At 41.4% G+C, this 106,989-nt stretch overlaps 6 protein-coding genes across 15 annotated transcripts; 3 read left to right on the top strand and 3 right to left on the bottom strand.

Moving 5' to 3' along the window:
* Window positions 1-13,384: 13,384 nt before the first annotated feature.
* pigh (phosphatidylinositol glycan anchor biosynthesis, class H) lies at window positions 13,385-16,370 on the bottom strand. The gene is made up of 4 exons (XM_004542069.6): window positions 16,194-16,370; window positions 14,489-14,698; window positions 14,291-14,374; window positions 13,385-14,175 (listed from the first exon to the last, which is right to left on the bottom strand). Exons 1-4 carry the CDS (start codon window positions 16,368-16,370, stop codon window positions 14,101-14,103), a joined length of 546 nt encoding a protein of 181 aa, XP_004542126.1. The 3' UTR covers window positions 13,385-14,100.
* zfyve1 (zinc finger, FYVE domain containing 1) lies at window positions 16,262-23,230 on the top strand. Of its 6 annotated transcripts, none has more exons than XM_076873750.1 (13): window positions 16,262-16,392; window positions 17,883-18,388; window positions 18,477-18,720; window positions 18,821-19,081; window positions 19,185-19,399; window positions 19,487-19,593; window positions 19,727-19,835; window positions 19,917-20,014; window positions 20,171-20,288; window positions 20,623-20,793; window positions 20,985-21,165; window positions 21,279-21,392; window positions 21,479-23,230. In XM_076873750.1, the coding sequence occupies exons 2-13, from the start codon at window positions 17,909-17,911 to the stop codon at window positions 21,709-21,711; spliced, it is 2,331 nt and encodes a 776-aa protein (XP_076729865.1). In that variant the 5' UTR covers window positions 16,262-16,392; window positions 17,883-17,908; the 3' UTR covers window positions 21,712-23,230. The 6 variants fall into 6 exon arrangements, with proteins under 6 accessions (XP_076729865.1, XP_004542121.1, XP_004542122.1 ...); XM_004542064.5 differs by lacking the exon at window positions 16,262-16,392 and adding an exon at window positions 16,987-17,589; XM_004542065.6 differs by lacking the exon at window positions 16,262-16,392 and adding an exon at window positions 16,987-17,370.
* Window positions 23,231-23,266: 36 nt separating this feature from the next.
* Window positions 23,267-29,489, bottom strand: wdr21 (WD repeat domain 21). 2 transcript variants are annotated; one of them, XM_076873752.1, is made up of 13 exons: window positions 29,048-29,489; window positions 28,787-28,914; window positions 28,373-28,530; window positions 27,887-27,969; window positions 27,207-27,309; window positions 26,726-26,869; window positions 26,473-26,522; window positions 26,120-26,199; window positions 25,789-25,881; window positions 25,604-25,701; window positions 25,350-25,526; window positions 24,988-25,102; window positions 23,267-23,869 (listed from the first exon to the last, which is right to left on the bottom strand). In XM_076873752.1, the coding sequence occupies exons 1-13, from the start codon at window positions 29,137-29,139 to the stop codon at window positions 23,661-23,663; spliced, it is 1,530 nt and encodes a 509-aa protein (XP_076729867.1). In that variant the 5' UTR covers window positions 29,140-29,489; the 3' UTR covers window positions 23,267-23,660. The 2 variants fall into 2 exon arrangements, with proteins under 2 accessions (XP_076729867.1, XP_004542120.1); XM_004542063.2 differs by having other exon boundaries at window positions 29,045-29,489.
* Window positions 29,490-29,973: 484 nt separating this feature from the next.
* dpf3 (double PHD fingers 3) lies at window positions 29,974-62,120 on the top strand. 3 transcript variants are annotated; one of them, XM_012916670.5, is made up of 12 exons: window positions 29,975-30,116; window positions 45,946-46,106; window positions 48,420-48,527; window positions 51,390-51,523; window positions 51,914-52,009; window positions 52,258-52,330; window positions 52,728-52,769; window positions 53,603-53,740; window positions 53,874-54,002; window positions 58,662-58,774; window positions 59,081-59,162; window positions 59,305-62,120. In XM_012916670.5, exons 1-12 carry the CDS (start codon window positions 30,085-30,087, stop codon window positions 59,370-59,372), a joined length of 1,176 nt encoding a protein of 391 aa, XP_012772124.1. In that variant the 5' UTR covers window positions 29,975-30,084; the 3' UTR covers window positions 59,373-62,120. The 3 variants fall into 3 exon arrangements, 2 of the variants coding, with proteins under 2 accessions (XP_012772124.1, XP_004542117.1); XR_013093099.1 differs by lacking the exons at window positions 59,081-59,162; window positions 59,305-62,120 and adding an exon at window positions 56,184-56,853 and having other exon boundaries at window positions 29,974-30,116; XM_004542060.6 differs by lacking the exon at window positions 52,728-52,769.
* Window positions 62,121-62,869: 749 nt separating this feature from the next.
* On the bottom strand, window positions 62,870-65,735 carry leg1.1 (liver-enriched gene 1, tandem duplicate 1). The gene is made up of 8 exons (XM_004542062.6): window positions 65,344-65,735; window positions 65,101-65,184; window positions 64,955-65,028; window positions 64,630-64,734; window positions 64,256-64,374; window positions 63,516-63,657; window positions 63,304-63,400; window positions 62,870-63,214 (listed from the first exon to the last, which is right to left on the bottom strand). Exons 1-8 carry the CDS (start codon window positions 65,720-65,722, stop codon window positions 63,063-63,065), a joined length of 1,152 nt encoding a protein of 383 aa, XP_004542119.1. The 5' UTR covers window positions 65,723-65,735; the 3' UTR covers window positions 62,870-63,062.
* A 3,051-nt stretch (window positions 65,736-68,786) lies between these two features.
* On the top strand, window positions 68,787-75,448 carry stx7l (syntaxin 7-like). Of its 2 annotated transcripts, none has more exons than XM_004542058.4 (10): window positions 68,787-68,937; window positions 70,537-70,629; window positions 70,737-70,806; window positions 71,064-71,154; window positions 71,655-71,792; window positions 73,076-73,125; window positions 73,219-73,309; window positions 73,423-73,495; window positions 73,630-73,712; window positions 73,972-75,448. In XM_004542058.4, exons 2-10 carry the CDS (start codon window positions 70,545-70,547, stop codon window positions 74,065-74,067), a joined length of 777 nt encoding a protein of 258 aa, XP_004542115.1. In that variant the 5' UTR covers window positions 68,787-68,937; window positions 70,537-70,544; the 3' UTR covers window positions 74,068-75,448. The 2 variants fall into 2 exon arrangements, with proteins under 2 accessions (XP_004542115.1, XP_004542116.1); XM_004542059.4 differs by having other exon boundaries at window positions 73,079-73,125.
* Window positions 75,449-106,989: the final 31,541 nt, after the last annotated feature.

The raw sequence follows: 106,989 nt of genomic DNA on the forward strand, positions 1-106,989 counted from the left end.
TCTCAATCAAAACAAGTATAATGATTCTGTTACCTTTCCATGTTACTTTTGGGCTAGTAGAAACTAGTCCAAAAGTACTGGGACACGTTATCTAAATCTTCAGTGAAACCACACACTTTTCTTAACTGTTCCCACGAACCCAGAGAAATATGAGTCAGTCAAGTTACATCAAAACTTAGCCAACTTAAATGAAAATTAAACCAGATTTTATGAATAATCGATGGTGAAACCCTTGTAATTACAAATGGTTCACAAGGTGCTTCCCGGGGGAGACACACTGAATACTGACAGCAGGAAGGCGTCCTAAATTGTAAATTTTAAATCATTTTGTTATTTGTGCGTAAAGATGAGCTCATGTGTTGTATGTGAAACCAGTCTCCAGTGCCTAAACTTGTATCTGTGATGAAATACACATGCATTCGAACCAAAGTCTTCACTGAGTAATCATTTACTCAGTGCCACACTCAACTGAATAGAGACTGAAGATGAGTGAGCCTAACGCCTGCTTTCCAATTTGAATTAAAAGAGTCTGTGGTTGTATGTGAGACTGATCGTCTTGCTCAGCGACTGTGACTACATGAATCATTATAAAGTGTGAATACACACTGGATGTGTATTAAACCAGCCACCAAAGTGTTTTCCAAACTTTTCTGACAAACTTATAGAAAAGGCAACATACAGAGTGATGGAAATGTGATGATCTTGCCAGCGTATTAAACAGTATTGAGTAATATAGTGTCAAATGAATTATAAGTAACTGATACTAACGCGAGTTTGTTTTTATCTTGCTTATCGAGTCGCATCTTAATCTGTAGCAAAGCTGGAGATGGAGCAGACAGATAAATAGAGGCAGGACTACATCAGTGTTTTAGATTCAAATCCTTAAAAAAGTGACAGTTAACTTTAGGAGGGAATATGATAGTCATTTGCATATGGGAACTAGGCAATTTGATTGGATGTGAGTCTGTGAATTGGGTGTGTGCGCGTCTGGGAATCAAGGGGGTGAGGTGTTCTCACAGTGGCGTTGGGGGATGAGGAGAGGAGGGAGGGGGTGTTGTGACATCCACATATGATGGCAGTGAAGCAAGTGAGAGTGTGATGCAAGTCAACACAACCCTCATTGTCCCAAGCCCCCTTGTTGACAAGTATATTGATTCGCACAAACAGACACGCGTGTACAGATACCACTATGTGCACATGTAGTGTTAATAGAAATGCAAGAATATAAACAAAAATATAGGTAAACCTACATGTAAACGCTCACAGTCCCCAGACTTGTAAGGACAGGTTTGACAAGACGTGATGTGGTCTGGAAGGTCAAGGACAATAGATAAATAGCTAGATTGTGTGTTTCAGTCACTCTTTTTGTGAGAGCAATATGCCGTGCCTGGACTTGTTCAGCAGAGAGTGACGGATTACTCACAGAAAGTAAATCGGCTTACTCAAGATGTTTTTGTGTCACCACCGCCATCACAAAAGTGCGTCTACGTGTTTGGGGCATCTTTACAATGAAGGTGAAAAAGAGATGTCAGAAAACAGTGTATCAGTTTCTTTCTGCCTAATTGGCTGGTGTAACCTCAAGTGTTTGCATATTTTTGGAGTAAAAGTGGTAACACTAGAAGAACTATTTTATACTGATTCCAACTTGAGATTTTTTGTTTTGTTTTTAACTAAATAATGCCTCTGTTATATATATATAGAATATTATTTTAAAAAATTGTCCTTCTACATGCCATGAGTGCTGCAAACTGCAGTTCCTGGAATGGCCACTTGTGGCTGCTTCTTAAAGCAAACAAGTAATGTTAATTTATGAAATCGCCTTTTGGTCACACAGTACTGGATATAAAACAAAGTAAACTAAAAATGAAATGCCATAAAAAAAAGTTGTAGATAAAAAATAATTAAATTAGTGCAAGTATCTAGAAAAAAGACAGTTTAAACAGAAAGATTTTTAACAAAAGAAATGTTCGAATTTAAACTCTAAAAAAAATGGTGAGGTCTCTGTGACTAATTCACCAATTCTGTCTTTTAACTCGCTTGAAATGTTTTTTTTTTTTTTTGCCTCAGTAGGGGCGTGGCTGCCTTCCAGGTGGGTGTGGCCACATTTTGCTGTAGTCAGCATGCTTCAGCCCGACAAATTCAAATCACTGAGTAGGACCCATGTTTTTGCTTTTTGGGAAATTTTCAATGCAGTGATCAGACACATACTGTAATGTTTCCAGTTGCACTCACATCTTTCCCAGTAGAATAGAATAGCCCTGTAGAAACAGCAGGAATGTAAAAAAACCCCAAGAGGAATATATATAATATGCTACTAAGTTTCCTGCTAAGTTTATTTTATCTATAATTACTTATCTATCTGTTACTTACCTAGTCATTCTATTTATTTATTGCTGTTTTTATCTTAAGAGAAAATTAAAACAAGTTTCATTGTACCATGTATAATGACTATAAAAATCATTCATTTATAACAGATCACAAACCAGTGGGTGATGTCATAGTAGCTTATTAATATAATCGAGACTGTACCACAGATAACAGATATGAGAAAGCATTAGGGTGTTTTGTTTTTTTACTGTGGAAAACTGACTTTTATTACCACTAACTGCTACTGCTGCACTGTAAATATGTTTCTTATTCCCTTGTCTTTGGATTTATTGCTGTCATTGTGTTCTTGTTGACTTTTATTTCTCCTCATGTGTATACATGTATGCATCTGTTGGAATGACAATAGAAATACTTGAATCACTGAAAAGAGTAAAAACCTTTTTTTTGATCTTCCTAAAAAACCTACCTAAAAACACTGAAAAAGAAAGCAATTCAATTAAAGTGCAGTGACATGGAAAAGTATTTGTCCACTTCTTGGGTTAATTTTTTGGAATATTTGTCACACCCACATGTTTCAGATCATTAAATAAATGTTAATATTAGTCAAAGCTAACTCAAGTAAATTCAGTGCTGTTTTTAAATGATGAGTTCATCTATTAAGGGGGAAAAAAACCTATCCAACCTATCTGGGCCTGTGTGAAAAACTAATTGTCTCCTAATTCTAGTAACTGTTTTTCCTGCTAGGGAGCAGCACCAGACCTCCACACTAACACCACCATGTTTGCCTGTTGGTATGATATTCTTTTTATGAAACGTGTTAGTTTTATGCCATGTGTAATGGGACTGAAACCTTACAAAAAGTTCAGTTGTTGTCTCGGCAATCCACAGAATATTTTTCCCAAAAGTCTTAGTGATCATCAAGATGTTTTTTTGGTAAATGTGAGACGAGCCTTTGGTTCCTTCATGGTCAGCAGTGGTTTTCACCACACTTGGACAACATAATAGGTTGGATAGTTTTTTTCGCCTTTGATGAATAAAATGAACATTAAAAAACGGCATTTTTGCATTTACTTTGGTTATCTCTGTCTAGTATTAGAATTTGATTGATGAGCTGACAAGTGTAAGTGTGACAAATATGAAAAAAAGGAAGAAGAAAAAACCAAAAAGGGGCCAAATAGCCTACTTTCCACAGCACTGTATGTACGGTCACGTACAGATGATAATGTTTGAAAAACAATGCTAAATTATTCACGTCAACACGAGACCAGTTGTATAAAGCAGGTCTGTTGACAACAACTGTTTGTGTCAAGAAAACAGGAGGAGGTGTAAGCTGTATTTTAACACTGACACAAAGACCCAGCAGAGCTAATCACAATGTCTCATCAGCTCCCTTAGCCGCTACGCTAACTGTGGTGGGGGTTGGTTTTATCATGTTTGAAGTCGTGGATCTCCTGCTAGCAAAGTTGTTTATATACAGACTCCAAGTCTCCCTTTTCAGATACACAAGTCTGTTGGGCCAGTGTGCATGTGTCATGTGTTCATGGTGACACAACAGAAATGTGCTGCGGGGCTTTCCAAGAACTGGCTCATGAGACAGCCTCCAGGATGAATCTTCTTAGTGTTGTCTCCAGAGGATGAGCAACAACATAAAACGTTTCAGGATCATTTTATTGGAATTTTGCTGTCTTGTTGTTAAACAGATATTAATCTTTCTATTTCTTTTGCTCAACAATATCTGAGCAGAAATGTTCTACAGTTTAAAAGCCAACCAGTCCATTTTCATTGTAACCTTAATAGTGTGGAAGTGAATAAGAAATTCCGATATTTTGTTTGAGGAAACTTTCAGTAGCTTCCTTTCTTCCCCTTAACTCCTCGTTCGCTCATCTCTTCTGTGTCTCAAGTCACTGTTATGTCACTTTTGCATGCCACTGCAGCACGATCACTGTGCGGGTATTTTGGAAGAAATGACGGAGTGTCTTCATAATTTGCATCTTTTTGCAGCAGCTGATTACAGAGCAAGCATACCTCTCAGCGTTACACAGTGATGGGCAAAGTGACACGCATATGCGCATGCCTATCTGGAATCGCACATGAGGGGAAGAGGCCCCGAGTATTTTTCATGCTGGGATGAGTCACAGTTAAGACTGATACAAAAGTTAGGGATGGAAATTAACACCAGGCTTTCAGATGAACAATAAAAGACGTACAGCTTGGTAGGGTTGTTTGCGGCCCGCTTTTTATTTGTTTTCAATTTATTGCTGTAATATTTTATGCAAACCACAATAGCTGTGACTGAATGACTGGTCACAGACAGCTCGGCACCACTGAAAGTGAAGATACTCAGCAGCTGTCATCGTACAGCAATGGTATATGACAGATGTGGGAGTAATGGAATGAGGATGCATACGCAATAGAAGGACAATCAGATCTCTTATTTCCAGACCACTAAAAGCACAAACCTACCCAGTGGATTTGAATACGGCAGTTTAGGCCTGCCTTTGTCCACACACACAGTATTACAGGCCTGTATGCACTCATAACAATGGTTGGCTCTTTTCAATAGAGAGCGAAAGGAAGAAAAAAAGGATGTGTGTTTTAGCAGGTAGCTCCCTGCTGTCAGCTCCCCCTGACAGACCTGTAGAGCAGGCTTGTCTTTCTTATCTGCTGCCAGCTGGTCTGACAAGAAGTTTGTCTCGCTTACCTCATGTACAGGTGACTCTGCAAGGGTGTGGCCTGAGAAGAGTCTCTTGCTTCATTGCAGATTTTAAAACAATGATTTTTTTTCTTTCTTTCTTTTAAACTGAGTGAATGGCAGATTACAAAAGCTCAAAAGAAGGGAGTCTTTTGGCTGTAACTGTGCCAAAAGGCTCAATCGTCAGCTCATCAAGAACTACAGCTGCAGCAGTAGGCAGGCAGGTTGACTGAAGTGATAGAGTGAGCCTGAGGAAAGAAAGAAGGCAACACCAGACTTTCCTGTTCAAGAGGGAAACTAATCTCTGTGTCAATAAGAACTGAAAAGAAAAGTAATGACCATGATGGAAGCTGTCCAAACCTCCACCGCTGTCACACCTTAGGTTGGACTGGTGGATTACATGAATATCAGTGAACATGTATAAAATCATAAGACAGTGTCCCCATCACTTCTAGGGGATCATCATATTATTGAGGATCTCACTATAATTTTTACTTCAAAATATAAAGTGGCTTATATACATAAAACTGAGTTAAATAGAATGAATTAAAATTTAGAATAAAAAAAATATATTGATGGGTTCTATTCAGTCAAAGTGGGCAGAATGTTATTTTTAAATAAAAGATCATTTGCATAGTTATCATATATTTATTTTAATCTAGTTTTTGTTTCATAAAATCACAGCAACAGTTGACTCAAGGCGCTTTATATTGTAAGGTAAAGACCTTCCAATAATACAGAGAAAAATCCCATCAATCAGAGTACCCCCTATGAGCAAGCACATCAGCCACAGTGGAAAAGAAAAACTACGTTTTAACAGGAAGGACCTTCTGGCAGAACCAGGCACAGGGAGGGGCAGCAATCTGTTGCCCTGCTTGATGGTAAGGGGAGGGAGACAGGAAAGCCAGAGATTAGTAGTTTTTAAAGGATCTAACTTACATGTTGTTAAAAGTCAACACAATTAAATTCATTTGCTTTTCTTTCACTTCATGTTACCCCCAAGAAGGCAAGAAATTTCACAAATGGACAAGGCACACCTGTGAAGTGAAAACCAATTCAGGTGACTACATTATGAAGCTCATTGAGAGAAAGCCAAGGGTTTGCAGCAGTGTCAACAAAGCAAAGGGCGGTTACTTTAAGGAATCAAAAATATAAGACATATTTAGAGTCATTGTCATTTAACAATATATATATATATATATATATATATATATCCATAGGTCCCTCATCCTATTCATGTAGCCCCTTCCGCCGGGGTTACTTGCGTAGTAGCATTCCAACAACGCCCTGTTTTCGTCTCTTGCCCACCGATGCCTTCTTGTTCCAGTAGCCCACTTTTCGTCAGGGTGCCCTGGTTCCTCAACACCTGACGCGGACCTTGTTGATCCGGGCGACGTCCGAGCCGGCATGCCTTCATATTTATCTGTCTCACTCATGTCTGCGGTAGGCTTGCTTAGCATAGGGGGTCTAGCCTTAGGACCCTTACTGGATACAGACGCCCCAGGCAGGAATCGAACTTGCGATCCTCTGTTCCAAAGGCGTGTAGTCTAACCGCGCAGTATCTTAGCTGTTCCCAGGACTGCGTTCTTCTGGACAGAGATCTCCGATGTTATTCCCGGGATCTGCTGGAGCCACTCGCCTAGCTTGGGAGTCACCGCACCTAGTGCTCCGATTACCACGGGGACCACCGTTACCTTCACCCTCCACATCCTCTCGAGCTCTTCTCTGAGCCCTTGGTATTTCTCCAGCTTCTCGTTCCTTCTTCCTGATATTGCTGTCATTCGGAACCGCTACATCGATCACTACGGCCGTCTTCTTCTGTTTGTCTACCACCACTATGTCCGGTTGGTTAGCCACCACCATTTTGTCCGTCTGTATCTGGAAGTCCCACAGGATCTTAGCTCGGTCATTCTCTACCACCCTTGGGGGCATCTCCCATTTTGACCTCGGGACTTCCAGGTTATACTCGGCACAGATGTTCCTGTACACTATGCCGGCCACTTGGTTATGGCGTTCCATGTATGCCTTGCCTGCTAGCATCTTGCACCCTGCTGTTATGTGCTGGATTGTCTCTGGGGCATCTTTACACAGCCTGCACCTGGGGTCTTGCCTGGTGTGATAGACCCCAGCCTCTATGGATCTTGTACTCAGAGCTTGTTCTTGTGCTGCCATGATTAGTGCCTCTGTGCTGTCTTTCAGTCCAGCTTTGTCCAGCCACTGGTAGGATTTCTGGATATCAGCCACCTCCTCTATCTGCCGGTGGTACATACCGTGCAGGGGCCTGTCCTTCCATGATGGTTCCTCGTCTCCCTCCTCTTTCTTGGGTTTCTGCTGCCTGAGGTATTCACTGAGCACTCGGTCAGTTGGGGCCATCTTCCCAATGTATTCTTGGATGTTCGTTGTCTCATCCTGGACTGTGGTGCTGACACTCACCAGTCCCCGGCCCCCTTCCTTCCGCTTAGCGTACAGCCTCCGGGTGCTGGACTTGGGGTGAAACCCTCCATGCATGGTAAGGAGCTTTCTTGTCTTTATGTCAGTGGCTTCTATCTCCTCCTTTGGCCAGCCTATTACCCCAGCAGGGTACCTGATCACGGGCAGGGCGTACGTGTTGATGGCCCGGATCTTGTTCTTACCATTCAGCTGACTCCTCAGGACTTGCCTGACCCTCTGCAGGTACTTGGTGGTTGCAGCCTTTCTAGCGGCCTCTTCATGGTTCCCATTTGCCTGCGGGATCCCCAGGTACTTGTAACTGTCCTCTATGTCTGCAATGTTGCCTTCTGGTAGTTCAATCCCCTCAGTTCTGACTACCTTCCCTCTCTTTGTTACCATCCGACTACACTTCTCCAGTCCGAACGACATTCCAATGTCATTGCTGTATAGCCTGGTAGTGTGGATCAGTGAATCGATGTCTCGTTCACTCTTGGCATACAGCTTGATGTCATCCATGTACAGGAGGTGGCTGACAACTGCTCCGTTCCGTAGTCGGTATCCGTAGCCAGTCTTGTTAATGATCTCACTGAGGGGGTTCAGGCCTATGCAGAACAGCAGTGGGGACAGAGCATCTCCTTGGTAGATCCCGCACTTGATGGTGACTTGTGCTATGGGCTTGGAGTTGGCCTCTAGTGTTGTACGCCACATCCCCATTGAGTTCCTGATGAAGGCTCTTAGGGTCCCATTGATCTTGTACAATTCTAGGCATTCCAGTATCCAGCTGTGGGGCATTGAGTCATAGGCCTTCTTGTAATCAATCCAGGCAGTGCACAGGTTGGTCAGTCTGGTCTTGCAGTCTCGGCTGACTGTTCTGTCTACCAGTAGCTGGTGTTTTGCGCCTCTGGTATTCTTGCCAATTCCTTTCTGTGTCCCACTCATGTATTGACCCATGTGCCTGTTCATCTTAGCCGATATGATGCCTGACAGGAGCTTCCATGTAGTACTGAGGCAGGTTATTGGTCGGTAGTTGGAGGGGACCGGTCCCTTCTTGGGGTCCTTGGGGATCAGGACCGTCCGACCTTCGGTTAGCCATTCCGGGTGTCTCTCGTTAACTAGCAGCTGGTTCATTTGTGCTGCCAGACGCTCGTGGAGTGCAGTCAGCTTCTTTAGCCAGTAGGCGTGAACCATGTCGGGCCCTGGTGCTGTCCAACTCTTCATACTGGAGACCCTTTCTTGGATATCTGCCACTGTGATGGTTACTGGACCCTGTTCAGGGAGGTCGCTGTGGTCTGCCCTCAGATATATATATATATATATATATATATATATATATATATATATATATATATATATATATATATATATATATATATACACATATATATATAAAAAACACCCAGCACGCCCCTGCGGGCGGTTTATCCTTCAAGCTCGGGTCCTCTACCAGAGGCCTGGGAGCTTGAGGGTCCTGCGCAGTATCTTAGCTGTTCCCAGGACTGCGCTCTTCTGGACAGAGATCTCCGATGTTGTTCCTGGGATCTGCTGGAGCCACTCGCCTAGCTTGGGAGTCACTGCACCTAGTGCTCCGATTACCACGGGGACCACCGTTACCTTCACCCTCCACATCCTCTCGAGCTCTTCTCTGAGCCCTTGGTATTTCTCCAGCTTCTCGTGTTCCTTCTTCCTGATATTGCTGTCATTCGGAACCGCTACATCGATCACTACGGCCATCTTCTTCTGTTTGTCTACCACCACTATGTCCGGTTGGTTAGCCACCACCATTTTGTCCGTCTGTATCTGGAAGTCCCACAGGATCTTAGCTCGGTCATTCTCCACCACCCTTGGGGGCATCTCCCATTTTGACCTCGGGACTTCCAGGTTATACTCGGCACAGATGTTCCTGTACACTATGCCGGCCACTTGGTTATGGCGTTCCATGTATGCCTTGCCTGCTAGCATCTTGCACCCTGCTGTTATGTGCTGGATTGTCTCTGGGGCATCTTTACACAGCCTGCACCTGGGGTCTTGCCTGGTGTGATAGACCCCAGCCTCTATGGATCTTGTGCTCAGAGCTTGTTCTTGTGCTGCCATGATTAGTGCCTCTGTGCTGTCTTTCAGTCCAGCTTTGTCCAGCCACTGGTAGGATTTCTGGATATCAGCCTGGATATATATATATACACATATATATATATATATATATATATATATATATATATATATATATATATACACACACACACACACACACACATATATATATATATATATATATATATATATATATATATATATATATATATATATATATACACACATATATATATACACATATATATAGGTCCCTCATGTTTGTATTGTTAATACGTAGCTGGAGCAAGCTCCCAGGCCTCAGGACCTGAGCTTGAAGGATTGACCGCCCGCAGGGGCGAGTGGGGAATTTATATATATATATATTAAATTCATATATTTAATGTGTTCTGTATGTATCTACAACGTAGGAAGTAGTAAAAAATAAAGAAAAAACATTAAATTAGAAGGTGTGTTTCTCTTTAGCCTGCCCTTGGCCCTTGGAAGCACACTATAAAGACAAAGGCTTGTTTTGAGTGAGGCTTGATCAAGCACATTTTTAGCGTTGAACTGAAGAACAATGAGGCTCTGCAGCTGGAGTCAGGGGTGGGAGGCCAGCCAGGTGGAGCTCCAGTGCCAAGAAGTTTTTTTCCTAAGCTTTCCATGTCAGGCAGATTAAAACTATCCGTGGATAAAAACGCCCCCCGAGGGAGACATGTAAATGCGAGTCCCACCGGAAAAATACACTTTTACACTTCTACCAAAGCACTGTAGGCAGTGTTCAACATGGAGGAGAGATAAGTGACCGGTAAAAGCCCCTGTGACGTTGCCAGTGAGGTGGGGAAGGCTTTTTTTTTTTCTTTTTGAGATTCAAATCCAAACTGACATCATGTTGCTCCTGCCTGTTTGAACTGGTAGATAAAGAAGATAAACTGACACATTTTAAACAATACAATAACGTTTTCTTCCTGCACCTGTCAGCCAGGAACTGGTGCGCATACACACACAGCACAACAATACAAGGACAGAACATTGTGAATACAAAGAGTAGCTTATATCCAACAAATGAAAAACCGCAGCACACAATTAATTTCAGTGGACTGCCCTAACATGTGTGTTCTGTGCAGTTCATTCATTTTGATTTTTTAGCATAAAGCTCCGAACATTACATGTAAAACATGGAGTGGAAGTAAAGCGAATGAATTTGAGTGTGTTGACTTTTAACAACAAGTACCTTGGATCCTTTATAAAATGTATATATTATTATTAGATTATCGATCTTGGAAAGAGATGAGAATACCATCATGTAAATGTTTGTATCGTTAATACGTAGCTGGAGCTAGCCTTCGGTTGGCTTGGCATAAATACTAGAATTAAAGGTATAAGGAAAGGGCAACATCGCCTCAGGACAAGAAGGTCCTGGTTTTGGGTTCTTTCCAGGTACTCCAGTTTCCGCCCACAGTCCCACAGCACGTTAGGTTAATGGCTGACTTAACTGACCGTAGTACCGGTTGTACCCAGCCTCCTGCTGGGGTACGGGATAGGCTCATGCCCAACCATAGCCATGAGTTGGATAAGTGGAGCAAAATGGATGGGTGGTGGTATAGTGTACAGTCTAATGTAAAGCGTCTTAGATCCTCCCCTCAAACCTGGTTAAATGACTCTATATATACGAGATTTACGTCTTATCTGTCATCAATTTGAGAGGAGGTGGAAAAAAGATAAGCTTCGGGTATCCCTCTACATTTTACGTAGCTGCCGCACTATATATCAGGACGCTTTTTTGTCCGACATCATTGCAACTAATAGCCATAACCCCCGGGCCCTGTTTAAAATGTTCAATTCTGCCATCAATCCTTGCCCTGATAAACTAGACTTTGCCTCCCCAGCTCTCTGTGAGCAATTTTTCAATTATTTTATGAGGAAAATCTCACTTCTAAAAACCCCACTCTCTCATCTGTTGTGGTGAATCCTCTTCCTCCCGGTGGATCTCCGTCCAACTTCTACCAGTTTGAACCAATCTCACTTTCTGCTTTTAAAAGTTTAATTAATCGAGAAGTTCGAACTCTGCTCGGCTCACCGAGGTGACCGTAGTGCGAAGAGTGAAAAAGAGCCACAATCGTGCCTATCCCTGAGATCTCCACTACAGCTCAGATGGTGAGGTGGGTGGGCATGGTTGGGGTGGGGGTTGTGTTTGTGAAAAGATTTCGTATTAATTCAAAATTAAAGTTCATCCCCTCACTCGCTAGATCTATTTGTTTAATCCAAAGTTTGCATATGTATTGCATATGAACACTGAACATTTTCAGAATGCACTAAAAGAAACGATTTTGAGTGTCTTATTATCAGTAGTTATTATATATTATTAGGCATGGATTTTAGTGCTCGTATTTGAATGATCTTTAATTGCTTTGATATTCCTGGTTTAATCTGCTTTACACTGGTGTAATTACCTCAGTCTTTTATTGTCTGAAAGCAGTCAAGACTCAGAGTTTCTGTTTGTGCTTTAGTGTTTGTGAGATTTGACCCGGCCAATAATAATTTATAAATTTGTGTATTTTCGCAGTGCATTTAGGAAGGTGGGGTTATTATTTCAGAGTCCCCTGTCTTCATGCTAAGTTAAGCTGCTGCTGATCAGCCTTAAGAGTGGTGCTGTCTCTTCCATGAAGAAAATTATTATGACTATTGGGGAAAACGTTGAATTATACCTCAAATCTACTTTAGAGTGTTTGGAAAGTGTGGGAATTCTGTTTTAATGTCTCAGAAACAAAAAAAACAAATGTGTGCAGGCGTGTGGGTGTAAGTGTGTATGTGTGTGCGCACTGCAGGAGGTAAAGGGGTTAACGCCCCTCCTCTCCCACTGAAGCACAAGATTCTCACACCCAAAACATTCAGCTGATCTTAAGCGTCTGCCATCTGCTTAGATAACAGAAATACAGTCTTTATATAAAAAACACATTTGACTGAATTCATACATTACAATACGTGAGTCCACAACATACACAGAAGGGGAGGCACAATCGTCACAGCCCTGCTGCTATCATGGGCAATTAACGGTCCACAGCTCTAGCTCACAGGGTTTTTGCTGTTTCAAATCTTTCCCCTACTTAGGTGGAGGGGGGGGGGGGTGTGTGATGGTGTTCCTCCTGCTTTATGGGGCCTATTTAAAAGCCCAGAGGTGCCACTCCTGGTCACTCCCAGGTTTTCTTCTTGAATTGGCTCCTGGCTGTTTTACACCTCCAGGAGGGACTATTATCCTGTCAAGGGGCTACTTCTCACAGCAGTGCGATGCTTCACCCCGTGAAAATCACACCCTTCTGCTTTTTTTGTTTTTTGGGGTTTTTTTTTTTTGGTCTGTACCACATGGAGTTCACACACGGGTCTGACTTGAATTTACTGAGTCGCCATGAAAAGGCCCTACAAAAATAAGGCCTAAAAAGAGGAAACAGAAGTGAAAGGTGGCGATGACTTGTGAGTGGCCTAGGCATTAATCTGATAGGCAGTTAGACAGTTATTGGTGTATTAACATTTATAATGTCACACTTTAAAAAAAAAATTCACACTGTAATAGGTAGACACTTTACTGATGCCACAAGGGTTATTATAGTAATTATAGTGTTACAGCTGCAGGATAAAAAGAATACAATTACTGCAATAACAATATATTGATTGTCATTCTGTTGATGAGGTAACCTTGAAAAACAGTTCTGAAAACAGGTCTGGTATGCCAACAGTGATATTTCAGACTTCAGTGGTAAACGTGACCTACTGTTCCTAAGAGATGAAGGTGCAAGTAGATATGAGGAAGTGAAAATACTTTTAGGAAAAGGGTGTAGATCTTTATTTTACACACACACACACACACACACACACACACACACACACACACACACACACACACACACACAGTCCATCTTATACACATATACAACTGTTGCCTTATAGGCTTTTGTTTTCTCACAGAGATTATATTCAAAAGCAGTTCATGGAAAAAAAAACGATGAGCCAACAAAGAACAGGACATGGTGTACATTTGAATCACTTGTAGAAACTGATGCGTGGACCCAAAAGTTTGTGAGTAATGCTGCCCCCTAGTGGTAAAACTAAACAACTAAAACTTTTAAAGATGAGCAAATGCTACCAATATCTATGTAATTAATGAATATTGGTTTGTTATATTCTATTAATTATTTTTTTTTTGGGGGGGGGGGGGGCAAAAACAAATACACAAAAGAGTGTGCTAATGGCGCCAAAATACACAAACTTGTATCATTTGTGGAATTCTAAGTGTATAAAAAAACTATAAGGTTAAATATTATTTTTATGATCTTACATTACAAGTTACATTTCAAGTTAAAGAATTTGACTTTTTAGGTTTAAACAAGTAGTCAAGACCAGTGTTTTATTTATTTTAAATTAATCATGTAACACAGTACAACATTATGACACCATTATCCTTGAAAGCAAAACATTAAGAAATGCAATGTATATAAAATACACCTAAGATGTATTAACACAAACAAGGAAGAGGCTAAAAGAAAAACATGGTGAATGACCTCAGGTGTTCCTGTATGACATGTGCTTCATTGGCACTTTGAAAGAATCTCCTGACAGCTTTTGTAGACTTTCACCAAGCAGTTCAGCCTTGGCTTTGAACTCTAAAGGGAAAAAAATAGAGTTAATTAAAAACAGGTTCCTATGAATGACACCACATCAACAGCCCTGCAGGTAATCAAGTCACTAAACAGGCTCTTGAGATATGTTCATCCTCACCTGAAACAATGGCACAACACTTGACACTGCATCGGGCTCTGAGGGGTCCTTCAACAGTACACAGAGGTAGTAGATGATCTGATGCTGAAATAAAAGCATTAGACGTTAATCCAATCTTCCGTGGCAAACTGTAGAATAACTACATGAGAAAATGTCAACATGTCACACAAGTACAGAGGCACAGGTTCACCAACACACCATGTAAATAGCTTCATTGATGACAATATCCTTGATCTTGCTCATCTCAATGAAAGTGGTTATCTCGCGGCCCGAGGCATAGCTGGAGGACACCTGGATGCCTAAGGAGCCAATGACGAGAAGGGACTCGTGGTCTACCTTCACAAAGTGGATGTGAAGCATCATGCCAACAAGGGTGACAAGAATAGCGCCAGACAGAACGGCAGTGTTCTGCAAGAGAGGAAAAGTATTAAATTAAAAATAATCATTGTAAATTAAAATTTTTTTGCATGATGCCAATTTGCAGGATACTAATGGTGTGGCATCCAGTCTATTCTGAGTCCAACAGAAGAGGAAGAGGAAATGCTGATAGAGAGATATCCTAGTGAATGGATCAGCAAACAATGGCCGATGCACCTGAAAAGTGACTTTTATCACCCACTCCCAGAAAGAAACCACGCTCAGTTGGAAAGAACAGAAATGATGTGAAACAAAACAACAGTAAACATCCAACTACTTTTTCATCACTGGAAAAGTCTCAAAGTGTATATATATTTATTCTTATTCTTACTCTTCCTACATTTATTGTTGTTATTTTGCACTGAATGGAACTGGAGCCTCGTCATCTCGTCTCTCTATATACTGTACTGTAAATAGCAGAGATGACAATAAAGTTTACTTTAAATGATCACACTGGACGCTCACGTAACAAGCACAGCTTTGAACACAAAGAACCCAGAGCCATTTAAAAAAAAATGCTGCAAAATTACTGCACTAACTAAAAAAGTGCATCGTCTCGATCTTAGACAGGGCGACTATATTGAGACTTTCTTGTAAAATACTGGCCCCTTGTGGTGGGAATTAGTGTTCAATTTTACAAATTCTGATTACAACAAGTATCTTTAAGAAAGAAAGAAAGAAAGAAAGAACTGTATTCTGCCTTCGTTTTGCTGCTCCGTTTAGGGGTCACCATAGCAGATCATCTGTCTCTATCAAACCCTATCCCGCCTATGTCACACCAATCCTCTTCATGTAAATCCATTAATCTTCTCTATGGTCTTCCTCATTTCCTCCTGCCTGCCAGCTCCATATTCAACATCCTTTATCTGATATATATGGTGGTGGTGGTGGTTACCACTGTTCTCTTACAGCAAGAGGGTACCACCACCCTCCATCTGGAGGGGGCCTTACTGTGTGGAGTATGAATGTTCTCCCCATATCAGCGTGGGTTCTCTCCGGGTACTCAGACTTCCTCCCACAGTCCAAAAACATGCAATTAGTTGGGTTAGGTTAATTGGTGATTCTAAATTGCTCAGAGGTGTGAATATGAGAGCGAGTGGTTGTCTGTCTGTCTGTGTTAGCCCTACGACAGACTGCGGACCTATCCAGCACCCCCTGCGGCACTGAATTGGAAAAGTGGAAGCGAATGAATGGATTGATTGATGGATGCGTCCGGGTCATGGTAGTCAAGGTAGCTTGGAAATATCACAGTGTCTCTGTAAACATCAGTCTATGGACACTCCTGCCTGACCGTCATCATCGCAAACAAGAAGGGGCTCAGAGCAGATCCCTGATGCAATCCCACTCCACCTTGAAGCCACCTACGGCTCCTACTGCACACCTCACCACTGTCTCGCTGTCCTCAGAAACTTTGCACCTCAACCCCACAGTGAGAAGGATTTGTCAGTAAATCTGCATCACTTTGGTCTCGCCTTCATCATCTTACCTGGGTGAAGAAGAACACTGCATATGCCAGAAGCCACACGGAGCAGGTGTATACCATCACTTTGCCCATGGACACTTTTGGGGAGCTGATAATGAACTCCCTGCAAAAGCTGGAGTGACTCTGACAGTCCAGAGAGATTGGTTTACCGCTAATGTCAGTGAAGGCTTCGTCTTCCATGACGACTGAACAGCGAAACGAGGTGAATGAGCATAAAAGACGAGTGATGACCTTTGTATGGTGTCAACGCGGTTACCCTGTCAAGTTAGCATCGAGCTAGCATTAGTTGTTAACTGCAAATAGACAGGGTCAGCAGCACATTAAGACAGGCGGTGATAAATTTATAATGATGACGAAAAAAGAAAGCTCCTTAAAGTAATATGCTTTAAATGAATTAAAAGGGAAAAATAGCTAAAGAGCTGAATTAAAGAGTCAACTACAACTGTAGTGGTGCCACAATCCATCCCCACTCATGTGGCTGCACTGTTTTTCTACACCGCGGTGTCCAGAAAGGGTGGGGGGCTCTCGCATACACAAAAGCAAAAGACCGCGAAAAAACTCGTTCATAAAACAACTAAATGTACTTTAATGCATAGAACAACTTGTAAGTGTAACATTTATTATTCTTCGTTTGATATCAACGAGATGCGTGTCAGTTTCAGCTTCTGTCTCCGTCTCAGCTTGTGCCTACGGCCCACGCTGGTGTAGAACAAAAGCAGACCCTATAGTCGCTGGAAAAAGCAAAGCATTCTGGGCAACGATTGATTTTTCGTCGATATCTCCGTCAATAACTCAAGCTGGTCCACAGCTTTCGTCAAACAGTCTGTAAAAGTCAAATACGGGGTTTACGTTGGTGTATGTGCCATAAACAGGTTACAAACAGCTCGTCTTTAGTAAGCGCTTTTCCATGTCACTTGCAAGGCCTTCGTTTCCCAAAATGCTTTGTGCTTCCGTGACTTTTGACCTCTGGATAAAAACAAGCCGATCAGCTGATGTAAAAGCAGCAACATCTACAGGGGTCTGACACAATAACAGCTTGCTAACTTTGCCCCCCCTCCAGCGTCAGCTCTCCGTGGCATTCGGCGGTATGGTGTTAGGTAGTGTACGTGTCCACTTTTAGACTGTGTCGAATCAGCAGGTTATTTAACGAGACAGCCGTCGGACTGGTAGCAACTGTTAGGTCAGTCGACTCAAAAGAAGGTTGTTTGTTTCAGGAGTGTCTCTTTGTGTGAATGCTGTTAGCTAATGACTCTTTACTACTGAGTTTCAATGCCTGTTTTTAGGCATTTTTAATGTATAGAACAGTGTGGGATACTCTCATGTAGAAAGTTAGCGTTACCAGAACAAGAAAACAGATGCCGGCCAGCTATTGTTAGCTACAGAGCTGTTGTGTCAAAAGGTAAACAAACTAGTCCGAGTTTTGTGTGTTTAATTTTGCTGTTTTAATAAACTGAATATCCCCATTAAAAAGTAAGGAGAGAGAAAAGGGGCATGGATTGCTATCGTTTTGTTGACAGTACTGCTCATGAGTGAATTTGTTTTTGGTTTTTTTTCAGTATTTCAACAAAACAGGTTATCTGACATCTGGTTATATAGATTCACAAGACGGTGCCATAACCTTGTGCCCTCTCCTGCAGTGCTTTTGCCGTCCCAATTACCCACAGTAATCCTTTATACTTGTTTTCACACCAGGGGATTCCTGACCTCACAGGTTTGAGATGAGTGGTCAAGGTCCAGCTGTAAACAAAGGAATGAGCACCATCCTGGTCTGTCAGGAGAGCTATGCCTGTGGGGGCTCGGACGAGGCTGTGTTTGAATGCGATGAGTGTGGCAGCTTGCAGTGTGCCCGCTGTGAACTGGAGCTACATCGGCAGGAGCGCATGAGGAATCACGACCGGGTTCGGGTCGCCTCGGGCCACGTTCCTTTCTGTGACTCCTGCAAAGGGGATGGCAGCTGCTCTGGGAGACTCAGAGCGGTGGTCCGCTGCCAGGGCTGTAAGATCAACCTGTGTTTGGATTGCCAAAAACGCACCCACGGGGGAGTCAACAAGAGGAAACACCCTCTGGTATCTTACCCACCTGCCAAAGCTCCTCAAGAGAACAGTGTCAGTGCTGGGGAGAGTGAAATGGAAATCCTCAAATCTAAACTGGAGAAGGTGCGCAGCTTCCTGCTAGTGGATGAGAAGGAGGAAATGCAGGTAAGCACTTGTTGAGGTACTCGGCGTTTGATGGTGTTTTATTAATGATGCGTTACAACGATTGAGCTGATCTTGTCTGCATTCTCAGGTGAAGGATGAGGAGGACTTTGTCAGCAGACTGGGTTGTAGTCCAGATGAGCTCCTCAAGGTGGTCTCCATTTTTGGGAACACTGGTGAGGGAAAATCCTACACCCTGAACCATACGTTCTTTCTTGGGAGAGAAGTGTTCAAGACGTCTCCCACTCAGGAGTCCTGCACTGTGGGTGTTTGGGCAGCTATGGACCCTCTGCATCGGCTTGTAGTCATCGATACAGAGGGACTGCTTGGAGCTGGTATGAAATTATTGATTTACTTAATATTATGAAACAAACGGGGGTAGAAGCAGGCAGGCATTCATGATTCTTCTTTTTTTCTTTTTTTTAAACTCATCAGGGGCTAATCAGGGTCAGAGAACTCGGCTGCTCCTCAAGGTCCTGGCTATCTCTGATGTGGTAATCTACCGGACACACGCTGACCGTCTCCATGACGATCTCTTCAAGTTCCTTGGTGATGCATCAGATGCCTACCTGAAACATTTCACTAGAGAATTAAAGGCAACTACCAATCGCTGTGGTCTTGATGTACCGTTGTCCACCCTGGGCCCCGCGGTGATCATCTTCCACGAGACTGTCCACACCAATCTACTAGGATCAGGTACATCAAAGAAGTTTGTCTCATCTCAGTGTTTTTCAAAGATAAGCACACAAACCACTGCCTCAATACTTTGTCTCCATCTGTATGTGTACCCCGAATTTAGACGCGCCCTCAGAATCTGCTGAGCGCCTTATCCAGGAGCGTTTCAGGAAGCTGGGCTTATTTCCGGAAGCATTCAGCTCCATCCAGTACCGTGGGACTCGAACCTACAACCCTCCCACGGACTTCAGTGGTTTGCTCCGCAGCCTGGAGCAGCAGCTGGACAACAATACGACACGCTCGCCACGATCTGCCAGTGTCATCTTCAAGGCCCTGCAGGTAGCTGTGCTTACATTTAAGTATGTTTTGGCATAGCCAATGGAAATGTTTATACCTTTCCCATCTCCACCTGGGGCCTTCTTTCAGGCCCTGAGTGAGCGCTTCAGTGGGGAGATTCCAGATGAACATATGACCAGTAACTCCTTCTTTCCAGATGAATACTTTACCTGCTCCAGCATCTGCCTCAGTTGTGGGTGCGTGTCCCTGCTTTGCTAAAAAAAAAATCAAAAATACTTTAAATCAGATTTCTACAGCATCATCACTGCCAGTACCTTTTACTTTTACTTATTTATAAAACTTGCTGACTTGCTGGGCACCAACTTTCAGGTCAGGCTGTAAGAGGAGCATGAATCACCTAAAGGAAGGTCTTGACCATGAAGCCAAACATCGCTGCCGGTACTCTGCACAGTACGACAACCGCATCTACACATGCAAGGCAAGTACAAATATACATCTACGCCACATTTGAAGTATACCTGCTTGACAAGGTTCTGAGCAACTGTGCTGAACTTCTCAGGCCTGCTACGAAAGGGGAAAGGAAGTCATAGTGGTTCCCAAAACGACGGCCTCGTCTGACTCGCCGTGGTTTGGCTTGGCCATCTACGCTTGGTCAGGGTGAGTCCTGCGAGTATAGAATGATTTTTCATAAATATCTTCATATGTCCCTTTAAAGTTTATGAAAAATTGAGCACAGTTGATATAAAAAGTGTGTGGCACCTCTGGAATCTTTCCTCCCTGTGTTGAAACTGAGATGGTTTTGTCTTTTTACAGGTATGTCATTGAGTGTCCCAACTGTTCAGTGATCTACAGAAGCAGGCAGTACTGGTATGGAAACCAGGACCCAGTGGAAACAGTGGTCAGAACAGAAATCCAGCACATCTGGCCTGGGGTAAGGCCACGGTGAATTCACTTAAACCACTGAAATCTTAAAGCTCAGTTTTTGTTTTCTTTGAGTCATATGAATTTGGCCACTATGAGGTGAGTGGCTTATACTTTATGTAAATATCCAGAAAAGTAACGTCGCATGTTCTCCTGGAACATGTTGATCTAAGCATAATTAGTCACAAGTCTGAATATAGCAGTGCAAACGCCAGCTGGTAAGGCAGGCATTGTATTTCTGTCAGCACTGTTGTCAGTATTTAGTGATAATTGTGAGGGACGCTTGTATAAACACAACTTCTATGGCGTACTGTAATTATGTGTTTTTACACCGTTCTTTGCAGTCTGATGGCTTTTTGAAAGACAACAACAACGCTGCTCAGAGGTTGTTGGACGGAGTCAAATACATTTCTCAGTCTGTGTCTGAACTCAGCGTCAAGCCTGCCAAAGCGGTCACTTCCTGGCTCACTGACCAAATTGCTCCTGCCTACTGGAAACCCAATTCCCTCATCCTGGTATGCAACCAATATTTAGCTAACTATATATAAGGAATCACAGGCCCAGAATGTGTAGTTGTGAATGAAACATCACTTGTGTAACTAAAACATTTTCTTGGTGATAGCCCATGTTCCTGTTATGTTCCTGTTATGTTCCTGTTATGTTACTGTTATGCCGATAAATCGCATTACTTATTATTGTGCCGTAGAAATGTCATAAATGTGGGGAGGAGTTCCAGCCCAACGACACCAAGCACCACTGCCGTGCCTGCGGAGAGGGCTTCTGTGACGCCTGCTCCTCCAAAACCCGGCCGGTCCCTGAGAGGGGCTGGGGTCTTGCGCCTGTTAGGGTCTGTGATGCGTGTTTCCACAACAGAGGAATTCCAACTGGTACACAAATGAGTCTCTCTGTGGGAGTTTAAGAGTGCGGTATTGTTTGCCGGGCTGGTTCAGGCGGTTTTAATGTTCACAACATGATATGATTTGATGTGTGCATGTTGTAGAGTTGCTGGACGCTGCGTTGGAGGAGGAGGGAGGCACCCTGATAGCGAGGAAGGTTGGAGAGGCTGTCCAGAACACTTTGGGGGCTGTAGTTGGTGCCATCGATATACCTCTTGGTAAGCATAGGATCTAAAAAATAATATAGCGAGCAAGAGAAACAACTTTAAAAAAAGAGTGAGAGAAATAAAAACTTTTTTTCCAGGCCTAGTGAAGGACGCAGCTCGGCCGGCCTACTGGGTGCCAGATCAGGACATCCACTCTTGTTGCGAGTGCCAAAGGGAGTTCTCACCACGTCTCTCCATCCACCACTGTCGCGCCTGTGGGCAGGGCGTGTGCGATGACTGCTCCCAGGAGCGGCGCCCCGTGCCGTCCCGTGGATGGGACCACCCCGTGAGGGTCTGCAACGGCTGCAACCAGAAAACAGGGGAACTCTAGCAGGACTCAATGGAGCAATTAAAGATGCCAGCGTTTGTGGAAACTGGAATCTGCGACATCTTGAGTCTAACAGGTTTCATTGGGGGTATTTTTGTTTTTCTGGATGCCTCTAGACTGTACAGGTGGGACTCGTTTATTGTTTGTTAGTGCTGGCCTCATGTAACATCAGTCCATCGATCGCTTTTCTCTTTAATATGCCTATAATTTACACTGTGAAGACAGGCCAGAGCAAGGCTTGAATATTATAAGGACAGGAGAGAAAAAGAACAGAGAGATGATCAAAGTGAGTTTTGTACAAGCTTGCTTACAAATGACTTCAGGTAAATTTCCATGTTGCTCTGTAGATCCGTTCAGATTTGTATTCTTGCACACTAATCCCTGCACACCCTCTACGTGATATGCTAGTACCATTAGCTCCCTTTTGCCTGGTTTGGAGCTACATATTTAAGCCTTTTAAAAAATACAAGTACTGACCTGTTTTTTCTTTTTCATAGCATTTCCAGGTAATCATGTCTTATTAGTTCTAAAATGGTTTGTGCAGGTGACCTGGATGTAATATTTAGGACCAGCTTTAGATAGAACACCTCAAAAGTCATCAACCACATTGAATTCTGATCCCTTTCTTTTGAAATACTGAGGTAGATTACCTCTAATTCACCCCTGCTAGAGCTACTTTTCTTTCGTTTTGGCTTCACAGGGACTATATTAGATCATTATATCGGAAGCCACTGATGTACTGTAGCAGCAAGATGCATTCCAACATATATAATTCGTAATTACTACTTAAATAGTCCCATTGATTATTTGTGGTTGTTTGTGAATTTGAATGGGCAGATTTAAAACAAACAAAAACAAGAACAGCCTTAATAATGCTGTCCATGTTAACTGTTTGAATTCTACTTAGTATGCACAGTACATATATGGGGAAAAATGTTTACTTTAATAATTTTTTAATTGCCTCATTTTATTTTTAAATGTCATAACTGCGTATCAGGACAAATCTGACTAAGGTGGGATTCAATGCAACAGAAACTGCTTTATAGTGGCTGGATCACAGTAGGGACTTAACACAGTTGAGGTTTCAAACCATGTTTGGGGCTGGCCCCTCAAAACAGAGATCATTAGTAAGAGTAGTCTTTTACTGTCAGCTCAGGCTGCGTCGCTCTTCTTTGTCAGCAACTATCAAGGTTGCTTGTATTTCAACAGGACTGTACAGAGTATCTGACCCGATTACTATTAAATGAAGATGACACTTGATGCATTCAGGCTTTCTAATGAATATCTTGGTATTATGAGATTTGACTGTGTAAGATTTTTTTTTTGTTTGTTTCTTGTTAACGAACTGGAAGAGTTGGTTTGCTTGTGATCAATCAGATAAGCTGAAATAACAGACTTCAACATGAATAATAGATTTATCCTGTCTCAAACAGAGATCAATGACTATAGATATCACATGGAACCAATCAATACCTTGTATTTATGTATGCTCATACATATGTATTAAACAGTGGAATCTTAAGGTGTCTGTGTATGGGTTGAATACAATGCAGTGGGATAAGGTTTTTAATAAACTTTACTGGGAATCAACAAAGACTATAAAACATGTTGATTTAGTAAACAAAAAGTATCATCATTTTCAAATTTCAATCCCAGCACCCTTATTTCCAGTAACAATCAAGGTTAGCTGTGTTTAAAATAAGTGCACTTCTTCTGTAAAAAGAACAGTAAGGAAAACCGAACTGTACCGGTGTGCACATGTGAATGCAGCACTTCCATTTCCTTTTGGCACAAAAACACGATCATGTGTATGATGAGGCAACTCCCATGAAATTTAAAAGCAGTTCTTTGAGGTCACCACTTCAGTCTAAATTTAGTGTAAATGGTTGTCACATAACATCTTTACCCAGCCACACTCAAATACACAGTGATACAGCTGGCCTCAGCACTCCTCATTCTTGGTAGTCAGTGTTGTATGGGAAGTAATAGAGGTCGTGTTTGACAGCCATGAGCAGCCCGGGGAGGCCCCTGCTGCCACCCAGGTTAGATGAAAACACAACACTTGGGATCAAGTCGTTTGCGGCCGGGTGGGGTGATGGGATGGTTCTCAATAGATGACCGTCCTTAAGGCTCCATAACCTTGTGTAGCAATCCTGACCCACTGTAGAAAGGATGGTAAACATTGAAACTGCACGCAAAAAAGGTTTATACCAGTGTAGGGCTGCCACGATTAGTCGACTAGTCACGATTACGTCGACTATCAAAATCGTCGACGACTGATTTAATAGTCGACGCGTCGTTTGAAGCTTTGTAAGATCACAAAAGACGCAGGAATAAGTAGCAGGATTTAAGAGTGTAATAACGGACTGAAACAGAAGATGGCAGCACTGCATGTACAAGGATGTCAGCTGCCGTTAAACCCCGAAGAAGAAGTAGCTCTGTCCCAGAATTCATAGCGCAGCCCAGCTCAGTTTCCAACAATGGCGGTAGCTACTTAGTTTTACTATTACTCTTGTTATTCTTTATGGGTCACAAAATAAACATTTAACATATTTTCAGGCGAGAATGTAGCTGTGTAAACCTCAAATATCTGCTCAGTTTATCAAGACACCGCATATTTTCAAAAGCGCTCCGACGTTTTCGGAGACGTCTGTTACCCACTAGCTCGATAGCAAGCCGGGGGCTAGGCTAACTAGAGCCGTGAGAACACCGGACTCCCGGCAAATCGTTTTCAAACCCACCACCGTCTTTCGCTACTCAGGTTAAACATGATATATAAGTCACTTAGATAACTTAAAAATGTTATTGTTTGGCTTTTTTTGTATTTTATTTGTTCCTGAGTAAATCGGTTTGGCTGAGATTAAAGTTATAGTTTTTACACAGCTGAATAAAGTCAAGCAGACAACTGATTATCAGAAGTGTGAGATGCTCGAGAATATACTCCGGTGTCCTGTTATATTTTAGATAGCAAGGAGTTTATTAAACTTCACTGAAACAATCTGCAAATTTCATTCAAATTTAATAAACTATCATCTTGTCTTTCTTTATTTTTAGTTAGCACAGACCTTAAACACTTAAAGCTGTAAGGTAATGATAGTTATATAAGAGCAGATGCTGCTGGTGCAATAAGCTGTACGTTTTATGTCCAATGGATGATGATCTGATTAGTCGACTAATCGCAAAAATAATCGGTGACTAGTCGACTATCAAAATAATCGTTTGTGGCAGCCCTATACCAGTGAGAGTATTGAGTGTTAAGAGTGTTTTATCCTCTCCTACCTGCTAGCAAAAGCCCTTCACACTCATTGACATGGATGGGAAGGTAGGCATGCTCGTTATGATGACCTTTGTACTCCTGCACTGGCTTTGTGCCTCGCACATCCCACAGCTTAATCTGCAAAGAAATTAGAAAACACACAAAGGCTCAACAGAACTATCCTTGAATTATTACCTTTTTCAAATGATTCCTTTCTGATATTTTCTACCACAGTTTGTCAGTATGGCCTGATGGTTCTGTGTTTACCAAGTCTTTCCGCATGAGGCTAAAACATAAGTAAAATACCTGTAATTAAGAACCTGAAAGTATTATCTGCTGTAAAAAAAAAAAAAAGAAAATTAAAGAGTCAAGTCAAGAACCTGACCTGGCCCAGCATGTCAGCAGCCAGCAGGTAGTTCTCATCCTGCAGGACGCGTACAGAGGTGATGGCTGACTCTTGATGGAAGCGACTGGCCTTCCAGCTGTGATCTCTGCGGCCGCGCTGTCGGAGGTCGATGCTGAAGATCTCCCCCGATCTGCAACCGTTAAACAGGACAGGAACCTGTGGACGGAAAGGTGTTCTTTTGCTTGGTGTTCTTACAGAGTGCTTCAACAACTTTAAAGTTACAAATGCCTCACCCTAAGGGCAAACTGCTGAGCCAGGACATCACTGCCGACGCTGTACGTCTGTGTTCTGCCCGTCTCTGCATCCTTCACAATCACTCTACGAGACAGGCCTGTCAACACACACATAAACATGATTATTTTAGATGTGTAATTTTCTCCTTTCTATAACGACAAAAATGTTTAGCTGCACTACTAACCAGTGCTGAACGTCTTGTCAAACTGGGGGTTGAGGCACCAAGCACAAGACCAGGCTGAGGATATCTTAAAGCTGCACAGCATCCCAGGCTGATCTGAAGGAGTACAAGAAGTAAGAGGAGAAGGGTGTTGAGGGTAATGGGGAGGTACACAACAACAGCAAAACTGCTTTCAAAACATATTTCAAAATAAAAGTCTTCTAGAATAATAATTCCAAGACTGAAGAAGCTTCTTTGAATAGTATGTTTTACCATACTGCTACCTGGGTCCTTCACAAATGAACTACAGAAGGGCAATGTGACTGCTGCATATTGCGCAAGAACCCTGACAAACCTGGGTTGGAGTTGCTGAAGAGGGAAGCAGGAAGTAAACTCACGCAGCCAGGGGTGTCTGCTACTCCCACCAGACACAGCCTGATAGTTACTTCAGTCAAGGACATACAAGTTTCACCAAAACAGTGAAGAGATGACACGCTGTGACACAGGTGTGCACTTTATAGAGCTAAAATGTTACCATTTTGATGATAGTCACCAAGTGTATTCTTTTAGAAACAACAGCAGTATGAATCCACAAATAATGCAAATGAAAAGGACAACTTATAAGTGATCTTTGTTGCCAGGTTAAGCCCTTTATTTGAAGGTTAAGTGAACTAGAGTTAGAGCTCTAATTAAACTGTGGAAGGATACAACACATGAGAATCGGGGTAATTTACCGAAGCCCAGCAGATGGAATTGACCTGAAACATGTTAACCAGATCAGAGTGATTAATATTATTTAAACAGACCAAATGTTTGTAGACACATCATAAAAACAGGCTCCAAGATTAATGTGAGTTAATTAATTTTTATTTCCTGCAGTGTACTAAATAGAAACTACAAAAATGCAAACATATTCTTTGTATTCAGGGAGGGTCTTTTATCTCCAAAGAAATGCTCCTACCTTCCGATTAGTGAAGTAGAGGTTATCACACATTTCCACAGACAGAGACCCCTTGCTGCTGCTGCTGAAGTTCATGATGCCATACTTGCAGCCGCCATGAGAGACATCGTTGACTGTGAACACTCGCTCACACGCCGAATCCCCCTGAAAAAGAAATGGCAACAAAGAAACAAAGCATATGCACATCATCAAGTACAGATAGAGGCCATATTTAAAGGTAACCTACTGTGTTCATTTCCAGCAATTAAGAAAAAAAAAAAAGGACTCTAACGTCAATGTTTAACATTCAAAACAATCTTTTTTGTTGTTGTTGTTGTTTTTTTTTGTTTTTTTTTAAATCATACACAGGGCCTTGGTGGACCCAAATCATCCTCTGGATGAAGCAAACTGTTCTTACTCCCTCTCCCTCCCTTGAAACCAACTATAACAAACATTTATTCTATTGAAACGTGTTTTGCACTGTGTTTGTGTGTGTTCTCACCACTATGAGTCTGAAGTTGTCGGTGTTTGAGATGCTGTTGTCTGTGCTCTGGATCTCTAGTTTGTGGCGTCTCATTTCACTGACCTTCACCTCATGGACGAGCCTGGAGACAAACAGTAAATGGCCTGTATTTGTATAGCGCTTTACTTAGTCCCTAAGGACCCCAAAGCGCTCTACACTACATTCAGTCATTCTCCCATTCACACACACAACAGTAACCATAGTAACAGACTAGCACTGTCTGCAGACAATCTACTAACCCAGGATAATTGATACACTTTTCTCTTAGCTTTCTGACAGTGTCTCTGTAGTAATTTATGTATTTATTTAGACAGTTTGCCTGTAGGATAAAAAGAACTAGAAACTTCCTCATATGCATTTCATTACTTTTTGTTTTTCCATTTATTCATATCATTCCCAGTGATGCAGAGTATTTTCTTTGACTGCATTTATGCATGTTTCTCCATCTTTTTATTACCATTTAAAATAACTTGTCTAAATATATTAGCATCATTATTAGTGGCCAGCAAAGCTCAGAAGAAAAGTCACTCTACACATGCAGAACTGATTAGCGTTAAAGTTTCTCTTTGTTTCCCATAATCCGTTACAGCTGTGGCTAGGACACGGGAAAAACAGTGTTATGTTGAGTTTTGCGTGCCTGCAGGGCTGTGACACAGTACCTGCAATAGGAGTGCTCAGGTAATACACCTAGATGTCGTTTCTGAAGTAGCAGCGAAGTGTTTAGTCCTCTTCTTGGTGCTTTCTGTAAATGACAAGGAAAATGTGCGTACATGTTTACGACCAAGGTTTCTTTCTTTACAACTTCTTAAACATTTATGTCCCGGATTGCAGAAAAGCATGTGCTTCTGCTAAGATCAACTGTGATCTCAAGTGTTTTATTCCTACACAGTTTGCAGTTGTGCTCTAATGCTGTACTGTGATGATGTCATTACAGCTGCTGCCATAGCCATAATCCTTTAGTACACTGCAGGAGGTTTATGGTAAGCTTTCATCTAGAGGGCATAACTTTAGCATATCAGATGACTGTGTCTGTCTACAGCAACAGGAAAAAGCTTAATGGAATCTTAAAGAATAAATATGATAAAAATGCTAAAAGACAAAGAAGATTAAAAAGATTTGCCTACCACCCTTGATGACAGACTTACTTTTCTTGTGTTTTCATCTTCTGCCAACATCTTGTTCCTCTCCTTCTCTCTTTCTTTTTGTTGTAGTTGCTCTCTGGTTAGTGGGTTACAGTTGTTGTGCCCGGGCAACAGCCGGAAGTAACGGTTTTTCTCTGGGTCAAAATAGAAACCTGGCAGCTCTGGCAGGAGAAAAGGAGGCAAAAATTAGGCTTGTGCATCTTTCATTGCATCTATTTGATTTTCCAAGTGTACAACAAGAATTTTCCTGTCAATATCCTTCTACTTTAAGTGCTCCTGGACAAGACACTGCATGTAAAACTACTGTTTATGTACATATGTGTTCAATTTAAGTGTTGTGCTCTTCTGATACCTTTAATAATAAGAAATGGGGGCTTCCAACGCAAACGTGTACTTTCAATGCTGTACGTTACTGACCTGGTGCAGCACTGCTGGCGTTAGAAGAAGACGAGGAAGGCAAGGAAGAAGAGGAATGTGAGGCAGGTTGGTTAGCATGGTGCTTCTGAGATGGTCTGTGTGAGGGCCCTGCATCATCACGTTCATACCTTTGAACAGGAAACGCACACACACAACAATGATACTGACATACTGATCACTGTCATTACAAACACTGTATTCTAGTATGGCACATGCTCCATACTTTAACGTGATATAAGTGTCATTTAACGTAGCTACCACTGCTGTCGGTTTCCTCGGTGCCATCCACGGCGCTGACCAGCACCTTGTCGCGTGTGCGGTCGCTGTCCTTCTCGCCAGTTCCACTTCCTCATTTCTTATGGTTCGGTCTAGAAGTAAAATGGTCCTGACGGCGTGTTGCTTTTCATTCACTTCTCTGTGTTTGGCAGTCCAGGTGTTTACAGGCAGATTACCATCAACACCGTTGGGCTAACGTTAGCTGCACATCTTTCTACACACGTTTTGACACGTTTGCTGGACATTCACCATCGATTAAAGTAAACGACGTATTTATAGGTCGATAAACAAACTTTGAGTTGATACTGTGCTGGGTTTACCTTCTTAATAACATGGCACTAACGTGAAAGTAAATAGTCACTAGCTAGCTAACTCCCGTGTAGTAACGTCCAGCCACGCCATCCCCGCCTCCACACGGCGTTCATTGGTCCATTGAGAACAATAATGTCTGACGTTCTAGACAGCTATTGGTGAGTTTCTCCGCGAGTAGAAAATTACTTTTATTTCACTGGATTCTCGGAAAAAGTTGGATATTGAAATACAAAATAAAGTGACTGTTCGACATATACACGCCCTTAACACTATATAATTTAAAGCGGCACTGACTTTAAATTACAAAAAAAAAAAATTAATGTTTGATATGTCGTTGGATTTATTTTCCAGCCGTTAAAACCTCAACCCCCCCCCCCCCCCCAAATAAATAAATAAATAAATAAAAATAAAAAAAACATTAGAAGTGAGACTGTAATAGTATCCCATGCTACATAGCATTCATGTTGTGGTTTTCAATGATAAGGCTAAATCAAGTTAATTTCATGGTGTTATCACAATCTGGGGTCTGGGGCATTCATTTTGACAGATTTATCTGAAGCCACGCCTAAAGTCCTGATGCTGGTGTTGTATTGGCAGGGAGCACAGCGCACAGGACCGCATTGGCTGTTTTTTTCTTCTTTTTTCTTTTTTTCATAAGGGTCCCAAACTACACCGAGATTTGGAATATTACGTTATAGTCCTACAGGAAGATGGCGACTGTCATTCATAATCCTTTGAAATCGTAAGTACATTTCTTTTTTGTTATTATTATTTTAACGAAATTACTGCATCGTGTAAGATGAATGTAACGAGCTATTATGACTGTATGGGGATTACACGCGCTTTTAAATAAGTCTAACATTTAACACCTTTAGTATATACTTGGGCAGTCTCCGTATCTTCAGGTACCGTTGCCTAGTTGCTGTATTGTGCAATACGAATATAAAAGCATGCACTTATGCACGGTGTGCGAACGGAAAACATCACCAGTCCGCGCGCAAGTGACTACATTCAGTTTCATTTATGCATAAAGTTGCGGACATTCCACTTTTAAAAATAAATAGAATTAAAAAAAACCTCGTCTGTCAGAAGTTTGCCTGCGCTCCTTGTCGGGGATATTTGTGTAGTTAATATAATGCAAGTACTGACACAAAGCTCCCACTGCGCGACTCGTGCTTGTCTGAGCCTGACAAGCTCACGCACAGCAGGTTATTACATTAACTTTAATTTGTGTGCGTGGAGGAATAAACTGCTTAAAGCCGATCTTGGCGGTTTGAAAATGCATTTGTAGAAAAATAATGTATATGAGCATGGGTTTAAAAAAAGGTTAATGGGATGTGATCCTAAGTAGAGTAAAGATTTAGGGGATAAAACCAACTTTCATTATATCACAGAATGCATGTCCCCCCCGCCCCTGCTGCTGGCTGACGGCAGATGTTTACCACTGGTCATGTGGAATGCGCAGTGTTTGACAGTTTCTTGTGCAAGAGGCAAGTGTTTTATTAATTTGAACGGAATGCTGCTGCGGGTCCCTTAAAATAGATTCTGAAATGATGCTCTTATTTTGTAGAGCTCTTTATTGTTGTTGTTTTTGTTGTTGTTGACAACCAGAAACATGTCATACATGGTTACTGTGTGGAGGGGGGGGGGGACTTAATGCTTCTGTGTTGTACCGAAACAGATTAGGCTGTAGGGAATGAAGGTATATGTGTTTGCTTTTGTGTGCATGTAGAGCAGCAGATTAGAGAGCGTCCCAGTATTTCAGTGTTTCGCTGGGTCCATCTGTTAACGGAGGTACACGTAAAAAAAAAAAAAAAAAAAAGAAAAAGACAGGCTGATGCTGGGGCAGAGGGAGGGAGGGAGTCCCATCTGCCCTTTGCATGCAGCAGGGCTTTCTCAGATAGACACCCCCCACCAATCTAATATCTGCAAAAAAGGGAAAGCGATATGCATATGGACACAGGACCCCACCTACCACAACAGACATACTAGTATAAGCTCAGAGCAAAATATGAGAGGCAACTGTAATGAAAAGTGTATGTGAAGTGTAATGTGTTGGAATGTAAGACCCAATATCAAGTAACATGTGAGTTACAACCTTGGGAAGTAAAGTCGCGGTCTACGTTTTAGACAGAGTCTACTGTGTTTGAAACAAAAGGCCTTACTTCTGAGTCGTACTCAGGATGTGGCACGTTAATAATGCGCGCTCAGTGAGGACGTGGTAATAATCTAGCCTGCTCTCTTGTCAGTGCCCAGCTCTGACAGATGAATTATAACCATAAGGAACATGGCAGTAAATATGTCTGGCTTTGTGGACTCGCTCGCTCATGTTTAGCAATGCATATTTTCCTCGACTGACTCAAATTCTCATTTTCAAAAAGACTTTTGGTAATTGAATCCTGGGAGGCCGGGTGGGATAATGAGAAGCCGACATGAGAAGTATTCAAATAAGCGCTGCGATTCATATGTAGAGATGTGCATATCGCGCCTGTTACCTTCTTTCATTAGAGTTGGATTTGTAAATAAAAACCAAAGAGCTCAGGTGGGATGTGGATTGGTTGTGTTTGCACAAGGATTGAGAGAACTTGAACTCAGATTAGAGGAAATGTAAGAGAGATGTAGGGTTGTCAGTGTGTTTGGGGTCGTGGATTTTTATTGTGGGGTTTTTGGTTTTTTTTGCATGTCTGCGTAGACGTGCGCCCCTCCCCCAGTTCTTGTGAGAGGGAGCGTGAGTGAGTGATGGAGGTGGGTGGAGGGGTGTCTGTCTGGCTGCATTTAGTCCTGCTGCATACATTTATACTACACTCTGAGCGCTGGGTTGAACCCTGGCCTTTGTCTATCCGAGCTCAGGGAATGGGAATAGAATGGTTTCCAGGCACAGACAATTAAATGGACAGGAACATTTTTTTTTAAATGGAAACCTCCAAGCAGTGATCAATGCTTTATCTTTTTTTCCATGTTCTGCACATGGAAACATTTTTCTCTCTCTATGGGTATATGTGAGACTTTGGAGAGCTGAGAGATAAGCATGTGGTATCCTTTACAATACAAAATAGAATCTTTTATGTTGGACAAACATTTTATCCTCCACATTTCCTCCAGTAATGCTCATGCTGAGTTGAAATGACGTATGGGTCAAGCCATGTCTACACCTTCCACTCCTTCACCTCTCCTGACTTCTGGTGTCTCTGGTCCTCCACCCATCCCTCAGCAAAACAACAGCAAGAGCATCTAATTCAGGGTTTCCCCCCTTCTGCAACACCCTTTCCTCTTCAGCTGTTTGCCCTGCCTCTCTCCTTCTTCCCTCCACCTCAGACTGCACTTTGCACCTTTCCCTTTTACTCCCTTTGTGTGTCTGTTTGCGTACAGGCAGGAGTGTGTGAGTGTGTGTGCATGAATGTGCTCGTGTGTACGGTCATTTGTGTGTTTGGGAGAAAAATGAGTGTGACAGGATTTGAAAGGGAACACGTGTGCCCCAGGACATATCGAATCCCCACCCTGTACCCCGCCACCCCCTTTCCCTCCCATTCTGCCTCCTTGGCCCCTCCTCCTCCGTCTCCCTTCTCTATGCTTCACACTGCTCGACCTACAAAGTGCTACACAAAGAAGCCGATCAGTACCCACATGCTGTTGCCCCGCTTCACACATCCCCCTAGGGCTCCTACTTACTCCTATACTGGATTTGATCTCCTCTGACCATCTTTTGCTCAATATGTGGTTAACCTCCAGCATTCCCTAATGCTATTAACTTTCCTTCGAGATGCTGTGTATATGTTGTACTGTCCAGCACAGTCTATTAGAAAGATGCATCTGTGTAATGTTACAGAGATCATCCTAATTACTGTATTGTGAAAGCATTGCCCATACAGCTTTCCATTACCTCTGACTTGCGTCCAGGCACACAACATTTAAACAGTTCTGCATGTTTCAGGGCTCCACCTCTAAAGTATTTGACACAGTCTCTTTTGCAGGATTGTTCAGTTTTCCTGTAACTCAAGACTTTTATCTATTGAACTGCAAATGCCACAACTGTACTGTACTGCGAAGTGGAAAAAATATTTCAGAAAACATGCCATACTGTTATAGTCCATGACATAAGTCATCATTTAATTACCAATCAGTGAATATACTGCTCCAATACAGTACAGAAGCTGCTCATTTAAACTATAATTAACAAAAAACAACAATAAAAACAAAAATTGCATGCCATGGTCTGTATTGATGAACCGCTTATACTCCTATATGTGAATAACAGTATTGGGTCACCTGTACACGACACCTGCTTGACCATGGAAAGCCTGCCGTGAAGCTACCAGTGCACAGTCTTTGTGATGATGTTAATGTCAGATAAGGTCTGAAACTCTGAATTTACTGAGTGAGCAGATTGTTGGTAACTTACCGTATGAGCCTCATCAGTCGATGACCTCGCTCTGTAACATTACATCAGGGGTCGGCAACCTTTCTGATGATGAGTGCCATCTAAAATCTCCTCAGAAGTCAATGTGCCATATGATTGCATTAGCAATAAATTTAATAACGCTCTATATTAACAGTTACAGACTATATAGAAAAACTTTATAGAATGATATTTGTTCGCAGATGTTTGCAGCTATCAGCAAAAAGTTATCAGCTATTTTGAAACAAAAAAAAGACACTTTTTTATCCATAACAAGAATTCAAATGAACTGTAAAACAGAAAATGCAAATGCTATTTATGGTCTCCTCACAACAATGATAAGAAAAATAACATGTGTATCTCTGTTAATACAGAGACACACATGTTAATGTGATCTATCCTCTCCCACTCAGAGGCACAGGTCCCCGAGTGTCCAGCATTCAGATGGCTACCTGAGGACACTCTTCGTGTGAGAGAAAATCTGCTCACACAGATATGTAGAGCCAAATACTGTCAATAAGGCCTCTGTAATTTTCTAAAGACAGTTAAACTTGTCAGGTAGTGATGTCCAGCAGGTGAAAATGCAAGCTCCATGAACACGCACAGCTGTGGATTCCAGTATTGTTGGTATATGTATGATTTCTATACATTTTACGTCAGATAAAAACTTTGGTTGTAAGATTCAGATAATTATTTAATAAAAGCTAGACACTTTAAATGAGAATAAGAAAGAAAAGTATTTCTTTGTGCCCCACTTTCCCTGTTTGTGCCCTACCTGGAGCCCTGGCAAAACTTTTCTAGACCCGCCCCTGCACAATTACCAGCTGTCAGCTAAATAGAAAAGGATCCTGGTGTTATTTGTCTCTCAGAAACAGTTCATAACTTCCCTTCAACTCATTCATGTCACCTAAAAGGTAAACCTGTTTCTCCATCACCTGTCCAGCTCTGATGATTCAGTAAGGACATCTCCTGGTTTCATCTTCATGTTTCCCTCTCACCACATATCCAAACCGATATCATGACCAGAAGCTTTACGGCTGTGGCTCCAACAAACATCAGCTGATACTAGAAATTAATATTAAATCAATTCTAACAACAGCTGATCAAGCTTAAACGTGCTGCTGAAAAGACACAGAATAACTCCAGCTTTGTGTCTTTTCTTTCATTCTAGCTGAAGTCCAGGACAAACTGTGTTCCTTTTCAGCTCAATACGAAATGCGTAATATTTTCTCTGAATATGTGACGATTCTGTTTTTTACAGGACGGTTGGCAACTCTACTAACTAACCTTATGAATAAAATAAAGTTCACTATCAGTAACATCATAGCACCCACCCAGGTGTATAGAAACTCCGTCATGCTAGCTAGCACACAGTACGAGTTATTGTAACTGACTGTAAAGTCAGCACAACGAAAATAAACTACACCTAAACTTGGTCTATATCTGACCCAGATAGACTGCAGGTCATAACTTCTTACCCAAAGTTCAGTTCACCTGACACTCGGACCTGCCTCCCATTTCCCCTCATCCACTTGCTGGCCTCTGGGAGCTGCGCCATAGCCACCACCAAACAACTGAGTTATTTTTACACACCGGCCAGCATCTGGCCAATCCACCACCTTTCATTGTTTATACCATTACCGTTACATCTTGCCTGATGGCCAGTCCAGCTTGTGCCATCAGTTAACCCTTGGCGTGTCAGCTGTGGCAGGCGTGCAGGGTTGCCGACCCCTGCTTTACATGGTCTGCCACTTCATGCTGTGGTTGAGTTGCTGTGTTCCTTAACACTTCCACTTTGCAATGTTACATGCTACTACAGCACCACGCTCAGATTCAGTAAACTCTTTATTCTTTCAGTAATGTTTGTGGATAGGTGTGTGATTTTATACCTGTGGCAACTGGACTGAAAATGCCAGAAATCAAAGATTAAAAGGTGTAGCCCAATACTTTTGTCCATATAGTGTGTACTAAAAACCTGGCCTTGATGGCCTTGATGACTGATATCCGCCCAGTTTATAAACTAGTGTGATAAAGAGCTGCCTACATCTCAAAATTCCAAATAACTGTAGTGAAAGAGCAACAGTTTAATCTGCTATGCATTCACACCTGCAAACATGCCTGCCCCCAGACACACAAACGCTCCGTCCAAAAGCAGGCTCAGACAGTTTAATATGCTGTAATTAGGGTCTCATTTTGTGGTTAAGAATTGGAACTATATTAGTCGGTGCTTGCTGGAGTTCACCTACAAAAATAATTTTTGCATGTTAGCAGATGCAATAATTTCTCATATTTGTGTTCAGAAGAAAATCAGCCCATTAATTTTACCATCCATTTTCTTCCACCTGTCCAAAACAGAATTGCGGGAAGGGGGCCTATCCCAGCTGTCATAGGGCAAGAGGTGGGGTACACCCTGGACAGACTGTCAGTCTATGGCACATGACACTTTTCTTATTTTATGTGACCATTCATAATGTCGTTTTGTGAGTTTATTTATTGCGAAAAATTGTTAAACTAAGCACTAAAGTGCTTTTAACTTTTACAAGCCAGTATAACTCACCCTTGTTAAATTAATGCAACTTAACAATTAAGCTTAAAGTTGAATCAGATGACCCTGAACCATCCCGTAGTTATGCTGCAGGGGCATAGGCCTAGGCTGTTGGGGGCTTCCCATGATGCACTGAGCACTTCTTCTTCGCTTATCTGTTTTCACTCTGTGTGTTTATATACCACTACTGCATTTAATCATTAGTTATTATTAAACTCTTGCTCTGTTTCTCATAGTGTGTCTTTTGTCCTGTCTCTCTGCTGTCTTCTCTTTCCCCTCACCACCAAGTGGTCGCGGCAGATGGTTGCCCATCCCTGAGCCATGAGTTTCTTCCTGTTAAAAGGGAGTTTGTCAGGTTTCGTAGATCGGACTCACGCGCAGACCACTAGTGTCTTCAAAAGGTGCATTTATTTACAGTGTTTCCTACAGTGGAATTCATATATACACATAATAGTGTCAAAGGAAAAAGGGGCCGGGGTTCCAGGGTCCAGGAGTGAAAGAGGCAGGAGTCCAGGAAGGGAAAGTTTCCATTCAGTCCTAGCACATCTCCTCTCCTTTATCTCTCTTGCTCCCGTTCAGTCGCCAGGCACAGGGGAAGAACAAGTCCAGAGGCAATCTATGCACAGGCAGAAAAAAAACCATTAGTCTCCTGGTTCAGACATGCTCATAAACTGACTTTACAAAATACAGGACGACTGACGCTGATGACTCAACGATCCAGCGACGAGTAGAGCAGACTCGCCCTCTTAAGAAGGGTTCCAATCTTTCATGATCAGCGACAGATGTGCTGATCACCTCCAGGTGCGTAGGCCAGGGGCAGGAGCCCATACTGAGCTCCGCCCCGGCAGGAGAAAGAGAGAATGGAAGAGGGCGAGAGAGAAAGGGAGAGCAGAGGTGAGAGAGAAAGGTAAACAAAAACAAAACACCTGACGGCTGTCAGCTGACGAGGAGCGGAGACCATGACAGTACCCCCCCCTCAACGGGAGCCCCCCGGCGACCCACCAGGCTTGTCCGGATGCAGGCGGTGAAACTCCCGGAGCATGGGCACATCCAGAACGGCCGCCCGAGGGACCCAGGAGCGCTCCTCCACGCCATAACCCTCCCAGTCAACCAGATACTGACAGCCACGCCCACGGCGCCGAGAGTCCATGATGCGAGTGATGGAGTAGGCCGGCAAGCCATCCACGAGCCGGGCGGGAGGAGGGGGCCTGGAAGGAGGGCACAGAGGACTAGACCGGACAGGTTTGAGTTGTGAAACATGGAAAACATCATGGATTCTCATATTGCGAGGGAGTTTCAACTTCACAGAGACAGGATTGACCAAGGCGGAGATTTCAAAAGGGCCAATGAAGGTGGGTGTAAGTTTCTTAGATTCAGTCCTGACCGGAACAAAGCGGGTAGAAAGCCATACCTTCTGGCCGACAGAGTATTCGGGTGCTGGAGTCCGGTGCCGGTCTGCGATGCGTTTATTGTTCTCCTTCGTGCGCAGTAGGGCCGCTTGAGTTGCCCGCCAAACTCTGCGACACCTGCGCAGATGAGCCTGGACGGAGGGTACAGAGTGCTCACCTTCCACAGCAGGAAAAAGAGGAGGCTGATATCCCAAGGAAGCTTCGAATGGAGACCGGCCGGTGGCAGAGGCAGTCAAGCTGTTATGGGCGTACTCGATCCACGGCAACTCCTCACTCCAGATGGTTTGATTGGTGGAGGCGACGCAGCGCAGGGCGGTCTCCAGTTCTTGGTTGGCCCGCTCGGATTGGCCGTTGCTCTGAGGATGATAACCCGAGGATAGACTGACCTTTGCGCCCAGGGAGTTGCAGAACTCTTTCCAGACCCGAGAAGTAAATTGAGGCCCTCTGTCGGACACTATGTCTTCCGGGATCCCATGCAGGCGGAAGACGTGAGTGGCGAGTAGGCGTGCGGTCTCTAGAGCTGTGGGAAGCTTAGGCAGAGCAATGAAATGAGCCACTTTAGAGAAACGATCGATTATGGTGAGAATGACAGTGTTACCTGCTGATGGAGGTAACCCAGTGATGAAGTCCAGTGCTATGTGAGACCATGGCCTGGAAGGAGTGGATAACGGATGGAGCTGACCCGCCGGGGGTTGGTTCGATGGTTTGTTTCGGGCACAGACCGTACAAGCAGTGACGTATTCCCGAGTATCTTGGGTGAGTGAGGGCCACCAGAAGTACCGCTGGAGAAACTTGACGGTGCGATGTATCCCTGGGTGGCATGAGAACCGGGCCGTGTGAGCCCATTGCAGAACCTGGGATCTGACAGAGCGTGGAACATAGAGTCGGTGGACGGGCCCCCCTCCCGGATCCGGTTCGGCTATCTGAGCCGCCCGGATGGCCGCCTCGATCTCCCAGGTGATGACCCCAATAGTACAGGTTGCCGGCAGAATGGAATCCGGATCCGCCTTTTCGTCAGCAGCGGAAAACTGACGGGAGAGAGCGTCCGGCTTGACATTTCGGGAACCGGGTCTGTAGGTGATTGAGAAGTGAAAACGGGTGAAAAACAGGGCCCATCTGGCCTGTCGAGCGTTGAGACGTTTCGCCGTTTGAAGGTAGGCCAGGTTTTTGTGATCGGTCCAGACCACGAAGGGTTGAGTGGTGCCCTCCAGCCAATGCCGCCATTCTTCCAGGGCGAGCTTAATCGCCAAGAGCTCCCGATCGCCCACGTCGTAGTTACGTTCTGCAGGGGTGAGACGGCGGGAAAAATAGGCACAAGGGTGCATCTTACCTTCCCTCTGTTGGGAAAGGACGGCCCCCACCCCTGAGTCGGATGCGTCGACCTCTACCACGAACTGAAAAGTGGTATCAGGTTGGACCAGGATGGGCGCTGAAGCAAACCGTTTCTTGAGCTCCTGAAAGGCTGATTGGACAGCGTCACTCCACTGAAAAGCAAGCTTGGGAGAGGTTAACTGAGTTAATGGTAAGGCAATCCTGCTAAAGTCCCGTATGAATCTCCTGTAGAAGTTAGCGAAGCCAAGGAAGCGTTGCAACTGGCGACGGTTGTTTGGTTCTGGCCAGTTCACAACAGCCTTGACTTTCACAGGGTCGGGTCGAAGATCTCCCCGCTCGATTATGTACCCTAGGAAGGCAACCGAGGGCACATGAAACTCACATTTCTCGCTTTTGACGAACAGCCGGTTCTCCAGAAGGCGTTGCAGCACCAGCCGGACCTGGGTCTCGTGTTCCGCCTGGGAGGAAGAGAAGATCAGAATGTCGTCTAGATAGACAAACACAAATCGGTTAATAAAGTCCCTTAGAACATCATTGACCAGAGCCTGGAATACTGCAGGTGCGTTAGTGAGGCCGAACGGCATGACCAGATACTCAAAATGTCCAAGGTGGGTATTAAACGCCGTCTTCCATTCATCGCCATCCCGAATCCGGACCAGGTGGTAAGCGTTTCTCAAGTCCAGCTTGCTGAAAATGACGGCGCCCTGGAGAAGTTCGAAAGCGGAGGTGAGCAGAGGCAGTGGATATTTATTCTTGACCGTAATGTTATTGAGTCCCCGAAAGTCAATACAGGGTCTGAGGGTCTTATCCTTCTTTTCCACAAAGAAGAAACCTGCTGCGACGGGTGAGGAAGAGGCCCGGATAATGCCGGCAGCGAGAGATTCAGTTATATATTTCTCCATAGCCTCCCGTTCCGGCAGCGAGAGGCTATAGAGGCGGCTGGTTGGTAAGGGAGCTCCCGGCAGAAGGTCTATGGCGCAGTCATAGGGCCGATGGGGTGGCAGCGACTGGGCTCGGTCCTTCCGAAACACCTCAGCGAGATCGTGGTAAACAGACGGCACATCTGCTAAGTCGGAAGACCGCGGTGGCTCTGGGCCGGTGACAGATTTGTTAGGAGGTACGGCAGCCTTAAGGCAAGTCATATGACACTCCTCTCCCCAGCCCGTAATGCCTCCTTTCTGCCAATTAATCGTGGGGTTGTGTTGCTGGAGCCAGGGATGACCGAGAACTAACGGCGTCTGAGTGGAGTGAAAAACAAAAAAACTAATCTCCTCCGAATGATTGCCAGACAGTGTGAGGGTGAGCGGTTCAGTGATGTGTGTGATGTCTGGGAGGCGCTGCCCTGATAAAGCCGTGATGCGTAAGACGTGGGGTAGTGACTCCACAGTCACACAGAGTCGTTTAGCTAGTTCAGAGTCAATGAAATTTTGTTCTGCTCCAGAATCAATAAGCACAGAAAGTGAATGACACTCGGAATGGACCAGAAGCTTAGCCGGCAGGGCTAAACGTGGAGGAGATTTATCCTGATTCAAACCGCCCACCAGTACTCCTACCATCACTGGCGGGCGCGGCCTTTTGCTCGCGACGGACAGGAGGCAATCATGTGTCCCTTATTACCACAATACAGACACTCACCGGCCGTGATGCGTCGCTGACGTTCTGCAGCAGTTAGGTGAGAGCTGCCGATTTGCATGGGCTGTACCTCTCCGTCGGCGCCCCCTGATGTCCGGGAGGACCGGTAAATCGGCCGAAGCCTCCGCCCATCGCGGCCCTGCGGCCTCCTGGGAACTGGAGTTCCGTGCTTGCCTACGAGCTCGTAGCCGCTCATCCACCTTAATACATAACGACATCAATTCGTCAAAAGCAGTGGGTAGGTCCCGCATAATCAATTCATCTTTCAGATCTTCCCGGATGTTATTTAACAATGTGCTCCTGAGCGCATCCGGTCCCCAGCCGGTTTCTTCTGCCAAAATCCAAAAGTCGATTGAATAATCTGCCATACTCCGCTTACCTTGCTTAAAGTTAAGGAGGCGGAGCGCCGCAGCCTCGACTCCAGAGCCCTGATTAAACACAGTCTTAAAGTTAATCACAAACCTCTCAAAAGAGATCTCCGGGTTGGAGTTTAACACGACCTGGGCCCATTTCAAAGCCCGGTCACGAAGCATCTGTACCAAGAACGCAATCTTTGCCCCGTCATTGTTATGAAAACGCCGCTGTTCGCGGAAAATCAATGAACACTGGGCCAGAAAGCCAGAGCACTTCTCTGTCTCCCCTGAAAAGGGCTCAGGCGAAGGCAGAGGACCGTCCGAGGATGGGGTGGCTGCCGATGAGGGACCGGCCGTAGCCGCCGCGAGTGTCTCCTGCTGGGCAGGGCGAGGCGGCTGGGAGGTCCCTGGCTGTACTCCCCCTGGCGTAGTCAAACCGGAAACAGCTTGAGTTAGTGCAGCGATCTCACCTCGCAGCTGATGTAACATTTGTTCGTGGCGAGTCAGCGCCGCTTCTTGGGCAGCCAGTGCCTGACCGATGGTATTCTGATCTGCTGAGTCCATGTTGTGGCTGGATCGTTCTGTCAGGTTTCGTAGATCGGACTCACGCGCAGACCACTAGTGTCTTCAAAAGGTGCATTTATTTACAGTGTTTCCTACAGTGGAATTCATATATACACATAATAGTGTCAAAGGAAAAAGGGGCCGGGGTTCCAGGGTCCAGGAGTGAAAGAGGCAGGAGTCCAGGAAGGGAAAGTTTCCATTCAGTCCTAGCACATCTCCTCTCCTTTATCTCTCTTGCTCCCGTTCAGTCGCCAGGCACAGGGGAAGAACAAGTCCAGAGGCAATCTATGCACAGGCAGAAAAAAAACCATTAGTCTCCTGGTTCAGACATGCTCATAAACTGACTTTACAAAATACAGGACGACTGACGCTGATGACTCAACGATCCAGCGACGAGTAGAGCAGACTCGCCCTCTTAAGAAGGGTTCCAATCTTTCATGATCAGCGACAGATGTGCTGATCACCTCCAGGTGCGTAGGCCAGGGGCAGGAGCCCATACTGAGCTCCGCCCCGGCAGGAGAAAGAGAGAATGGAAGAGGGCGAGAGAGAAAGGGAGAGCAGAGGTGAGAGAGAAAGGTAAACAAAAACAAAACACCTGACGGCTGTCAGCTGACGAGGAGCGGAGACCATGACAGAGTTTTTCCTTCTCGCTGTCACCAAGTGCTTCCTCATAGGTGGTCGTGTGATTGTTGTTGTGAATTGGCACCATATAAATAAAATAGAATAGAATTTATTTTTTCAAGTCAACAGGTTTGGATAATAAGTAAAGGCAGTTTATCACACATGGGAACGAAAGTGTTAAATGTTCACATTTGAGAACACAGGTCTAAATTTTGGGGGCCAATTTTTTTTCTTTTTGTGTTAAAAATGCAAAGACTATTAAAAACAAAGCAAATAATCGGCTGTGAGATACAGTAGCACATTATAGCAAACTGAGATGGGATCAAAACACCAAGAAAACAGAGAGTCTTGAGAGATTAACACAAATGTGAAGAGACGGATGACAGTGATTTATTTTGCTGTTGATGAGTTCTTTCAGTGGCTAAATATTCAATTCACCGAGGAGGAAGAGAAAGTGACAGATACGAGTAAGACTGATGAAGAGAAATGACAGGAGATATCCAAACACAAAGGCTGATTAATGGAGCCTCCACTCCCCTTGGCTAAGGACTGAGTACCACATTAAATATTCATAACGTTCATTAGCCCTTTTTGGACTTCCTTCTTTAGCATGTGTGCGTGTCAGACCCTGTTTGCTCGCCTTGAGCTGAATGCAAATGAAATTAGCCCCTCAACTGTTCAATGATGTCTCCCTTTAACTGTGATACATCATTAATGGGTACCTGTGAGGGCAATAGCCCCTGATGTCCAAACACAGAACAAAGGATGGGATTGAAATGTTCTTTACCTCTGTAAGCTTTTACCGATAGACCTACCTGCGCCTATAGGTATAGAATGAAATAGTGATCCAAGACCAATGAAACCTATACTGACTGTTGTATACACAGCTCTTTTGTGCCAGCATGGAATGAGCTGAAACAGTCGTAGTGGTGCACACAGACACAAAAACACACTTAACAACTGCAGATTCCATCAGTATCCAGGAAGCTGGTGTCCAAGAGGAATGCGTTCCCTGACATGCAAAACTCGCCTTACATAAGCTCCATCACTGCACTCAGCCATACAGTTAACTCACGGTTGGAGCACAGAGCAATTGAGGATAGTCAAATCAAGTTTGGGTAAGAATGTCTCAGGACACGCAAGCCGCAGACAGAAGTCTCGGAGGCATCCTCATACACTATTTACTCTCACGTAATGAATACAACACACAGACAAATGCACAGCAGGCAAACGAGCTGTGCACGAACACTCACTTACGTAAGAGTTTATGAAGCCGCCCGGGGAGGTTATGCAGACGCTTTGTTGTCGGAAACGGGACAGAAACGTACAGGCAATATGGGATGACACGGGGGAGGGAAAAAAATATGAGGGAGGAAGGATGAGGAGAAATACCCGTAGGTACACACACACACACACACACACACACACACACACACACACACACACACACACACAATTCAATCTAGCCAACTGATAGTGACAGCAGAGATAACACTTTACCTCTGGGAACATGAGTTATGTGACAGGAAGTCTCTTCTGGAGATTTGGATTTGAGTGGATCACTGTGACTGCTGGTCTCATACTGTAAAAACACGTGTCACAAAAAGCACCAGCTGCATCCCTCATTTCTGGAGGTCTCTGCACAAAAACCTTAGTCAACATGAAGAGAATTATTCCTGATATAAACGAATTCCAGTCCACAGTCACCAGCAGATTTGAGTTAGAGAAATCTATAACACAAACAGCAGTTTGACTTATATTTGTGGACTTATGGGTATCACTTGTTGGACTGTTTATTGCCTGGTAGCAATCTTGGAGTTTCTGCTGGCTGCCTGTTTCTGAAAGGAGCTGCTTCTCTCTGACATTAATCCAAAGTAATTTTTGTAGCACTGTGGATTAGATTAAATATACTTTTGATAACAATTAATTCTCTGTCAGTGCGCCCCAGGGTGGCTGTGGCTACAATGTAGCTTGCCATCACCAGTGTGTGAATGTGTGTGTGAATGGGTGGATGACTGGATGTGTAAAGCGCTTTGGGGTCCTTAGGGACTAGTAAAGCGCTATACAAATACAGGCCATTTTACAATTCACAGTGAGCTTTGATGGGATTTCAGTGGCATTTCTGCAATTATCATTCCTTAATAACACGAATAACTAGAGTTAAATGTGATGATTTACCTGAAGTGCGTGTGTCAGGCAGTGCTGTGCATCCAGATATAGGACACAACAGTCCTTTGTATGTTTCCAGACATGTGATATGTTTTCCACTAGGACTTTTTGCCTCCCATAAAAAGCCATTTCTGTTACTGCATTTACATTCTACAAAACTATACCCTCTAAAGATAATTGTTGGGCTAAATTTTGAGAGCCAAAAAGGTCACCAAGCAATTAAAGGTACAGATTTGCATGATTCCTTCTACACTGTGACGTGTGGTCAAACCCAGTAAAGAGGGTTCTGGGTTTAGACGAGCCTTTGTTCTCCCTGCAGATGCAACATGTGGGGAGTAAAACAAGGAAAACATCCTTGTCCAGATGCACCAGTATAGCCAAAGTTGAGGTTCACATTTAACAAATATGAAAAACATGCAGCTGCCATTTGTTCTACACATGTCCGATTGTTCAGTTTTCTCTCTTCCTATTCCTATTTATGTCCTCTTTGCTCTTACAAAGTAGGCACCCCCTTCTTACTTCTTATGTGACACTCACCCCCTCTTTTCCTTCATCTTATGCATGCACTACCTGGTTCACGCTCCACTGCTAGTCACTCCACTTCTTACCCTTCTCCCTTCCCACTATCCATCCCTCCTTCCTTCACCCTCTGCAACCTCCATCTCCAAACACTGCACATCTTTGTGAGATTCAGTGTGACCAGAGAGCTGGTCTTTGTCCAGCTTGGCATTCTTTACATATCTGTGCGCAGTATCCACAGACCGCCCGTCTTAGCTTGGCCAGTCAGAGAGACGGGTGATAGGCAGCCAGATAGACTATGATATGTAAATAAACAGAAAAACTGACGCTGTTCTGCTGCTTTCGATATGTTCCAGCCTAGCAACAGAAAGTCCTTGTGGCATTATGGAAAACAACCTCCTTGACACTAATTATGCTGCATTGGATTAAATGATCAGGGATTTCATGCTAAACAGAAAAGTCTCTTTTACATGTGTCTCATTTAAGAAAGACTTAATCATTAAGGGAAGCAAATAAATCTTGGTTTGTTCTCTCTGACTCTAATGATCTTAGCTGCAGAAATCCTGCTGTGAGACTGGGACTGTGTAGGTTATTGATGGTTCACATCCTGATTTGTATCCTCTTATCAGTCGATGCACATCTGTCATCTACAAATTTGACAGCATGAAACATTTCATCTCCTAATCATTTCCTGTTATATTTGTCCTCACTGTTCTAATGCCAATCACTTTCAGTTCAGCTGCCTTTATGCTGTAAAGCCAGAACAAGTTTTTGTATTATGCTAACACCCAGCTGATATCCAATTTATACTAGTGGCGTTAAAGATCCACAAATGTTAGCATTTAGTTAATAAGATATAAACAGTTGTTGTGAGTGACTCAGTAGCCACATATAATGCATTTAATTCAGATGTTGAATGAATGGGGCAGTTGATATAGAAGTTAATGCTAACAAACCTGATGGATTACACTGGAATCAAAGCTGTGTGTGCCTGTTTTCCTAACATGTTCTTCGTGTTTCTCTGTGGACAGGCTTGGCGACCAGTTCTACAAGGAGGCCATCGAACACTGTAGGAACTACAATGCCCGACTCTGTGCAGAGCGCAGCGTGCGCATGCCCTTCTTGGACTCACAAACCGGTGTGGCACAGAACAACTGTTACATCTGGATGGAAAAGCACCAACGTCAGCCAGGTGAGAAACACCGCAAAGGTTGAAAAATGTAGCAAAAGTTATTCATTCATTAAGTCTGCATTTGGAGATATCTGCATTTTTTTGCTTCAGGGAGATGATTGATGTCACTCTCGTTTAAAAATTCAACATAAGGCTACAGCTACTGGCTGCAGCACTGAATGCAAACAGTAGTAAAAATGTAAACTTCTAATCTGTACTGCCACTAGTGTGGATTTTTTTAGTCACTAAATACAGTATGTCATATGTAAAGACCTGATCAGGCTCTATTCACGAATAAAAAAATAAAAATCATTCTTGAGTAGGTGCACCATTTAACTCACTGGGTTAAACAAATAACCCATATGCCATGAGGCTAACGCAGCAGCCCAGACTTGAAACCGCCCCAGGCCATTTGGTGCATGTCTTCCTCTTACTAAAATAAATCAACTAAAAAAATATCTTGAATAAAGTACCTGGGCTATGGTTATACCTCTATAGCTACAAGTTGGCAGATATTAGAGCCCAACCAATTTATCAATGAGCCAATATTTTCGGCTGATATTAGCCTTGGTCTGATCTATCAGTACTGACATTTTTACCATCTGATAAATGAATACTTCAAAAAGTGAACAGACAGGAGAAACGGCTTTTATTTTGCATAGTTTGTCCAGAGGGCGCTCTGCAACATCCCTATCAGGCTCTCAGCAGACTGGGCAGTCACATTTCCCTAACAAATGTTAAGGAAATCTGTTCTTGTTTTGTGTGTCTGAAAGAAAAAAATATCGACCAACATATCAGATTATTGGATTTTTAAATCACTAAATATCAGCATTAGTATTCGTCTTAAAAATCCTGTATCATCGGTGTCTAGGAGATATTACATATCAACTAACTGAACTTCATCAAATCTTGTGAGTGTAGTTTATGCTTTGTGTGACATGGCACACTATGTTTATAATAAACCTTTTTTTGGCCAATAAAGCTACAGTAACTCTTTTTGGAGCTGAAAGAACTTAAACTAAAAAAAAAGACTTTAAAAAGAACCACATTATTTGTTTGCTTTTGGGATCTGAATTATGATTTTGGCCAGAAAGAAGTTACTTTCTCAGATTTAAGAAAAGAAGGAAGAACAGCTCCCTTGACTTGACTATGAATATACAAACAGTCAGTCTACAACTCACTCACCGATACAGTATATCTGCTAACAAAAGTCAAAAGTCTGAATTACTGCTGGATTAATTTTTTGGCCAGAAACAATCACTCCTCAGGGAATATTGAAATGAGCCTGCCAGGAAACCAGTGCAGACTCCAGGAAATGACTGTGAAATATAGCATGTTAATTTGCGAGCTTTACAAGTTCTGGTAGGTGAATTTAGAGCTGGGCTAGCTATTAGCTTTTGCCTTCCAGTTTTTACGCTAAGCTAAGATGAACAGCCTCATGCTGGAGCTTCATCTTCACTGCACAGGCATGAGAGTGGTATCAATCTTCTTGCCCAACTTGCTGCAGGAAAGTTAATAAACATATATCAGAAAACACTGATAAATATGAATTAATGGATTTCCTCCATCAGTAAAAAAAAGTCTGCCAGCTCATCTTTTGTATATTCCCCGAGTTACTGTTTGCTGATTTATCCTTAAGCAGTTAGAATTCATTGTGCACATCTGGTTCTTCTGTAAAGGCAAAGGGAACAATCTGCTATTTACTGGGAGCTGGACACAAATAGCCTGCTCTCCATCTTGTATGCAAAGCCCTTCAGGCCACACCCTATACTTTGTGGCAGACCTAAGTCACATTATATGCATTTATTCTAGGTTTATCCCTCCCCCTCCATCTCTTGATTTTTATTCACCACTCATGCAGACTTAAAACCCCTGTTTTTCATCTCTCCCTCCTACGTGGAATACGATTAGGGTTTGAGAACAAACAGCATTTGACTGGAAAAAAGTAAAACTGCATCTTCTCAACATTAGCATACTGATGTATCTTTTGGTACTTCTCAGATAAATGTCATTAAAAGTCTTCAAAGAGCTGCAATTTTAGCTTGCGAGTGATACATAGTCTCTAGAATTTGATCACAAGAGCTGGACCCCTCTGAATATATGGGGTAGTGCCTGAGCACTACTGAAATCATATTGCAACATATTAAGTGTCAGGAAAGACCAGGTCTCTGTGTGCATTACTGTGTTTGTGTGTTGCAGAGCTCAATGCAAGGTTTGTTAAAATGGTATGCTTGCCAGTGGTTGTTAAAATTCTTCCTGTGTGCCTGTGTGACTCTCTGTGTGTACATATATATGGATACATATGTGTGTGTGTGTATGTGTGTGTGTTTCCAGGCCAGGCAGCAGGACAGATGTATACCTACCCCGCTCGTTGCTGGAGAAAGAAGAGGCGACTCCACCCTCCCCTGGATCCCCAGCTCCGCCTGTGTGAGCTTCGACTAGGTGAGACAAACAGCACAGCCATGCAGTGAAAGTCAAGACCCACAGTTACGCAACGGAGCCTACTTTAATGCATTTTATTTTATTTATTCATGCCGTCACATAAATACATCTGTTTTATTTGTGGCCTCTGTGCTGCTGGGTATCTGCATGTAGCTATTGCGCACGCTTGCTGCCTGGCCATCTGGCTCGGGTTAGCTCGTCTCTCCTACCAGGTCTCCAGGTTCATTTTCTCCCTGGAATCAATGCCGCCTCTCTCTCTGTTCTGTGGCTATAGGCGCACATATGCATAGGCACACAAATAACCCCCCCCCCCCCCCCCCCCCCCCCCCCACACACACACACACACACACACACACACACGACTCTTGCTGCCCGTTGTACCACAGAAGCACCCTAACTGGGCCTCTATAATCATTTGTCCATGAGGCATAACAATGTAAGTGAGTCCTATGAGGTGGAAGTGTGTTCTCTCTTATGAGTGTGTGCATCCATGCATGCATACAGAGTGTGTGTTATAACGGGTGGGTTGGGATTTTAGCAAAAGGAATGCCCCCATCAGGAACCTGTGAAGGAGGGGAATGAAGGCAAGTCTTTGTTTCTGCTTTTCTACTCTATTGTTTCCCCTCTCGCTGTCTTCCAGATGCAATCTAATACTCTGGAGCTTTCCGCTAAGAATGACTTGCTTTGCTTTCAAGATGAGGACAGAGAGTCCTTCTGATGAGGAAAAAAAACAACAAGAAAAAAACAAAAAAACAAAAGCTACAGCTAACCAGCTCATCAACCAACAAGCTTGCATAAAAACAGAAGAAATTAGAGAAGGTAACACTGTAGTTAAAGAGGCATGCAAAACTTTCGGACGCCGAGAGTAGAAGTGCAGAATTCTTGTCTTTTGTTTTTGAGATATCCTATTGTGTAGTTTGGACCAGATGTCTATCATAACAAAACAGAAGAATGTGAATTCTCCCCTCGTGGGCTTTTGCAAAATGCTTTATGTTTATTTAATGCTTCCTGAGCAGAGAGGTTTGTCTCTGTGAATACACAGAAGCCATGCCACATATGAATTCCTTGTTCTTGTAGAGTTTCGCTTTTCCTTTTTCACGTCCCAGCTCATGTTAGGGTTTCAGGAACCATTTTTCTGTCCTCTCAACTAGTCTTCTATATAGCAGGTTAAAACAAAACACATGAGATCTGTGTAGGAGCAGCAGAAGCCAAGATATCCTGACTGTGAAGTCACTATCAAAATCTCACAAAGCAACTCAGCAGCATCTTTCATCGGGACCACTTCTTTCAAACATCCAGAAACCTCTTTCTGTCACCTATTTTGATCCTCCAGAGGGAAAAAAGGTGTTGTGCAACTGCTTTCACAGGCTGAAGATGAGTAAACTGGACTTTACATGTGAAATTATTGATGCACACCTAAGAATTTAAATCTAGGCAACTTGTGCATGCATGTATTAAATGAGGCAATGTGTTCTTTAGCCCCAAAAAAGAAGGTAAAGACACGAATGAAGGACAATCTAGAGGAGGAAAGTGGGTTTCATGTACAGGAAGGAGGTTGTCAAAAGAGACCAAAGTAAAGGACAACATGTATGTGCTGGGGAGGGGAGGCAGAGGGGTGGTTGAATGAAGAAAACACAGAGGCAGTGCAAGCACAAAGTCATAGCATACAGAAAGACAAATGAGAGGAGGAGGAAGAGGAGGAGGGAAGACGCAGAGGTACAGAAGCTCTGTATTCAATAAGTGTCTTACATCCTCAGCAGCTGTGCTCGCTCCCTGCTTTTCTTATCATAGCCTTAGTTTCATTCGGCTCTCATCCTGGTATTAGAGATGAAAGGAGAGGACAAAGAGGCAGGGCTGCTGCAGCAAGTTCGTCTCTGTGGAAATGAACAGAGCAAAAGCAGGAACGATGAAGGAGATTAGATAGGGGGAGAAATAAAGAAGAATGAGATATATGAGAAATATTACAGGCTTAAAAGCAGTGAGTGTTTTTTAAAAATATATGTATTTGGCTAATTTCCTTCCCATAGCACGCTTGTCTTATCTTTTATTGATGTTGGATCTGGTAGCCTGCTTTTCATTATTCCCAAAGCTCCCTCCTTCCTCATAAAACCTCGTCCACCCCGATGATAATCATTAAACTCTGTCACCTACCATCTGTGCTAAATTACCACAACTGCACCTCACATAATAAAACGATAAATAAAATAAATGGACCAGACGACCTGTTAACGAATGACTTTGAGGCATTTAGGCAAAATGTAACTAAATACACGTGTAAGTAACCACAGAGCTTCTTTCTTCTTTCTTCTTCCTCTGTATTTATAGGAAGATATATTTACTTTTAAATGCCGTCACTCTATTTTTCTTTAATATCATCATTATATGATTTTATCTTACCAGCGGCAGCCTGGAGAGCACAGGCCGACATGAGCTGCATGGCTCACAGGCGACTTCTTATGGTGGAATATATGTTTTCAGTTTAGTAGCTTAATCTAGCATACTGCAATAAAAAATGTTTTTACATTTTTTACAGATAGATTTGAGCATCACTGTGGTTCTGTCAGGAGATTTATACTGTACAGTTGTACTTGTAAGTGTCGAGAAGCACGAGGTGCAGTGTGAAAGGATGCATTCACATAAGAGCTTTACTTATAGCAGCCTTACACCCCAAGTGCTCCTTTCTGCCTGACCACAGGTTAACAGCTTTTAGCCACTTTAGTACGAAATGCCGGGATGAAAAAGTGGGATTAAAACACACAGGTTGATGCACACTTGCCTTGCTATACACAGACACATACACATGCCACCTCAAGTGGTCTTTGTTTCCTTTTTGTCATTCCCTCCTTCGCCTTCTCTCTTCAGAAGCAGAACTGGCTCCAAAGCGTGAGGGGGCACCGGGGGAGGCCACAGCCCTGGAGGCCCTACTAAGGGGGGACAACCTGCTGGAGAAAAAAAACAACCTCAGTAAGGAAGATGAGACATTGCTAGAAATACAGGTATGGTTAATAAGATAAGGAAGATTAGTATATGTCACCAGTAGGGGTCCCTTTAACTTCATGTATGCGTCTCATTTGACATCTTATTTGGCCAATGCCCGAAGTCCACTCTTCTCTGAGGTGCAGCCAGTGTAAAGACATGGATTTTTTTTTTTCAATAAATCACAGCAGCATCTCAAGTTTTGTTTCTCCACCAACTTTCCCTGAAAATTGGCCAGGTAGATTTGATGTCTTCCTGCAACAAATGACAATGAAAACCCCCTGACAAGTAAATCAAACATTAACCAGGAGAATTGTAAATATGTCTGTATCTATATATTTCCAGCTTCCTGAGACCTAATGCTACCTCTGTCTAACCCCTGTCTTTCTGTTTGCGTTTGCACTCTGCAGAGAGTACTTGAGGCAGAGGAAAATGGGGATGGCTTCCATGACGATGAAGACTTTGAACTCGATACTCCGAAGAGAAAGAACAGAAACAGAGGCAAAGTGAGTGTCGAAAGCAAAAACAGGATTTATATATGACGGTGTGTGTTTTGAATTGTAATGCAATACAGAATACAATACAGAAAAATTGTCACATTAGTACAAAATCCAAATAAGTTAAGACTCAACACCACCATCAACCTGAAAGCAGAATACTTTACCAGCATTATAGGATACAGTAAGCTTTTTTTTTTTAACTTGTGTTGGAGGAAATAAATGGATGATCACGAGTGTCTTGTGTATCCTTTCAGAACCGAGGCTCGAGCCGCAGAAGGGCAGAACCCGTTAACATCGAGGACCAGGATAAACCTTATGTCTGTGACAGTAAGGGCAAAGAAAACTTCATTCTTTGTACATGTACCATCCTGCAATCGGTGCGATTACAGTCACTGTGTTTTCTCAGAGCAGAGATACTGTGTTCTCCTGAGATCTGGCTGTTAAGAGAAAAAACACGTGTATCAATATATATATATATATATTTTAAAGCCCTCTCTCTGTTGCTAAGAGCAGTCCTCTGCAGCATGAAGAAAGAGTTTGCTGTTAATCCAGACCTGACCAGCATGCCACTTTCGTACTTGGACAGAATTCCTCAGTAATGGATTGCCGCGGGAATTGTGGCTAGAGATACTGACTGAGCCTCAGACAGATGAATTTCATCCTCGTTTTTGTGTCTTGTTCTGTCTTTCCGATATTGTTTGCTTTTGTGTCTTCTCTGTTCCAGATAGATACAAACAAAAGTATAACTCAAAAAAGGCTGAAGAAGGTATCTTAACCTGTCTCCATCTTGTCTTTCTAGGAGCTTCTTGAGCTGTCTTTATGAATGGCCTTTTTGCTAGTGGGCATTTGGCGTCCTTGACTGACTGAATGCTAATGCTCTGAATATGTGCAATGCTTTAATTGCTTTAAGGTAGTCTAGGCATCCCTGTGCAAGCACTGCATGATGCTAACAGTAAACCTAATGCCTCAATGCTTGCTTGTTGCAAAGCATGCGCCAACTGATGCTTAAACACCAGCTCATCTAAGGGGTGCATGCTTAATAGGTTTCTCTATAGCTGTGTGCGATTCTTAGATAAGTGTTTGCACTGGTTTGATTTATTTCTATATATTTGAAAATAGAATTGATTGGTTAATTGTTGTTAAGGCTGAAATAGCTGGATCAATAATGCACCAGAGAGCTGTGTAATGAGAAACGTCTATAATGGCTACAAGGCCAGTGTACCCATGTAAAAAATCCTAAATGAACATGAAAATATCATAACAAGTCTAGGTCAGCGTTAAAAGTTTCAATAAACTTGCTTATAAAATACTTCTATGTATATATAGAAATATAAATAAATGAGATGATTTTTCTTTTAAGTCTTTGTCTTTCTTTTAACTTTGCTATAGTTCCACTTATTTACCTTAGGAAACATTTTCTTAGCAACAAATAGTTGTAGTTATTTCGCAGATAGAGGTTCCGCCTTACCGTCTTCCACTGACTCTCTAGGTGTTCACAGCAACTAACTTAGACCAGTGTCATACACTGATGTTTTCACCTGACAGTGTGCAGTTTTCATGGTTTTAACTTTCCTGTGATCTAAAAAAAAAAATCTGTAGTGTGTGGAAAGCGCTACAAGAACCGGCCTGGCTTGAGCTACCATTACACACACACTCACCTGGCAGAGGAGGAGGGAGAAGAGGAGAAGGAACCAGAGATGGCTCCGTCTTCTCCTCAGAGTTCAGAGAACCATAAACGTAAGTTGCTGGCTGGTATTTAATCATACTGATTAACGGGATATTTCCAGGTCACAAAAACTTGCACTTACTTACGAAAGCTCAGACTGAATGGAAGCTCGTGGACCATTCCCCTTATTTCTCCTGCTAACAGCTCAAAAGGGCCCTGATGGTGCTGTTATCCCCAACGACTACTGTGACTTCTGCCTGGGAGACCAGGACTCCAACAGGAAAACAGGACAAGCAGAGGAGCTGGTGTCCTGCTCTGACTGCGGACGTTCTGGTGAGTCCTCACTTACTGGTCATAGATGGTTTATGTGAAAACCTGAGATTTTGTATTTGCCTAAGCACTAATTGATTGAATTGCAATAGTTATATAATCCCTCCAGTAGACTTAGTAGAAAAAAGTGAATGCCATATTAGTGATTTCAGTAGGACAGCAAGAAGGCGTACTAAGAATGTGCCCATTCACTTTTCTGCCAAGAGTGACATGAAAGTATTGATACAACTCATGTGTCTGTTCATATACAGTTTGCACCATCTAAGCTTAACACTAAGTTAATGGGGACCATTTGTGCTCATTTCCAGCTGTATATTTTTATTCATTGTCTGTACTAAAGTAGCTTTGTATCATTCGTATTTCAGAATGAAAATTGTTATCAAACACTGGGCCTTTATGCCACCTCTTAGTTCATCCTCTGCCTGAAACAACCCACATTATTCCTTTTACGACCATCGTTCCTTTAAGCCAACTTTCTTCCAGTTGGCTTGTGTTTTGTAACCTGAAGGTTTCAGCAACTTGTGGGAATGGCTACTGTGCTCACAGCCAGATTTGTGTGCCTGCTAATAAAGTTTCTAACGAATGTACGTAACTCTAAAAAAACTCTGTACGTATGTGACAACAACAGCTCAGTAACTGGAGTTTAACTGGCTTTCCTAGTTGTTTTCCAACTTTGTTCCCACTGACTTAAGTGGAAAGACAATAAAATTTCTCAAGTGGAAACTATTTTTTTTTATTAGTTAAGCGTAAATACTGAAGTATGAGATTTGATACCATGCATAAGGTTAGGTTTTATGCATCTATTACATGGTGTCCCTGGTGGGTGATGAGCACTTGCTTCACCCCCTGAAAGTCCCATCTGTTCCAGCTTTGCCATTACTGTCCTCCACCTGGTGGTCTTAAGCCTGCCCCCCTCTCCATAAGCTTAGGCTGCCCATGTGCTGTTACCTTGCCATGGAGGGTAGGCATGAGCACTTGAAGCTATATTGTTGGGAGGGTTTAACCCTGGCAAGGCATGGCAAAAACAGCACATGACCCTTTGTGTTTGGGGCTAGGCATCGGCTAACACCTCCATCTCATAAAAACTCCAGCAAGTTACAGAAACTTTCATGAGAACACAGTACACTTAGGTTAGCTTAGTCCAATTTAAAAGGAACAGTTAGCCTCGTTTGGTTCAGAGATAACAAAATCTCCTTTTTGGTTTTTAAACAGATTTAAAAAACAAAACAAAATGTGAACTTTAGGTGTGCTGGTAAGTTGTTGTTACCTCATGAAAGAGCCTGTAACCCCACCGCTCCTGCCCGTTCTACATTTTTATGCTAAGCTAAGCTAACTGCCCTCTAGCTGTGTGTGAGTTGTATCAATCACTTCATTGATCAGAAATGTGTTGTCTGCTAGACTCATACTTTACTTTAAGTCTTACTACACATCTCATTTTTGTTTCTCTTTACTTCCTTTTTGTCCACGATCTTGTTCATGTGTATCTCTCGCTTTCTTGCGATGTTTATCTTTGCCACACGGATTTAAATTGTGTTTCTCTATCGGCCACAGATGTGATGCAGTTTAAAAGTTTGCATCAAATATAAAGGAATAAATTACACACATATATTTAGGAGGGAGATGAGGGGAGGTACATGTTGTTACCCAGTTTAATGTAGTCCTTCTATATTTCAGAACAAGTTCCCCAAAAATTCAAACAAATCTGTACCTTCAGGTGATAATGTAGATTTAGATGCTTTTGGTGTGCAATAAAAGCTTTCAAGTGTCTCTTCAATGGGGTTGTCAATGAGCCTTTCAGATCATAAGAACTGAGAGCCAACCACAGGAAAGAATCATACGAATTTGCAGAATCTGCCGCTTGCTTCCATCCTGCATGCTTCTCCATGTCAGCCTCGTTCATCAGTAAAGACCTCTGCCTTTAGACAACATGCTTTCACTCTTTTGTTGCTCAGTTTTCATGCATTATCCTTTGGCACATGTGGCTGCATTTTTCCCCCTTTTTTCCCCCCGTTTTGTTTCCCACACTAGCCGAAAACGGCATCTGCTGGATATCTCAGCAAAAAACCTTTGGTTGAATCATTTCAGCAAGCAAGATGTTGTCTTACTACGGTAGAGTGTGCTAGAACAACTGGGAGACTGTGTGGCCTTGTCTGTGTTGCTCTGATGCTGATGTTTTCATGGTAGCTGGAAGAGGAGGAGCGAAGAAGGATGGGAGGAAGCGGAGCACTCTCGAAGAATTGTTCGGCAGCGCGTCAGACAGCGAGGCCTCCACGTTTCATGGCTTTGAAGATGCAGAGCTGGAAGATATTTCGTTCTCAGACAGTGATGTAGTTGCTGACAGCTAATAATGGGACAACTTGACTAGCTGAGCCTTCTGCCATTAAAGTTTTAATTGAGGGAACAATGAAAGACTCATGAGGCACATAATGGACCGCAGAAAACCACAGTGAAGACATTTCTGGAAAGTGTCTTGGAAAGGATGCAGGATATATATTCACATATGCTTCTGCTTGGGAATTTGTTTCTCATGGACACACTAACATATATTTTTTTACCATCCTCGTGGATTTTTCAACAGTTGAGCCATTTTCCATTTTTCATAAACAAAAAAATAAATAAATAAAAATGTCCTTACATTTGACTTTGCTTGCATCAGATAATCAATATAACAAACTATACATCTTTGCTACATGCCACTTAAATCTGGACCAAAAACGTTGATAGCGCTGTGGACTACGGACTAAGGAATTAAAAACATGACTTTTCCATGGTAAAATGAACACGTGACATGGGGGAGGGAGGCACTTGGACTCTCAAGTCACTCCACTAGCTAAAGAGGACAGTGAGCAGCGAGGTAAGAGCCAGTCACCACTCCATTATCCATTTAAGCCAACAGGATGTCTGTTAAAAGTGTCTCAGCGGATTTCTTCTCAACTGCAATTCCTTAGAGTAATTTGTGAGGACGGCAGTAACTCAAATATCTACACAGGTCACATTCCTTGTTATTTTACCCATGAGGCTTAGAGGGATCAGTGCGATCAGTGTTTTGGGCTTCTTTCCCAGTCCAGATATATGTCAGTTCACCCTTGCATATGGCTCATTGATACCCCATTGACACCAGTGTACTTATGACTGTCCTCTCATAACTGTGATGATGTGGGCAGGCTACAAAAAACAATGTTATTAAGGCAGGCAACAAGAGGACCACTTTACATATTTCTTTTTGTGTTGTCATGGTTGTAGTTTTACCAGAAGAGGATAAAATATGTCTCGGCTGTGTTTAACTGTGCACACATGATTCCATGTGTTTTGTTTTCATGTCATATAATCACTTGCTGTATACACTGTCAACACTGTCATAGAAGACAAAGACAGAGAAACACGCAGCCATCTGGGTGAAGAGTCAAATCCTTTTTTTGTGTGTGAACTAGATCACATTAGAGGAAATATTTCACAATGTTAGCCAAGTCATTTTATATATATATAGCACATTTAAACACAGCAGACATTGGTCAATGTGCTACACAGCAAGCAGCTAAAACGAAATGTAACGCATTTGGATGAACTAAAAACAATTTAAAGGCAAATGAAATGAAAGTTAAAACATAAAAAGCAAAACCACCTGGAGAGCGGCAAAAGGACACACACTGGCCACTTTATTAGGTACACCTGGTCAACAACCCGGTCCAATATGTAAATGATAAAGGTTTTTATATAGGGATTTTCTAATCTACCTGAGTAGAGCAGAAACAACAACATGCTTTTCTATCTAACATTCATACTCTGTTGGATGCTTCAGAGAGCAACTCTGGGTTCATTATTTTGTCCAATTTGGCATGCAGACTGGAGCAGCCGGGAATCAAACCAAAAACCCTCCAATTAGTGGATGACTTGCTCTACCTGCTGAGCTACAGCCACTCCATTAACGTAGACAACACAACCAGCTAAAGTTCAGGAAGACAGGGGATTAAAGTGATCTTGAATGCGCCATGTTTGCTGGTGCCAAACATGGTGCATGGTGGGTATTTCAGAAAGTGCTGATCCACTGGGATTTTCCCACACAGCCGTCCTAGCCATCACACAAAGCATCAAACCATGAAACAGACAGATTACAACAGCAGAAGACCACACCAGGTGTTACTTCTGTCAGCTAAGAACAGGAGAGTTAGGGTAGAATTTACATGACTTTACCAAAATTGGAAAACAGAACCATTGAAAGAAACGCTGCCTGGTCTGATGAGTTGAATTCTGCTTGGACATTCAAATGGGATACTTTGGTCCCCTTAGTACAGTTGCCATCTTATTGCCAAACATGTTCATGCTTTTAAGACCACAGTGTACCCATCTACTGATCCAGAAGGATAATGTGCTGTCACAAATTGCTAATCAGTGATCGGAGTTTGTTTGAACATGACAATGAACTCACTGGCCTTCACAATCACCAGACAGATGGCCAGTGTTAAAATTAATTCAAAACACGTAACTGTTACTGGGCAAAGCTGCTAGGTGAGTCACAAAATAAGAGAATAAGAATATAAAGCTAGAAATCAGTTTAACAGATCCACTTTAAAATCACTCCAAAACAGTTTGTAAACTTTTTTTCGGCAATCCACTTCTCCTGCCCCTGCTTCCCTTTGTCTTTGTCTCATCGTCCCGACACAGGTCATCCGACATGTCTGCAGTTCACTGAGAACATGATGCAGGCCGTCAGGACATACCAGTGGCAGTGCATCGAGTGCAAGTCCTGCAGCCTCTGTGGCACCTCAGAAAATGATGTATGTATCACAGAGGAAAACCTTGTGCCAACCTTTGTGTCTCCAGAAATGTCGGCTCTCACTTTGAATTGGCTGTGAAGCTGTGGAATGACCTTTCACCAGCTTGTGTGCAGCCTATCAGAGAAATAATACATATTAAATTATCTGTGTGTAGATATAGAATTATATGGAGCCAAGTACGCAAAAAAATGTGAAAGTCTGTAAAAATTAATTAAGATTTTAATTTTATATGCAATGTGCAACCAGCAAGCCCCTGTTTTATAATGTATTGTATAAAATAATGACAGTGACTGTGTGTTCATGCAGGACCAGCTGCTGTTCTGCGATGACTGTGACAGAGGATACCACATGTACTGCCTGAAGCCACCGATGACCCAGCCTCCTGAAGGTACCGCAGTCGAAAGCCACTCTGACAGCTTTTAGTGTACATCAGTGGTGCTATATTATTATATTATATGTTTGAAAGCTGCTACAGGCAAAGTCTATATATGGAAAAGATTTCAACCTTTCCTTCTCTCCTCTCTGTACAGGAAGCTGGAGCTGTCACTTGTGTTTGGACTTGTTAAAAGACAAGGCCTCAGCCTATGGAGAAGCATAAAGGACACACATTTTTTAAAGCACATGTAAACACAATATATATATATTTGTACAGATGCACTTACTGTTTGACATATACTTTCTCCCAGATACAACCCAACACACACACACACACACACACACAATACCCACAGATACACACTCCGGTGCATTAGCAGGCTCAGGGCTTAGTTTCCCGTGTGAGGCTCAGAGATCCTCTACCTCTCATAAAGCCAAGCAACACTCACAGATGCAAATGCCATACGGCATCTTAAGCGTAAGTCAGCTAACAGCAGATCTGCTGTTCCCTCGTTTCTCTACCTCACCTCTCAGCAGACAGCAAAAAGCAAAAGCAAGATTGATAATGGCCAATACGGTGTAGAACATGTGCATGTGAAGTACACGTTTATTTTAACTGCATTTCTGCATGTTTTCCCCCCTGATTTGGATTTATTTGAGTATGATTTGGAAGGTGTTTCTCCTAAAGTATTTGCTGAAGCTGCATCACTTCCTTCCCTTGTAGCTTAAGTTCTCCAGTGGGGGAACCTTGAGTGAGTTTGACTAATGTTTGTTTAGATTTCTCCTTCCAGCTCTACTCCTCTGCTATGTTTAGACTTTACAGTGACATTCCCACTTTACATCTGGACAGACTCAGTATTAGTTATGCCATCTTTCACAGGTTTTGTCAAGCTTGGTGAAATTTATATCCTGCGTTAAGAGGAAATGGGGCGATAAAACAGCCTCCACTATCATTCCCTTTGGAGCGTAGTGACTTTATAGCCACGTCTGTTTTTCTGTATTCGTTCAGTTACCAGGATACTGTGGTGCTCAGTAGGACACCTTACTAATGGTGAAATACTTTAAAAAGTAGAATTAAAAAATTATTCATCTAAATTTCATCTGTAAATCTGTGGTTCCCAAACCTTTTCTATCACCTACTTCCCAGCCAAATTATAGACTGATTGCATTTTATTAAATAAATACCTGAAATTTCTCATTAAAAATAAAATTTTACATCTTCAGTGAGCTAAGAATACAACTTCATACTTTATTTGACTGACATGTCAATGAGCCAGAGCTACAGGTTTTCTTCTCAGTAAATTTTGACATTAACCTGAATATCGTTAGCCTTGCTAGCATCAGAGCGCACTTTTGTTCTTTAAACAATTCCTTATTAATCCTTCTGTTTTTTATAGTTAATTTGAAGGGAACGCTTGCAGTGGTAGATTCACATATCACAGTTTAAACAATTTATTTTCCTACACTTTTGCTGAATTTGGTTTTTGTCTGAAAAAATAACTTCACTAGCAGCTGCTGCTAGCCAGCTATTTCATGCTAACTCCATGAGTTGATTGAACGTTTTAAGCTATTCAGCCCACTCATTTTAAAAGAAAAAACACCAAAAAAAGGGTTTAATCAATACCATCATGCCTACAAAGCCACAACTAAAACACTGAAGCTAAGCTATCAATTTATTTTGACATAGAAGGTAAATGGATATGTTACTAATGACAATAATGAACATCTTCTATTTAGGAGCAAGGCTTAATTAAAAATGATTTCTGTGAAAAAGGTTCAATAACTAGCATTGTGATTTAAGCCTCTAACCATACATCATATCTTTAATTGGAGATTGATTATAACTCTTCATCAGACAGCAATCCAATCCATTTCTTATTATACTCAAGTCTTTCAGTGTTGCCTGTCCGGTTAAGTGCTTAGAAGTCCAATGCTGTGGACTGGTCAGCAGTAAGTAGTTGCTCTTTCTAAGCTTTGATGGAACAGCCTTTATTTTTTGAAAAATGTTCAGCTTTTATTGTTTCACTCTAACTACCCATACATACACAGGTATTTTGATAAACATAGCCTTTTCTATGCATTTTGACCTTTCATCCAAGGTACTGAAAATGGGAGCTTCGTCCAGGGTGAAGATTTTCAAAAAGTCACGTTTCTTAGTTTTTTTCCAGATTTTGTCCACTCTTATCATCTTTTTTTTTATATCAGACTTTGCTTTCTGCTAGTTTTTTTAGGCTCCATATTGTCTAACATTTCTATAAGGTCAGGTTTATACCATCACCTGTTGCTTTGGCAGCATGCTCTTTCATTTGGGTGAAGACATCTTTCAAAATGAACATCCATATAGAGGGCCTTTCCAACAGTTTGGGAACCACTCGTGTAAATTTTCCAATGCAACGTGTTTATAATGAAACCTTCATACATTATTATCTCTCAAGGAAGCAGCATATACTGTTGTGTCCTGTGTTTTGTATGCAGTTAAAAACAGAATATATTCTGGGAGTGCTGCATTTGTACAGCTGTGTGAATAAGGTTAATGTTTACTTGGTTCCATGTTAGACTGAGCACTAAAATCTGTGAAAACTGTTTATATTATGAAAAAAAGTTGACTCTCAAAAACGAAACACCTCAAGAGAAGAAATGAGAAAAAGAGAAAATGATCCTCAAAGTACACATAGTGTGCTTCTCCTGACAGGATATCACATTTTGCATTTGTGTTTTGTGTTATTATGTGTTTGTATTTGATAACACGTTTCCACTGACAATCATGAGGTAGCATAGACACATTATTAACACACTGAGGGTTTCACTGTGCTTTTCTCTGGTGAGTTTTCAATATCATTTGCGTCTTCCTTACACAAATGTCATGTACGGTGTTTTTGGGTGGGGAAGAGGGGGTGATGCCATCAACTACAGTGATCCAAATGTGTGATGTTTTGTTAAAATAAATGTTTCATTATTGTGTTAAAATAAAGAGCTTGATTCTTGTTTGCTTGTATATTAAGCATATAATGAAAATAGCCCGGTCAGTAGCAGACATGTTTCCAATTTCTCCTGTGGGAATACTCTCTCATTCCAGTGAACTGTTTTACATAAACTGACAATTAGACATTGAAGTACTAGCCAAGATGACTGTGTCTAATATGAACATGTCCTCCCCATCACATACTGCTGCTTTCCTGTCTCTCACCCTCTGTGTATGAATACTCTACGGTGAGCAGTGACAGAAGAATAAACTCATTTTCCAGTAGTATCAAATGAATGCTCACCTTATGAAATCACTTTCCACTCTCATCAATGATTATATTATATAGATAGATAGTCATATATTATAGATCCGTATAGTCATTGCTAGAAATCTTACTTGGTAGTATTTACATTTTTTTTACCACTAGGTACCAGTATTGGTCTGGAGTTGAACTCTGGATTTACGCTGCAGTAGACTACTCATTGTTGAATTCATGGAACACTTATTTCTTTAGATTTAGGCATAGGTCAAAATCATTGAGAATTTGTTTTAAATGAGATCAGATCGTGAGATCATGCTTGAGCTAAACTATAAACCCATCTAGCAGAGCTTTTTTTTTTTTTTTTTTTTAAATCATATCCTTAATTAAGTAGTAGAAGTAGCTGTACTACAGTGGAAACATATTGCTGGAAAATAATTATTTGTGGAAAAAAACTTAAAAAAACAAATCTGTGAGACACATTTTAGAACACTAGTTGAACTGGAGCCAAGAAATTACTTTAATGTACTGCCAAGTATACACCACAGATAAGTGCAACAAGTTGACCTTAAAAGCCAGTGACAAAACAACTTTGTTTAATGGACAAAAATGTCCATTAAACAGGAGAAAAAATAATAATTTCAGGAGAAAAAATTAATACCGTTATGTATTTATCTTGTGTGTTTGACTCAGCAGCTTGTAGTCATCTCAGAGATGATGGACAGGAAAGTGCTTGTAGCAAAGCTGGGATTCAGGAGGAGCTGCTCCAGCACCTGTGCACCTTTTTGCCTTGTGTTTACTGAACACATGGCACCTTTCCACAGACGCACCAATGTCCCACCTGGTAGATCATCATCATGAGCATAACTTAAAATAAAATCTTAGCAATAATATTTTGTGTTTGCTTGTGTGCGTGTGTGTGTGTCCTACCAAGCAGACTGTCAATAGTCTTCATCCAGCTGAAGATATACAGTGTGTGGTTCTCCTCTGCAGTCAGATCAGCAATGTTAGGGGCGCTGTCGCCCTCCTAAAATGATAAGACAGAATGGAGAATGGACAAAAGCCTTCTCTCACTTTGTGTGTTTCAGAAAAAAAGAAGTGATGTGTAAAATAAACAGATGGAAAAGGTTGAAGATATGTACCTGTAAAATCCGACTTGGCAGAGGGGTTAGGAAAAGCACTGCTTTTTCCATGTTGGTCTGGAATCGAGCTGCTGCTACATATTCTGCTGAGTTCAGCCAGCTGTGAGCAAATGACACTTCTACAGAGGAATAGTGGCTCTGCCTGTAGGAGAAGCGAGAACACAGAAGCTGAGATTAAGAGAGCTGAAATTTGAGATAAATGTTTGGCTTTTTTGACCACTTGCAGGGAAAAACAGCAAGGCCTCGTCCTTGGTAGTTTTGGTGTGCACTGAACTACCAAAAATAGTTCAGTGGACAAATTTTTTTTTGTTTATAAACATTTATAAATAATAAGGATAGTGATCACTTTTGCTTTAATACTTTTTCCAGCATCATTAGTATTGGTAATAAGGGCATTGATGTTAAAATTTGTGCTGGAAAGAGTACTGACACTGCTAAAACTAACAAGACTGCCAGAAAAAAAAAAGATGAAGTAGATTTAGTCAATGTCATTGTCATGTATGAATGTGTGTGTACATGATTTGTAATATGTAAAAACAGGATGGGTGACTGGGGGAGGAGGGTATGTGTAAATGTTTACTAATGAAATGCATTAAAATGATAGATTTTATGATAGATAAAAATAGATACTTTATTGATCTAACAAGGGATGTTGTGTTACAGCAGCAGAATAAAAAATGAAAATGATATAGTCTACAATTAATAAGCAACATGGTTACAGTAAAAGTAAAAGAAATTACCTGGGATTACATGCTGCAGAGGCATAGGTTGAAGCCATTTGGGCGTCCCAGTAGACACCAAGGATAGTGTCTTTCTTCACATCATCAGGCAGAAGAGATTCACTAGTAGTCTTCAGACCCTTAAAACAATATGAACAATTAAAGGAGTACACCTATTTCAGCAATGTAGCTTTGTTGCTTCATAAAGCGGGTGCATTCAGGGAAAACAGACCCGTTTTGAACTATAATGGCACATGGCCCTGACTTTTTAAAATGTAATGTTTTCTACTAAGGGCAAAATAATACAAGTTCAGTTCCCCTTTAAAATTGCGGGATAATATGATGTGAATAGAAACTGTGTGTATATGTACCAGTGTATATCTGTGTTTCAATACCTGAAAAAAAGCATCCCACTTAGACATGGCATCAGGGTATTTAGCTTTACAGTCAGCATAAGTTGTACAATAGTCCTGTACTCCTGCAGGCACCTGCATCTGGACCTGGTAATGTAATAACATACATGATAATATGCACTATATAACATACATTATAAATAATACAAAATGGTCATATTCATTATTATTTAAACTGCAAATATTTGTGTGATGGCATGAAAAAGTGTCCTCTTCTTCTTCTTCTTCTTATTATTATTATTATTATTGCGGTTGTTGTTGTTGTTGTTTTATTTTCAAAGTGTTCATTTTCAGTTTAAGATAATACCTGAGCTCCTGCTCCCATGAAGCCCTGTTGTGCAGCAGACAGAAAGGAAAGTACAGATGCAAAATAGTTCACACCTGGAGAAACATAAAGAGGTCATTTGTATTCCCCCTGTGTTTATTTTTTATGCATTTGTTTCTTGTACTTACAGGCCCACCAACTCTGGGTAGAAATGCACAAAGGCTCTGCTTCCAGGCCACAAGTTGTTGCACCCGTTGGATCAGCGAGACGCCCTGTAAAAACAACAGATCATTAGCTGTGGTCTTGTTTCTTTGTTAGTTACATTATTAGGAGGCTCTTTATTCAGTTTTGTACTACAAAGTTTGTTAAATTGTGATGAAAGGATTATTATTGACTTAAAAAAAAAAAAAGAAATGATACTTTGACTTCACCTGAAGTTAACATCCATCCAAGCTGCAGTGGCAGTCCCCACAGCGGACTGTCAGTAGCATTTGTCCCCATGGATCCCATGAAGGGGTCTGTAGCAGCTATCATCAGCCGGTATAAACTCATGCGGTGAAGGTAGTTCCAGGAGTCTGGAACCAGAATCCCATCGTGCATTGGCAACTCAGTCACTTGGCTGGCCGTTTGTGCCCAAAGGATGGGAGCGCCATTTTCTAGAATTACTGCAGAGCTGCTGAGAGACACTGCACATGCCAGGACAAGGCCAAGGACCAGCAAACGAAGCATGACTGAGGTGTTGGGTCTGCAGAGAAGGACAGAGTCAAGAGCAGCTACTCTGGACTGAGAGTTTTCCCTTAAATACAGCATTTGTAACTTCTCTGAATATCAAAGTCAGTGCATGCAGATGTGCACCAATCACATTAGTCCATGTGACATATGGCTCACTGGACCCTGACCAACAGATAAGAGAATTTAAGTACATAGAGCTCAATTTTGTCCAAACATAGAATACTGAGTTCAGTGCAAAGTACATCTGTTCATCGTTCAAGCTGATTTGTTTACATGAACACAAATCCACAACTTTTATAGTGATACAGTGATACCATCAGTAAATTGAATCTGGAAACACAAACCCCAAATAAATTCTAAGAATCCTTGGAAAAATTATACAGATTTTTACCCCCTTAAGTAGCCAAAGATAATACTTTTTATCTGGAAAAACTCATAAAATTTACTTTCACATACACTCACCGAAGACTTCATTAGTTACACCTTGCTCGCACCAGGTTGGGCCCCCTTTTCTCATCAGAACTGCCTTAATTCTTTGTGTCACACACTCAACAAGGTGCTGACCATAGCCTTAGTTTTATGTTCTTGGCTGATAGGAGTGGCATCCAGCGTGCTGCTGGAGCCCATCTGCTTCAAGGTTCAGTGGTTATTTGAGATACTGTTGCCTTACTATAATCTTGAAGCAGTCTTTTTTCTCTTTTTTGGACCTTTCTTTGGAAACCCTAGAGATGGCTGAGTGGGGAAATTCCTAAAAGAGCCAGACCAGCCCACAACAACCAACACCTTTAAAGCCACTATAACCTTTCATCCCCATTCTGATCCTCAGTTTGAACTTCATTAGGTTATCTTGGCCTTGGCTATGTGCCTGGACATTTAGATATGGTCTACATGTCTATGCATGTAGTTGCAGCCATGAGATTGGCTGATTAGAGAATCACCTTAAGAATCAGTCAAACCAGTGCACCTAACAAAGTGCAGTATACTCCAGTGAGTCTGTACTGGATACAGAAGTTAAGACTGTTATTGATTTGGTTAATCTGAGTGAACTTTGATGTGCCTGATGCGTCTGGTAAACAGAACATGTCTCGTAGCTTTATGTAACATCATAATGTGTTTTGTAAAATTACCACGGAGTAATTACCAATTACCATGGAGTAAACACCAAGAACCAAATTATAACTACAATTTTAAAAAGTTGAGGTGGTGTTAGCAAGTGAACTGTTAGGTAATACTATTTAATCCAGATTCTGCATTATTCTGAAAGCAAAGCCAATTTTATATGTAAAGTAGGGTAACAAATTAAAAAGAAATATCTTTCAGCAATATGGTGGCATGTATGTATAAATGGCCTGTATTTGTATAGCGCTTTACTAGTCCCTAAGGACCCCAAAGCGCTTTACACATCCAGTCATCCACACATTCACACATACATTCACACACTGGTGATGGCAAGCTACATTGTAGCCACAGCCACCCTGGGGCGCACTGACAAAGGTGAGGCTGCCGGACACTGGCGCCACCGGGCTCTCTGACCACCACCAGTAGGCAACGAGTGAAGTGTCTTGCCCAAGGACACAACGACCGAGACTGTCCAAGCTGGGGCTTGAACCGGCAATCTAGCACATATAAACCACAGAAGGTGAACCAAAGCACTTTAGAGACTGACACATTTACATTACATCCATCATTTGTACACAGTTCAGTTCTGGCCCATTAATGCATGAACATGAGCCCTTTGGTCTTGTTGGTGTGTCCACCGTGGATGATCTATTCTGGCTCCTTCGTGAATGTTCAGGTTGGGATCTGAGGAGTTTGATTTATGCAAATTAAGTGTCCAGAGCAGCTTTGTGGAGTGGCAAGATGCGCTGTCCTGCAATAGGAGGATGCTGCCATTGGAGGGTGCTAGTGAAATATTTGGTGGATAGACACCTGTAAAAGTAACATTCACAAGAATTTTAAAATACAAGGTTTTCCATGAAAACGCTGCATTGCAAAGAGATAATGAATGTATTCATTTCACCTGTCAGTTGTTTGTTTTTGTTGTGGTTAATCAGTTATGACCCATGTTAGCTGCAGGACCACTGTTTCTTTCCCCACCTTCAAGGACATTTCCCACAAACTCTGTATTCACAAAGCCACCATCATTGTGTATGATCCCCCACACACCTGACACAAACCTTTTACTCTCCTGCCGCCTCACAAGATGTACCAGAACATCTAGTCCCTCACTTCCAGTCAGTGCAACAGTTTCTTCCTTCAGGCCTCAGAAAGCTCAGTACTCAGAGTCTGGACTGGAAACTCATGCACATAGAAGTGAACACCCTACATGAATCAACTAGACTAGTAACATACATACACACTGAAGCACATGGACACACTTTACACATTCATACTTATATTGTTGTGCACATTTCTGCACACATAGTGCAATTAAATTTTACTTAATGCCAAATCAAAAGTAGATTTATATTTTAAGGTAAAGAACCTACAATAACAGTGAGAAAACTGCTACAATCAAATGACCCTCTATGAGAAAGCAAATTGTGACAGTGGGAATCAAAAACTTTCTATTTAACAGGAAGAAACCTCTGGAAGAACAAGGCTCAACAAGGGGAGGCCATCTGCAGTGACTAGTTGGGCACGATGAGAAGGAAACAGGCTAAAAAACACACTGTGGAAACCAACCAGCCAACTTTACCATGTAGAAAAACGGCATAGGTGTGAGGTTGAAATTGCACTAATTGTTTCTTATATAAAAGGGGATTAATTGTGCTGTTAAACGTCTTTACGTTCAGAGAAAGGGGCTTTTGTAAAGTTGGCCCACGATTTAAAAGGAATGTATTCAATTCAATGTGAATTCAATTTATTAGGCCGATTCTGGGCCCCGAGCATCATATATGACACCCAAGACCTAAACAGAATTATAATCCTTTTTATGGCTCTTACACTAACTAAAAGCACTGATGTTGTCCAGTGTAAACTAGCATTTTTGGAACTGATTTGGACCCCTCACCTGCCCACGAACCAGCATCTCACCTGGTAGCCTACAGCCGATAAATACCTAAGAATGAAAGATCATGAAGCACTTAACCTGTGCTGCGTCGTTGCTCTGTTTTTAAGAAAAGGACAGTTTTTTGTTTCTATACTTTTCTGGCCTGCATTATGTTACCGTTTGACACCTTTAATTTACAGCTGCGATCTCGCTGGGAGTGCAGCAGACATCATGTGACGGAGGAGTGGCCAAAAGTAAAAATCAGGAAGCACAACGACGCAAGAAACAAGTCACGAGAAAGGTAAAGTTCAAACTTTTAGTCATTCTTGACAATTTCACTAACGTTTTAGACGACCAACGTATTTTTACGAGGTTGTTTCGTATTTTTAAGTTTTTTTGTTTTGTTTTACAACGAAAAGCGACAAACATCTTCATACTGACTTCCCTTGTAACTTCATGACTCTTAAACCCGCTAATGTTAAAATGAAGAGCAGTGTACAGGTAACATTAGGACAGCGTTAACCCCAACAAACACAAGTAGGTCATAACTAAGTATTTGCAGTTTATCCGTTCATGTTGATGGCATAAAGAAATACTCTGGTGATTTCCGCATTTTTTCCTTGTTGGCAAGGAGACAGAAACAGAACATGCACGTTGGTTTAATTAACCCTAATCACACTTTAATTTTTAATTAAAGCAAACGAGAAATATCCTGTCACTGTGACAGTTTCTTAGCAGGTGGCTATTTGCATACTAAGTTTCAGTCTTTTTTGAGTCAGGAAGTCTGCATGAGGAGCTTGTGCTAAATATTCCCGGCCCAACACTCCTTCACTTCAGGTTGTACAGTATGATATGAGCACCTTTATCAGACTGTAGGACTTTCCTTTTGGCCTTGATAGCTGTTTTTTTTTTTTTTTAAGGTTAAAAGATGAAAATATTTTAATTCTGCAGCATATTTATAATATTTTATTTCACAGCATTGATATCAAATCATTTTAGCTGTAATGATCATTTGTGTGATCCCTCAATAATGTAAGTGTATTAGTTTCGCAGTGTTTTTAGTGGATAAGTACCAGCATAAAACTTGTTATTGTTACAGTATTTTTTTATTGTTTCAGGTTACTCATGTTTACAGTATCACATTCCAAAGAAGCTGGACCTCTGAACCATTTCTAGGTCATGAGTTATATTATAAAGTGATTTATTTAAGCCACTCCTTCACTTTACTATTTCAGCTTCCATCCTTGCTCCTCTTAGCTTGAAGCGTAAGCTTACTGTGACTAATCACACACTGTACTCAGTGTTTGGGGGTGGGTCCACTGTATTCCTGTATAAAAGAAATAAACTTGCCTTCTCAGAGCTCTGAACTCAAATTTATTAAACACTGTGAGCAATGAGGACACCAGCCGTGTGGCAGGCTTTACTGTGTTGTGTGAGAATAAAACCTCAGACTGAGTTCATGAGTATTAAGAAGCACCCAGTGAAAGATAGTAGTGAGCTTCTCAACAGATATTTCTGGAGCTTTGCTTCAAGATGAAAACCTGTAGAAAGAAGGTGAAATGTAAGGGGGTGTCACAAACGTTGCATCATTTTTGGGGAGAGGAGATCACAGAAATCACTGTTTTATCTTGTATTTAATGCTGTACTAATGCCAAAGACGCCATAAATAGAAACACAGTTGCAACATCTCTTCTTGGAAATTTGCAAAATACAATGATTATACTATATCTACACAAATGCTTTCACCCCGAAAGCCTCTTTTTTTTTTTTTTTTTTTCCCTTTTTTTTTTCTACACATGACAGTCACGAGAACAGTGAGCTGACTCCAGATGCTAATTAGATCTCACTGTTAACTCATGAGCGAGTCGAGTGAAGCCTGTGGTCTTGTGTGTCCTCGTAGCTTTCATCATGGCCTACCAGGCTGGGATTCCAGAGGAGCCCAGTGTTTTGGTTAACCAGATCAGCTCCAACATCCAGAAGATCACACTGCTGAGTAAGAAATGCACACATAAAAACGCATTATTGTCAGCCAGCGCGTCCAACACGTGGACACACTTCAATACAAATAAACAACATGCTTCTCTGTGACTTTCTTGCCAGCCTCCGAGCTGCAAAGGGCAATCTCTGTGCTGGGAACTGAACAGGACAGCAGCCAGCTACTACAGACGATGTGAGTTACTGGGGCTTGGTTGGATTTACATACCTGGGCTGTTATCAGAAGTATCTTAGTGAAAGTGTAAATGTGCAAGCGTAGAAAATGTTAGACTATTACAGCAATGTTTAATGCCGGATAATTTTTTTTATATACTCTAAATTACTTCTGATTCCTTTTAAACCTATGCACAGTATTATGCCTACCATCCTTTGTCTTTGTAATGTCTGAGTACTATTCTCTACTTTAACAAATTCATTTTTTAATGTCATTAGTCAACAGAAGCAGCAACAAGGCAACCACTTGGCAAAGGAGACTGACCGACTGATGAAAGCTTTTACTGCACTCCCAGTCGGACCTGATCAGGTAATGAGTTTCTAAAGTCTTCCTGATCTAAAAGGTTTGTCACAGTCAAGCAAACCACAAAGAACAACCTCTCTTTCTGTCTGAAAAATAAACTCACTGGCACAAAGGCTGTAGTTCCTCACATGTCCCTGGGGCCTGGTTACAAAATTGAGTCAGTCTTCATAGACTCCCATGTTAAATGCCCAACTTCACAGCTTCACTGCAGAAATAAACGTGTTGACAGATTGAAACAAAAATGCTTTTGGCTTCTTCTTAGCTATAATTGTTATTTATATATCACATCATAGCGCTTCACTCTTTCAGTCAAAGTGGTTACTTGTAGTTCCAAAGAAACCATGGCAACATCTAAATGTTCAAAATAGCAGTCCACTGACCAATGAACATTGTAATCCATCATTTCTGTAGAATCTGTGGTACCATACCAGACTGATTAACTACAGACCATAGTTCTGACAAGTCCATTTGTTCATCTGTTTACAATATTTTTGTGTTTACTTTAGCGTCAGAGAAAGATACAGAGAGAGCGCCTGCTGAACGACTTCTCCGCTGCTCTGAACAGCTTTCAAAAGTCGCAGCGAGATGCCGCCAGCAAAGAGAAGGAGTTTGTGGCCAGAGTCAGAGCCAGCTCCAGACTGTCTGTAAGTAACTGCCTGTCATCAGATCACCAAGTTGTTGGGTAGAGCATTAAACGACAGTTATAAAATAGGTACTGTATGGGAGTATGAGAGTGGGGTGAAGCCACTGCTATAAATGTAAACACATATATTACATCATTGCGTAGATTTAGACGGAATTCAGGTCTTTTGACACGCGTGTGAAGTGCTGTTTAAGAAGTGTTGTGTTTTTCTGCTTAGCCATAAACTGGACGACACATACAGGCGATTTTTGTCAGCATAAGTGCTTGTGATGGATAGCAGAGGAGAATATGTTTGGTATCCTATTGAAAACCTACAGAAGAGTAGAGACTTGAAAATTAGACATTCTTGAAACCATAGAAAAAAAAAAAATGGTTTTATGCAAAGCTTTTTAGTAGCTTGTTTAAGCTTTGCACTAACAATCCAGCAAAACAAGTAGGTGCTGTACATCAAGGCTCACTGCCTTTTTCCTTTCAGCAGCAGATTTCACTAGTGTTTGTTCTCACTTTCGTGTTTCTTACTGTTTTCACTCTCTGCTTCCCCTCTCCCCAGCCTGCCGAGGCAGATGGTCACCATCGCTGAGTGTAGTTCTGCTGCATGTTAAGGGGGTTATCTTTCTCTCCCCACTGTCACAAAGTGCTCGTTCACAAACCTTGTTGGGTTTCTCTCATCAGTATGTCGGCTTCTGCTGAGAATTGTCTACTTTTTTATTTTTACAAAAATCCACATAAAATTGTTATTGCACTGTATTCCACCACAGTGCTTGCTTGAAATAGTCACAGCTGGTTACAGTTTCACTCCTCTCTTAAAATTGTTGTAACCGCAGGCGTCAGTTCAGAAGTAGTTTCACATGAAGCTGTCACATGATTGTGAATCAAAAAGTATCTTTAATTGTGATTGTTGTAGTCACAGATTCCCATGATTGGACCCACTCACAGCTGTGTTCCCGTATCTCACTCTTGCTTATCTCGCTTCACTCAAAGTTTTTTTTTTTTTTATCTGCTATGCTGCTGATAAGTAGGAACAGCGTGTTACTGCTGCTATGTTTAATAATTTATTTTTGCACAGTAAATAAAGCTGCAAGGTGAATTTATTCAACTTGGCCATGCATATATTTTAACAATGAAGTGTTCTGCAAATACTGAATAATTCTTTTTCTTTTACTTACATATTGCAGCAAAGGACATTCTGTACTTACTGAATCATTGCTATACCCATAATCAGGAATAGAAGGACCTCTGCAGATTTGCAACAATAAGACTTAAATGTGTTCAATTGACTTCTAGCAGGGTGGTCAGCCTGAAGACAGCTTTCGAAATGTTCCTCCTATACCGAGGTAAGCCCACTGTTTCTGAACAGTATTATTCTTTCTGCTTTTTATTATTATAGTAAATAATGTTTTAACTACTCTAGTTGCATCTGTATGCAGTGATTCCCAGATACAGGTTCAGGCTGACGCTGTCACTGAAGAAGATCTGAGACTGATCCAGGAGAGAGAATCAGCTCTAAGGCAGCTGGAGGTAGGGATCAAATTTCAACACCTAATATCTGTGCAAAGAAAATTCCACAAACACAAAGTCACAAACATACTGTAAGTGCCTCTTGAATATGGACCGGCTCTCTTGATTTTTAGTCTGACATCGTAGACATAAATGACATCTTCAAGGACCTGGGTATGATGGTCCACGAGCAAGGAGACATGATAGGTAAGAATCTTTCAGTAAGTTAATGCTGACAGGTGTAACAGCTTCACATTGACAGTTTACGGCTCAGTGAGCAGGATTGTGCAGTTTCTACTCTTACCGCAAGTAAATTATGTATTTTGTTTTGTTTCCTGCAGATAGCATAGAAGCCAACGTGGAGAATACCGAGACCAATATCCAGAAAGGGGTGCACCAGCTGGCCCGAGCTGCAGGCCACCAGGTAATGTGACAGAGATATCTTAATGTATGATATGACAGAAGTGGTGAGGAACAGGAGTATGAAAAGACAGATGAGCTGTAATAAATGCTAGAAAAATGAGATTTTAACTTGGATTAGTAAAGCAAGACTGGTTGTTAGAGCCCGTTTCTGTAAAGCAGAATGTGTGCATGACTCTACATCATTTAATCAACTTATTAGTTAGATCATAAAGGAAAGAAAATTCAAAAACATTAAATTCCTTCTGCTTATTTTCTTCTAGCAAAGCTCCCGGAAGAAGATCTGCATTATATTGATAGTGTTGGTTGTTGTTGCTGTTGTAGTAGGACTAATCATTTGGGGCTCCCTCAAAGCCTGAGGGCTTCCTCCTCCTCCTCCTCCTCCTCCTCCTCCTGTGTTTATCACCATGGACCAAGAATGAAATTTCATTCTTAATCTTTTTCTTCTTCAAAAACTGACAGAGGGGAAAAAGATTGAAACACCGTCTCTTTTTTTTTTTTTTAAGCTTTTTTTTTTTTTTTTTTTTAAATCAATTATGTTTTTAAGATATTGTAGTCCTCAATGTCAGGACTACAACCTTGTTTGCTGTGAAGCAAATCTAGCTCTGGTAGCTTTATTGTCATGATCAGTGTCTGATTTAGGCATGGTTTCCTCTGAAATGGAAGACTTATCAGATGAAAGAGGCGAGTATTCGTGTTTAGTGGCAGTCATTGTTGTTGAGTACGTCCTGCCCTAGCAATGTGGAGTCGCTCCAATAAATTGAATGTACACAATACACACAACGCTCCTGGGTGCAATAAGCAGCATGTTGGTAGGGGACGTTGCTGCAGCTGCCTCTTTTTGTCTGGTTACATATGCAAAATCCACATACTATAAGTTTCTCAGCAATAAAACAATGAAGTGCAGTATGTAAATTAAGTGGAAATGAACAAGCGCTAGGTGTGGGTTGCAGTAAAATGTAGCCAAACTACAGTCAGAATATTTAAAGCCTCTGAGGGGCAACAGTGTTTTTATCTGTTGTTTCCAATATTTCAAGTGATTTGATTTTTATTCAGTCTTATGTATAACAAAAATAAAAGCAAGTGCAACTTTAATCTTGCTGTTAAGACGTTAGACTACACTCCAAATAATAAGGGGAAGGGTTTGTTATTATGAGACCAATTCTGGGAAAATGGCAGCGCTGTGTAAAATGTAAGTAAAAGCAGAATGCAGTGAACACAGAAAACGTAGCCAACCATGAAAAAAATGTTTTACCCAGCGTCCCATTTTTTTTTTCCTTTTTCCAATAATCATGTTTGTACATTCAGTAGGGACTTATTTCTTTTAGCTTGTCAGGGAAATCCTTTTCATTTCACTGCCTGTCACACAAAGGATTGAAGTAAAATATTCACAGTAAATAGTGCAAAGTCAAGTAATACACAGTGAGAGCATTTGTAGGTTATTTGGCATTCACTTGTGGTTCTCAGGAAAAGGCATCTAATTGAGCAAATTACGTAAGAGCTGAAGGAAAGTTGTCACTATTTTCTGTGAGAACTCTCTTATCCCTTGTTTTTAAAAACAAATAATTAGACGACCGATCTTAAACCAAAATATACTAATGCAAAGTATCCTAAGTTGCCTTGTATTAGTAAACACTAACACTGTTGTTGTCATGCTTCTGTATTTGAACCCGATGGAAAATTATGTGTGTGTGCGTGCGAACTGTCTTCTATTTGCTAAATAAAAATTCAGAATCTGAAGTGTGAAGAGTGATTTTTAACCAAAATTGTAGGATACTTGAAACTAGATTATGCACTTTCTGAGACTGTTGTACTGCTACCAAGTTGGAGGTAGAAAGCTGAAGTGAGATAGCAAATTAATAATTTTTTTGAAATATATTTTTAAAACTTTATTTTGATTCATTTTCCTTTTCAGTAACAAATGGAAGAAAGAGGGGGAAAAGGGAGGTGGAGGTGGGTGGGGTGGGGGGTTGAACTTAACCCATGAACAGTTTGGATTGTTTTGTCTTATTCATCTTCTTCTTGATCTTATGACCTCTTGGTGATTTGCCTCCCGTCATACTAGAGCTGAGACAGATTCATTGTCAACTGTGACCTTTTTATTTTGAAAATCGAAGCACTTTGTTAATGACTTGAATTGACATTTTAAATTTCACAAAATAAAAAAAATTTCTTGGTGGGGAAAAAAGCTGAGATTTCACAGCCTCCTATTCAGTTCCTGTAACTATCCCAGGGCAGTTTTGAAAGAGTTCGGTGAAAAACAAAAAAATCCACAAAATTTAGAGCAGTTTTTAAAAAAAAATTTATTTATTATTATTATTATTATTATTATTATTAAGGATATGTATGAGAGAAAGACAAGAAAATGATGATAATCAATACTTAAGTCTGTGATGATTTCGATTTAAACTATAGTATGACCTGAAAGTTTAATATAAATTGGTGTTTACTGTATGCCCATACTCAAAATCACAGACAGCCAGATGAAATTTAAATCTACCAATTACTCAATTTCAAATTAGTCATCACCAACTGCCCCATATGCCTCCACATATGTCAATAGTTAGTTACCATGGTGAGAGCATTTTGTGTAACAGGCTGCAACCAACTGTTGACTTTTGCAAAATGGGCTTGGCATTCCTCTTGCACAATGCCTCATAAAAATCAAACCTGTAATTCATATCAAAGCGTTTTAAAATCCATGAGGTTCCCAAGAAGTTGCTTTGCAGATTCATGTTTTTGTGTTTCATGGAACCAAGATGAAAAAGAAAGTAGTCAAGAACCAGTTAAACGTTGGTTCCTCTGGTACTATGGTAAATATTTGCAATTATTTTTGTGAAAGCTTTAGATTTAGAGTACAAAGTGGTCATCATCTCATTTCTAGGGAATCTAGTATTGGAAATTTATCTGATCAAGATCTGAGTCTTGCTACCTGTATGTACCCAGGGTTGAGTGTAAACTTTGAGTGTCTTTTGAGAGCTGGTTCTTATTTCTTGGTGACAATACTGAGTCAGCATTTTTTCCAGATAAGGGTGGCCTAAGTAAATGTTTCATTAAAGGCTGGGGTTATGCCAGACCCAGTGTTGTTTACATAAAAGTGAATGTCTCTGATTTCACAAAAATAGCATTTAAATATAAATAGTGAAGTGAAAAACAAGAAAAGAAAAGAGGACTAGTAATAGATCTTGTGGTACACCTCATGGGAATTTTAATGGAAAACATCTTCAAGTGTACCTTGAAAATAGTTAAAAATCCGCGTTATATGGTAGGTTATATGATATTCTTGTTTAATGTAAACAGGAGGAAATAGCATTCAACAGAGGATGAGATCAGGGAGCAGTTGAGGTAGCTAGAATATTTCAGAACAGACAGTGTTGGAGTTGGACTCGGATGTGGAAGTAACAGATTGCTGTGACGCAGAAAGCAAAAGTTTCCATGGCAGAGCGAGTGATGAGGAATACTGGACACTGTTGCAAATTCATCACTGAGGCACAGAAAGAGTTGAACTGAGCGTCAGTAGGACAGGGAGTATTTTGAGCTGCTTACACACACAGAAAGTAGCAGGTTGCTGCAAATAGCTGAGCAGAATTTTCCTTCCCAACAGAAACCTCCCAGCTGTGGAGGATGAGGAAAGTTTGACTGGGTACAAAGTTACCACAAGAGAAGCTGGAGATTTTTAGCTTTTGGAGGACAAATTAAAGGACTTATGTTTAAAAGGATTTAACTTTTTGGTGGAAGTGTTAATGCATATCATTTTATAATAATATGTGTCTAGAAAAACAATTTATCACATAAGTACAGCTAACAGGAGCAATAGTATATGGAAATTACACTCTTTCGCTCAAAAGTTAAAAAGTGGAGATAATAACCTCCTCTGGAACAGACAATGACCTCACTGAAGCGAAGTTTGTTAGTGCGTCATCAGAAGATGGACCAGAGGAAATAACAAGTTGCTATTAGCTTTCCTTTTCTTTTTTTTCCCTGAAAGAAGCTGTTTGAAAAAACGTAAATGGAAGAGAAGGTGGCATTGCTTGTGTCAACTTTTTTTTTTCCAGAGACGGGAGAAGAAATTTTGATCATTGTAACTCAAATTCTGAATTATGCATTGCCTAGTTACATTAATTCACAGAGCAGAAAACTGATATACATTTCAACTGGTCCAGAGTCACGGCCGAACCAAAGTAATAAATATTAGACTTCCAACAGATCGAGGGACATGAAAGAGAACATTGTTAAAAACATGGAACTCAAAATTGAAGCCAACAAGAAGCGGCAGAAATGGCAGTTCCTCTAATGGCCTTTTGAATGTTTAGCTCCAAAATAAGCTTAGGAATTTGAGGGTTATGTACAGTACCTATCTGAAATACTATGACTTGAAGTCTGTCCAAGAGGCCTGTATTTCTGTTTTAGGGATAGAAATGACGGTTTATTAATCTAGTAGGAATCCCTAATTAGCAGCTAACATGTACATGGATTTAAATTGCTCAGTTCAGAAACCGTGGCTGAGGTCACAGTGGGTGTGTCCACCATTTATATCCAGTTTATAGTCCCTAAAAGCTCCAAAAACACTGGAACCTACATTTCCTACAATTCACCTGATCCAATCTTTTGTCAGATTTACCTGGTTTGCTTTACACAGATGCTTTTAGACTCATTAAATCTAGGTTTCATTGCATTTTTCCCAGATGCAGAAAACAAAACTGTTTTCATTAAGTGAAGTCATTTGAAATGATAACACATTTCTTTATGTGTAAATTTAGGTGCTCACCACATTCAAAGCACTTTTCACAGCAGGTACTTTATAATATACATTACCTTAATGATAATGGGTGTGTTTGGTAAAAAGCCCATTTCTGAATTAGAAAGTAGGTAATTATTGCTGCCAGCAGGGGGCAGTGTTGTATTGGCTGCTATAAAGCTCATAATATACCACAGTGCAATGACCTTACTTTTTATTTTTCAGTGGCATTCTAATGATGTTATTAGAGTGGTATGTTAATGTGCTTATGAAACACTTTTTTCCAGAAACAGAACAGCTACATAAACACTTCTGCTGCCTGCTGTTTTATAGTAGTGCTCACATGCAGACAAATCATTATGTAGTGACACAATTAAATCAGGCCAACCAATCAGGGCTCTGATCTTTCCTTAAATTAGATCATCTGTGTATGATCCATGTTAGTTCACTTGAATCAAAGTTCAGACTGTCCCCTAAAGAAACTACAGTTTCGAGCCCTTCAGTAGCCATGCAGTGCATTGAGTGTCCTTGAGATGGACAAAGTGTCCCCTCCTGATGTAGGGTGCAAATCTACTAATAAATACTATTATCCGATGGAGCAATGGAGCAGTAGCTTATTTATCTTTTCAACTGAAATCTTGTTAGCAGCAGACTTGTTCCCATCATAAATCAATCGTATTTTTATCCACTTGTTTTAACCTCCTTTTGTCCTGTCCGTTGTTATGGCTCATGCTACCTCTTGTCCATTCTACTTTGTTATTAAATGCATCAGTCAGCCGCAGCATTAAAACTACTGATGGGTTAGGTGAATACGAGTGATCGTCTTGTTACGATGCACTGTTCTGCTAAGAAACACTGGGTCTAGCATTCTTGTTAATGTTACCTTGACATTTACCACGCAACCTGAACATTGTTAAAGAAGCGCACCCCACTCTGAGGGTTCAGAGCTATCATGGTAGGAATATGGAGACCTGCACAATGTTAGGATAAGTTGTACATAACTTTATTCATTATTTTTGGTTTCATGAGGATCCAGTCTCTATTTTGAAGGTAGTCAGGGTTACTGACAGTATTTTCATTGCTATTAAATCTCATGGATTGCTGAAGTTCATAACTCATAATCAGAAATTAATTTCAAATCATCTAAAGTTCAGTAAACAGAAGAATAGATAAGTCAACTCAATTACTTTCTTGTCTCAGTGTCTTCACTCTCTTTCTGCAATCTCAGGTTGTCTCTGTAATGTTGAGATAAGGACTTCGGACTTTCTAAATAAAGTTTGTGTTGCATAACCTCTCCTTAAGCATCCCAGTCTCCATCCACTTGTATTCCTCGAGGGGGTCCAGAGCTGCAGAGGGCAGCATTCCACCCAATATCCCAGGAATGTAAACTTTACTTTGGAGTCTAGCAGAAGGAATGCAGAATGTTTGCTGTCAAAATGTCCTCTCTGCGGTGTATGAATATTAGAATAAAAAAGGTCATAAATAAAGATGAGGTACAGCTCTCACTGGTGGGATGACAACTGGCACTAGAACAGAAAAGCATGCTGTGGGTTAGGGGGGAGGGTTGGATTTGGAGGCTTCTGTGTATTCCAGTAAATATTGATGTTTTTTTTCCTGAGGAGGAAGTAGCTCTCAGTTATGTGACAGGATGTTCCACGCTGAGGTGAAACCGCTGCACTCACCTGCTGTTTCAAAGCTAAAAATCGAATGTCACACACGCCAAAGAGTGCACCTGTGAAAAAATGTGTACCTCCCTGTGCTGAAAAACACAACAAAGAAATGACATTGAGACAAAGTAAATACTGTGTTTTTGAAGTCTGACGGCTTCTCGTAAAAAGGCCACAAGGAGCTTGTGGTAAATGCTTAAAAAACTTCAATAACCAATTGGTAAACACCAAACCAGGCTGATATTTACCATCAGGGATCAAAGAGGCAGAAATGTAAGGGACTTTCCTTTTTAGTGTCCAGGTTAGTAAGAATAAGGGACTGGCATCGTCTGGCTCAGATGTAGGGCTAAAAGATTACATTTACCAAGCTGAATTTAGTGTTTGTTTGTTTTTTAATTTTAACTGACATACTTTGTTTTTGTTTTGTTTTTTAAACTTGAGTTGATTAAAAACATAGTACTATTAGCAGTATTTCTACTTAAGTATAGCTTTACAGGCCTCTTTGTGCCAATGACAGTGTGCCACTTCTGAATCTGAATCTGAATTGTATGTATGTTGTATGAATGGATGTGTACTTAAATTAACAGTAAGACATACTTAAACATTGAAAATACTAAAAATCACCACCTGATAGAGGGTGATGGATAAACTTAAAGAGTAACTGTAAGTAACTCTACTACTAGCTTTTTAGCTTCTTTCAGCTTATTTTTTTTATTTTAAACTGCACTAATTTGCTGTTTTGTTTTAGTCTCACTTGACTTCTGTAATTTATTCTGTCTGCAGCAGACAGTGAGAAATTTTCTTGAAAGTTGCAAACCTCAATCGTACCTTTGCAAACTGTCCTCGTTTTGAGCAGGTTCTGTACTAGTTATCATACAAGGCTTAAGTGTGAGTTAATGAAGGGGAAAGCTTAGCTTAAAAGAGAGAGAATATTTAGCTTAGCTTACATTATGAAAAAATAAGCTACCGCAGACGTACTCATTTACAAAATGAGGGAATGTATGTGTTAGCATACAGGGCTGTGTTCCTTGGGCCTAACAGGAACATTACGCTGATAACGATTGGTTCCATTGTGACCAGTTACACTTATCTGCTAAGTTGGTTTTTACAATCACCAGATTCAGCAACTCAAAGCACTTTGGCAGAATGGGGAAGAAAGGGGATTTACGTGACTTTGAACATGGCATGGTTGTTGGTGTCAAATGGGCTGTTCAAATTATTTTTAGAAACTGCTGATCTACTTGGATTTTCACACATGACCATCTCTAAAATGGTCTAAAAAAAGAGGAAAATATCCAGTGAGCTGCAGTTCTCTGGGAGAAAATGCCTTGTTGATGCCAGCGATCAGAGCAGAATGACCAGAATGCTTTGAGCTCATAGGAAGGCAACAGTAACTCGAATAGGTAAAAATAAATAATTAAAGGAAACTCATTACACTGATTACAAATAGGGTATACAGAAGAGCATCTCTGAATGCACACACATCAAACTTTGAAGCAGATGGGCTACAGCAGCAGAAGACCACACTGAGTGGCACTCCAGTCAACTAAGAACAGGAAAGTGAGGCTAAAGTTCACACGGACTCGCCAGAATTAGACAATAGATGCACGATGGCACTGTGGTTAGCCTCCCGCGCCCCTGAAAAAGCAGAAGTGAAAGGATGGATTCTTGGAAAACAGTTGCCTGGTCTGTTGAATCTCCATTTCTGCTGTAGTTGGTAGGGTCACAATTAGGCATAAACAACATGAAAGCATCGATCCACCCTTGCTTAGATCAACAGCTAATCATGGTATAATGGTGTGGAGGATAGTTCTTAGCACACTGTGGGCACCTAAATACCAACTGAGCATTGTTTAAACATCAAATTCTACCTTAGTATTGCTACTGACAATGTCATGCCAATATGGACCAATATCCCTGAGGAATGTGTCCAGGAATTTACTGAATCTATGTCACAAAAACTTACAGCAGTTCTAAAGGAAAAGGAGAGTCCAACCTGGTATTAGCGAGGTGCACCTAATAAATTGGTTGGTAAGTGTGTATAATTCATCTTCCAAAGCCAGGAGCATGATCAACTTCTAGAGTCCTGCTTACCCTGCAGACATACTTGATTGAGTGGATTTAACTGTCAAATGGGCAGGACGTTCATTTATTTACTCGTTAATAAACAAGAAGCAAAGTAAAGAAGGATTTCTTCAACCTCCCCTTCAAATGTCTTGTGTGAACAAGTGTGGTTTGCTCAGCTCAAATCACCTCCTATATATGTAGGAGGCTGTTTGAACAGAGGAATGTCACCACGAGGAAAAAATGCTGGAAGACAAACTATGGCGAATTCGTATTACACAACAGACGTCATAGCCTCCAGCCGCCTCGCTGTTGGAGGGAATGAAGGATGAATGATGAGGGAATGGATGGAAGAAGGCAGGGAGGTAATTGAGGAATGAATGTGTGTCTCCTAGGTGGCCATGTTGTTGTCCTGGAAGGATGTGGGCACCAGTCAGACCACACACACACACACACACACACACACACACACACACACACACACACACACACACACACACACACACCTACGTACACACACTAGCACCATGGCCTCGCCAGAATCCAGCTCTTGTTATTGTTATGTAGTGGTAAGATTTAACTTCATGGTGGACCATTGGAATTAGAGTCTGGATCCTGGTAGATATTTGATTCTTGGTTTCCATAATGGCGGGTAATAAATTGTGGGTGTATGTCACGGTGGGAGTGTAGGAATTTGGCTCTAGTTTCTAGTTCCTGTTGAACCACAGTTACACTTAAAATATTGAGATGGTATACAGTCTTCCATGCTAACTGCATGGTTTTAGGCGGTCGGGGAAACAAATCCACACCATTTTCTGTTTCCTCTCATTCCATGGTAGCTCATTGGAGGGCTAAGAGCAAACCAGAAAATATAATTGTAATGGAAAGGAAAAGAATGAGGTAACCTGTACGCTGCACACAGCCTTATGGAGAGTCCTCAAGAATATGCGCGGTCATTAGAGTTACTGACATTAAGTGTTTACATGTGTATAATGAAACACCTCTTTCTCTCTCCTCCCCAACCATTTTCAGAGACTGAAAAAGATGTTTAAAAAAATACAATTTTAAATCATTTTAAACGTCTCGTGAGTAAGAATGTGATTCCATGTTTGTGGATTCCATAGACTTGAGTCTCAAGTGAGATATACCTGTTAATGAGCTTCACTGACAGGGGTTTTGACGTCAGAGACGGAAAGAGCTAACAGAGGAAGAGGTGTTAACAGTGTGTGCACAAGCGTGTTTGAGGAGGCAGGTGGACGGGGTCAAGGGTTAAGAGGGTTCGATGGGTGGAGAGATGATGGTGATCGAATGAATGGTGCTCCGCAAACACAGCTTGCTGTCACGAGCATGCTGGAGATGTGTGGACATCCACGAAACCGTGAGAGAGGAATAAGTGGATGAGTGTGTGAGAAAGGAAGAGGAAGGAAGAGAAGGTTGACGGAGTGCTTACGAGAAGGAAAGAGTGAAGGAGGGAGGCCCTCAGTTTACTCACAGTGTTGTGATAGATTCGTCATGTTTCCACAGCAGGGGGATTCTCAGACTGTTTGTTTCCATTTTATCGTCTGGTATTTACCTTTAACTGTAAAAATGTAGCTGTGTGTTAAAGATCAGGTCTATGAGAATAACTGAGACAAGACTTCAAACGAATTCTGTACATTAAGGAAAAATACTTGTTTGGCCATGTGATGAGAAGTGATATAACAGTGCTGAGAAATAAGTTTTTGCATATATTTTTTGCATATTTGTCATACTTACATGTCTTCAGATCATCAAACTCATTTTAATATTAAAAAAATTTCCAGAGTTTCTAAATGATGATTTTGTTTATTAGGTGAAAAAAAGCTATCCAGACCTTCCTGTGTGAAAAAGCTAACGGTGAGATGAATTTTATGTCATACATGAAATCAGATGTATATACATGTCACAAGATGAGCTCAATCACACTGAAAAGGTGAAACGAAGATAAAAGGAGAAGAGGTGACATTCACTACCAAAATTAAAAAAAGAAAATGTATGAGATACACAGTACTGTGCAAAAGTCTTGAGCCACCCCAAATTTATTTCTACTTATCCAGGTAAATTGTAAATAGGTGGTAAATGGAAATGCAGTACATAAGCCAAAATAAAGTTTGTACAATTCTAATCAGCTTCAAAGTCCATATTTGGTATGACCGCCTTTATTCTTCAACACAACTCTCTTAGACTTGTCGTAATCTTCAGGAATTGTTCTCCAGGCTTCCTGAAGAACATTTAAAGCTCTTCTTTGGCTGCTGGCTGTCTTGTTTCACTATTTTTCAAGATGATCCCACACTGCTTCAATAATGTTGAGATCTGGGTTCCGAGGAGGTCAGTCCATGACTGATAGTGTTTAACTGTGTGCTTTTCTATCCAGGTATGCTTTCCTGCAGTGGCCGTGTATTTGGGATCATTGTTATGCTGAAAATGAAGCTGTTGGCAATCAGATGCTTTCCAGATGGCATTGCATGATGTCTGTTTCTGATGATATTTTTGTGTGTTCATAATTCCATCAGTTTTGACAAGATGCCCAACACCACTGGCTGAAATACAGTCCCAAACCATGAAAGAGGCTCCACCATGTTTTTCAGATGGTTGCAGACCCTCACTGTTGCACCTCTCCTTAACCTCCTCCATATACGAACAGAACCCACATAATTCTAACTAAACCAGCCTCAGGAAATAAACATAAAGAAACCAAGAATGAAAACTGTATAAATTGTAACAAACTAATCATATAAGAGAAACACTGAGAAACAGAAAAGAAAGTCCCAAACCCACAGGACTCGGTAAAAAACCCGGGATCATGACAAGGAGTTTATATTTTTGCAAAGCCTATACCTTTTCACATTTTTTTTACATTTTTTTTATTTGTCGGTGACTTCAAGCGGCAGTTTAATAAACCAGTAAGACACAACAAGCCAAAAAGAATCAATGTCAGACTTCAGCTAAATTCATCCCCATGTTTCTGCACTGACTGGTTCAATCCGACCATCAAAGGCACAAATCTGCCACCACATCAAGCATTTCTTTTTTTGGTTCTCAGTATAGACTTTTGCTTTTTTGCCTTAATTTATCCTGGGAATATTTGCCAAGTACACACAGTCTCTTTCATCAACACCCTTCTTCACACGTACAAAGTTACACACATTCATACCTGGCAGTTGCCCAGTGCAACCACAGTCTTCTACTGTTCGTCCAGTGAGCAGCTCCATCAGAGCAATCTGGAGTTCAGAAAATTGCTCAAGGGCATTTCTATGGTATTAGTTAAAAAAGAAAGAATCAGGTCACATTCACTTCCCAGAGCTGGATTTTTCTTGGCAAATCCAAGACCTATCTCAATTTTCATATCAGCTTTCTTGTTTAAAGTTAAGACTGGCACATATTGGAACTAGTCCCTTTGTATAATGAGACATATTAAAAAGAAAAAACTCAGTGAAACTCATCCAATCAACAGTAATTTTTAAGCCTCAGCTAATAAAAAATATTTTATTAATTGCGAGAGCCAAATTTTAGATCAGCAGATTTAGAACATATTGTTAAACTTGGCAGTGAAAATCTGTAATCATACTGATACACATTTTAGGCCTAATTTCTGTTGATTGCGTTCTGTAAGAAGACTGCTATATGCTAATTTAAGCATGATTATGACATAGACTGTATGTAAAAGATGGAGATAGCCAAGACCTTTGACAATATTTTTTGCATACATTTGTAAATGTATCAAGTTGATAAGGTATATTGGCTATGATGTTAATAATTAGCTGACAAACTAATACTAGCTGTAAGCAAAATATTTTATGTAATAAAAATAAATAATAAATAAAACAAAGACTAGAATTTGACTAGAGAACTAACTAAACATGTTGTGTGGTTGAAAAACTAAATAAACTAAAATAAAAAAAATGAAACATGTCCTTAGTTCTAGTTTTACTTTTTACTGTTTATTCATAATGGTCAACAAAAGCAGCATGGGGATTGTTTTATGCAGGTTTAAAAGGATCTGACTGACTAAATGGCTGTGAGTGAATTACCTTCACAAAGTGTTGTGTCCTATTGTTACCATCATTCTGGATTTAAATCATATTTCTATCACTTTCCTCAATTATTTTCTCAATTTGTGTTTGATCGATGTAATTGTTACAATGTAACAATGGTTCTTGGCAATAAATCCTACTGTTAAAAAGCCAGTTTATGTCCGTTTAAATGGTGCCACATTTGTAAGGAAAATGCATTTGAGGGTTGAGCAGCAGAGTTGAGTATGCACTGACTCTTTGAGCTTGTGGTACCCCAGGTTGATTGACAGTGCTGCTCAGCGACAAGTCCAAATTCTGCCTATGGCAATTAGATTGTAGGGTCAAAGTGTGGGGAAGACACAGAGAATGCTGTGCTGATTGCTACACAAATACAGTAGCAGCTTTTGATAGTTTGGTGCAGCATCTCCATCACTAGAAAAACAAGGTTTGTAATCTTTGGAAGCAATCTGAATGCATAGAGATATGAAGATGAGATTCTACAACCAGTGGCACTCCCACATCTCCGCAATTGAACCCTGTACTCAAAGATTCTGGCACTTGCCTCCACAGAGTGGGTTTTATTAGAAACTACCTCCAGAATTTGGGAGTTGAGAAGATGGAATGACCTGCTGGCACTCCTGATCTTAATTTCACAGAACTTGTGGGATCAGTTTGGACATGCTCTTTGTGCGAGAGTGGCCAACACAACCACACTGCACGAGTTGTGCAAAATGGTGGTTGAAGAATAGGATGCTATCTCACGGCAGTGTGTGACAAAACTGGCGACCAGCATGATGAGGAGGTGCCAGGCTGATGTGGCTGTGTATGGATCTTCCACAAGCTACTGAGGCCCATGTTTTATAAATGAATAAATTCTTAACTTGGCAATATGTCTTATTTCATCTAATCCCATAAAAGACACCAATCATGAGTCAATAGCTGAATAACCTGTTTGGCACTGGCAGAGAAGATATGGCAAGTTTCAACAGTCGCATCCCCTTAAATCCACATACTCAACTCTGTTGCTCAACCTTCAAATGTATTTTGCTTACAAAAGTGGCACCATTTAAGGTGAAATAAACAGGCTTTCCAATGGCAATCTAAAAGTGACACTTGGATGTTCATTCTCAGTGAGCGAACCGTTCAGTGCTCATCTTTTCATAAGAGCCATCCTTTCACGCAGCATGTTGCTCTGCTCAGACCAGTCTGAACTGCCCGTTGCTAGGACAGAGCCACTTCAGCATCAAACGATATTTTTAATCAAGTGGTCAAACGCTATTGCACAAACATTCTAAAGTAGCTTAGGTCAACAGCATCCCAGAGCCTGTTCTGTTAGCTGGAATGCTCCCGTATGCAGTGAACAGGCCTCTCTTTGTGTTTCAGTCCAGCAGCCTCACGCCACAGCGCACCGCTCTGGAATCCTGTTTGTTTTCTTTCAAATTTCTCAACCTAGTTCCCTCCGCTGTAGAGGCGCAGTGTACTTTGTGTATGTTCGTACTCTGTTTTAAGATTCATCTGTGTTTGAACCAGCGTAGCAACAGTATGGCTCATTGAGCGTGCGCTCATTTTAAACTGGTGCCAGAGTTCATATGCTTTAAAGTGGAATATGCTGGAAAGTGAGAATTTTACGGGGTTTTGTGCCTGTGTAAATCCAGTCAGCCCCAGCGCTGGTTGTTAATGTGAAGGATAGCAGGTAGATGCGTACTGGATTGAACTCAGCTTTCCGTGGCCAGCAGGCCTGGTTTCTAATTTGCAGTGCAAAATATTTGCTCTGGTAGTTTCCTCCCTCTGATCGAAGTACCAGGGTTCATGAAGACTTGACGAAGTTCTACCTTAAAAAGACACTTTCAAAATAAAATTCAGTTTGTTGTTTTGCATTTCTGTACTCCCACACATTTCTAGTCAATCCACTTATCTAACCAGTAATCTGCAATTATCCACAATACAGAGGACTTGCTAACACCCTCCATGCTGACTGGACAATCACCTCAGGCCTCCTCTCTCCCTCTTTAAGTCCTTCTCCCCTCTTTATCCTGGTTTTTCACTGTTGGCTGACCAAAACCAGAGGAATTCATTATCCAGGAAACTTTGCAGAACAGTGTCAGCCAAGCAGGGCAAGGCTATTCTTCTCTCTCATGCTTCCTGACAATGAAACCATAGCAAACAATTGCCCTGTCAGTACTTCTAAACAGGATGACCACTGTTATCTTATCATCCTGTTTCAAATACTGACAACACCATTTAATGTTTGGAAAAGATGACACTGTGAAAATGCCTTTTAATTTTCATTTTGAGCAAAGATATTCTTCTGAGATTACACTTCAGCTGAATTTACAGCAAAGAGGTTGATTTATTTCAAGAGCTGATTAACTCACTCTTAACTAGATAAAGATTTCTACAAAAAAACCCAGAAGACTTATCTCGACAAGTCTTCTTAGGTCTTATCTTAGGTCTGGAAACCTCCCTCTTTGAAAGGGGTAGATTACAACCTGGACACTTCACCAGTCTGCCAAACAGAAAGAAAACCATTCGGAGTCACACCTACAGGCAATTTAGAGGTGGCACTTTATGCAACCTGCAAATCTGGCACACACATCAGATAAACATATGCACTGAATAGACAATACAAACAGCAGTTTGGTCCAAAGGTTTCAAAAGACAGAAGTTTTACATTTGCTTCTAAAGCTGTTCCATCTGGATATTTTACAGTCTCTTAGCAACAAAGCATTGCATGTTTTTTCCTGTGATATCAAGCAAGCCCTTTAAACTAGTTTCCTTGATTATGATTTGCTTAACTCAAAGAGAATGGCAGTGGTTTTTTTGCTCAAGAAACACACACTAACACACACTTGTTCAAAAAATAAGGTGGCTTATGTAACGCGTGCTCAGCATTCTTCTTTTCGATGATCTTGTTGTCTCACATTGTGTATGGGAACATCAATCTTTCTGCTGTCATTAGAGCATTTCTCACTATGATGTGTTTGACTCCGTTTCAAGCTTTTTAAGACTCCATTTCCAGTAAGCCGAGGAAATGCCTTTTCTGGGCTGTCCCACTTAAATGCCACATATAGGCGGCCCCTTCTAATACTGCAGGGTAAGCTGCTCTGAAAAGCACCTCCAAAATACTCTGCAGGGCGGTGTGTCCTGAACGTCCCGCACCTGCATAAACACATCGAGCCAGGAGAGCTGCCTGCCGCCTTGCCAGGCACGCTAAACCACATGTCCAAAAGGCAGGAGAATAACATACCTGGGAACAGTTACCTTGAGAAGCGAAGGTATCGTAGCATATAGTTAACCGCAGAAGGTCGCACTCAAAAGGCAGGAAAGGCACAACCTTCAGTTTATACAGTACATGCTTAATGAAAGTCCGCTGGCCAAGTTTGGTTTAAGTGTTTGAAGTACAGACAAAAAATACCCGGTAACAAAATACAGAGGACTATATACAATATGTCACAGAGTGGAAAAATGAGGGGAGGAAACAGATGGGTGGAGGAGGCAAACAAAAGTGAAAGTGTTAAAATTGATAATTCAGCATAGGGAATGTATAAAGGTTATAAAGGAAACGTTTTGGGAACAGTAAGTGTACCTGAGACAGGCTACGTGTTCATGTTGCGACAGAACACCTTCCTGTCAGATGTGCTCTGTAAAAACTCTGCTCACCAAGACAAGGCTTCATAGTCACATAGCATCACATGACACGTTGTAATCACCTAACTATCAAACCCTTCAGTCATTGTACTTGTGAGACCTCACAAGGACCCTGGTCCAACAAGCCACCAGGGTTTTAGATTTGAAGAAATGCTATTACGAGGTTATTTAGTCTAATGTTTAGTCTTGTTTGCCGAGTTTATAAACATTAACTGGGAATAGCGAATGGGAGGTGACCCCTTTCTTTTCCCTACAGAGTACCCAGACAGACTGTAAACATGACACTGATCTCAGAGAGAAAAAAAAGAAGCTGAAAATAGCGATTTAATACAGTGAATTTTGTTTAATAAATGAGTATAAATACGGAATTATAAATCGTCTGCAGTCATGTCTACAAAATGCATTAGAACAGCTGCAAAACATCCAGGTTTGCTGCCACTGATTAAACAGATGGAGTGATAGTTCCTTCCTGCGTCATTGCCTTCATGTTTGCTGGTGATGACTGAATACAGCTGTAGAAATAGCAGTGAGCTCACAGTTGATGATTCATTCAAAGTATTTGGGGAGTAGAAGATAACAATGATGCTTTTAGGTGGATTAAGACTTGTACAAGAAATCAGCCTTAAAAGAAAAAGAATGCTACAGTATGAACAAGTCAGAAATGTGTTGAAGGGGAATGTATTATATTTATTACATGTATCCTGGTTTTGCAGTCACATGACTATTAACCGAGTGACTATAACTTGTTCACCATTTTGGACATGTGTTGCTGTAGAGTCAAGTGAATTAGGCCCCATTCACACAGACCTATCGGCAACAAATGTGTATTCCTTTTTGGGCAATGGTTGCTGGAGGTCTGCAGCAGTTGCTAGGTGAAATTGGTCACAAACAGGTATATGGTGCTGCAATGAAAAAGGCATTATGATCTCTTTGGTCTTTATCAGACTGGTTACTCATAGTTTCCATGGAAGATGGTAATTTTTCTACCAACACCTGCTAACTACTACTAAGCGCTAAAGTGCGAGATAAACCAGAAAGAAAATATTAACCTTCAGTGTAAAACTTGCACCTTTCAAAACATGTTGGTTGCAGGGCTAAGGCATAACTTTTACTTTGAAGGCTAACATTCTTCATTTTTCATTTGCATTTTTCAAGCATGACTACAGCTGGACTGGTAGTTTATGACTGTTTGCTGACAAGTTGCAGTCTCCATGCAAACCACAGGGGACTGCAGTAATCTAGTAATTTACTAGTAAACAAGCAAGCACAAGGAGGTTTTTGGTGAGTTTCACCTAGCAACAGCCACCAACCTCCAGGAACCTCAAGCAATATATTTAATTAGCAAGCAGATATTCTGTATTAGGTAAATTTAGTAACTTGGTTCTGAGGACAGTTAGCTTGGCTCAGAATATAATAAAAAGAGGTTTTTGCACATTCACACACTCTTCTTATGGTCTGCATGTTGCTCTTCTGACTTTGTTAGGGTTAGCATCCTGGCAATAAATCATGTTGTTAAACAGTTTAGGTCACTATGTGCAACTAAATGTCACGGTACTGGGTCGTGTGGCCCAGTGTTTGAGTTTTAATGCATATTTTTGTATTCATTTGTGTTATAGTTTAACTCATCTAGTTGATTTCTAGGTTGCAGTTTAGTCCTTTGTTTCTTAGTCCCTTTTGTCATCTCTCCCTGGTCTGTGCATCTACCTGTCATGTTTCATGTCTGTGTGGTTCTTGTTGTCAAGTTCATGTCATGTCTATGTCTCTGTGTTTCCTGTTTTATTTTTTTATTTTATTAGTCTGGTGTTCTTTGTTCATTGTAGTTAGTGTTACTCTCCCCTATGTTGTCATTATGCTTCTGGTCAGCTGTGTCCTCATGTGTCTCCACTTCCCCTGATCACCTCATGTGTGTATTTAAGTCCTCAGTCTTCCTTTGTTCGGTGTCGCATTGTCTGTTTAACTTCCCCCATGCTATGTGAGGTTTCAGGACTCTGTGCTGGTCATGTTCATATCGCTTACGTGTATACGTTTCATAGTTCTTTCTTGTTCCAGCACAGAATCCTGTTCATAGTTTTCTCAGTCATATGCATCATTGTCACCTTATCTTAGCCTTCCCTGTTGTCTGAGTTAAGTGTCAGTTCTTAGTTTTCCCAGTTCAGCTTCTAGTTTTGTCTTGCCTCGGTGCTTTCTGTTATTTTCCACATTAATCAGCCCAAATAAAGGCTTGCGTTTCATTTCAACTTCAGTACTGTCTCCTCTTCTGTCTGCACCTGGATCCTCACACTCCCACACACCAAGAGTGTATAACACTATACAAAAAATTTAATCTTGCAAATAATGACAACACGAATTTCCATCATAAATCTAAAATTTCTTACCGATAACCAGTTTTCCAAGTTGTTTTAACTTTAGGCTCTCTTGATCCATGCTCAATCATCCGGGTAAGGAAATCCCAGAAAGTTGTTTCTGTTCATCTGGATTTAGCATTTTTAGTGGAAGAAACGCATATTAATGAACTGATCTCACGGCTTATTGTTAGTCAGTGGTGCTAGTTTTGGTCATTATGTAACCAAGTATGCACCAAGTCAAGTGAGACTGAAGAAGACCCTTGGATGAGTGACGAAATGTTTCTCCCACTGAAAAATCTTAATCCAGAAGAACAGAATCGACTTTCCGGGGAGTTTAGGGTCCATTCATGTTGGGAACACATTTTTATGCACCACAATACACATAGTTAGCTTCACACAAAGACTGAACCAATGTTTATAGGAGGAAATATGACTCAGACAGTACAAAAAAAACATGAATGAGGCCACCGTGACATCACCCACTGGTTAGCGAAGTCAATTAAAAGTCTGCTGCTATAAGCTACAGTGGATAATCTTCCTCACTCTATTAACGACAGTAATATATAAAATGAAACTCGTGTTTTTTTTAGTAAGATCTGAAACTAGAAATTTAGCCCATAAAGTTATGAAGAAAGTCTTTACTAAGGCCACGGAGTTCTTTAGGCACTTCCACAAAGGCTTCACAAGCTACATCCATCTGTTATACCATTTATGACTTGAATATATTTGGTCTTGTTAAGCCAAGCTAAGCTAGCTACCTCTGGCTACGATAGATAGCAAACAAACGTGAGACTGCGATCCATCCTCAACGTGGCAAAGACCAAGGAACTGATCGTGGACTTCAGGAAGACCAGGAAACACTTGACCCCTGTTTCAATCCAGGGGGTCAGTGTTGACATTGTGGAGGACTATAAATACCTTGGAGTACACATTGACAATAAACTGGACTGGGCTAAAAACACCACAGCACTTTACAGGAAGGGCCAGAGTCGTCTCTATTTTTTGAGGCGACTGAGGTCCTTCAACATCTGCCAGAAAATGCTGAGGATTTTCTATGAGTCTGTGGTGGCCAGTGCGATCCTCTATGCTGTTGCATGCTGGGGGAGCAGGCTGAGGGTCGCAGATGCCAACAGACTTAATAAACTGATCCGTAAGGCCAGCAATGTTGTGGGGATGGAGCTGGACTCCCTCAAGGTGGTGTCGGAGAGGCGGATGCTGTCCAAGATAAAGACAATGTTGGATAACACCTCCCACCCACTCCATGACATGTTGGTCAGTCACAGGAGCTCGTTCAGTGAGAGACTGAGATTACCGAAAAGCACCACTGAACGACACAGGAAATCATTCCTGCCTGTGGCCATCTCCCTGTACAACGCATCCACTTAACACACTGTTTGCTGCTACAACTACACGTTTCTTTTCCAAATATTTATTTATAAGTGACTTATGTATGTATGTATGTATATATATGTATATATTGTACTATTCTTAGTTAGCGTATTGTCTGTCTTGTCTTAATGTTGGTTTAAAATGGAGCACTGTAACAAAAAATAATTTCCCCCAGGGATCAATAAAGTATTCTGATTCTGATTCTGATCCTCTCACTTAAATCTCAGAAAGAGGGCAAAAAAATGTTCTTCAGAAATGTTCAAATAGTTTCTTTATGCTGTAACATGCAAAAACACAATTAGCACTTCACAATGACACCTCAATGGTTTACATTTTTTAACCACTACACTATTGTAAGACTTGCCCTTAATCACTCCTGCTTAGAATGGAAAACATGTTTCTTGTGTCTGTGGTGAAGTAGGAGAAACTTGTGAAACCTGGGTTGTCTGCAGCTGGCTTGACAGTTTGCTGACTGATAACTCCTTCCTGCGTCATCACTTCCTCCTCACTTTGCTGAGGAATCCACTGTCAACTGGTCCATGGTTGCTGTGAAAAGTGTGGTGGGAGGAAAAGATTTTCCACTGTCACTCTCAGCTTTGGTACAGGTATGATAATGTGAAGAGCATTCAATCAGCACACAGTCATGTGATGAAAAAATTATTTCACAGTCCTGTGAAAACTAAGTACACCCCCACATTTTGATAGCTTGTAGAAGCATCTGTAGCAGCATTAACTTTAAGTAAAGGTTTTCTGTATAATTTATCAATCTCTCGCATCATAGTGGATGGATTTTGGCCCACTCTTTTTTACAACATTGCTTGAGTTCATTAGGATTTGAGGCTGTTTGTTTATGAACATCTTTCCTATAAGGTCCCATTAGAGCATTTCAATCAGGTCGAGGTATTGTCTTTGACCTTGATTCTTTTTGTTTTCAGCAATTTTATTAAAGATTTGCTGCAGTAGTTTGCATCATTACCCTGTTGCATGACACAATTTAGGTTAAGCTTTACCTGTCAGACAGATGGCCTCACATTTGACTCCAGAATACTTTTGCATACAGAAGAGTTCATAGCAAACTCAATGACTGCAAGGTGTCACAGTCCTGTGGCTGCAAAAAAATCCCAAATCATCCACAAACATCCACCAAAATTCTTGGTACACGATATGAGATGTTTGTGCTGATATGCTGTATTTGGCTTTTCTCAAATGTGATGCTGTGCAGTATTGCCAGTTTTAATATTCTCTCCCCAAATAGTATAATTTACCCAATATCAAGTCCAAAAACACAGCAAAATCCATTGAGGACAAAGCGCAAGGAAGCAGGACCAAATCGACAAAAGGAAACTGAAGTTAAATGCACACACTGGTAGTAAGCAAGAAGAATAGAAACAACAAGACTGAAACAAGAGGATGACAAGGAAATAAAACTGACAGTGAGGCAAAAGAAACAGGGACTCCTTGATAATTAAACAAGGATATACCCAAGGCAGAGATTAAGGAATTAAATATATAGCTACAGCTCTAAACACAAACTGAAGCTAGATTTTCAAAGGCAGCATTAGTACAGGTTAAGAAACCTAAAGAATAAACCAAGAATATGACCAACAAGGAACTGTATAGTACCTTAAAAAGAGTACAAAACTCAAACCCCTGGTATGGTCATAAACACGAGAATCGTGACTCAAAATAAAACATAGCTAAGATCAACGATGGACCCCATCCCAGAAGCCAAAATAACAATACAAATAAATCAAAACTAGGCCTCCATGACAGTGGTCTTTTCTCCTTGACTCAAAATTAACACACACCTGAATGCTCCAGCGCAGCGAACTGTCAAACCCTGGATTTTATAAAGGTGTTTACACTTGCCGATGAGCAAGTAATCAAGTACATTTAATTAACGGCACCTGGCTGCTGCTTACCCTCTTAATTCATATGGGAATAGACTTAGTGGACTTTTTCCACATGACTGTAGTTGGAATTTGTTTCCCATGTTTATCCCAGGATCTCACATTCTCCCAGTGTTTGTGTTAGTGCAGTACTTATACCTATTATTACTTTTGTATTACACTGAAAACTACAAGTTAATAGAGTAAATACTCGCTATTTTGTTTCGCAGATTGTTAGATCTGTGAGAAATGTTAAATTCAGCTGTTGTGGTAGTCATTTGAAAGAAAACCTGATAAGTTTCAGCGGTTGATCTTTTTGAGTTTAGGGGAATGTAAAAACAGACCAGCTGTGACCTTCCAGTTAGACAATCACAGAGCATCAGGTTGCCAGCAGACAAACAGACAGATGCAAGGCGAGGGTGTAGTCTGCAGTCTGACCTTGCAGCTCGCAGACAGATGGACAGAAGCCTTTTTGCTCCAGACGCTAAGACAGACTGGGAGGGGTCCTCATAGCCACTGTGCGAGACTGTATATCTGGAAACAATTAGTGCTGATGGGAACCCTGGCCAGATTACTTCTATACGGCGCAGCACAATTCTGTTAGGAGCTTACAGTTTGCTCCTTTGTACAAAGCATTTCACTGTTCCAACACTTTACTTTTCCCACAGCTGAGAGCATTGTTTTATAATCCTTTATTTCACTGAAAGCACATTTATGTTTATACTAACAGCTTAGCAGAAGGGGAAAAACCCCAGAAAAGTCATATTTTCACAGCCATTTATGAAATTGAAGTCCTCCTCGAAGTAATCTTTCACTTTTTGTCCATTCGCATTAGTCATGTGAAAACAGTGTTCACTTCTGCAGCATTCAGCACTAACAACTCCATCAAAAGACAAACCTGCTGTTGACTTTGACTGTACTTTCACCTCAGACATCGCACAGATGCTATTTTTTTGACATCAGTGCCAAAGAGTCCGACCAGGTTTCACTAGTAAAGCCAAAAAGCACGGCAGTGCTGAGAGGCGCTCATAGCACACTTCAATAATAAGACTGTCTGTGGCTTGAAATTTGCTATTTCACATTCTCTTTGTGTTAGAACCTTTGGGCTAGTTTTCTGTTTAAACCACAAGCAAAATACTTGAAGATGAACTTTTTGAAGATGAGTCATTAGCCATGCAGTACTATGTGTTTTGTATTACATAAGAACATAGACAGGGAGTACAGGCACAGGACAAAGTATTTAAAGACAAGAGTCCTGTGCACTGAGGACTGGTTTTGTACACCGAACTTTATGTTTTAACATCAACAGTACAGTATATTATATCTTTAAAGGTTCCTTCCACCTACTTTATACATAAGTCAGTTTCCATGGAGAGTGCTTCCCAGCCTGAGAAAACTCATTACTCATTACTATTCTGCCTGTGTTTATCATGTCTCCTGGCTCTGGAGGAGTTTTGTTAAGTCTTAGAGAATAATCCTAATGATGACATAAGGGTTTTCTCAGCTTGGGTTTTGAGCTTACAAATTTAAACACAAAGTCTACGTTCCAAACTAGGGCTGTGGAGTGGAAAAGCCATGCTGACCAGGCAGGGGGTGGTCTAACTAAACATGTGAATTACACTATAGCAAGGCATTTTTGAAGACTGACCTAAGAACTCAGCTTCTACAAGAACATCTAACGACTGCAATGGAAAATCCCCTGAGGTACTATTTTATTATCTAGCTCCATCTGGAGCTGTTCTGGAGCTTTCGACCATATCTGTTCATCAGCAGGTTTCCCCAGTTGTGATGTACTTGTAGATATTGAAATATATTATATACTTATATTTATACATAAAAATTAGCAATATGCAATTTCTGTAAACTGCAAACTTTACCATGTAGAAAGTCCCTAAGGTATCCCAGAAGCCATGTTGTCAGTGAAGGGGCTAATACCATAAAGGCCTTCATAGGTAGCAGGACATATGTGGCTTCCTCAGGCCAACCTGGGTGGAACCCATAAGACCCAATACAATACAATAAGTACAGTTTTTCCCTGTCAGTGCAACCTGGCAACCCACAACCTGACTGGTTAGGCAGTTAATCCTGAATTCACAGAAAGATTGGCTGAATGCTACTATCTCCCCTGTTTAGACAGAGACTAAACACAAAGAGTAAATAATTGTTAGTTGAGCTATTTGCGTGTCTCTTTGAGTAATTGGCTTTTCTATAGTTGAAAGTTAAATTAATCTACACTTCCAGAATCAGAAAAAACGGCAATTGAACCGCTGTAGAAACACAAACAATGCATCTGTCCAGCTGCAGACAAGCTGAACAATTTGATGATGGTTATTGCAAATCGTTGTCTAGGTTTGGAAAGAGGTGTTGTGACCATGCACAGTCTATAGCAACACTAAAATAGCAACAATGTACAAATTTAAATCCAGAATATCCTTGAATTTGAAACCTAAATGTTGTCTTGTTTGGACCCTACAGTTGGCAGACTGAGCAGGGTTGGCAGGTCAGTGAAGCCTAGGAAAGGCCGGGTGCTTTGTGGACTGGGCAACAAGAAGGGACCTAAACATTCCCAAAAAGTGGCTTTAGACACATGGAACATCGACAGACCTTCAAAGGAGCCGATTGAGGTAGTTTGGACATCTGACAAGGTCAGGTGTTTCAGGTATGTTCAACTGGTAAGAAATCCCAGTTCAAAATGGATAAATGGATACATGGACAGATGGAGATGTGAGATGATCCAAAGCAAGTCTAGTCAAGCTAGTCAGTCAACAGAAGCTGCAGTTGTGTTATCGGATAGCTGAGATATAGATGTATAGATATATTTTCCAGTGTTTTGTCTATATGTACTATTGATGACTTGATTGAGAAAGTAATCAGTACAAATGATTGGCGGCAATGACTGTTATTGACTGTTAAATGGAATTTGGGAAAATAGTAGCCAGTGTCAAGATTTCACGTTGGAAGTATTATGACCACAACATGTCTAAAAGTTATTACTCCTTGCATGTGGGCTGGTTCTGCTGCTTATGTAGGGCTTTTCTACTCTAAATGAGCACTCAAAGTGCTTTAAACAACATCCCTCATTCATACATGCATTTTTTTTCCAGCCTAAGTAGAAAAAATATTCTATGTAACATTTACACACATCAGCAGTCAATGGATTCACTGGAGAGCAAACTGGGGTTCAGAATCTTGTTCAGGGATACTTTGGCATGCAGACTGAGCAAATAGGGATCCAACTACCAACCTTTCAATTAGTGGATGACCTTATTTGTCGCCTGAGCTACCGTCACCACAAGTTGCAAGGGAATCCTGCAATAACTTTTTAAATTAAAACCTGTTTTCACCTTAATGAATGGGGGTCTACAAGATGTTGTATGTCTATTCATAAAAGTCAAATAAGCAGCTGCAAACAGGTAAACAGCATTAAATTATTTCTATGTTTGAATGGGTGTATTGCAGTAAATGGAGATTTGTGTTACCAGCATTTGCTAAATAATCAAATTCGAGTCAACAAGCTATGTAGCAGGTACACTATTTATCTAACAGTAAACAAACTTTTAAAGCAGCCCTAAGCTTTATGTGAATCTGTATGAGAGCACGGTTTCCTTCTGACAGCCAGTAAATAACCATCCAGTAAAACAGACACTAAACAAACACTCCTGAAACCAGTTTGACATCTCAGGCACCCTCAGTGTGAGAGACTCGAATAGATAGAAAAACACTGAGTTGGTTTGATGTTCAGGAATTTTTAAGGTAACATCTTGACCTGTGTCGCTGCACATCACAGAGTGAAACACCTGTCTGGGAAGTAGAAGCCCATGAAGCAAAACGTCAATTTTTTTTAAACGCTTGAAGTAACATTTACCTTGGCAGCGAATGAGACGAGGCAGTAGCTTGTGATTAAAGGAGATGTTTTTATTCAAGGCTTTCACGGGAAGCTAATTAACCGAGGTATGCAGTCGTGTGCCAGGCTAATAGGGGGAAGCTGCCGTTCCTGCAGGGAAGCAGTGGCCTCAGAAAGCTAAAGAAGACGTGTTTACATTCACAGCCTCCTCTGTGTGAGCCGCAAGATGTTCAATTCAAACTATTCACGACATGATTTTTTCTTTCCCCCAAGTGAAAAACGAAGAAAAGCTTGGATGTGGTCAAGCTCACTTTTACTGCAAAATGAGAAAATTTGGCAGAGGAGAGCTCGAATTATTTCTCCTTTTAAACATGGTGATAAAGGTTACTTTGAAATGTAGTATAAGCACCCAAACAGGAACTAGTGCAAAGTTACCCTTTTAATAAGTGGTCAGATAATTCCTGCTGAGCAAAGCTGCTGGGTTTAGTTTGGCAATATCAAACTAAAAGCAACTTGTTGTCAGGGGGACTAAAGATATTCTCTCTTCACTGTACACTATATATTAAAGATAGATATGGGTCTCCCAAAGTAAAGCTACTGTAAATGTGCCTTAAGCCTGCATTCTTCTAGTGTCCATCAGGGGGCAGCTCCTGAAGTGCGACAGTATAGAAGTCTACTTCTCCTTTGATCTCCGACCTTATTGGACACTTTCTCCAAATTAAACTGATTGTATCCATCACTAGTTTAAGATAATTGATACTATATTATGTTAAGTTTTAAAATATTGATCCCATTTAGAGTATAACAGGGTAGAATTTAGAGCACTGTTACTTTGTGATTGACAAAAATGTTATTACATGCATTTGCAGTGTCCTTGGTCTCTTATGCAAGATCAGCACTTGGTTTCAAAAACACAAGAGGGTTGTCAGCCAAAATGCTGAATTTGAATTTACAAACGTAATCAGTGATGTCACTTTGAGGGTCTGCGGTGTTCACAGAGGGAACATGGTCGTCTCAAGTCAATAGGAATGGCTTTTCCCATCACATCTGGTAGACTTGAAGGACAAACTGAGCTGAACTTTCTTGTACATTTCCACTCACTGCACCACCGTGGTGTCAGTGAACAACACTGGACTGGTACTTTCACCACCAATCACACACACATAAACACATGTGCTTTCACTCTGTCTCTTTAAGCACTTTGTCTGGCATTCAATAGAAACTGAGAGAAATGAGTGGGGCGCCCTGACCTTCCTATTGGTTGATGACCCGCTCTATACCTCCTCAGCCACAGTTAATATTCAATCAGGTTCTTTTTACAAGGACAAAATCATAAAAATGTGACCCCAAAAAAGCACAGACTCAGATTTTAGTTGCTGCAATGTGGCAGTATGTACAGGTGTGTACAGGTGCCTTGGCCACTGCTCTCAATGCAGTATTCTTTATAAAAAACTGAACTGTTTACAGTAGCCAGATAACCTGCCTTTTCATAGGTAATCATATATTTGTGTCTCATTTGTTTAGTTGGCAGAGAAAAGAAATGTAAAATGACTTTTGTAGTGGACTTCTTTGGCTGCTCCCTTCACAGGAGCGCTACATCCTTCCATCTTCTCTGTGGTCTTACTCTTCTCCTCCTGTCTCTCTTATATGCTGTTTTTTAAATATTATTTTTTGGGGTTTTCACATTTTTTAGTGGATAGCAAGTAGAGATGGACAGGAAATTGGGGTGAAGACATGCAGTAAAGGTGCCACAGGTCAGACTCGAACCCAGGCTTTTGCATTCTAGCCACGTGGTGTATGGTTGCCTGCTCACACACTGAGCTAACCCAGCACTCTGATATACTCATTATTAATCTTTTCTTTGATCAATCCCAATGAAAATCTTGACATCTTTAACCCTCTTAAAATCTCCACCTACTCCACCCTGCCTGCACTCTCTCCTTCACCTCTCTTGTGTACAGTCTGTTGCTTTGGATGGTTCCGGGTATTTAATCTCATCCACCATCAATCCCTCTGCTTCTTGCAGCTTCACTGTTACACCTGTATCCCTCTCATACATACACATGTATTCTGTCTCGCTTCTACTGACTTTCATACCTCCACCTCCCCACCTGCTCCCGTAAACTCACTACAGATCACAATGTCGTCTGTGAACATCAGTAGTAGAGTTTTGTAGTGGAATAGAGACTATGACATGAAAAAGTCAATATATCTATTTTATTGAATAATCTAGTGTTAATGGGTAAATTAGGTTTTAGGGGTGTTTGTAGGTACGTTTTAAAGCTCACAAATCTGCACCTGACATAGGATAATTATTCACCTAAATCTGATAAAGAAGTGACCAAGTGGGTTTTTTGTATTTTGTTTTCTTTTAAGTGAACAATTCTTTTCATCTCGGATCTTTAACAAATTTTCAAATCACTCTGAAGGAGCTGCCTCTGTTGTAGTTATAGCACAGTGTGTGGCCGGGCTGATGCCATATTTAGAAAACTATCATCTGTTCAGGCTGGTCCATCTTTAGGGCCACAGAGACTTGATGACCCCTAGAATTCACAGTTTTTTTAGCTGCTGCTGGCATTTGTAGGTCTGAAAAGTTAATTCTGATCAGTAGTGATGGTTTCATGATGGTGTAAAACTTCCTGGCAGGACTGAAGTCAGGTTGCCAAAATACCACCTGGTTTCATCAACCCTCATAGCTCGGCATGAGGTCCACAGGATGAAGCGCTCAGTGAGAACCCAGAGAGTCAGAGATTATTTCTAAGTTTAGAAACCCGCTGGACCTCCAGCTGAGAAGTCACAGAAACAGAACAGATGCTGTACTGGACCCACATGTAGTTGTGTTTAGGTGAAGACCATCTGACTTCCACATCCATGTGTGTGGCAGTAAATCTCGAGCTGTGATGAGCTTCTGTTGTTTGTTGAAAGAGTTATAGCCCAAAATTCTCATCTGTGTCTCTAGTCTAAACAATTTCCAGGATGCAGGATTTAAACAGGCAGTTTCCACTCTCTCTTCCTTTGACAGCTCAGAAACTCATCCGTCCTCCGGTTATATCTGTACAGATGTTCCCAGGCTCTCAGCTTATTACTATAGTTTCCACCTGTGACACTATTTTGCAGCTAGGGAAAAATGCTTTGTCCACAGGAGATGAAAATGATATCTTCCCTTTCCCTTCTACCCAACTTAATGATTTATGAGAAAATTTGACTGAAAAATGCAATCTACCTTTCAACTATGCCTCTTTGGCATCAAATTGTCAGTATATTATACTTAGGTCCATTACCCCAAGTAATATTAAACCCAACTATTTCATGCAGGCTGTGCCTGAAAAAGATTAGGTCTCATGCATGTTTCCAGGCCGAACATTTTCCCCCAGCGCAGCCTTTAAATAGACTCAGTTTCCAGCTTGACAGTTTATCTGCCCACCAACCCCATTGTTAAATATCCACAAATCATACCAGGCTCCAGATCCATTATTGGTCTCCACTGCTTGTCTCTTCATAGACAGCCTTCAAAGGGTTTCCATCGGTTTTCAACCTTTTCTGTCAGTAATGGACCAGTCCCTTCTCCATTGTTAAATATCTACAGATCATCATCCAATTCATTTAAAATTTCCCCTCTGAGTGTTTTTGCAGACTGACTCCAAACTGTGAAACAAAGGAGCAATTTACTGTTCCAGCAAGTCTTCATTAGCCTGTTTGCTTTGCTGCTGAAACAAAGACACTGCAAATGACATGTTATGCACTTATTCTGCTGTTGTGATCGAGTTTTGCCTTCCTTGTGGAGTGGCTGTGCGTGCAGCGTTGACGCAAAAGTATGTGCACCGTGCTTTCGGAAAGACAATTAAAATGCCCGACATCTTAATTAAGTGCAAAATAATAATAAGGTCTCTCTGGGTTGTTTTCAGCTTTTACGCCTTCGCCATCTCTCTGCAGTCAGCCACCGAGTTCAAAGAAGCAGAAATATGCAGGCAGGAAAATCATTTTGAGATCTTGGCTTCATGTTCGGTTTAGTGGTACATAGATGGTTTGTTTGAAGGCCAAAGCCATGGAACATTCCTCGAATAGTCTGCCAGCTACCACTAATGGAATTTAGTTTAATGGACAGCTGAGTGGAGGTAACACAACTACAGCCTGAAATGTGGACAAAGTTTGGGAAAAACATACTGGATTTGCCAGCATATGCGTATAGATGCACATTTATAAAGTGAGCATAAATCAGAACAAAAGCTAACTCTGACCTTCATGACGGCTGTAATAGCATGCATTAGTTTTAATTAGGTGTATCTAACAAACTGGCAACAGGGTGCAGCAATAAAGTCCACTAAGTACTTCTGCACTGCTTGGATAAATGCATCTACTAAACCTCATGCACTTTTTTTAAACAAGCAAGAAATGGAAAGTACATAAAAGCAAACTGAAGGCCGACGCTTTTAGGTGCAATGTGTGTACTGAAGGTGTTCGTAGTGTATCTGACCTGGTTCGGAACAAAAGTGAAACCTCAGGACAGAATGTTTTGTGCGACTGCTAATTTTGGTTTTTATATTCCTGTTTAACTTTGAAAGTGCTGGGAAGGCCTACTATGACTGCAGTGGTGCTGAACGCAGACAGTGTCCGCGAAGCTTGGAAAAGGTGAGGAGATGCCCCACGGGACACAGAGGCCTGCTCTGTGTCGTCAGCACCAGCTATGAAGTCATCAACCGTGGTGTGATAGAACACACATATGAGGTGTTTAAGAAAACTGGGAATTATTTCCACTTTCCAGAGGCGGCTAAATGAGGAAAGCGTTGTTCCCAGAACCTGACGTAGGCGTATGAAAATGTAGCGTGGTCAGACACTGAGTCTGTCATCGCCGCAGATCCTAAAGTTGGTGAGCTCCCAGCTGACATGCTTCTGCTGCCTTGTGATGTCACACAGTAAGAATGAATGAAGCACGAACGTAATGAGGCTATAACGAGCAAGCGGCGACTAGAGTAAAGCTGGACTGTAAGAGGCAGGCCTTGACCTCAAATTACTACACAGGCCACATGATCTTATGTGATGTCATGGCTAAAGTTTAGTCTAATGGTGAGGCTGGATGTGCAAAGGGTTATTTTTTATCTTTATCTACAGTACCTGGCAGTTTTGGTTCACTCTCGTCACTCTGATCAGCATCATAAAATAGCAACTAGCATCCAAACACAGTGGGAAGTTTGACAGCAAGAGTCAGATATGAGGCAGACATAACTGAAGATATGCTAGTTTCACTTAAAGCAGGAGTCGGATGTTGCTAAAGAAATTAAGTGTCATGTAAACCACATTATTTTGGGCTCCCCAAAATTGCACAACAGAAGATTAGAAAAACGTTGCCTGGTCTCACGAGTTTCAATTTCTTGTGTGACATTTGGATTTTTTGCACTCTTTAGAGCCATTAATACCAACTGAGCATCATTTAAACACTACAGCCTACCTGAGTGTTCTTGCTGACTGGGCCCATTAGTTTATGACCACGTTGTACATATCCTCTGATGGCTTCTGATGGCAGAATCCAATAGAGAACACTTTGGTGGGACTGGAGTTTCCCATTATGGATGTAAAGTAACTCTGTGGTCCTATCATGTCAACACGATCCAGAATCTCTGAGGGATGTTTCCAGCACCTAGCTGTGTGGCATGATTTAAAGTTTTTCAGAAGGCAAAGGAGGGTCCAACCTAGTTCTAGCAAAGTAGTTGGTGAGTTATTTAACATCTAACATTCACTCCAACTATAACAATCAAAAGTAAACTAGTGAACTAAACAACAGATTTTTCCACTGTGTAAAATTGTCAGTTAGCATACAGACATGTTTAATAACAGTGGTGCTAAAAAGTACAAAGCTCTCCAGACTCCCCTGTAACACCACCACAGCTCCATTATGGATTCTAACCAACTCTCCGAGGCAAATATCTCAGTCTATACTTAGCCCTGACATATCTGAGCCTGCCACACACAGAGCCATATGTTTCCTTTGGCCACCACAGCCATCACGTCCACACATCCAGATCTGCAAAACAGGGAGAACGCAGCCAGTCGGCCTGCTGTTATTCAGAACGAAAAAAGATTCCTGAAGCTGACAGGCCAAAGTTAGTGAGCGCTCGCTGTGACAGCATCATAACAACATCCAGAAAGATAAGTTTCCTAACCTAGGCCCAGGGTTACGGTGGCTGTCCAGGACACAGCTGACCTTAAACGAAGCAGCATTCATTCATTGTACTTTTGTTACAACTGCAAACATCTTCAAACCACATTTCTAAAAAGCAGCTTAAAAGCCTGTGACGCATGAATCAGCCTGACAGACTCTAGATTACTCCGCACGTCAGATAACAATGTCAGTCAGAGTGTTGTTTGTGGCAGGAGTCTATTTCTCCATCAAGCTGTTTCCTTCAGATATCCCTGAACTTGAATTTAGGTCCTGAGGCTGTAATGACTGACAACACACACACACACACACACACACACACACACACACACACACACACACACACACTGTTTCTGGTCTGTTTAAACAGACCAGAGACTCATACACACACCACACTTTCTCTCACAACTGTGGTCCAGGAGTCCCTACTGTACTGAGCCAGCACAGAGAGAGAACATATCCTTATTAGGAAAAGAGCAGACGCCCTTATATGGGGAAACTTCCTCTGTAGTAACAGCCCAGTCTGCTGGCTTTCTCACTCACATTCTTTCAGCTCCAGGTTTCTCTGGGAGTTTTTCATTTCCGATTCGCTGGCTGGAGCAGGAGCAGGGCGGCCTTTCATAAGAGTCTAGCCTGGTGTGTGATCCCCCCTTTTTTTTTTTGAAAAAAAAAAAAAAAAATACACAAACCTCCGTCTCGGCCCTTTCCTGCAATCTCCACTTTGGGGTTTGATGTAATAAAATAAGCCTGGCCAGGGACATGGCACACCTGGCCTTTCAAGTTTCTCATAGACTAAACCTCATTAGGCAGGTGAGAAGCCTTTGTTCTTCTTGTATTTACCTCATGGGTCTTCGTGGGCCAGGCTGCACTTTCACTGCAGTCAGGATTTGTAATCATCATTTATCCTGACTAAGACCAAATGCAGTCAAAACTTCTTGTCAGATGTGAAACAAAATCTCCGGCCTTTTCAGAATCCTCTGAAAAATGTTGTCTTTCGGGAAGTAAGAAAAGCCGCCTAAGACTCAAATCAACAAACATCCATTTCGGGAAGTGCCACTTGGACTGAGAACATTAGTCTTTGTTCCCTTAATACTTGTCCTGCATACCTTGGCTGAGCTGCTTATTCAGCTCAGGTAACTCAGAAAACTGACCATTAGGATAATGAGCAGGATGTACACTGGATGCATTCTTTTAACTGTTTGATGAATATTGGCCAGGTTGCCAGATAAATTTAGATTTAGCCGTGGTGTAAAAACTTTCTATCTTTTTAAATAACAAAGCAAAAACAGTGACAGTAACTAAGTCACTTTTGCCACTTTTGCCACAATATTAACAGGCTGTGTTTATCACCTGTATAGGTTAGCAAGGTGCATTCAGGGACTCTATGGGTCTGATACCTACTAATTACCACTTACTGGCCCACTCACTCCTAGACATGGATAATGTTAAGTCCTAATGTAGTTGACAAGGGTAAAATAAAAAGTGCCATGCAAAAGTCTTTAACCGTCCTTC

The sequence above is a fragment of the Maylandia zebra genome, linkage group LG15 (assembly GCF_041146795.1).
Source record: "Maylandia zebra isolate NMK-2024a linkage group LG15, Mzebra_GT3a, whole genome shotgun sequence".
Classification (NCBI taxonomy): Eukaryota; Metazoa; Chordata; class Actinopteri; order Cichliformes; family Cichlidae; genus Maylandia; species Maylandia zebra.

What these genes read in the sequence shown, in the direction of transcription:
- pigh (XM_004542069.6), bottom strand. Translation starts at nt 16,370, where the DNA reads ATGGAAGACGAAGCCTTCACTGACATTAGCGGTAAACCAATCTCTCTG. An exon ending in CAGTGTTCTTCTTCACCCAG is followed by an intron (nt 14,699 to 16,193) that starts GTAAGATGATGA and finishes CCTCTCTTGCAG; the next exon opens with AACACTGCCGTTCTGTCTGG. An exon ending in TCAATGAAGCTATTTACATG is followed by an intron (nt 14,375 to 14,488) that starts GTGTGTTGGTGA and finishes CTTTTATTTCAG; the next exon opens with CATCAGATCATCTACTACCT.
- dpf3 (XM_012916670.5), top strand. Translation starts at nt 30,085, where the DNA reads ATGGCGACTGTCATTCATAATCCTTTGAAATC. An exon ending in AAAGCACCAACGTCAGCCAG is followed by an intron (nt 46,107 to 48,419) that starts GTGAGAAACACC and finishes GTGTGTTTCCAG; the next exon opens with GCCAGGCAGCAGGACAGATG. An exon ending in CTCAAAAAAGGCTGAAGAAG is followed by an intron (nt 52,770 to 53,602) that starts GTATCTTAACCT and finishes AAAAATCTGTAG; the next exon opens with TGTGTGGAAAGCGCTACAAG.
- stx7l (XM_004542058.4), top strand. Translation starts at nt 70,545, where the DNA reads ATGGCCTACCAGGCTGGGATTCCAGAGGAGCCCAGTGTTTTGGTTAAC. An exon ending in AATGTTCCTCCTATACCGAG is followed by an intron (nt 73,126 to 73,218) that starts GTAAGCCCACTG and finishes ATCTGTATGCAG; the next exon opens with TGATTCCCAGATACAGGTTC. An exon ending in CCCGAGCTGCAGGCCACCAG is followed by an intron (nt 73,713 to 73,971) that starts GTAATGTGACAG and finishes ATTTTCTTCTAG; the next exon opens with CAAAGCTCCCGGAAGAAGAT.
- leg1.1 (XM_004542062.6), bottom strand. Translation starts at nt 65,722, where the DNA reads ATGCTGTATTTAAGGGAAAACTCTCAGTCCAGAGTAGCTGCTCTTGAC. An exon ending in TGGATGGATGTTAACTTCAG is followed by an intron (nt 65,185 to 65,343) that starts GTGAAGTCAAAG and finishes TTGTTTTTACAG; the next exon opens with GGCGTCTCGCTGATCCAACG. An exon ending in AGTGGGATGCTTTTTTTCAG is followed by an intron (nt 64,375 to 64,629) that starts GTATTGAAACAC and finishes TATTGTTTTAAG; the next exon opens with GGTCTGAAGACTACTAGTGA.
- wdr21 (XM_004542063.2), bottom strand. Translation starts at nt 29,139, where the DNA reads ATGAGGAAGTGGAACTGGCGAGAAGGACAGCGACCGCACACGCGACAA. An exon ending in CGCCAGCAGTGCTGCACCAG is followed by an intron (nt 28,531 to 28,786) that starts GTCAGTAACGTA and finishes TTCTCCTGCCAG; the next exon opens with AGCTGCCAGGTTTCTATTTT. An exon ending in CTGCTGACATGCTGGGCCAG is followed by an intron (nt 25,103 to 25,349) that starts GTCAGGTTCTTG and finishes ATTTCTTTGCAG; the next exon opens with ATTAAGCTGTGGGATGTGCG.
- zfyve1 (XM_076873750.1), top strand. Translation starts at nt 17,909, where the DNA reads ATGAGTGGTCAAGGTCCAGCTGTAAACAAAGGAATGAGCACCATCCTG. An exon ending in TCATCTTCAAGGCCCTGCAG is followed by an intron (nt 19,400 to 19,486) that starts GTAGCTGTGCTT and finishes GCCTTCTTTCAG; the next exon opens with GCCCTGAGTGAGCGCTTCAG. An exon ending in ACCGCATCTACACATGCAAG is followed by an intron (nt 19,836 to 19,916) that starts GCAAGTACAAAT and finishes TGAACTTCTCAG; the next exon opens with GCCTGCTACGAAAGGGGAAA.